Below are 144,179 nucleotides of genomic sequence, written 5' to 3' on the forward strand. Positions count from 1 at the left end.
GTCAATCACTTCCTTGAAAGCTTATCCATGCATTTAAAAGATTCTTGTTATAGTTTGTCAGTATATTTAGTGGAAGGATTGTAGAATTATCTATTCTGCTAAAGTCTAAGAGCCAAGAATCCCCAAATATCCTTATAAATCCTCTCTTCTTTTTTTTTTTTTTTTTTTTTTTTCGGTACGCGGGCCTCTCACTGTTGGGGCCTCTCCCGCTGCGGAGCACAGGCTCCGGAAACGCAGGCTCAGCGGCCATGGCTCACGGGCCCAGCCGCTCCGCGGCATGTGGGATCTTCCCGGACCGGGGCACGAACCCGTGTCCCCTGCATCGGCAGGCAGACTCTCAACCACTGCGCCACCAGGGAAGCCCTCTTCTATTTTTTTAAGGCAACAACTATAACACTTTCTTTCAGTGAGCCTTAAATTACTTACCCCTTATTACTTACCTTGGGTAAGTTATTAAACCTCAACTTGCCACAACTACTCCTGGCTCTTCTGCAGCCACATAATCTGGAGGATGTCATGATTTGTCCTTAATGGAAAAGATACACTGGGTTTGCTTTTCCTGCTCAACAAGTTTCTGCCAGCACAATCATCCATGAACTTACTGACTGGTTTATTTCCCATCAGATTTCGCACATAACTTTTTTTTTTTTCTAAACAATTAAATCACCTCCAGCAAAGGAAATAAAGCCATTGGGCAATGCCCAGGGGGTGACTTGTCTTATCATGAGTCCCATTACCAGAAACAGCTGACTTTATGGATGGTTGACTGGCATATTAAACACTCAGTTATGGTCTCAGGAGATCCTACCTGGAAAGTGTGGGAGAGGGGGAGCTTTTTGACAAGATGTATATGCTCAGAACCAAAAATTAATATATGATATTAATCAGAATAACAGTCCAAAAACCAAGGGACAGGACTGGGTAGGGCTTCTCTTAATATTATACCTGTACTTAAAGTTTTGGACTGCGATGATTGAGAGAATATAGCACCCAAATAAGAACTCTTCCATTAAAGAAGCCAGTGATGATCCCATTTAATGGGAATCTGGGACTGTTATGTGGCAATTTAATATTTTTCATACGACTGAATAAGTAGGCATGGCAAGTTGGATATTAAATTTAAAAATTTAGTCCATCGATTATAAAATATCAACAGAATTACAGCAGAACTACAGGAGGGATAGACCTATTAGACTTGGAGCTGCACCAATAATGAGTATGTTTGGATTTTCTTCCTTTGGGGAGCTGAGGACTATATTCCCAGGTGTTTGAGGCATAGCTGAACTATATTTAGCAGGAATGGGAAAAAAAAACAACAGTATGTGAACAAATGTGATTTTAATGTTGGGCGGCCAAAGAATGAATAATAGTAAGGTTTTTTTTTTCCTTTTTTTTTGGCTGACCGGTATCAATATGGCCTTTCTATACTTAGAAATCTAATTTGCCTTCGAAATCTCTGTGGGACTTAGCCAGGTGGGTCAAGCAGATCTACTCTTCAGGGTTTTGAAACTAGAATAATTAAAACAGAGAAACAGGACTGTGGGTACTTTTGTGGTAGTAATAGCAAAGGCAGTTCTCAGAGGCAGCTGTGGTACTGATGTTGGTGTCAGCACCTGGAGTCCAGTGACATCACTGTCAATGGCAGTATGTGGAAGAGGTGTGGCATCTGGTGCTCGGTAATGGTGGCAGCAATGTCTGCGTTATTAGTTCTATGGCATGGGTGTGGCTGTGATACAAGCTCTATAGTCTTGGTTTGTTCTGCCCATTTTCTGAGCCTGTCTCTACGCTTTCTGGCAATTCTGTGAGTCACAGTATCCTTAAGAATTTCCTGGTTCAGTCTGCAATTCGAAAAACTTGAATCTTCCTCACTAGCCAGAATGAGCTTAGAGAGAAAAAAAATAGCTTTTTAATAACTTGTATTTTTTGTATACCCTAGCAGAGAGCTTTTTAAAGTGAGTCCAGCTACTACTGTGGTTTATTAATAAATAATGTGATCCCTAAGCTTAAAATGTTATAATTTACTAAGGAATGTAAGGCATTTACATGAAATAAATACAATCTACAGCATGAAATAAAATTAAATACTAAATTGGGAACAGGCTGTGTCAATCAGAAAGTCTTCCTGAAAGACATGGGATTATAGTTAATTCCTGCAGGACAGGCAGGAGATGGCATTTTGGGTACAGGGACTATAAAGCATAGGAAGGAGCCTGGATATTCACCCTGCAGAGAGACCAGCTTGACTGAATAAGTGCGTTCATGAACTGAAACCAGTATGAACAGTTAAGAGGGAACATATTATTAAGGCCTTGTCCTCTAATTGGAAAGAGAAATTCTCTTACATACGTCTTTTTTTCCAAAGTTAATAGTTTTAAACATCAGGCTAAACATTTTGCCAGGAGACGTTTTGGAAATCAAGTCTGAATTAGCCTCTTCTCTATGTGCAAAGTTCTTAGATGTTCTTTCCTGGCTGATGGGAGAAAAGAGCTGGGGCTGAGGCGAGTAAGTAATAAAACCTGAAGATAGTTCCAAATATATCAATTTGCATTCAATTATCCATTATTTTTGGAATTTAGTTTTTCTTTTTTTAATAATAAGCAGTGAACAACTAAATAATCACAGTTTTGCATTGGCAGCGTAAAGACTGCAGATTATTTCTTGGTGTCAATGTCCAGTCCTGCTCGCTGTCCTCGACTCTTAGTAACATTCTTGCTCATTAACTTCAGGATGACCTCCAGAAATAAAGATACATTTGAAAGTGGCTGAAAATAGTTTTTAAATCCAACTTCCCTGGCTTGACAGTGAAATGACCACACAGTCCGGTCACTGGGTCAAAAATCAATTACAAAACAGAGGAGGTTTTGCATTAGCCTTAGTAAAAGACGGACTCGAAATCCACAGCCAAGAAAAAAAGGCAACCATTAAAATACAGGAAATACAGTATTGGCTTTTTCTCTTGGCGAGATGGGTCGGCTGCTTTCCAGCCCCGCTGTGGATGCTCTGAAGTTCACGGTTCGCTCCGTCACTTCTGCCCAGACCCCCGCCCCCGTGGAAGCGGTCGTAGGGTAGCCCCGCAGCCAGGTCCGCACGAGGACGCCCCCTTCCTACCTTCAGGGGACAGCGTCCCTGGCCCCACCCTAGCCAGAGTCCGAGAGTCCCACCCCTTCGCCTCCGGCAGGCCCCAAGCCAAGCGGGGATGAGCCTGGGCCCCGCGTTCGTCCTGGCAGTTCCGCGTCTGCGCAGCGGACGTGGGGCTGGAGCGGGGCTGTCCGGGGAGGCGCAGGATGCGCGGGAGCCAATGGGCACGCTCTGGGTAGCAGGGCTGGCGGCTGCGGCCGGCGGGGCGCGCACTCTCGGGATGGAGGGCGATTGCCGGGCACCTCAGGCGCGCTCCTCGGGCCTCCCGGCTGGGGGCGGCGGCGGGGAGAGCCCGGGGGGCGACGCACCCCTCCCCGGCAGCAGCGGCTCCTCCTCCCTCCTGCAGGCCGAGGTGCTGGATCTGGACGAAGATGAGGACGACCTGGAGGTATTCAGTAAGGTGAGGGCGGCGCGGCGGCGCGTCCCGGGAAAGTTCCAAGTCAACTCCCGGAGTTGGCCCCGCAGTGCGGCGGCCGCCCCAGCGCGCTCGCTCGGCCCCGCTAGAGACTCGGAGCCGGGGCAGGGTGGGTCTCCCCCAGCTGCCCGACCCCGCCTGGCGGCTCGCCGGCTCCGGGGCTGCGTCCCGGCGGGTCCCGAATAGCAGCCGCTCCCTCGTCTGCACTTTGACCTTATGTTTGGCAGGGCCGTGGCTTCGTGGAGTCTTCAAAGTTGTGCTGTTTCACCCTATTCTCCTCTTCCCTTCTTTGACGCGGACATTTCCAGTGACAGTGACCGAACCCGGGAGGCGGTGGCCCAAAAGTGCCCCCGCCCCTGGCAGCTTCTTTTCAGGTTCAGCCAGCCCTGAACTCTGGGAGCGAAATCACCCGAGTCTAGAGAAATTATTCTTGATTTAGTGTTGTTGCTGGTTGTGGATTGGAGACTTGGGTGGCGCCGGAGGTGAGTCTCAAGTCTAGTGGGAAAAGGCGTGAGGTAATCCCTCTTCAGGAGAAAACGGTTCGTGTGTCCAACGGGGAAGCTCCTGCGCTGCGGAGCTCAGGATTTTTCAGATAGTCACCTCCTGCTACCCAACCCACAGACAGCGCTTTCGTTTTTAACCGTTACCCGGGGAAATCTAGGACCAAAGGGCCCTCTGAACTTGTAGGATAGTTGGAGAGAAATTGACAAGGGTTACTGGCCGACTTGTGCGTGTAGGCTGGTGGTTGTAATTTTTTTTTTTTTTTTTTGGAAAAGAAAAATACCATTCTTGCGGGGCCGTTCAATGCCACTGCATCTTCTCTCGTTGCTGTTGGCAGAAGACTTGAGATGGGAACATTGTATTAATTACTAAGAAGCCTGTACAGTAGGTAAATGTTACCTTGAGCTGTTAAGTAAAGCCAACAAACTTCACCACTGCTTTATTCTGGGAAAGAAGTTAGAAAGTGAACAAGCATACTCTGACCCCAAAGAGGAATATGTAAAACTCCCCCTTTTTTTCCTTCAGGATTAAATGAAATGGTAGGAATAGTTGTATTTGGGAGGTTCAGAGAGAGTATCAGTTTTGTACCCTTGATGAAGTCACTTGACCTTTTCAATGTGTTTAAATTGTAAAACAATGGAATTGTTTACACTTTTATGTTCCACACATATTTTATGTTCAGATCAAGGACAATTGGCCAGTTCTTGTTTATATTGCCTTCTAAGATACCATTAGACTATGGTATTAGTGTATGGGACTCTGCACTGTGAATCTTCGGGGGCGGGGGGTACGGGGAGAATGTAGGGAGTGGCAATTGCATATCAGAATCATCTGGGATGGTTTAAATTAGTCATGTGGTTTCTCTTTCCCCAGATTCTCAGTGTCCCAGCCTCAACTGAGAATCACTGTTTTAATGAGCCTCTGTAGTCAGAGGCAGATTTTAGGTGAAGTTAATGAAATTTAACTTTAATTTAAATTTAACTGTGTTGTTGGCTTAGGCCTCTGTAAAATGTTGTAAGTTACTGGGAGTTGTACAGGTTCTAGGTGGAAAGGGAATGACAGGTTGTAGCCAGAAGCATTTCTAAGTTGTCGTTTCTGGTGAATTGCCTAAAGCTACCTCAGAAGAAAGGAATCTAGAACTCTATGGCTCCAATCAGTTGTTGAGATTTCTTTTCTCATTCTAAATAAAAAAATTGTTTTTCTACCTAATTTTGTGTCTGTAATTTTGTGTCCTGTTTTAAAAGGATGTAAGCTGCAACACCATACTTAACCTCTGCTTTATTAAGCAGGGCATATAATAATGTGCAATATTGTATCTTTACCTTAATCTGTATGGCTGGTTTCTATAGAAGAGGGTCTTAACTTTTTCTAAGTGTCCAACACATGGAGTTATACAGCACTAGCAAGCAGGGTGGATCCAAGTGTATGGGCCCTGCCTGCTTCTATTTTAGTAAGTTGAAGTTTTCAACCATTAACCACAGGTAGACAAGCAAATTTAAGAAAGTTGTCTTCATTTGGCCTACTCTCTCTACTACTCCCTTTTTAACCTGCTCCTCTGTAGAACCCTGCCACTGTCCAGCCTACCCTAAGATGGTATCAACCATTACTACCAAAGTGTACTAACCTTACCCTTTAGTACTTTGAGATTGACCATTTTCATATTCAGTTTGTATTTACAATTGTAGTTTCTTATTTCCTTTGATTATTTATGAATATATATACCGTGCCCCCATCCAGAAGCTCTTTCTTTTTCTCTTTTTTTAATGGAAATATAGTTGATATACTATATTATATTAGTTACAGGTGTATGACATAGTGATTTGATATTTATATACATTATGAATTGATCACCATGATAAGTCTAGTAACCATCTGTCACCATTGTAAAGTTACTGCAATATTATTGACTATATTTTCTACACTGTACATTACATACCTGTGACTTAGTTGTTTTATAACTGGAAGTTTGCACTTCTTATTCCCCCCAACCTATTTCCACCTCCCTTCGCCAAACTACCAGTTTGTATCTATGAGTTTTGCTTCTGTTTTGTTTGTTCATTTGTTCTGTTTTTTTAGATTCTACATATAAATGAAATCATAAAGTATTTATCTTTTTCTGTCTGACTTATTTCACTTAGCATAATATCCTTTGGGTCCATCCATGTTGTTGCAGGTGGCAAGATTTTATTCTTTTTTATGGCTGAGTAATATTCAATTGTATACATATACACAACATCTCTTTGTCTATTCATCTATCAACGGACACTTAGGTTGCTTCCATATCTTGGCTGTTGTAAATAATGCTGCAGTGAACATAGGGTGCATACGTCTTTTCAAATTAGTGTTTTCACTTCTTCAGATAAATACTCAGAAGAGGGATTGCTGGATCATATGGCAGTTCTATTCTTAAGTTTTCGAGAAACTTTCCTACTGTTTTCCGTACTGACTGCACCAATTTACATTCCCATCAGCAGTGCACAAGGGTTCCCTTTTCTCCACATTTTCACCAACACTTGTTTTTTGTTGTTCATTTGATAATAGCCATTTGGATAGGTTTGAGGTGATATCGTATTATGGTTTTGATTTGCATTTCCATAGTGATTAGTGATGTTGAGCATTCTTTTCATGTGTCTTCTGGCCATCTGTATGTCTTCCTTGGAAAATTGTCTATTCAGTTCTTCTACCCATTTTTTAATTGGATTGTTTGTTCTTTTTTGTTTTGTTTATTTTCTTTTTTGTGATTGTTATTTTATTGAGTTGTATGAGTTCTTTATATATTTTGGATATTAACACCCTTATCAGATGTATCACTTACAAATAACTTGTCCCATTCAGTAGGTTGCCTTTTCATTTTGTTGATGGCTTTCAACTGTGCAGAAGCTTCTTAGTTGGATGTAGTCCCATTTGTTTAGTTTTGCTTTTGTTGCCCTTGCCTGAGGAGACGGATCCCCCAAAATATTGCTAAGACTGATGTCAAAGAGCAACTGCTTTTGTTTTCTTTTAGAAGTTTATGGTTTCAGGTCTTACATTTAAGTCTTTAATCCATTTTGAGTTTACTTCTTTTTTTGGTATAGAAAGTGGTCCAGTTTCATCCTTTTGCATGTAGCTGTCCAGTTTTCCCATCACCATCTATTGAACAGACTCTCTTTTCCCCACTATATATTCTTGGCCCCCTTTTCATAAATTAATTGACCATATAAGCATGGGTTTATTCCTGGGCTTTCTGTTCTTTTCCATTGATACATATGTCTGTTTTTGTGCCAGTACCATACTATTTTGATTACTATAGCTTTGTAGCATAGTTTGAAACCATGGCACATGATACCTCCAGCTTTGTTCTTCTTTCTTAAGATTGAATTGCCTATTCAAGGTCTTTTGTGGTTCCATACAAATTTTAGGATTGTTTGTTCCAGTTCTGTGGATAATGCCATTGGTATTTTGATAGGGCTTGCCCTGAACCTGTAGATTGCTTTGGATAGTATGGAAATTTTAACAATATTAATTCTTCCAACCCATGAGCATGGTATTGTCTTCAATTTCTTTGATCAGTGTCTTATACTTTTCAAAGTATAGTTCTTTCATCTCTTTGGTTAAATTTATTCCTACGTATTTTTTTTGTAGTAATTGTAAGTGAAATTATCTTCTTAATTTCTCTGATAGTTCATTATTAGTGTATAGAAACACAACAGATTTCTGTATGTTGATTTTTGTATCTTGCAACTTTAATGAGTTCATTTATTAGTTCTAATAGTTTTTTTTTGGCATCTTTAGGGTTCTCTATATATAGTATCCTGTCATCTGCAAACAGTGATAGTTTTACTTCTTTCTTTTCAATTTGGAAGACTTTTACCTCTTTTTGTCTGATTGCTATAGCTAAGGCTCTCAATACTGTGTTGAATAAGGGCAACCTTGTGTTGTTCTTGGTTTTAGAGGAAAAGCTTTCAGTTTTTCACCACTGTATATGTTAGCTATGGCTTTGTTATGGCCTTTATTATGTTGAGGTATGTTCCCTCTCTACCCACTTTGTTGAGAGTTTTTATCATAAATGGATGTTAAATTTTATCATGTGCTTTTTTCTGTATCTTTTGAGATGATCATATGATTTTTATCCTTCATTTTGTTAATGTGGTTTATCAGTATACATTTGCAGGTCAGAAGCTTTTTAAAGAGTAGGTTCTTTGGCTTATAATTATTCCTTTTTTTATCACAGTACATTATAAGTACCTGGTAAATACATGTTAAGTATTTTTGTGTAAGATTCTGCACTAAGGATTCTTTGGAAAAAAGAAATGCAAGATTCAGTTCTTTTTATCACAGTCTTGGAGTCCGGTTGGAAGATGTGACAGAAACTCTAAATGACAGTATAAATCAAGAGAGATGGAAAGTAAAACAAAGTATTGTTCTGAGTTTTTAGATGATCCAGTTAAGAGAAAATTATGCCAGTTCTCAATAGAGCACAAGGAATGCAGAGGATATTGACTTAAAAGAACAAGAATAGATGTGGAAGGTAGGAGAACATAACTGATAATTCGAAAAAAGGAAAAGAAAAAGAATAAAAAGTGAAACAATAGTGTAATAATTGTTTTAGAACTGGGCCAAAATGAGATGAGGCTTGCAAAAAAATTACCTAGAGAAAAGGATCAAACTTGTCTACATTTAAAAGAAAAAGTTCTTCTTTTTGGGGAAAAATAATATATTAAAATAAATTGCCTTTTTTAAAATTAAATAGTCTAATGTGTAGAAGAAACAGCAGTTGAAACAGAGCATAGGTAAACAGGTCACAGTGAAACACTGAGATGCTTATTTGTTACTCAGTAAATTATAGCTCTTATTATTGGTCTTTTAAATGGTATTCAGGACCATAAAGTGAGATCTATATCATTTAGGATAATCAGGGAATTTACAGATGTAATTATCATCATCACCACTAGTTGACTTCGAGAAGTCATGGTATGCAGGCTTGGTGCTCAAAAGCTAGAAATAGGTAAAAATTCTTTTCAAAAATAAGGGGGAAGAAAGGAAGTTCTGGAAGGTATAGACAAGTAGGCTTAATTTCAAGCTCTGGTAAAGCTATCAAAGCAACAGAACTACTTAGTATATTTAGTATAAACACTTTGAAAGGAAGGAGGTGGTCATTTTTAATAAGAATGGTGGAAGACTAAGATTGTTTTTAGGTAAATCAGAAATATAACAATGTATATGTTTATTTGAACAAGCTTTTGAAGGAATCACTCATATTTTTGTGGAAAATGATATTTTTGAAAGAATAATGAGCTATGGTTGTGGAGACAACCAGCTCAATTCAGTGTAGTGATGGAGGGACAATTGTACTATTCAACAATTCTCTCAAATACTTAGAAGAAGATATTGGAAGTCTGGTTATTAATTTTTCACATTTGTTGTAGGAACCATCTTTATTCAGTTCCTATTGTTTGCATCTATTATTCATGGCCATGATAAGAATCAGAATTCTCTTCCATGATTTAAATGAAGAGAGTTTAATGCAAGGACTATTTATTTATAGCATTTTGGGCAAGTTTCAGGAACAAAGAAAGGATACTGAGGCATTTAGAGACTTGCAGTATCAAAAAGCCTTTAGCACCCCTAGTTCTAAAGGGAAGAGAGATGGAAATAGTGTTGCTGGAACCCAGTGAGAGTTGGAGCTGTGGAGAAGGGGCCATTTCCACATGAGCTGTGTTTACACAGAGCTGCAGCTGGAAATGTGCCACTGCCTGAAGTGTGGCACCAAAGCAGGGAGGAAATGGGGGTATATTCCCTGAGCTCCTCTTCTCCTGTTCTTGGATCTCTGCTTCTGGCCCCCACTAAGCAAGCTGCTCAGGTGATGACATTCATAGGGGTCAGTCTCCTAAGGGACAGAGAATAGATGGATGAGAGCTGGAAGGGTGGGGGTGAAAAGAGAGAATAACCAGCATAATACATAATACTACAAAAGTATGGAGAATAACTGGATAAAGACAGCCACATCACCACCTCCCATCCTATATGCTGTTCTATAATGTGACCTGCCACCTTCCTATCAAAAGGTGGGATCTATGCCCCACTCATTGAATGTGGCTAGGATTGTGACTGCTTTGACCAGTAGGGTATGGTGGAAATGATGCTGTGCAACTTCCAGGGCCAGATCATAAAAGGAAATGCAGGCTCTGATTTTTTTCAGTGGGACAGTGTGCTTTTGCCATGTAAGACATGTAACCTAAGGCCTCCATATTGTGAGGAAGCCCAGGCTACATTGAGAGACTACACGTAAATGTTCCAATCAGCAGCCTCAGCTGAAGTCAGGCACCATCCAGCATTATATGACTAACTTGTGAGTGAAAATGTCTAACATGACGTCAGCCCCAGCATTGAGGCATCAGATCTCAGCTGAGGCCCCACATATAATGGAGGAGAAACAACCCATTTCTGCTGTATCCTGTCAGAATTCTTGACCCAGTAAACCAATGTGCATAATAAAATATAAAAACAAATTGTCTTAGGACAGCAACAGTGGAAACTGTACCAAAAGCTAATAGTCTGTATAACATAATCAGTCTTCCAGATTTTTGATAAATTGGAATACTGGGTTTAAAAGCAGACTATGAAATTTAATTGGGATAAATGTAAAGTCTTGAAGGAGGTTCTACTCATCATTGTAAGTTAAAATATAGCAAGACATAAGCTTAGTATTTAGGAGCAGAGACTCTGTAGCTACACTGCCTGTGTGTGAAACCCTGTCTCCACTGCTTACTAGCTTTATTTCCTTTGGCAAGTTACTTAACCTCTTAGTGCCTCAGACTTTTCATCCGTAAAATGAGGGCAAATAATAAATATGAGGATTAAATGACTTAGTAAATGTAAAGAGCTTATAAATAGTACCTGGCCCTTAGTAAACCCTCTTGAATATTGATCAGTTATACACTGCCCCTGTAGGATCCTGCTGTCCAAAAAGAACGACAGTGATGGACATGTTCCAGCTCTGTCTGTTTAATGTGGCAGTCACTGGCCACATGTGCCGTTTGAGCACTTGAATTGTAAACTAGTACATCTGAGGAACTGAACATTTAATTGTGTTTAATTTGAATTAATTTACATTTAAATTTAAATAGACACCTGTGGCTAGTGGCTACCAGTTTGAGGAGTACCGGTCTAACCAAATTAATATTTTATTACTAGCTTGGATTATGATTACTCAAGAAATATCCTTGAATCAATGAGTGGTTTTCTACCTTGGTAATCTGTACAGAAATATATAAAACACACACACACAGTATTTACATATGTATGCATGTATGTAGTGTGGGCATATATGAATGTGTATGTATATATATACACACATATATTATGTATGTGTGTGCATGTAGAATGTGTAAGCATAGTGAATGTTTCTGTGTATGTATATCTGTAATGTATGTGTGTATGCATTCTCAGTTGTCTCACTTAAAACCTAGAATACACGATTAAAGCAGGCAAGTCATGTGTTCCCCTTTCTCTGACCTTCATACTGATCCTACCTCAGTGGGTTTTACCATTTTGATGGTTAAAAAAAAGAGGAACCAATAAAGTAAAGGAAAACAGGGCTGATCCAGGATTCCTCCCACTAGAAGCTCCACTGTCTACCATCACAGGCCTCTTAGATGTTAAGTACTCTTATATTCCTCCCAGAGGAGGAAGAGTAGGTGAGTGAAGTAGAAAGAAGATGAAAAATCCTCAACTTCTCCTGATGAATGAGCATATATGGTCAACAATAGAATTAAAACCAACAAGGAACTTGCAGGATAAGTTTGGAGACACCTTGTATAAGACCATTTTATGTACAAACATTCCTAGTGATTTTCAGTGACTGAATGATCAATATACCCAAATGACAAGGTACCTATTGAATCTGAACAAACAACATATTTTCAAGGTCATATGGAGTATTAATTGTACGATAATTTGAACTGTTCGTGCAACTTAAGTTCCATTCCACCCTCTGTATTTTAAAGGGGGAGTTGATGTCAGAAAATGGCAAAGGTATATTATATCATCTATGGATACCAGTGCCCTGATCCTTGGAATGCTGTTTTGAGATAGAGCCTTAGATCTAGTCTGGGCTTAGCAGAAAGAAGGCTTGGATCCATCAGCACTGTCTTCCATTGGCACAAGGAGTGGGGAGGGATGCAGTAGTAACAGTCTCGCCATGCATTTGCTATCATGAAGGAGAATAAACTAAGGGTTTCACTGATGATATGTTCTGGCAACTGTGAAGAAAGGCTGGGAAGAACAAAATGTAGTTTAGCTTGGAAAAGACTTGGGCTGATTCTTTTAACAACATTTATGAAGAGTTGTTATGATCTAGGTGGATTAAATGTTTATAGTTTTGAAGGGCAAAAGTAGAACCACTAGGTCAAGAGTATGTGGAGATCAGTTTTAGGTCGGTTTATGGAATAGTTTTCTAATTGAAGGTTCACTAAAAATGCTCTGGCACAAGCTGGATGACTAACTGTCCCAGAGGAGAAGAGGGTGTGACAGTTGCACTGTCCCTTCCCGCTATTAAGAGGGAAATGAAATTTTAGCATGCTAAACTTAACCACAGGAGCAATGGAAAGCCTTAATTAGGTGGTCCTAATCATCCCTTCAACTCATCCCTACAGTTTCATTCCCAAACTGAACTATGTTTCTCCATTCCCTAATTTTTATATTTCTCTTCCCACACCTGTTATCTTTTCCATCTGATTCTCTGCTAATGATGTGATGATTTCTTAGATATCTAGGATAAAATACTAGGTCTTACCTTCTGTTTATCCCTTTCACTCACTTTCCCTGTCCCCTACATATCTGAAATGTCCCAGTTGGTTTTATCTTCTTGGTATCTCTAGAATTAGTGCCTTCTTCTCATTCCCACTGCTCCAGCACCAAGTAGTATATTGTGTTTACATTTGAGAACCATTAAAATAGCCACACAAGGTCTTCTTTCTTCTGATATTTTGCCTGTAGTCTGTCCTGTGTGCTCACAGAAAACTGATGTTTCCAGAGCACCCAGCTCTGAACATAAAGAACATATTGTCACATTGTGTCATTCAAGGCTCTTGGTGATTAGGCTACACTGTGGCTCCCCTCACCTCTCTCTCTCTCTCTCTTACTCTCTTTTGCATGCGCGTATGTGCACGTACCTTAGTACTCAAAGTATGTTCCACGAATCTATTGGATCACCTGGGAGCTTGTTAGAAATGCAGTTTCAGAATCCACTCCAGAACCAATGAATCAGAATCTGTATTTTAACAGGATTCCTCAGTGATTTATTTGCACCTTACAATATTACTGTTGGGTCAACAAAACAAAATCCTTTCTGTTATTTACGGCCCGTTGTAAAGCGACTTCTTCCTTAAGAGCTTCTTCATTCTCCAGCTAGAACTAATTTCTTCCCACTCTGTGCTCCCCATAATAGTGTTTTGAATTTCATAATACTTAATACATTTTGCCTTATAAAGAGGTATTTGTTTCTCATCTCTAAAATCTTAATTGCTTGTCTATCTCCAATAAATTAAATTCCTTGAAGGTAGAAGAGTAGGAACTCTAAATGTTAATGGAATAAATACATTAATGAATGATATGGCCTGTGCCTTTTTTCATATATATGGACACAGTTATTGCAGTAATTTTCCAATCATCTGTTTTCAGTAAATTCAGTTTGTATTGTATTGGTCTTTCCAATCAGGTTACTAGACCAAATAGAATTTAAAACAAATTTGTCTTGACAAATGGTGAGTAAATATTATTGATGGATGACACAGAGCTATGTTAAGCGTCAATTCTAGACAATAGCTCCTATTTAGATTTCATTAGAAGAAATAAGCACAAAGCATAAGAAAACCCAAGGGAATCATTTAGAAACCTTCTTACTTGGGAAAAATAAATCCTTTGAAGCCAATAGTACCTGTCTCAATCGGGGGCTTGGTTGCAAGCAATGGAAATCAACTCTGGCAGGAAAGGAATGAAATAGTAGCTCATAAAGTAGATTTGAAGGCTGGAAATGCAGATGCAGAAAGGGACAGGCACTAGCAGAAACTATACCCAGTGTTATGGTTGGAAACAAGATTGGATGTTGTATAGCCAAAAGAAGAAAAAATCCATGAGAACCTCTAGGAAGAAGAACTATAGAGTTCTTTTGTGCAGATAGCATTATTTTATTTATTTATTGGTCAGTGGCAATGGGGAAAATTATTACAAGTATTTTGGGAAAATAATGTTAAAAGACTTCAGATTTGAACTTAATGAAATATATTCTATTGGGTTTTGAAGGTGGAGTTTTATTTTTGCATTTTGGGGGTTCTGATAGGATGCTCTAGTATAACTCTGAGAGCCTGCTAGTTTTGCAAGTGGCTAGTGTGATCAAAAGGAAACACAGGGCCTCCCTGGTGGCGCAAGTGGTTGAGAGTCCGCCTGCCGATGCAGGGGATACGGGTTCGTGCCCCGGTCTGGGAGGATCCCATATGCCGCGGAGCGGCTTGGCCCGTGAGCCATGGCCGCTGAGCCTGCGCGTCCGGAGCCTGCGCGTCCGGAGCCTGTGCTCCGCAACGGGGGAGGCCACAACAGTGAGAGGCCCGCATACCGAAGGAAAAAAAAAAAAAAAAAAAAAGGAAACACAGATTCAACAGTTATGCAGTTGTAGTGTTCAAATTTATTTTATTCATGTATTTTTTAATTGTATCCCACACTTTTCAAAGAGGATGTTAGACTAAAAGTTAAAATAAACATTTTTAGTCACTTTAAGAATATACTTTAAAGTTGTCTCAATAAACAAATGGAGAGTTATTTGCTTGAAAGTTTTGTCTATTTTAAACAATATTTGAATAACTCTGGCACTTCATATATCCAATCACGCTGGATAATGCAGTGCTACTTATAGTATTAATAAAAAAGGATGTAGCTAGACAATCAAAATTATTAGCAAATAGTGATATAAAAATCAGTAAAACACATCTGTGATAAAACAGAACAGAAGGTTAAATCAGTAGTTTCTAAAATTGAAACAAATAATTTTTTGGGCCTTGAGAAATGCTTTGGTATAACATAACCCTTTTTAATTGTTTTTAACTAACTTTATTGAGGTGTAATTATATACCACAAAATTCACCCATTTTGGGTAGATGATTTTTTGTAAGTAAATTTACTTAGTTGTACAACCATCACTGTTAACCAGTTTTAGAACATTTTCATCTTCCACCTCAAATCCATCATGCCATTTCCAGTTAATATCCATTTTTACTCCCAGCCTTAGACAACTACTAATCTGTTTTCTGTCTTTATAAATTTCCCTTTTTAGGACACTTCATATAAATGGAATTGCACTTTTTGTGTGTCTAGCTTCTTTAATTTAGCATAATATTTTATTCTTTTAAATCATTGCTTAAAATTTTTGATATAAGAAATGAAAATTTCATTTTAAAATGAAAAACAGAGATTAATCTTTTACGATGAAACATTAGGAATAGAAATTCTGTTTACAGTTAAAATGGAAACCTTATTATGTGTGACCAAAAACTAAAGGCAAACTCTTGGTATGTGAGTTTTCAGAACTGGGGGAAAAATTCCTATTTTGTTCTTTGTATTAACTCTGAGAAGGTTAAGTGTGTGTGTCTGTGTGCATACATACATAATACATATGTACATATATATTTATATGTATTTAACCTGGTTGAAAGTTGAATGGTATTTTTTTGTTAGGTTTCACTAGATAATGCGGTAGTACAAACAGCCTCAAGATCTTAGTGGCTTACCTGCAATAAAGACTTCTTTCTCAGGTATGTACCTGTCAACTATGACTGAACTGAGAGTCTGGTCCAGGCTTTGAGTCTGCTTCTTGTGTTTTCTTTATTTTGGGATCAAGATTAAAGGAGTGATGCTAATTGGGACATGTCATTCCTATGGCAGAGGGAAAAGAATATGAGCACTGGTGGAAACAGGCAATGGCTTCCAAATCTTCTGCCCAGACACAGGACACTGTCCAAAGCAAGTCACTGGTCAAATTAACTGGGGTGGGAAACTTATTTTCCTTCCATAAGGAGGCACTGAAAGTTACCTGGTAACTGACCAGGAAGTGTATTCCTTTCATAGAAAGACAAGGGGTTATTGGGAACAATCATACTGGCTCCCACAGTGGTTTTGTGGCAAAATCATATGCAAATGGGATGTTGAACCTTTCTGAATAAGGAAAACTAATTTTTCTATAGAGTGTTAAATACAAAAAAGAAAAATTTCCACTAGATAAGAAATTACCCAAGCATAATTGAGATAAATGGAAAGGCATTAGTCATGATTAATAACCACTTATTGGTTAATGCTCATGAATAGTCTGAGTAGGATCATACAGATCCTTAAAAGACTCTAGCTGTGCAACAGATATGTTACTTTGGATTTCAGGTGCAATGTTCATTTATCGTGGACTTCTCCCTTCCCTTTTTTCAAGACCTATAAGATAAAAATATGAATACTTAAAATTCTGCCACAGTAAACGTCAAAATGAGTTTCATTGGTTATATCTTCATCAAAGCCTGTGTTCTACCCATTTGCCCCCTTTCTGGTCTCCCAACATCCTAAGTCCTTTTCTGCCTTAGGCATTATTGGTTCCCCTGACTGGAATGCTCTTCCGTCAGTGTTTTTCATGGCTGGCTCCTTCTCACATCACCTCCTTAAAGACACCTTCCCTGACAGCTCTCTCAAAAGCATTCCTCTCACTTCCTGCCTTAACCACTTACTCCAGCAATTCATTCTACTTTATCTGTTTATCCCCTGTTTATCAACATTTATTTATATCTGGACTTATCTTGTTTTTCTATATTTTTATTTGTTTATCATCTGTTACCCTCCCCCCTAACTATCATGTAAGCTTCATGAGAGAAGGCACCATGCCAGCCAGTCTTGGCCACTGTTGTATCCCAGCCTAGTGCTTGATACATAGTTGACATTCAATGAACTTTTGTTAAATGAAATAAAGGTGCTATAATAGGTGCTTTTTGTGTGTGTGCATGGGTGGTGGTGATGGTAGTGGTGGCTGAGTCTTGGCTCTTCCAATTAAGAAATAAGTGATTTGGGGAGAATTATTATTATCCCTATGGTACAAGCTTATTTATCTGTAAAATTCAGGTGATGATAATTGAGCTTTCTTTCATCAGATTGTTGAGAGGATTAAATGAAATAATGCAAGTGTATGGTGCTAAGGTGCATCCCTGGCACTTAGAAATGTTGGTGGCTGCTAACTGATCAGGGAGTTGGTTGCCGAAGGTTGGAGCGGCTGTGGCAGTTTCTTAAAATAAGGCAACAAAATGAGTTTTTCTGCATCAGTTGACTCTTCCTTTCACAGATGATTTCTCTGTAGTGTATAATGCTATTTGATAGCATTTTACCCACAATAGAACTTCTTTCAAAGTTGGAGTGAGTCCTCAAACCCTCCCTCTGGTTCATCAACTAAGTGTATCAGTTTATGTAATATTCTAAATCCTTTGTTGTCATTTCAACAATCTTCACAGCATTTTCACCAGGAGTAGATTCCATCTCAGGAAACCACTTCTTTGCTTCTCATCCATTCAAGTTTTATCATGAGATTGCAGCAAGTCACTTCATCTTCACACTTCTAATTCCAATTTTCTTGCTATTTCCACCACATTTGCATTTACTTCCTCCACTGAAGTCTTGAACCCCTCAAAGTCGTCTGTAAGCGTTGGAATCAGCTTCCTCCAAATTCCTGTGAATGTTGATATTGTCACCTCTTCCCATGAATCGCAAATGTTCTTAGTGACATCTAGACTGGTGAAATTCTTCCAGAAGATTTTCAATTTCCTTTGCCCAGATCCATCAGAGAAATCACTGTCCATGGCAGTCATAGCCTTGTGAAATGTATTTCTTCAATAATAAGTCTTGAAAGTCTTGAAAGTCCTTAATCCATGGGCTGCAGAATGGATGTTGTATTAGTAAGCATGAAAACATCAATCTCGCTGTATATCTCCCAGAGCTCTTGGGTAACCAGATGCATTGTCAAAGAGCAGTAGTATTTTGAAAGGGTTTTTTTTTTTTTCCTGAGCAGTAGGTCTCAACAGTGGGCTTAAAATATTCAGTAAACCATGTTGTAGACAGATGTGCTGTCATCCAGGCTTTGTGGTTCCATTTATAGAGCACAAGCAGAGTCAATTTAGCATAATTCTTAAGGGCCCTAAGATTTTCAGAATAGTAAATGAGCATTGACCTCAAAGTCACCAGCAGCATTAGCCACTAAGAAGAGCTTTGAAGCCAGATATTGACTTCTCCTCTCTAGCTATGAAAGTCTTAGATGGCATCTTCTTCCAATATAAGGCTATTTCATCTTCATTGAAAATCTGTTGTTTAGTGTAGCAACCTTCATTAATGATCTTAGCTGGAGCTTCTGGATAGTTTGCTGCAGCTTCTACATTAGCAGTTGCTGCTTCACCTTGTACTTTTATGTTATAGAGATGGCTTTTTTCCTTAAATCTCATAAACCAGCCTCTGCAAACTTCAGACTTTTCTACTGCAGCTTCCTCACCTCTCTCAGACTTCATGGAATTGAAGAGAGTTAGAGCCTTGCTCTGCATTAGTTTTTGTCTTAAGGGAATGTTGTGACTGGTTTGATCTTCTATCCAGACCACTAACACTTTCTCCATATCAGCAATAAGGCTGTTTCACCTTCTTATCATTTGTGTGTTCACTGGAGTAGCACTTTAAATTTCCTTCAAGAGCTTTTTGTTTGCATTCACAGCTTGGCTAACTGTTTGGCACAAAAGACCTAGCTTTCAGTCTATCTTGACTTTTAGCATGCCTTCCTCATTAAGCTTAGTCATTCCTAGCTTTTGATTTAAAGTGAGAGTCTTGAGACTCTTCCTTTCACTTGAACACTTAGTGGCCATGGTAGGGTTATTACTTGGCCTAATTTTGGTATTGTTGTATCTCAGGGAATAGCAAGGCTCAAGAAGAGGGAGAGAGATGGGGGAACAACCAGTGGGTGGAGCAGTCAGAACACAAACATTTATCATGTTCACCATCTTATATGGGCATTGTTCGTGATGTCCCAAAACACTCACAGTGTAACATCAAAGATCACTCATCACAGATCACCATAACTAATATAGTAATAATGAAAAAGTTTGAAGTCGTATTGCAAAAGTTACCAAAATGTGACACAGAGACATGAAGTGAGCAAATGCTGTTGGAAAAATGGCACCTGTAGACTTGTTCGATGCCAAGTTGCCACAAACCTTGTAAAAAACATGGTATCTGTGAAGTGCAATAAAGTGAAGCATGATAAAATGAGGTATGCCTGCATTCCCTGTGTGGCCCTCTCCAAGATTCTCTCTCTCTCTCCTACATAAAAGAAAATAATAATTTGAATTTTGTTTTTATCATTCATTTGGTTTTCGTAAAACTGATGGTCCTGAACTTAAAATGGTTTGACTTATGATATTTAGACTTTATGGTGCAAAAGCGATACACATTCAGTAGAAACGATACTTTGAATTGTGAATTTTGATCTGTTCTTGAGCAGCGGTAGATAAGCTTTCCTGGTGCTGGGCAGCAGCAGTGAGCAACAGCTCCAAGTTAGCCACACGATCACGAGGGGAAGCAACCGATACGCTTGACGCTGTTCTGTACCCATAAAACCATTTGTTTCTCACTTTCAGACAACATTCAATAAAGTACATGAGATATTCAACACTATATTGTAAAACTGGCTTTGTGTTAGATAATTTTGTCCAACTGTAGGCTATTGTAAGTGTTCTGATCACATTTAAGATAGTCTAGACTAAGCTATGATGTTTGGTAGGTTAGTTGTATTAAATAAATTTTTGATTTATGATATTTTCAATTTACAATGGGTTTATTGGGATGTAAACCCATTGTAAGTCAAGGGAGATCTGTATATGTATCTTGAAGCACTATTTATTAAGGGTTTATGTGAATTTGGACCTTGTGTGTTTTAGGACTTTAAAAAATGATGTCCTGTGTGAATTCTTCTCTGATTTGATCTTTTTCTTCTAATATTTAGTTTGTGATATTTATCAATGGCCTTACATGAAGTTGTAATTGATTTTCATTGCTGTGTTTATATATATAGATATAGATAGATAGATAGATAGATAAAGCCTTGTATGCATACACCACAATTTATCTATCCATTCTTATGGGCTGCCTTGAATGTTTTTGTACTTCCTTGGGTTTCGTCCACTACACGACTATATTTTAACCATAGAAATTGATTTATTCTTGCTTTACATTTCTATTTAATTTTGTGGGAAACTGAAAATTGAATTCAGTGACAACTCCCAGTACGTTTGACTTACTGGCAGTTAGGTGGTGGTCAAATGCTGGTTCCTCTACTTAATAGCAGTTAAGAGTTTGAACATGTGATTTAACCTATTTCCTCATTTGAAAACAAGAGGTAAAAGAGTATATATACTCAATAGTATTGCTAGCTGGTTTAAAAAAGGGAAAGAAATAGAACATACTCTATGGGGTCGTGGTAAGGTTTATATAATTCACATGAAGGTTTCAAGGAGACAATGTATACCCCACATTTATTCATCTCTTTTTATCCTATGTGATCCAAGGTGAGATATGACCTCTCTGATGTTACTGAATCTCAGAAAAGTAACGTGACTTGACCAGGTTCACACAGCTGTATATATATGTAAACTTGAATTAAGTTTAGTTCTGCCTAACTACAGAGACTTTTTCTTTTAATATACCAGGTTTTTTGTTTTGTTTTGTTTTGTTTTGGCCAGAGTGGAAAATTATGTCAAATAAAATTATATGAAACATTTCTGTGGTCAGTATATAACTTCGTAGTGCACAAAACCTGAAAAAGTCCAAGTATATTCAAAGTAACACTGTTAGAAAATAGAAACAGAAAAATGAATAAATAGATTATGATATATGCATACAAGGGTATATATACTACATAGTACTGGAAATTATGTCAAACAAGATTATTGAGTGTTGTATGCCCCTTTATAGAACACGACATAGACTGGCTTTTCCCCCAATCACATTTTCAACAGTGTTCCACAGAAGGCCTTTCTAATTTTTTATTATTATTATAAGCAGGCAGATTGGAAGGAGTTGTAAACCAAAACACAGCTGGGAAGTCTAAATTTAGTCCCATCAAGATGAGTGTCCCTCATAACAACATGGTTTCTCAAACTCCTTCCAGTTTAAGTTGATTTTTACCAGATGTCTCTTGGTGTACGTGTTTCTTGTACATCAGCAATTTTATTTGCATGGCCTTTTCATGCCAGTATTCTGATTTATCACACTTCTCACATTGATTTTTTTCCCTCTACTTGTAAAAAGAAAATAGCTGTTTGTGCACAGATGGTGGTTGCAATTTAGTATTATCAGAGTAATTCATGTTATATTTATGAGATGTTCCCGAGTAGCATCTTAGTGAAGCATATTAAGGAAGGCCACCTCTTAGAGAGGTCATATCTCACCTTTTAACCTGTTCTTTTGGAGTTTATCTCCTGAGCACTCAAATATTGGCAAGTCATTATTTGTTTTAAATTTTAGCTCTGTATTTTATTTATTCCAATAGTAGAACTTTGGAACCATCTAATAGCATTAAAAGTGGGAGGCAAAAAACATTTCTCAGAAATTACTGAAGTTGATTGTTAACCTGTAAAAAAGATTAATGGAGCAAAGATGAAATATTTTAATTATAATTCCTTCCTTCCTTTCTATCCTTGTTTCCTTCCTTAAATATTTATTGTGTACCACTCTATATACAGAAATGCTGTTCATTTGCTAGGGCTACCGTAACAAAGTACCACAGACTAGGTGTCTCAAACAACCGGAAATTTATTTTCTCACAGTTCTGGAAGCTAGAATCTGAAATTAAGGTGTCAGCAGGATTGGTTCCTTCTGAAGGCAGTGAGGGAAGGATCTGTTCCCAGTCTCTCCACTTGGCTTTTAGATGGCTGTCTTCTCCCTATAGTCTCATGTTTTCCCTCTATGAATGTCTATGTCCAAATTTCTCCTTTTTTTATACAGATACCAGTCATGTTGCATCAGGACCCACTCCAGTGACCTCATTTTAACTTGATTACCTCTGTAAAGACCCTGTCACCAGATAAGGTCGCATTCTGAGGTACTGGGGTTGGGACCTCAACAGATGAATTTTGGGAGGACATGGTTCAACCCACAACAAATGCTTATAATAAACCAAAAATAAGAACAAAGAAAACTTACCCTTAATTTGTAAGTGACTTTGTCAATAAAGTTCAGTATTGTGCTAGCACCGTGCTAATGTCCATTCATTTCAGGAAAGTCACTTAAATGGTTTCTCTTACAGTGAATGTGTTGGTTTGGAGTAAGAATAAAAGACAATGACTTCCTGCAACAATTTGGCTTATTTATCTATTATACATATTCAAATCTCAGCCTAAAACCATCCCAAGATTTTTTGGTGTGCATCTGTGTGAGTGTGTGTTTTCACTATGCTAGCTATAAGAAAGGTATTCAATGTTATTTAAGAAGTAGAGATTTACCATGCAAATAATTTCCCTTCTGCTTTAATCTCTTGAAGAAAAAAAATGAAAAGATGTATTTTCATTGTGTGAAATATCGTAGGATAAGGGATGTATATCCAAATGCTAAGAATGAACGAATGTATAAATGAGGTTGAGGACGGGGAGAAAGACAGAGAGAACTATCAGGAGAAAGAGGCATGCGTTATTGTGGAGGTAAGAACTTTGTTTGGAAAGAACAAATTTTAACGATCCATTTCTCCTGAAAAGCATCAACCACAAAAAGTTAAATGAAGTTTTTTTTGGTCAGTTACTTCTTTGGATCTTCTCAAACACTTATTGTCTTTACTTATTCGTGTCCAAATGTAAATCTTTTAAGTATTGTCAGTATATTTTCTTTCCTTTTTTTGAAGCAAATATAAAACTCTTTGGATAGTCACTTTTATTGAGGTTTTAAGAATGTTTTTGAGTGATTCATAGTAATTTACATCCTTCTACTGAAATCTTGGATGTTGCTAAATTTCAGCCTGTAATTTTCTTCCTTTGCTAGATATTGAAGCATATGTTTATGACACCACACTACACTCATTGGAATTGTGAGCCTTTATAAATTCAGGCAGATCTTTTCCACTCTACAAAAGGATGCATTTTAAGCAGAAGAAATAGAATGCTAAATTATGTAGTAGGTAAAAGAAGTGGGTTGTGGTGAGTTAAGAGGGTGACTACAAAGAACGCCAAAGCACATGGTTGCATGCACTGTCAGTGAAATTTAAAGCACATTTGCCCATCAACTTACAAAACTACTGTTTATATGAAATGATAATTGAGAGAGATTTTTGTACATGCTGATTGCACATTTATTTGAAACCTCTAAATTCTGGTTTTAATGGGTGCTTAGTATTCCATTGTGTTAGCATCCCATAATTTATTTTGACAATCCCATTTTCATGTGATTCCGGACATATTTTTAAATTTCCTATTTAACTATACAACTTTGAATTAAGAAAAAAAAACAAATAATCAAATATGTAATCCAAGGTCTTCTGCCAAAATGGCCCTAGACAGCTCTTTTAACTTACTGTTTTTTTTTACAGTAGTTTTTTTTTTTTGTTTTTTTTTTTTCTTTTTGCGGTATGCGGGCCTCTCACTGTTGTGGCCTCTCCCGTTGCGGAGCACAGGCTCCGGATGCGCAGGCCCAGCGGCCATGGCTCACGGGCCCAGCCGCTCCGCGGCATATGGGATCCTCCCAGACCGGGGCATGAACCCGTATCCCCTGCATCGGCAGGCGGACTCTCAACCACTGCGCCACCAGGGAGGCCCTACAGTAGTTTTTTCAGTAGTTTTTACTGTTTTTTTTTTTTTTTTTTTTACTGTAGTTCTTACTGTTTCTGAACACGTTAGATAGTGTTGACTCTAAACAATTAAAAACATTTTTTCAAAATGATACACGTTTATTTTAGAATATTAGGAAATACAGCAACTCAGATAGGAAAATACTAAACTCAACAGCAATCCCAACACCTGGAATAACTTCTGTTAACTTTTTGGTATAGCTTCTAAGTTCATGAGTGCATGCATATCGTGAGTGCGCTATTTCTCACTTTTTCTCTCCTACCCTCTGGCCCCCCTCTGTCATACACACACATAAGTACATGTACATGAATTAGAATCTAGTTGAATACAAATTTTATAAGCTAATATTTTCTCTTAATACCATACTGTGAATCTTTTTCCAAGTTACTATATATTCTCCTAATATATTAATCACTTTATTGTATTCTAGTATATGGATAGACTTTATTGTATCCTATTGTAGGTATATATCATAATTTGTTTCACTAAACTTTTGTTGCAAGACATTTATTGTCTCCATGTTTTTGTGTGTCTGATCAACTCAACTGTAATTTGTCCTCTATTCCTTGGTCTAAATCATGCCTAATATACATATATTTTCTAGCATTTATATCTTGTTTTCTAAATACCAGTCTCCTCTAAAAGAAACCAGAGCTCCTTGGAGAAATGTCTGATTCCATGACTGGGGCAGGGAAAATATAACATAAATCTGAAACATCTTGCTATGCCAGAAAATAAAGTGCTCAAGGAATAATGAAGACATATCAAAAACACACAGATGCCAGCTTTAAGGAGCTCCCACTAGGCAAATTTTGGACACTTAGAACATCAAAATAAATTATATTAATGGATTATAACCCATTGAGTAAAATAGGACTCTGAGTCTATACTCATATAATTAATTGGCTTAAATAAATACTCTTCATCCTCCTTAGAAGGACACCTACTGATAATATGAAAATTGAAAAATTTTAAAAAAAGAAAATATATGTTATTTTGAAATAAGGAAGGTAACAAGGAACAAAAATAGCTAATAGAGTTCTGAATTTGCTTCTGAGGAGCATGAACTGGTAAAAGCAATAGTGGAGCATGTGATGCTGCTTTTTTAATTTTTAATTTGTTTCGTTTTATTTTAAGCCTTGTCAGATGATTTGACTTTTGAAAACTATAAATATACTTTGTATTTTGAAATAATTGCAAACTTGGAGAAGAGTTGCAAGAATACCACAAAGAATCTAGATTTCCAAGTTATTACCATTTCACAACATTTGTTTTCTCTGTGTGTGTGCAAGTTGAGTAAATTAGAGACATGTTTTATTACTCCTAATTAAATCTGTGTATATTTTTTGAAAACAAGGACACTCTCCTATGTAATCACAGTATAAGTATGCAAATCAGGAAATTAACATTGACATAATACTATATTCTAATCCACAGACCCTTTCAAAATTTTCAGTTGTCCCAATAATATCATTTAGAAAGAAAAAACAAAGTTTCTTCTCCTTTGGAACAGAATCCAATCCAAGATCATATGTTGCTTTGGCTCTTGTGTCTCTTTGGTCTTCATCAGTCTGGAACAGTTCCTCATCTTCCTTTTCCATCATGGTATTGACATGTTTGAAACTGTTTTATAGGCAATATCTCCTTCCCTCAAACATAAACATATGTTTCCCCCCCATTATCTTAATATAACTGTATCACCATTTTTAGTTAAATTCAGTATTAAGAACAATTTATTTTTATTCACAATCAAGCCATGTAATGAACTATGATTACATTTTTCATTCTTGTACCTTTTGTTTTCTTTAGAGTTCATCATTCATTCATTCCTTTACTTTAGGCCCTCCCTTTCTCCCTCTCTTGTTTTCTCTGCCTCTTGGCTTTTTTGCACCAATTCATCTACAAAATCTAACATAGCATACTTCCTTTCATTATGCTTAAATTTATCAGGTATTCTGTCAACCTCCCTCCCTCCCCACTTCCCTCCTCCCTTCCTTCCTTTCTCCCTCCCTCCCTCCTTCCCTCATTCTCTTTCCCTTTTTCCTTTGCTCTTTCTCTTTCCTTCCTCCCTCTCTTCCTTTATTCTTTCCCTCTTCATCTCCTTGCCCCCCAGAGTCTTTCTGCTCTAGTCTGTATAGGTTCTCTAAGTCTGTTGCAAAGCTGTCAACCTGGAACATTCTTTCACTGTCATCCAAGGAATTTCCTTTAGCTCTCTTCTATGTTGAATCTCTTACTTTCAGATCATATTTCTTCTTTCTTGGTATATGCCCTTATTTTGGAAAAGTGAAGAGTCTTCCAAAGAATGTGTAAGAATAGGTACATGGAAAGTCAGTTTTTGAAATCTTTCCTATCTGAAATGTCTTCATTCTACCTGTATACTTGAATGACAGTTTGGCTATGTATAATTCTAGGTAGGAAATATTTTCCTCTAAAAATCTTGAAGGTACAATTTTATTATCATTTAGTTTCCAGTGTTACCACTGAGAAATCTGAAGCCATTCCTATTGTATTTTACCTGTTTATAGTCTCTCTGGAAGCTTTTAGGAATTTAAAATCCCTACTGTTATGAAATGGAATGGTGATAGATGCTTGTAGGGATACTACCCACCCCACTACTGTCCTGTTCATTCTGAGGAGGCCTGCTAGGCCCTGTCAACCTGGAAATAGTTCAGTTCAGAGGACATTTTCCTTCTTCATTTTCTGGAATTCTGTTCATTCAGGTACTATCTACCTGGATCCTTTAATTTTTAAAAATACTTATCTCTCCTTTTCCATCCCATGTTCTTTTGGTTCAGCTTAGTTCTCAAGTTAAATCTTTTGAACTTCCTGTTGAGTTTTTATCCTTCCATAATATTTCAGCTTTCATGAGCCTCCTTTTTTATTGGTTTTCCCGTTGTTCTCTGAATTTTTTTGAAAAATAACACCTGTTTTATTAATGAATTTGATATCATTCTTATCGCTAATGATTTCATCTATTTTTAAAGCATTATATTCTCTATTCTGTCTGCTTCCTGTATTCTCTTTGTTTGTTTATTTGTGAATCTTTCACATCAGAGGCTTTCCACATGTTGATATGTTTGGTAGTTCCCGCACCAGGGACTGACAAGCTGAGTAGACATTCAACAGCTTGCTGCCCACGTTCTTGGGGCCAAATGAGGGGAAAGGGCTGGATATCTTTTCATCTAGTATGTAGGACTTTCCCTTGATATCTGTATTTTCATAGGGCCTCTCTCTCCCTCCATCCTGCCTGGTGCCCTTGAGTTCAGAGACACGCCAGAAAGCAAATTTCCAGGTTTTTTGCAAAATTGGGGAAGAAAAGTCACCTGATTGCATAGGATAGGTGAGGGAATCTGAGGTACTAACTCCTTTTTTGTTTTATGAGCTTTTTAACCAATCCTCTGCTTTAACTCTTCCAGCATTCTATGTCCACAGGTCTCTGACACCTCTAATTCTTAAGTGTCGCTGTGATCGTGTGTCATAAATGTGCCTTCTTTTTCCGGGTCTACCATTCTCTCCTATGTTTACTTTAGCTCTTTCTGCACTGCTTTTCAGTTACCACTCAACCATCAGATTCCCAGTTTCCAAAAAAGTAGTTAAATTTGTTTGCTTAGTCTCTTCTTTTTACCTTGAGGGTTTATGCCTTTTTATGACTTTTTGTCTTGTTTTGTCTTTGTTTCTTTACTGTCATTTTTAAAGTGGGATTTTGAGATGAAGCAGAGATAAAAATACATGTTCCACATACCTTATTTAAGCAGGAGTCCAGTTATCCTTTTTGTTCTTGACATATTTGATTAGTATTTGTCGTGCCTAAGAAAAAGAGGATTTTAACGTTTTTCCCCATAGATATTAATTTTTGATTGTTTTATTCCTAGGATGCCTCATTGATGGACATGAATTCCTTCAGCCCTGTGATGCCAACATCCCCTTTATCAATGATAAACCAAGTCAAGTTTGAAGATGAGCCAGATTTGAAAGATCTTTTCATTACAGTTGATGAACCTGAAAGCCATGTTACTACAATTGAAACGTTCATTACTTATAGGATTATTACTAAGGTAAGTATTTAATGAACATTTTCTTGAATATAGTTGCTTTTTTGAACTTTTGGAACTGCTTCTTGTTCACTCAACTTAGAGAATCTTAACTGAATTGACTTCTAGTTTTTCAGCCATTTTGAGTAAGACATTGCATCTTATCTATCCTTCACTTGTTCTATATGAATTCAAATTAACCTGAGTACCAGTCACTTGTATTTTAGCAGCTGTGCTTCTTAAAATAGGAATATTTTAGGTTTTTAGTTTAAAAATTATAAAGAAATATATTTGGAAAAGAAGAGCCTCAGTTTGCTAATAAAGAAAACAGCTAGTTAAAAACATGATACAATATTTTGTGTTCACATTTCTTCTGAAGATTCCAAAAAAAAAATTTCTTTTGTTTTCCAAATAAAAGCAAATGGCCACTTTATCTTATATCAATATATGAGACACTGTTAGTTGTTTAATGATGCAAGGACAGATCTAGAATCTGAATCTCCTGACTCCTAGGACAAGGCTCTGCAAAAAGACAGTTTACTCTGAAAAAGTAAAGAAAACCAAATAGTATAATCTTATTTTTTAAAGTCCTATGTGTAATAGCAGCCTTCAAGAATTCTATTTATAAGTTATAATATTTTGTTTATGAAGCCTCACTCTACATCTCTTGTAGTGCATCCCTTTTGTAGCTGCAAAGCTTTTGGACCCTGTGCATATAATCACTTCTTCCAGTGCAGCCTCCACACTGCTGCTAATTATGTTGCATAAGGATGTATATATCTTATCTCTTTACTCAGATTCTTAAGATCCTTCCCTGGCCCCTCACTTCCTACAGAACAAAGGGCAGACTCCTTTGTATGATATATAGAGGCCTTCTCTGTCTGGGGCCAGCGTACCATATATGACTCACCTCTTACTCCCAACTTGTAATACCCCTGCTCTCCACTTGCATAGAACTACCTCTTTTATCTGAATATTCTAGGCTATTTCTTGTTCTCATGACTTTGCATATGCTTTTTCTTCTGTCTGGTATGCCCTTCCTGCTTTCAGACAGAAGAGTTACTGTTTGTTTTTCAAGATACAATTCAAAATGATGCCCACCACCTCTGCCCCACAAGCTGAGTCCTCTTTCTTCTGTTTGCTCACAGTGTTCTAACTGAACTCTTAAAGAATATAAGATACCACAGTCAGTGTAGCAAAGAAATCAAAAGCCTATATTTAGTCCTTCTAAGCCTCAGGGTTATTTTGTTTTTTAATTTATAAGACTGAAATGATAATAGAGCCTGGTTCTGTAGAGTTGCTGTAAGAATTAAATTAGGATAACTAATCAATGTAAAACACTTAGCAAAGTGCCTAACATATAACAAGTATTCAGTAATTGTCACCTACCTGTGTGTAGGTCACTAACTGTGTGTTTATTTGTATTTATTCCCAATGAGTCTGTGAGCTTCTCAAGGAAGGTAATTGTATCTTAAGTTATCCATAATTCTAAACACAATCCTTGGGATATAGCAAGTTAGCAATTTAACCTTTCGGTGAGTGAGTGAAGAAATTTATAGTATCATAGTCATATCAAGAGGCTGTAGAGCAAGACAGCATGGAGTTGAATCTTGATCACCCCCCTTCCTTGCTATTTAATTAACCTCTCTATGCTTAGTTTCCTCATTTGTAAATAAGATAACAGTACTAACCTCTTACGGTCTTTGTGAATATTTAGTATGTTAATACATACACACTGCTAAGAATAGAGCCAGATTTCTCCTGTTCCTACTGTTATAATTATAATCATCCATTTTCATTACCCTTTCTAGCAAAGATTTTGTGAAACTGAATTACTTTCCCCTAGTTTGTTTCTTTCAGAAAGACACTTTATAAGCCTCCCTATGGATTTCATTCTAATCATAGACATACAGTTCTTATCAGTTATCCATATTACATCATATTTTAAATGTACTGCTCTTGTAGTAGTAGTAGTAATAGTGATAGTGGTAATATTATAGTGTGTTAAACTAACTTTTATTGTGGGACTAATTTGTGCCAGGCAATGTTCTAAGCACTTTATATGTTTTAACTCTTCTGAAGCTCACAACAATCCTGGATCTTATGATCTACCCTCATTTTGTGAATGAGCCCACTGAAACTCAAAACTTGCCAAAGGTTATACAACACAGTCATTAGCTGAGCTAAGATTTAAATCTAGACAGTTTGCTTTACTTCCTTACTATATAGATTTTCATTATACTTTTGTGTATCTGTATATGATTATGGAAAACTACCTTTTGGCTTAACTTTTATAAACTAAGTCCCTTTATTCTATATCTGATTACTTTTACTCCATCCTAGTATATAGACTATACCTATATAAACTAAAATATGCATTGCAGAACAAATTTATAAACATTTAGTAGATGTATATTGTGTTATCAAACATAATATTTTCTTTGTTATTCACTTATTATCACTTATTCATTTACTCATATATTCAATAAATATCTGTTGAGTGCCACGTATGTCCCAAACACCAGACTGGTATGTTGAGACTACACCAGCAATCAAGACAGACATACCCCAGCCTTCATGGAGTTTTCAGTATAGGGGGGTGATGGATCTTAAATAATTATATATTTAATTAATTAATTATAGTTATAAATACTGTGACAGAAAAATACAGATTTTTATGAGCGTGGATACTCCATCAAATTAGGGGGTTCAAAGATGGCTACCCTGGGAAAGTTTTAGTTTTATAAAAATGTATGGACTTCCCTTTTGGTGCAGTGGTTAAGAATCTGCCTGCCAATACAGGGGACACGGGTTTGAGCCCTGGTCCGGGAAGATCCCACATGCTGCGGAGCAGCTAAGCCCGTGAGCCACAACTACTAAGCCTGTGCTCTAGAGTCTGTGGGCCACAATTACTGAGCCTGTGTGCCACGAGTACTGAAGTCCGTGCGCCTAGAAGCCATGCTCCACAAGAGAAGCCACTGCAATGAGAAGCCTAGGCACCGCAGCAAAGAGTAGCCCCCGCTCGCCACAGCTAGAGAAAGCCCGTGTGCAGCAACAAAGACCCAATTCAGCCAAACATAAATAAATAAATATATATTTTAAAAAATTTTTACATTCATGGACACGAAGATTATAAGGACAAATGCAGGAGGAGCTTCAAGATGGAGGAGGAGTAAGACGTGCAGATCACCTTCCTCCCCACAAATACGTGAGAAATACATCTACATGTGGAACAACTCCTACAGAACACCTACTGAACACTGGCAGAAGACCTCAGAACTCCCAAAAGGCAAGAAACTCCCCATGTACCTGGGTAGGGCAAAATAAAAAAGGAAAAACAGAGACAAAAGAATAGGGACGGGACCTGCACCAGTGGGAGGGAGCTGTGAAGGAGGAAAAGTTTCCACTTTCCAGACTAGGGAGGCCCTTCACGGGCGGAGACTGTGGGTGGCGGAGGGGGGAAGCTTCAGAGCCACGGAGGAGAGCGCAGCCACAGGGGTGCGGAGGGCAAAGCGGAGAGATTCCTGCGCAGAGGATCAGTGCCGACCAGCACTCACCAGCCCGAGAGGCTTGTTTGCTCACCTGCCAGGGTGGGCAGGGGCTAGGAGCTGAGGCTCTGGCTTCGAAGATCAGATCCCAGGGAGAGGACTGGGGTCAGCTGCATGAACAGAGCCTGAAGGGGGCTAGTGCACCACAGCTAGCCTGGAGGGAGTCAGGGAAAAGGTCTGAAGCTGTCAAACAGACAAGAGACTTTTCCTTGCCTCTTTGTTTCCTGGTGTGTGAGGAGAGGGGATTAAGAGCACCACCTAAACAATCTCCAGAGACAAGCATGAGACGCTAAGGCTGCTGCTGCAGCCACCAAGAAGCCTGTGTGCAAGCACAGGTCACTATCCGCACCTCCCCTCCCGGGAGCCTGTGCAGCCCGCCACTGCCAGGGTCCCATGAGCCAGGGACAGCTTCCCTGGGAGAACACACGGCACCTCAGGCTGTTGTAATGTCACACTGGCCTCTGCCGCTGCAGGCTCACCCCGCACTCTGTACCCCTCCCTCCCCCCAGCCTGAGTGAGTCAGAGCCCCCGAATCAGCTGCTTCTTTAACTCTGTCCTGTCTGAGTGAAGAACAGATGGCCTCAGGCGACCTACACGCAGAGGCGGGGCCAAATCCAAAGCTGAGCCCAGGGAGCTGTGCGAACAAAGAAGAGAAAGGGAAATCTCTTCCAGCAGCCTCAGAAGCAGCAGATTAAATCTCCACAATCAATTTGATGTACCCTGCATCTGTGGAATACCTGAATAGACAACAAATCATCCCAAATTGAGGAGGTGGACTTTGGGAGCAATGATATATATGTGTGTGTGTGTGTGTGTGTGTGTGTGTGTGTGTGTGTATGTGTGTGTATATGTATATGTGTGTGTGTATGTGTATATATATATATATATATTTCTTTTTTTCCATTTTTCTCTTTTTGTGAGTATGTATGTGTATGTTTCTGTATGTGATTTTGTCTGTATAGCTTTGCTTTAACATTTGTCCTAGGATTCTGTCTGTCTGTTTTTTGTTTCTTTGTTTGTTTTTTTTAGTATAGTTTTTAGCTCCTGTTATCATTGGTAGATTTGTTTTTTGCTTTGGTTGCTCTCTTCTTACTTTCTTTCTTTTTTCTTTTTACTTAAAATTTTTTTTACATTATTTTTTATTTTAATAAGTTTATTTTATTTTACTTTATTTCATTTTATCTTCTTTCTTTCTTCCTTCCTTCCTTCCTTCCTTCTTTCTTTCTTTCTTTCTTTCTTTCTCTCTTTCTTTTTCTCCCTTTTATTCTGAGCCATGTGAATGATGGGCTCTTGGTGTCTAGCCAGGCATCAGGGCTCTGGCTCTGAGGTGGAAGAGACAAGTTCAGAACATTGCTCCACAAGAGACCTCCCAGCTCCATGTAATATGACAAAAATCTCCCAGAGATCTCCATCTCAACACCAAGACCCAGCTCCGCTCAACGACCAGCAAGCTACAGTGCTGGACACCCTATGCCAAACAACTAGCAAGACAGAAACACAACCCCACCCATTAGCAGAGAGGTGGCCTAAAATCATAAGGCCACAGACACCCCAAAACACACCACCAGACGTGGATCTGCCCACCAGAAAAACAAGATCCAGCCTCATCCACCAGAACACAGGCACTAGTCCCCTCCACCAGGAAGCCTACACAACCCACTGAACCAACCTTAGCCACTAGGGGCAAAAACCAAAAACAACGGGAACTACGAACCTGCAACCTGTGAAAAGGAGAGCCCAAACACAGTAAGTTAAGCAAAATGAGAAGACAGAGAAACACACAGCAGATGAAGGAACAAGGCAAAAACCCTCCAGACAAAACAAATGAAGAGGAAATAGGCAGTCTACCTGAAAAAGAATTCAGAATAATGATAGCAAATATCCAAAGTCTTGGAAATACAATGGAGAAAATACAAGAGATGTTTAACAAGGACCTAGAAAAACTAAAGAGCAAACAAACAGTATGAACAACACAATAAATGAAATTAAAAATTCTCTAGAAGGGATCAATAGCAGAATAACTGAGGCAGAAGACTGGATAAGTGACCTAGAAGATAAAATAGTGGAAATAACTACTGCAAAGCAGAATAAAGAGAAAAGAATGAAAAGAATTGAGGAAAGTCTCAGAGACCTCTGGGACAACATTAAACACACCAACATTCGAATTATAGGAGTCCCAGAAGAAGAAGAGAAAACGAAAGGGACTGAGAAAATATTTGAAGAGATTATAGTTGAAAACTTCACTAATATGGTAAAGGAAATAGTTAATCAAGTCCAGAAAGCACAGAGAATCCCATACAGGATAAATCCAAGGAGAAACACGCCAAGACAAATAATAATCAAACTATCAAAAATTAAATACAAAGAAAACATATTAAAAACAGCAAGGGAAAAACAATAAATAACTCAGAAGGGAATCCCCATAAGGTTAACAGTTGATCTTTCAGCAGAAACTCTGCAAGCCAGAAGGGAGTGGCAGGACATATTTAAAGTGATGAAGGGGAAAAACCTACAACCAAGATTACTCTACCCAGCAAGGATCTCATTCAGATTTGATGGAGAAATTAAAACCTTTACAGAAAAGCAAAAGTTAAGAGGGCTCAGCACCACCAAACCAGCTTTACAACAAATGCTATAGGAACTTCTGTAGGCAGGAAACACGAGAGAAGGAAAAGACCTACAAAAACAAACCCAAAACAATTAAGAAAATGGTAATAGGGACATAAATATCGATAACCACCTTAAGTGTAAATGGATTAAATGCTCCAACTAAAAGACATAGACTGGCTGAATGGATACAAAAACAAGACACGTATATACGCTGTCCACAAGAGACCCACTTAAGACCTAGGGACACATACAGACTGAAAGTGACAGGATTGAACAAGATATTCCATGCAAATGGAAATCAAAAGAAAGCTGGAGTAGCAATTCTCATATCAGACAAAATAGACTTTAAAACAAAGACTATTACAAAAGACAAAGAAGGACACTACATAATGATCAAGGGAACAATCCAAGAAGAAAATATAACAATTGTAAATATTTATGCACCCAACATAGGAGCGCCTCAATACATAAGGCAAATACTAACAGCCATAAAAGGGGAAATTGACAGTAACACACTCATAGTAGGAGACTTTAACACCCCACTTTCACCAATGGACAGATCATCCAAAATGAAAATAAATAAGGAAACACAAGCTTTAAATGATTCATTAAACAAGATGGACTTAATTGATATTTATAGGACATTCCATCCAAACACAACAAAATATTTCTTCTCAAGTGCTCATGGAACATTCTCCAGAATAGATCATATCTTGGGTCACAAATAAAGCCTTGGTAAATTTAAGACAATTGAAATCATATCAAGTATCTTTTCCTACCACAACACTATGAGACTAGATATCAATTAAAGGAAAAGATCTGTAAAAAATACAAACACATTGAGGCTAAACAGTACACTACTTAATGACCAAGAGATCACTGAAGAAATCAAAGAGAAAATGAAAAAATACCTAGAAACAAATGACAATGAAAACACAATGACTCAAAACATATGGGATGCAGCAAAAGCAGTTGTAAGAGGGAAGTTTATAGCAATACAATCCTACCTTAAGAAACAAGAAACATCTCAAATAAAGAAGCTGACCTTACACCTAAAGCAATTAGAGAAAGAAAAATATAAAATCCCCAAAGTTAGCAGAAGGAAAGAAATCATAAAGATCAGATGAGAAGTAAGTGAAAAATAAATGAAGGAAATGATAGCAAAATTCAATAAAACTAAAAGCTGGTTCTTTGAGAACATAAACAAAATTGATAAAACATTTGCCAGACTCATTAAGAAAAAAGGGGGAAGACTCAAATCAATAGAATTAGAAATGAAACAGGAGAAGTAATAACTGACACTGCAGAAGCACAAAGGATCATGAGAGATTACTACAAGCAACTATATGCCAATAAAATGGACAACCTGGAAGAAATGAAAAATTTCTTAGTAATGCACAACCTTCTGAGACTGAACCAGGAAGAAATAGAAAATATGAACAGACCAATCACAAGCACTGAAGTTGAAACTGTGATTTAAAATCTTCCAGCAAACAAAAGCCCAGGACCAGATGGCTTCACAGGTGAATTCTATCAAACATTTAGAGAAGAGCTAACACCTATCCTTCTCAAACTCTTCCAAAATATAGCAGAGGGAGGAACACTCCCAAACTCATTCTAAAAGGCCACCATCACTCTGATACCAAAACCGGACAAAGGTTTCACAAAGAAAGAAAACTATAGGCTAATATCACTGATGAACATAGATGCAAAAATCCTCAACAGAATACTGGCAAACAGAATCCAAGAACACATTAAAAGGATCATACACCATGATCAAGTTGGGTTTCTCCCAGCAATGCAAGGATTCTTCAGTATAAGTAAATCAATCAATGTGATATACCATATTAACAAACTGAAGGAGAAAAACCATATGATCATCTCAGTAGATGCAGAGGAAGCTTTTGACAAAATTCAACACCCATTTATGATAACAAACCTCCAGAAAGTAGGCGTAGAGGGAACTTACCTCAACATAATAAAGGCCATATATGACAAACCCACGGCTGACATCATCCTCAATGGTGAAAAACTGAAACCATTTTCACTAAAATCAGGAACAAGAAAAGGCTGCCCACTCACACCACTATTATTCAAAATAGTTTTGGAAGTCTTAGCCACAGCAATCACAGAAGAAAAAGAAATAAAAGGAATCCAAATCGGAAAAGAAGTAAAGCTGTCACTGTTTGCAGATGACATGATACTATACATACAGACTCCTAAAGATGCTACCAGAAAGCTACTAGAGCTAATCAATGAATTTGGTAAAGTAGCAGGATACAAAATTAATGCACAGAAATCTCTTCCATTCCTATACACTAATGATGAAAAATATGAAAGTGAAATTAAGAAAACACTCCCGGGCTTCCCTGGTGGTGCAGTGGTTGAGAGTCCACCTGCCGATGCAGGGGACGCGGGTTCATGCCCCGGTCTGGGAGGGTCCCACATGCCGCGGAGTGGCTAGGCCCGTAAGCCATGGCCACTGAGCCTGCACGTGTGGAGCCTGTATTCTGCAACGGGAGAGGCCACAGCAGTGAGAGGCCCACGTAGTGCAAAAAGAAAAAAAAAAAAAAAAAAGAAAGAAAACAATCCCTTTTACCACTGTAGCAAAAAGAATAAAATACCTAATACCTAGGAATAAACCTACCTAAGGAGAGGAAAGACCTATATGTAGAAAAGTATAAGACACTGATGAAAGAAATTAAAGATGATACAAAAAGATGGAGAGATATACCATGTTCTCAGATTGGAAGAATCAACATTGTGAAAATGACTCTACTACCCGAAGCAATCTACAGATTCAATGCAATCCCTATCACACTACCACTGGCATTTTTCACACAACTAGAACAAAAATTTCACAATTTGTATGGAAACACAAAAGACCCTGAATAGCCAAAGCAATCTTGAGAAAAAAAATGAAGCTGGAGGAATCAGGCTCCCTGACTTCCGACTATACTACAAAGCTACAGTAATGAAGACAGTATGGTACTGACACAAAAACAGAAATATAGATCAATGGAACAGGATAGGAAGCCCAGAGATAAACCCACACACATATGGTCCCCTTATCTTTGATAAAGGGGGAAAGAATATACAGTGGAAAAAGACAGACTCTTCAATAAGTGTTGCTGGGAAAACTGGACAGCTACATGTAAAAGAATGAAATTAGAACATGCCCTAACACCATACACAAAAATTAACTCAAAATGGATTAAAGACCTAAATGTAAGGCCAGACACTATCAAACTCTTAGAGGAAAACATAGGCAGAACACTCTATGACATAAATCACAGCAAGATCCTTTTTGACCCACCTCCTAGAGAAATGGAAATAAAAACAAAAATAAATAAGTGGGACGTAATGAAACTTAAAAGCTTTTGCACAGCAAAGGAAACCATAAACAAGATGAAAAGACAACCCTCAGGATGGGAGAAAATATTTACAGATGAAGCAACTGAGAAAGGATTAATCTCCAAAATTTACAAGCAGCTCATGCAGCTCAATGTCAAAAAACAAACAACCCAATCCAAAAATGGGCAGAAGACCTAAATAGACATTTCTCCAAAGAAGGTATACAGTTTGCTAACAAACACATGAAAGAATGCTCAACATCATTAATCAGTATGGAAATGCAAATCAAAACTACAATGAAGATGTGGCACATATATACAATGGAATATTACTCAGCCATAAAAAAAACGAAATTGAGCTATTTGTAATGAGGTGGATAGACCTAGAGTCTGTCATACAGAGAGAAGTAAGTCAGAAAGAGAAAGACAAATACCATATGCTAACACATATATATGGAATTTAAGAAAAAAAATGTCATGAAGAACCTAGGTGTAAAACAAGAATAAAGGTACAAACCTACTTGAGAATGGACTTGAGGATATGGGGAGGGGAAAGGGTAAGCTGTGACAAAGCGAGAGAGAGGCATGGACATATATACACTTCCAAACGTAATGTAGATAGCTAGCGGGAAGCAGCCGCATAGCACAGGGAGATCAGCTCTGTGCTTTGTGACCAACTGAAGGGGTGGGATAGGGAGGGTGGGAGGTAGGGAGATGCAAGAGGGAAGGGATATGGGAACAGATGTATATGTATGACTGATTCACTTTGTTATAAAGCAGAAACTAATGCACCATTGTGAAGCAATTATACTCCAATAAAGTTGTAAAAAAAAAAAAAACTACAGTGAGATATCATCTAACACCAGTCAGAATGGCCATCATCAAAAAATGTACAAACAATAAATGCTGGAGAGGGTGTGGAGAAAAGGGAACCCTCTTTCACTGTTGGTGGGAATGTAAATTGATACAGGCACTATGGAGAACAGTATGGAGGTTCCTTAAAAAACTAAAAATAGAACTACCATACAACCCAGCAATCCCACTACTGGGCATATACCCTGAGAAAACCACAATTCAAAAAGAGTCATGTACCACAATGTTCATTGCAGCTCCATTTACAATAGCCAGGACATGGAAGCAACCTAAGTGTCCATTGACAGATGAATGGATAAAGAAGATGTGGCACATATATACAATGGAATATTACTCAGCCATAAAAAGAAACGAAATTGAGTTATTTGTAGTGAGGTGGATGGACCTAGTGTCTGTTATATAGAGTGAAGTAAGTCAGAAAGAGTAAAACAAATAGCATATGCTAACACATATCTATGGAATCTAAAAAACAAACAAAAAAATGGTCATGAATAACCTATGGGCAAGACTGGAATAAAGATGCAGACGTACTAGAGAATGAACTTGAGGATGTGGGGAGGGAAACGGGTAAGCTGCCACAAAGTGAGAGAGTGGTGTGGACATATATACACTACCAAGTGTAAAATAGATAGCTAGTGGGAAGCTGCCACATAGCACAGGGAGATCAGCTTAGTGCTCTGTGACCACCTAGAGGGGTGGGAGGGAGGGAGATGCAAGAGGGAAGAGATATGGGGATATATGTATATTTATAACTGATTTACTTTGTTATAAAGCAGAAACTAACACACCATTGTAAAGCAATTATACTCCAATAAAGATGTTAAAAATAATAATAAAATAAAAAATAAAGTTACACATTCATTTAAAAAAAAGGATAAATGCACATGCTCATATACCTACGTGTACACTGGCAATCTCCTACTTAGGAATACTCAAGGGTGACCTGATTGTAACTAATTATATCAGGAAGCCCACATTCCTGTCATCTGTTCCCCTTATGCGAAATTACCCTTTATTCTCCAGGTTAGAATATCTGAGGTGAGTGCTCTAAAGAAGTACTTTCTGTTTCAGAGATTAGGGATTTGCCTTGACCTAGGACAAGTAGGAGTAAGAACTCAGAGTTTTAATAGGGTCTGTCCTCTCACATCCTCATCATGAAGACAAACTCATCAATGCCTGCCAGTATGTAGTTGGGGGTTAAAGTATATTCTTGATTCTGAGATTCATTTTCCTTCAAAAACAATTTTCTAAATCCTCCAATTTAGAGTAACTGTTTGCCCTTGACCAAAGGTCAGTATTTGTTAAATAAATGCATTTTGAGGTATAGATCACATGAGTCCATTAGTCCTAAACTTCAAGTATGCAAACTCTTATGGTCAGACATGAAACACCATTTACAATTTACTTTCCATAGGAAACTGTATTCTAGATTAGAAGATAGAGATAAAGCTTCCAAATAGTAGGAGTAACAGGGTTTGATGATAAATTTCTAACTTAGAAAGAACTTGTGTTCTAAAAAGTTATTTTGGAGCACAAATAATATATAACTTATAACCCTTTAGAAGTCCAATGAAGTCTTAGAGTAGGAAGAAAGAATGCACTCTCCTTAAGATTTGTAGTTATCCTTCCCAGTGTTTGAGTGTTTTTATTGTTAGTTATACCATTTTATTTTCTTGGAAATGGGTAGTGAACCTATACGTATTTGCCAGGTATGAGGAGGTATCAGTAAGTGCTGTTTAATGAGTGACTCTAAACATGTTTTGTGTGCTTATGTATGTATGCATGTTTATGTATTTGCATATATATATATACACATACCAACTTGTATATATATTTGTTAAACTGTGTTTCTACTAGATTTAGTTTGCCTATTTTTACCATTTCCACAACTTGTACCATTTGGCATAATAGTTAGATTTTGTAGTGTTTTTTGAACATGTAGTTCCTTAGACTTCTGCATCTCATTTACCTCCACTTTTTCCTGCTAAAAAGGGAATGTTTTGCTAAGATATATTTTATGATATTCTAAACGTTCATTTTAAAAGAATAAACTTTGTCAAGTATAGCTTTTGTGAGCCTTATTTTATGACAATTAAGATTGCATCTTATTTTGACTTGAACTGCTTAATTTTACAGTTGTGTTCGTCTGTGTGGGTGATTGATATTTCTGGTGAATGTGAAATATGTAATGTGTTATTTATTCCATGTTTACTTCTCCAGGAAAATCTCAAACTTAATATTACTGTGTATAATTTTTTTTAAAAAATTATATAAATGACTTTTTTTCTTATGATAGGTGAGGGCGCATTATCTAAGCAATTTTTGTATCTGGCTTGGGATTCAGTTAATAGAAGTGAGGTTGATATTTTACCCATGTTCTTCTTGTCATGTGTGTTGGAATAGATTTTTAGTTTGTTAAGAACAGATATTTTAATGTATTTGCTTAGTTTTTAGGAGTTTAGGCATATAGCTCAGAATTCCTTGAGAAATGATAGGAACATTTTCTTTTCATGTTAAATTTCCATTAATGACATTTTTAAAAAGCAGTAAAATCACTCTGTATAATGTTAGAATTTTCAAATACTAAAAGCAAATTTTATCAAAGCAATTCATTTGAGCAAATTCCAGGAAAACATTTTTTTCTCAGTTATGTTCAGGTTATTTTCCAAGTTGCAAAAATAGGACTTTCCTCAAATTCTGAATTCTGATCATCTTAAAAAATGAAATATATTTGAAAGCTAAATTCAGAACACACTTTCTTGTTAGCAAGAAAGTCATGCCAAAGATAATAGTAGTTAAAATCTTGTGGAAGACAGATGGTTGCTCTAAGACAGATTTTTTCAGTTTGGATTTTAAATTTGAGCATGATGTTTGCTTTCTTTCTGGGAATACTGGAAAGTTTGCTTTGTTTCATCTGCTACATGAATTGATGTCTGCAAAAAGAAAAAAAAAGACAGGCTGACAAACACTGAATAATTAGAATTTGTTAGTTTTTCTTAGAGACCCATTTATTTCAGAATGTCTAAAATAACATTAGGCAAATGTCTTCTGTCTTATATTGCATGTGCTGTTATTTTCTCCTACTTTCTTCAGACGTCTCGTGGGGAATTTGACTCCAGTGAATTTGAAGTTAGGAGACGTTATCAAGATTTCCTTTGGTTGAAAGAAAGACTTGAAGAAGCACACCCCACTCTGATTATTCCAGTAAGTTTACGTTTTTTTTTTCACAGAATAACTGCCATTTTGTCTTGTGAATCGTTAGAATGCCTAACACCCAATTTCAGACCTTTTAATTCAGTATAATTCATTTATCTTAGGAACATTTGTTTTTAAACTTTTCAATCTATGTACAGATTTGTTTTTTTAAACTATTGTAATGTGTTAAGATTTTAGCGTTTGGCTCTAGCGTTGTGAATTTTGAAAAATTATTTTTATAAGAAATGATCACACGTTCAAATACTCTTCCAAAAAGAAAAAGTGTAGAATTCCTTATAATCCTGTGCCACATAATGCTCAGATACCTTTTTAAATTTTTTTTGCCCTAGCCATTGCCAGAAAAGTTTATAGTGAAAGGAATGGTGGAACGCTTTAACGATGACTTCATTGAGACACGCAGGAAGGCATTGCATAAATTTTTGAACCGAATTGCTGATCATCCAACTCTAACATTTAATGAAGACTTTAAAGTTTTTCTTACTGCACAAGCTTGGGTAAAGGATTTTAATTTATACTCATATAATCCTTTAGTATCTATACGTGTAGTAGGTTATATGCTTCCTCTTTATTTACCTTTATAAATCAGGTAGCAGTGGCCTCGAATTAAGATGTGTTTTTAAACATTGGAGAGAGATCCTTCAGATACAACCCTGTGTCAGGTCTACGTATAAACATTATGAAAATTTTGTACCTTTCTCACATATACATCCTCATATTTCTCTTGGTAGCTAATTTTTTTTTTTTTTTTAATGCCTGGGTACTCCTTGCATATATTGCCAATACTGAAGATATATAAACATTTAAAAATTGACACTGTTTTGAGTAGTAATTGGTCAGGGCTTTTCAAGTTGGGATAAAAGATTTTATTAAATAGATGGATGGATGGATGGAGAGATAGGTAAATAATACAATTTCCTTACTTTCTCTTCAATTACCTAATTGAAGGGGGTCTAATTTCTAATACAGACACCTTATATGTTCCTTTTCTTTTCTTCTATGAAGATATAACTCACCAAGAAGATGATAGGTAGAACAATGGTCAATATTAAATACTTACTGACCAGTGTTGAGTTTTCTATCTCTCGGTTGTTGCCAAAGTGATTGAAGCTAAAAAGTGATTCATCTCAATCTTGACGGTACTTGCTGTCTGGAAGCCCTATATGACTTATGTGAGATGAATTTGTGGCCTGACTCCAGACCCTTAGAAGCTGTTAGAAACATTATCTGCAGTCAGCAGTTGCAGTAACAGCTTGCCAGTTGTGACTTGTGCCGTTTCTGATAATGTTTACTCTATCAAATGATGTGGTAGCACTCCTTGATAGACGTGTTGCCTGGTCAAGAATAGCATCTGTTATTATTTGCACACAAAATCATATTGACATGGAAATAAACAAGTCTATATATTATTTTGTGTAAGACCTTTAGGAAAGAAGATCTGGAGAAAGATAATATGTTATTTAATATTTGGGTAAATAATACGTAATAATATCTTTATTTGTGGATTTGGTAGTCAGCATTGTTATAGTTTTTTTTTGTGTGTGTATGTAACTCTTCATCTTTTATTTGATCTCACACCTATGTTTCAGTAAGTGCTACAAGCATCCTCAGAATCCTTTGTCCTCCTTCTTGGTGTTCTTTTTTAGTATGCCATACTTCTGAAGGAATACTTTAGTGTATCCTTTTATAGCATTTCTACTTGGCAAGTCTGTAGCTGACCCTCCTAAGTTAACTAGAAGTAGAAACAGCTAGTTATAGATTTTATTAAAAATCTTTCCCAAAGACAGTCAGCCAGTGGAGATAGTGTCACAGTTTATCCAGTTAAGTTAGTTGCAGAGCTATGGTCAGGGAGTATCTGTTTACCAATTATTCTAGTGACTTTAAGTAGACAAAGCAGATTAGTGCTTAGCAGTGAAGCCCCTAGGGTCAGACTGCCAGGGCTCCAATCCTTATCCACTAACTCATTGCTCTTGGAACTTGAGCAAACCTTCCTTTGCTTCTATTTTCTTCTGTACAATGAGGATAATAATAGAACCTACTTCATAGTGTTGTTGTGAGTTATGTATATAAGAATGCAAGTATAGTGCCTGCAACATTAAGCTCTTAATAAATGCTAGCTATTATTATAACTAAAGAATTAATGAAATTTTCCAATTTTTTTCTGGGGAGTAGTTATAGTTAGACCCTAAGAAATCTTTTTCTCAATCATTTTTCTATTAAATTCCTGTTATAAAATATGGATTTCATCTCATATCATCCTTCTTATCTTCTCCAGTAATCTCCTTAAGTGTGATTCCCTCTGTTAAATCTTGTTCTTTGAAAGATCCATGCTCTGAGGAAACATATTTTACATGAGCTCTTTGAAAAGGAATGTTATCAAGGAGACTGAGATTTAGAGAAAGAACTGTACCCTAAACTCATCTGCTTCAAATTAACATGAAAAAAAAAGATGTATATGAAACATTTTTATTACCTTTATTTTATTCTTCTATTTAGATTTCTTTTTTCTTGTTGGGGCTTGGAATATCATTGTCTGCTTCATCACGAATATTTTATTTTTTTGTCTAGGAACTCTCTTCTCACAAGAAGCAAGGGCCTGGATTACTCAGCAGGATGGGGCAGACGGTCAGAGCGGTTGCATTATCAATGAGAGGAGTTAAAAGCCGCCCCGAGGAGTTCATGGAAATGAATAACTTTATTGAAATATTTAGCCAGAAAATAAATTTGATAGATAAAATATCTCAGAGAATTTACAAGGAAGAAAGGGGTATGTAGAATCACTGAAATGTGATTTCGAAGTTGTTTGATTTCTGATGGATCTTTACATTTGCTGGTGTGGTAAGGCAACATCAACTTGGCATTTCTTTTTGGTCATTATCAGGATTTCTGTCTCTGCTTACAGTGCCTGTCTGTTATTGCATGCTGTTTACTTTATCTATTAGAGCCCTTAACATATTAATGTGTTGTTTTAAAATCCTGGTCTGATAATTCCAACATCTCTACCACATCTGGTTCTGATGCTTGCTCTCTCTTCAAATTGTGTTTTTTGCCTTTTAGTAGGTTTTGTAATTTTTTTCTTGGTAGCCGGACATGATGTACGCATAAAAATAAACAGGCCTTTAGTAATGTGGTAGTGAGGTGTCGGGGAGAGGAAGTATTCTAGAGGCCTGTGAATAGGTCTCAGTCCTTTAGTGAGTCTGTGCCTCTGGACCGTGAGCTTCACAAAAGTTCAGTTTTTTTTCCTCCCCCCTCTTAGTTGGATCAGGATGGCCAGAGTGGGCTCAAGTTGGGTATTTCCCTTTCAGGTCAGTTAGGTTCTGATAATACCCCAGCAGGTTATGCTCTGGTTAACTAGTTTCCCATGAGGGCAGGCCTTGTTAAGAAGGCTATTTCAAAATAGGTCATTTTCCCACCCCCTGCAGGAAGCAGAAGTAGTTTTTATCTGATATTTACTGTGTAAGCTTTTGAGGGTAAATCTCACAATATTGTGGGGTCCCCTGGTGACTGGGTTCCTCTGGAGTTTTTCACTCTTTGAATTGTCCACAATGAGCCTCCAGCAATTCATCATTGACAGTTTCAGTCTCCCTACCCCCCGGCACTGGTTGCAGAAGTGATTTCCCCTCTTGAGTCTCTGCTCCAGGAAGACAAGATTCCTTGTATCCATGTGTCTGTCTTTTCAGTCTTGCAGGCAGTGGTTTGTCCTGTGTCCTCCCCTCTCTCACAGATCCAAAAAAAATTGGCCTTTCAGTCTGCTCGGCATTTTTCTTGTTAAGACCAAGTGGCGACTTCCAAGCTCCTTACAGAGGAATCACACAACATTAAGTTAGAATTTCACCTTCAAACTGTGGTTTATTCCCAGATCTATTGTGAAAATTTCTGATTCCTAAATGATTTTGAATGTAGTCATGGCCGGTTTCCATTTGCTTTAATTAATCACTAGCTGTCTTGTTCTCATTTATAGATAATAGTGATAAAGAGCTTAATATTTTTGATGTAGTTGGTCTCAAATGTTCAACATGGGCTATAGTTTTAATCAAAGAAGTGATGTTTTAGGAAACAGGGTTTTCACAGTTTCTAGTGATTTTTGTATGAGGGGACAAGTACTCATTAGGCCTGTCCAACCAATGGCAGAGATTTATATATGGGAAAATAGGTCCTGTTTCCTATTTTCAAGTTAGAATTTATTCCATGATGGGACTTCCCTGGTGGTCTAGTGGCTAAGACTCCATGCTCCCAATACAGGGGTCCTGGGTTCAATCCTTGGTCAGGGAATCAGATCCCACATGCCGCAACTCAAGATTCTGCAGCTAAAGATCCTGCATGCCGCAACTAAGACCCAATGCAGCCAAACAAATATTAAAAAATAATAATTTATTCCATCATGATTTTTTCTAATTCTATGATGAGTTTTTGCTAATTTTCTGATTGCATTTACCTACATTAAAAATAGATGACTAATTCAGAAAATATATTTCCTAATGTAAATTGGTTTTAGAGATGAACTACTTAAAGTCCCTACATTGATGGTTTATTTCTTTATTGTCTGTGTCCTGCATTAAACTGTAAGTTCCATCAGGACAAAAAGGGAAAAGGATTGATTTATTTCTGGTATCTAGTAGTGCCTAACACATTGTAGATGCTCAATTAAAATCTGTTCAATGATTGAAAAAATAAATGAATAAACATAAGATTTGGTGGTAGGAAAATCTGCTTTATCAATAATTGATTGGTTATTAAAAGAGATATAGAAAAAATTGTTATATCTGAGTGTGTATTGCCTTTTCTCTAACTTCCTTTCCTACGTATTGACTTGGTGAGGTCATTGTGGTGACTAAATATAGTTTAATAATTTGTTTTATGCCTCTTGGTCTGCCTTTGTATTTACCATTTGTCATTTTTTTTTTAATGTCAAGAAGCCAGTTGTTTTAACTAGGCTCTGTGATTCCAATTCTATTAAGTAGATTCTTGATGCATAGTTAAGTGGTACAGCAATTCAAAGAGGCCCCTGGAAACTCTTGACACTTAAGATTTCTGTAGAATATCAATACGCTTTATATTTGCCAGCGCAAGGGACTAGTTTTAAAATCTTTGATATACTCTAATATTTGTGAAATGCTCAAAACGAAAAGTGGGTTTTGTGGCAGACTTTATAAATCTGAGCTTTCATTTTCAAGGAGTGAATGCACACTGGCCCAAACTTGAGGGATTTCTTGGTCTTTCGAATGTGAAGCCCACTTGTCAAGATTTCATTCAAAATGATAGAATTTTTTTTTTTTTTTGTAGTTCTGGGAGTCTAAGCTTTATAGGGTGTTTCATTCATATTTAAATCATAAAGAATTTGATGATCATAACGAGTCATTTCTCTTTTGATTTAGTTTTATTCAGTTTTTTTCTGTGATTTTGTTTTGTGTTCCCCAATTTATTAGGCAAATTTGTATTGACCAAATTTGTATTGCTGCTTTGTGCTAAAGATTGAAGAAGGGCTAAGATAGTACCTGTCCTTGAGCTCACAGTTTAGTTGGGGAAACAGATATATTAATGGACAAATTACAGTGCAGCTCATTAAGTGTTTGCATACAGATATGATTTGAGTGCCGTATAAGCACAGTTTTAGAATTTCAGGGAAGCTCTATATATAAAAATAAATACTACACAGGGTTAATGACACACTTTGATATATACACAAATTGAGAAAAGAAATAAAGGAGAATATTTTCTATAAATATTAGTTTAGTATGGTGGTTATTTAAAATAAAAGATAGGCCTAGATCAGGAGGATGCAATTTGGAAGGGCTCTAGTGGTCATTAAACCGAATATCTTCCTTAGATGACAACTAATATTTCTGTTTTTTAAAATTTTTAAAGTCTTTTTTAGTTTACTTCATCATATAAACTTCTGAAATTTTAATAGTTTAGTAAAAAGTTTAATTTAGAGCAAAATGACATATTTCAACTAACCCCAGTGACTAGTAAGATGATTAAATATAGAGAATTTAATTGTATTTATATGGATATTAAACCAAAAACACTCACTACTCATGCATTCTCTACCATAAAAAGCCGTCTGTCATTAAAAGTTGATAGTGTGAAAGCAAACATATAAAAACATTCAGATTTTAAAATGAAATCCAAATTTTTGGATAAATTTTTGGCTTATCAAGCATTGAATAGTCTTTTGTTATTCATTCTTTCATTGATATGAAAATATTTATTGAATATATTATGTATTAGGCTTTGAGATTAAAAAAATAATAAGACTCTCCCCAGTTGAGTCTTGGAGCATATGGCCTAGGAGTGTGTGAGTTATGCAAGCAGTTATAATAAAGTGGGATAATACAAGTATTAAATTATGATAGGCTTTAATAGAAGTATAAAATTATGATAGACTCATTGAGGACAAAGCATCTAAGAAGCCTTTGGAACAGAAACAGAAGAGATTTGTTTGTGTTAGGACTTAAAGGATTAGAAGTAGTTTGTCAGATGATAGAAATGGTAGAGGGCAAGACTAAAAGATACATGCATTGTTTAAGTTAGGAGAAATCATGAGGTATTCATGAATGAGCAAAATTCATGAATTTTGGCTTGAATTAAAATATCTTTGGGGGAGAATCTGAGGAGTTAGTCCTGGAGAGGCAAGGTAGGGACTGATCATAAAGGACTTTCTAATTCAGCTAAGAAACTTCAGTGTTCATATACTGTGACAAAAATTGAAAGAGGGAGAATTGTTAGAAGTCCCTTGCAGTAGTGCAGGTTAGAGATGCTGATGACAGTGGAAGTGAGGAGAGGTGGGTGGGTGGGTAGGTAAGTGGGTGGGTAAATGGATGGATGGTTAGATAAATAGATAGATAGATAGAGATTTAGAAATATTGGAATTGCTGACTGGCTCTGTGCAGGTGTGAGTCTAGGGTCTAGGATGACCCCACATTTTTTGCTTAGATGTCTGGAAGCAATTACCATTAAGAGGATATGTAAACAGGATAAGAGGAAAAAGAAGACATGTTTTCTTTAGGTCATGTTGCCTATGAGGTATTCAGGTATAGTTTGTTTGGTAGGCAGAAGTCTGTGATAGATACAGTGATCGTATAATTTATCTCCCAAGCCAGGACACTTTTGAGAATGAAAAAGCATGTTATTATTGATTACACTTGGAAAGTTTTCATTCAAGGACCAGTTTGGGATGACAGGTCAATTTAATGAAAGATGATAATGATATCCATATTCTTATGTTCATGTACAAGAACATGTGCACAATGAGAAAATAAGGTCCTTTCTTATTGTCTGTAATACAGGGATTTTGAAAACTCCTGTAAATTGAAGAACTTATTATTTTTTTAGAATATTTTGATGAAATGAAAGAATATGGCCCAATTCATATTCTGTGGTCAGCATCAGAAGAAGATCTGGCTGATACTCTAAAAGGTGTTGCCAGCTGCATTGACAAATGCTGTAAGGCCACTGAAAAACGGATGTCTGGACTCTCAGAGGCCCTGCTTCCTGTCGTACATGAGTATGTGCTTTATAGTGAAATGTTAATGGTAAGAACACCTAATTCTACTTCTACCTTAGTTCCTGACCTGATTATGTTCTTTATAAAGGCAGTTCCTATTTCTTTTTGTTCACCACTATCTTCCCATCCTAGAAAGATGCTTTGCATGTAGATACTCGTAAATATTTGTTCACTGCATGAATGAATTGATGAGTGGAAGAATATGTTAATAAAAGACAGGAATTTTCAACAGTAACAAAAACAGTTTATAAGATAGATTTGAAGCATCCTCAGTCAAGATTTACATAGGGAGTATGATCAGTTTTTCCAGCCTTTTAAAATTTTACTTTAAAAATTTTCAGCACTTTAGAAATTTCTTTTGATGAAAGAGTTGCTTTCTTGCTTCTAGGTACATTTGATTTAGCAATATATTTAGTATCATTATGTAGAAAGTACTTGAGTAGGATCTTGATGTTTGTTCTGTCTTCTGAGTGCTTCTGAAAAGAAATGCTTCAAATTAACATGTTTCTTTCACTATTTGAAAAGGCTTTTATTCCTCTTATATCAGAGTTTTGCATTTAACCTCCTCAGTTCAAGTTAAGGTTTCCAGATATTTGGGATTTAGCAATACTATCTGCAAAGCTAATGTTTTTCATCCAGTATTCTCTGCTCACAATACCTTGCACAGTTGAACTGATACCCTCAGCTTTCTGGTGTTGTAGGGTGACAGTGGGGGAAGGAGTCAGCTTGCATTCAGTTATAGTCCATTTTTTCTTCCATTTAGACTTGAATCCATGTCTGGTTTCTGTTTTCATGTACTCTTGATTTGGGAGGATTTAAATTTTTTTTTTACTTTGTCTTGTTAAGAAAAGCTCTCTTAGCCTTTCAGCATGATATCTGCCTCTTTCGTATTTATCATGTTTAGCTTTTGCTTTCACAGAATCATTAAATATTTTGTAGGTATTTCGGATTTCTGTTGTTACTTGACTTTGTTGTGATCCTCCCATAAACACACCCTCCCTGCTTCCCAAAGTCCTCTAATGTTTCACTGCTGAGGTGCTTCCTCCTTGCCTCCATCAATTTCCTTGGCTACATTCCATTGGTTTACTTCATTATTGATCTCTTTCTTGTGTAGCTGTTCAAAGAGATCTGATTTTTATCATTAAAAATATTACATTCTTTTCCCTTAATTAGATGTTTTGCTCTTTATGTCAGGATGGAAATTATGCAATTTAAATCCTGTATTATTAAAGGCGTGGAAAAATTATAATAGCAACCAGAATTGAATTATTTTATAGGTCCTCATTTGATTGTATTATTTTGTAGGTTCCTAGGGTATAATCAATAGCACCTATATTGAAGTTGTACTTCTGTTTTATATTGGAATGTTTTCTTCAATGTGAGCTAAAATAATGAAAGATACATGCCTTGACAAAATGATTAAATTTGTGCAGTTTTTACTAGTTGTCTTCTGAAGCCACCTCTTACTTAAAATATTTCTACCTATATGAAGCACAATATTTCATATTTATGGAAACATACATAAAATTAATGAGACTAAATTATAGTATGTGTCATTTGGGTTAGAGAAAGGAAGGGGTTCCTGACATTAATGGCCGTTAAACATTGAAGTAAATATAAAAGAATTTGTGATAATTAGTTGAATTTTCTATTCATTTCTTTGAAAACAAGAGAAACGTTAATCTCTTTTGAACGTTTTAAGATTGATTCCACCAGGCACAGAACCAGGGTGAGTCATTTTCAGGATGATTTTTACCCTTAATGCCTCTCAATACTCTCTCAAATACTATAGAGCCAGCATATCTGGTTCCATTTAACTGATTTGTGGTTAAGGTTCTTCCCTTCCTCTGCAAACACCCAAAAGACCTGTACCGCACTAAGGCCCTTCTCTTGTATGTCCTGCAACTCTGCTCTCCCTAGTTGAACTGTTTGCTTACCCAGAGTTAGTTTTATTTTTGCCTTGAACTGTTTAGGCCACTTGTGTTCATTATTACAATTTCATTATTTAATTAATACTATAGAAACCAGTGAAAGATGAGTACAAATAAAAAGAATCTTGGTGTCTACAAAGACTGTCTTGGAAGAAAAGTGAGTCACCAAGGGAAAGACATTGAAAAAGACTAGAAAACATTATAAAAGATGTAGATGAATTCCGCACTCAAATTCCTTCACCAGGGTGTATTAACTGAAATGTGAGATCATGGATATTCAAGAAAACAAGATGGAACTCCTCTCAGTCAGAGCAGAGGCCATGCTTTCTCCTAAGTCTTGGCTAATCAGTTAATACTTATATATTTTAAGCTAAAATAAAATCTTAAGATGTGAGTGCACACTTCAATTTTGATTCCCCACTGTAACTGACTTTGATTAACTATGCCTTTGGAGTCCAATAAGAGGGCTGATTGTAGATACTTTCAGATGTGTAGCCCATGTGCCCTCCCAACTGCAACCAGTTTACACCATAGCACGTATTTTCAGTGCTCCTATTGGCTTTTTTATTCCTTTGTTTTGTTCTTTGCTCTTTTTGAACAACTGTACATGCCTAGAGTGCACCATCAAAACATGTATTTTGTACATAAAGTACTTAAGCCAGTAAGGTGTACATTGGGAAAACTAATAAAAGATTATGAAAAAGTTTCTTTTAAATACTTGGTATCAGTTTAGCTTTCAGAGATTAAAAAAAATTTTTTTAAGTCATTACACCCCTAGATGACTGATGGCTTGGGGAAGAGATGGTATTTATATTTTCAAATGTATATTTTTGTTATACAAAGATTATTAAAACTAAGTACAACCTGTTTCATTCCTGTGCTTTAATATGAAGGGTGTCATGAAAAGAAGAGATCAAATACAGGCAGAACTGGATTCCAAAGTTGAAGCTTTGACCTCTAAAAAGGCAGATACTGATCTGGTGAGTTTTTAAATTTCTTGTTATAATCATATAGAATTGATTGTCTAAAATTTGTATTAGCTCCATTACATGCTTGTTTTTAAGCATTCAGTAAATGATACTAAAATTTCTTCCAAAAATAAATTATACATTGAGTACCAGATGAGTCTGTAAGCTTACGATGCTTTTCTGCCTTTCTGTCTTATATTTTTTCTTACAACGAGTAAAGTATGAAGTTAATTTATTTTAAATTAGAGTTCTTGAATTCAGAAAGTATGGAAAAAAGTACCTAACATTGTTCCAGAAGGTTAGTAAGTACTCAGTAAATAAATCTACTTTTTACTAGTTTTATAAGAAATTTGTACAAGGTAAGTTGGTGTTCCTATACATTTTTTTCTAGTTATTGTAAAAATCTTTACAAAGGAAGTATCTTTGTTTTCAAGTTTAATCCTTTTCTTAAAATACTTTTTTCATGGAAATTTTCAAACATAAAAAATGATTTAATAATATAATGAACTCATTTACCCACCACTGGGCTTCATTAATTCCCAGCATTTTGCCCAGTTTTTTTCACCTGGCTATTTCTCACTTTTTTTTTTTTTTTCTGAAGTACTCTAAAGCAATTTTCGGACATTATATTTTCACGCACAATAGTTTAGCATTTATATTTTATTGTCTTTGCATGTTGTCATGATACTATCAGATCAGAATTGTTATCATTTTAAAACTGAGGAAGAGGCTTGAAATGTAGAGTAACTTGCCCAAATTTATATAGTTCTTGAAACAGAAGTAGGACTGGAGGTAATAGTATCACTTGCCTCCCTCAGACGATGCTGCCTCTCAGAGAGCAAGTATGAAAGTTGGAGAAATCACTCATTACTTTGTTAACTTTTATTACATTTTCTATGAAAGAGACTTTCTTAATTTTATTTTTAATTTAAGGGTTTAGAGTACACTTATGTCAGGTGAATGGGGGAGTCCTTGAAACACCCCCCAACCCCCAACCCCCTCCCATTAATCCATAGTATTATTGCTGCCCATCCCAACTTGGCTTGGGAGCTAACTCCCTCCTCCCTTCTTTAATTTTCTCTCTAGCTTTAATAATTTTCTAATACAAAAGATGATATTCTGGTTTTATTTGTATTATCTTTCTTTCTCTTTCTCTCCCTGTCCATAATCTAAACACCTTGAGGGTAGTAATTTTTTAATTGTTTCCTGAAGTGTTCTCAGCCCAGAGAACAGTGCCTGGTACATGGTGGTCACTCAATAAATATTGTGAATGAATGAAACTTGCAGTGATTGCTTAGCTTCATAAAAACATATTGAACATTTGAAGCAATAAGTCTCTACAAAATCAGACTTTGTGTAAAATGTTGAGATTTCACTAAAAAGTGATTATGAATTATCCTCACCTTTCTTAACTATGCTTATTTTTCAAACTCAAATTTATTCTCCTGCATGGAGTGTGAGTGGGGAGTGGTGGGCTGCTGTGGACAGAGTAGGAGAATGGAATCTGTGAGAGAGACTAACAGAAGATGTAGAACAAATGGAACTAGTGGTCGAGGGGGAGCTGTTGCTTTTACCTCAAGATGAGGAGAAAAAAGAGGAAATCCAAGATTAACCTTCTCAATACAGTAAGGGATATATATATATATATATACACACATTTATATATATTTTATTTATATAATATATATATACACACACATATATATACATATATGTATATATTTTTTTAATTTAAAAAGTCAACTGGGGGCTTCCCTGGTGGCGCAGTGGTTGACAGTCTGCCTGCCGATGCAGGGGACACGGGTTCATGCCCCGGTCCAGGAAGATCCCACATGCCGCGGAACGGCTGGGCCCGTGAGCCATGGCCTCTGAGCCTGTGCATCCGGAGCCTGTGCTCCACAACGGGAGAGGCCACAACAGTGAGAGGCCCGCGTACCGCAAAAAAAAAGAAAAAAAAAAGTCAACTGGAATGAACAGAGATGAGTGAGCACATGTACAACAATTATAATTGTATCATTGTAACTGTAGAATTTTTTTATTTTCTAAATAATTTCTAAAGATATTGAAATATTGCCCTTGACTAAATACTAGGAAAAGTACAGAATTTTAAAGTTTCAGGAGAATAGTAAAATGGCTTGAAAACCAAGCATCTGTTCAGAATGGCTTATATTCGTATTTTAAATTGAAAGGAAGAGTAGTTGGGATTGTTCCAACCACAAAAACACAGGAAAAAATAGTTTAGGCCCAAATATGGCTAGGCTTTCCCAACTCAACGAAAAAACACATTTTTTCTTTTCATTTGACTTGCAAATATTTTGTCTTTTGCTCTATAAAAATTTCCTTGATATCTCATTATAACCTGATGATCCATCTGTATTTTGGATTGCATTTTGTGTGTGTGTGTGTGTGTGTGTGTGTGTGTGTGTGAGACATGTCCACTGTAAAGTATTTTTTACCTAGTTAGCTGTTATGTTGTAAGATTGGAGAAATTTGAAACTTTAATTATCTGCATTATATTCTTAATTTTTTTAAGGTTTGAAACAGAGAAAGTATTTTTTTGTTACCCATCAAAAACAGATCCTAAAATTCATAGGAACAAATTTAATGATTTGTGAATGGTACCGTTTACATTTTCAAGCAGTGTATTTGTTTACAGACCTCACTTCCAAATACCTGTGTGTTAACGATGATATCTTTGGGAGCAACCTTCCTGGGTTACTCTCAAAATGAACCTGCTCTGATTGGTTGCAGAACAACTGAAGGGAAGTTGCTTAGAAATATGTAGGATAGGGTCACCATGGAAACGTGCCCTTGTGAGGTCCTTCTAAGGAGCCCTCCTTTGCAGTCACCATGGAGACCCTGGCAGAGAACTGAATAGAGCAATCTAGCCTGGTTGTTTACCATGGCAACTCAAGCAGGGCACTTTGGAGACAACCCTGGGGCCATTTCTATGGAGACCTGCTGGGGCTGCCTTCAGAAGCTCCATCAAAGTCACCTTTGGGTGGGAAGTTATATGCAAACTGGGCAAAGCAACTCATAATGCAAAGGTCAGTGAAATGAAGCTCTACCAAGAAGGGCAAACACTAGTGTAGTTATAATTATTGGGTAGAAGCAGAGCACTGATGTAACATTCCAGAGGTCATGTTAGACATATCAGGTGATCTTTATCGGTGGGCTACGTGGCATGCAAATACAAGGCTCTTGTCTTTTACCGTGCCTGTAACTTTGTATATGCTGTAAATTGGCAATTATGACATTATTATTACTTTTTTCTTATCACACAAACATGCCCACAAAAATTATGTGTTTTCCTGCAAACTAAAATAATGTTTTATAACGAATTCCTTGATTTATTATCTGGGTAGCTGTAAAGTGGCTGCTTCTTAGAGTTTGTGGTTTGTACTTCTTATCTCACAACAATAAAATCAGTTGTTTCGAAGTGACCTAAACTCAGTAAAGACTTGTAGAATACTCATTTGAAGGTCAGTTCAGCTGTTGATTTAGAGTTTTGTCATTTAGGCTTTGGAATTAGATAGACCTGGGATCAAATCTTAGCTTATCTGTTTATTAAGTCTTAAGACACATTTCCTAACTTTTTTTTTTTTTAATTGTGGTACACGGGCCTCTCACTGTTGTGGCCTCTCCCGTTGTGGAGCACAAGCTCCGGACGCGCAGGCTCAGTGGCCATGGCCCACGGGCCCAGCCGCTCCACGGCATGTGGGATCTTCCCGGACTGGGGCACGAACCCGTGTCCCCTTCATTGGCAGGAGGACCCTCAACCACTGTGCCACCAGGGAAGCCCTTCCTAACATTTTTTTTTTTTTTTTGCGCCTTCCTAACATTTTTAAGCCTCATTTTATCATGTATAAAGGGAGACATTGTTAGTACCTTTCTAATAGGCTTGTTTAAGGATCAAATGATACAATGCAAGTCAATTATTTGGATCATAGAAAGCACTCAGTGGTTGTTAGCTGTTGTTATTTTGATGGCTTTACAGAAGTAATACTTGAGGTGGGTCCTGTAGAATGAGTAAGGAATTGTTCCTTGAAGACTAGTGAGTGGATATTATGAAAGGTAGTAAAGGCTCAAAAAAGTGTGCTAAACTGAGGAACCCTGGTTGATGTGTAGAGAGCAGGGTGCAGGAGAATTGAGGGACGTGGCTGTAAAGGTTGGCCGCAGTCAGATGGGGAAAGAGCCTTATTTGCCAGGATGAGGAATATGGGCTTTTTCCTTTGGACTGTGTGGATTCAGCGAGAGCCTGAACTGAAGAGGTGGTGGTGGAGTTGCAGAGAAGAGAAATTTGAGAGAGACGTAGGTGGGAGATAGAATCTGAAGCACTTAAAGAATGAGGGTGGCCCTTGTTTCAAGTTCTTAGTGACCCTTGACATTTCTAGATTGTAAGGAAAGCAGATTGTGGCTTTACAAATTGAACTATAGCATGTAAGAGGAAGAAGAAAATTGGAGATGTGCAACTTTATGTCATGATGGGATGGCATTTAAGGTAGAAGTATTCAACGAAAACCTTTTAACAAATGTTTTTAGGTACCTAACATATAAAAGATGCTATTCTAAGCACTAGGGAGACAGTGGTTAAGAAAGGCCCTCATGAGTCTTATATTCTAGTGATAGAGACAGTAAGCAACAACTGAAATTTATAGTATATTGTCATATAGTGATAAGTGTGGAGAAGAGGTAGTGTTGGGGAGCAATGCAATTTAAAATTAGGGGTTAGGGGCTTCCCTGGTGGCGCAGTGGTTGAGAGTCCGCCTGCCGATGCAGGGGACACGGGTTCGTGCCCCGATCCCGGAAGATCCCACATGCCGCGGAGCGGCTGGGCCCGCGAGCCATGGCCGCGGAGCCTGTGTGTCTGGAGCCTGTGCTCCGCAACGGGAGAGGCCACAGCAGTGAGAGGCCCGCGTACAGCAAAAAAAAAAAAAAAAAAAAAAAAAAAAAAAAAAAAAAAATTAGGGGTTAGGAAAGGTCTTACCGAGAAGGTGATTATGTAAAACCCAAAAAAGGTGAGGTCTTGAACTACATGAATACCCGGCAGAAGAAATTTCAGGCAGTGGGGACAGTAAGTGCAAAGTGGAAGCATGCCTGCATGTTTCATGAAAAGCAGGGAGACCAGTGTTGCTGGAATGGAATGAGGAAGCAGAAGAGTTGTGGGAAATGAGGTCGGAGAGGTCGCCAGGGGTCAGATCATGTAGAGCCTTATAAGATTTGGTCTCAGCGAGATAGGAAGACAACAGGTGAACAGAGGAGTGACATGTTCAGAATTGTTCTAAATCAATTACTCTGCTTGGGAAGGACAAAAGATAATGTCTATGGGGAGTGTGTATGGACTGGGAGAAGGCCAGACCTGGAGACTAGCTCTTCCAACCCCAGTGAGACATCATAGTTTGGACCAGGGCGGAAGTGGTGTGGAGTGGTCAGATTCTGAGGATATTTTGAAGACAGAGAGCTGTTTGCTATTTGGTGGACTATGAATTGTGAGTGAACAAGGATTATACCAAGGTTTTTGAATGGAGCAACTGGAAGTTAAGTGTTGGCATTGAGATGGCAAAGACTTTGGGAAGAACAGGTTTGGGAAGAACACGGAGAAGATGAAGAAATCAGGTTTGAATGTATAAAGTTGATGTGCCTATCAGATACCCAAGTGAGGTGTTGAGTAGGGAGTCACATATGAAAATGAACATAAAAATCCAGAAGTCAGGGGAGGGATCCAGCCAGAGATATATATGTGGGAATTGTTAGCAGATAGGTTGTATTTAAAGCCATGACATTTGTTGAGGTCACTAAAGGATGAAAAAAAGAGGTCCCAGGACTTAATAGGACTGAGCCTTGGCATATTCCAACAATAAAAATCTAAGAAGGGATGTCTAGTGAGGAGAAGGAAAGAGAATTTATATAGCTTCGGCTGGTGGTAAATAATTGGACCAATAAGATGAATTAAACTGATTTATTTAGGGTCCTTCACCTTTTTTAACCACTTCTCCATTTATGAGGTATTTATAAAAACAGCTTGATACAGAATAATTAAGGTAACTGTAGATAATAAAACATTTTATTTTTTAAGAGAGATTGAGCATTAAATGCTCTGATAAAGAAGAGATTCAATAAAGTAGATATTCAATCAAAGTAAGGAAATTTCTGTCTGTGGAGATGAAGGTATAATAATAAAAGATTTTGAGGAAAACTCAGATACTTGGAGGAACTTGTGGTTTTTGCAGTTTAGTTATAAGTTTTCAGAGTCAGAGCTTCTGTTTGAAAATGCTTATTCACTTCACTGTTTAACTGTAAGATAAATAAAGTTCATCTGTGGTGCTAAATAATGCTGCATATCCATTTTATTTGTATTTTTATTTTTGAATGGATGATTTATAGTTTGCCACTCAAAGCAGCATTCAAATATAAATGAATATGAATACATTTGACATTTAGCAATATGTGCATGGAATCTGAGAGTTGGATCTAGATATAATGCCATAGCTGTTTAACAGTATATTTATGTGAACAAAAATAAAGAATGCATTTTCATAAGATCATTATAGTCTGGATTTGCATATAGCCACATTCAGAAGATACAAACAGATACCAAATTTATTTAATCTGGTCCTTGCTCTGTGTGAGTTGCTATTTTTGAACCAGTTTTTTACTCCCATCCTCAAATTGTGGTTATTAATCTTCAAATGTTCTTGATAGTATACTAAATGATGTATAGAGCAAGAGTGCCTTCTCTTTAAGCTTTAAAGAAATGATAATATTGACATAGCTTTTTTCTGTGTGGTGGCAGCAGAGGTTGACTCTACCTTTTCTCAGATATTTGTTGTCTCACCTCTCCCCTGACTTTTTAACAAATTTATTCCTTTCTGTGTGCCTCACTTTCTAGTATCTGTTTTTATTCCTCTGCTGCTTTTTTACCTGTTTGCATCTATATGTATTTCTCACACACAGAGATACACACATGTACATATACACACACTCACACAGCAGTGAAGGACATGCTGCTATCCAGTGGAAGGAGAAAGGACTTTCTTCTTGTATGTTTCCTTTTATCAGTTTATCTTAGAAGGTATCAGCAGACTTTTCCTCACATCTCATTGGCCAGAGTCCTGAACAGTCCATGCATCAAGCCGGTTGCTTGGAGTGGGAACGTGACCATCAGAATTGACTTGGACCAGCTACAAACTGCATTCTGATGAAAATACCTAAAAAAACTGGAGCTCTTTCATGTAGTAAGAAGGAGAGTGTGGAATGGATTTTGGGTAAACAGCTAATAAATATGTGCCTCACATACACAGTGTACCTGTGTATTGGAGCTGTAGACACAACACTGGGTGGGGATCTGGGTGAATGAGTGACGCTTAATCAACAAAGCCCTCAGCAGCCTCTCGTCCCAGAACAAAGATCCAGGCAGTGCCTAGAATTCCTCTCCCTCCGTACCATCACAGTCAGGCCTCTCATTCAGGGAATCATTCATTCAAGTGGTTGGAAAAAAATCCATGTGCTGCTATTTATATGAACTTGTAAAGGATAATAATATTTGATTAAATAGCAAAAAAATCATGTCTACCTTATGAATAAGTCTGTTGAGCCTGGGGTGTTTATTTTTATTTATTTTTTGGGGGCAGGAGGTCTTTATTTGGGATTTTACCAGGTTACTTTTTCCCTCTGTTATTTGTCTCATGGCATTGCAAGTAGAGCAATATCTGAAAAGTATTTAATATAAGGTCCTAAACCTAATTGCAGAGTTACATGTAATTTCAACCACAGTATTGTGTGCCTTTGTAGTTTGGGACAAGTTACTTACATTCTCCCTGCTTTAGTTTCCTCAACTATAAAAGTTGTGGGTAATGTCTTCCTTAGAGTGTTGTTAAATCAGCCTATGAAAACTCTTAGCGCAGTACCTAACCAGTGTTAGATTGTAAATATTTTGTATTTGAAGTATATATTGGATGCATCATTTTTCTAGATTAAGGTTTGGAAATGGTAACTGTAATCCTGCTTGTTAGACTTTCACATTGTTAAAAAAAAAAAGAGACATCAATTATCTTGAGTTGACTAGTGACCACTCCCACTTGCCCCACCTGGTCACTTTAGGCAATTGAATAGATAATTTAAAATGTATATGAATTTATACTGACTACTAAAATGTTATGTTTTGGACTCTAAACAATTATTTTAACTAAACAACACTTGGTATTGTACCATTGATTTGTAATAAGGGACATTTTAAGGAAGAGAACCATAAATCCCCTTATGATAAGCATCAATAGCACAGACTACATTCTGGTTTTCCTTTATGAGGACCGCTGAGAAAAGTTTCATTTATGTCTCAGCACCAACAATGGGATTTAATTTCTCCTGAGCCGTTAGCTTGTTTCCAGCGTGTACACATCTTGGGTTTTATACCTGTTCCTATCCCACTCTTTATACCACTCTTTACATTAGTTTCTAGACTGTTGAGAACCCCAATTCTGATCCACTTCTATCTGGCAAATGTCTTTTTTTTTTTTTTTTTTTTTGCGGTACGCGGGCCTCTCACTGTTGTGGCCTCTCCCGTTGCGGAGCACAGGCTCCGGACGCGCAGGCTCAGCGGCCATGGCTCATGGGCCCAGCCGCTCCACGGCATGTGGGATCCTCCCAGACCGGGGCACGAACCTGTGTCCCCTGCATCGGCAGGCGGACTCTCAACCACTGCGCCACCAGGGAAGCCCTGGCAAATGTCTTTTATGTGTCAAACTCACCCCTGGCTTTACCTTGTTATTCCCCTATTCTTATTTTCCTTTATGCTAATGTCTTTATCCACTTAATACCTTTAAACTAGTTGTAGAGTATAATTTTGGAAGCCATCTTAAATCTAATATGGAACAAGGAACAAATTAATAAATGACTAGAGGTAAAATATTCCAAATAATTTCAAAGATCAACACATTTTTATAATGTATTTTTGACACAAAAAAACATGTTTTTTGTTATTTCTTTCGGAATCCTCCAAGGCCAGCATATCTGATATGAGCACAAACTTGAACACCAAATTACTTGTGTTAACTGTTATCCAGAAAATTAGTCAGGAGATGTTTGTGGGTGAGGTGAAAAAAATTGTACTACTTCCAAAATTTTTACCCATGAAATTTGCTTAGGGAAGTTACTGCATATTAAGGCTTACTGATTTGAAAAAGGAACACATAAACTTACAGTCTTGATGAATAAGGCCTGTGTACGTTTGTGGTGGGTGAGGGTGGACAGGGGCAGGGGGGAGACAATGAAATACTGAAGAAAAGGGGCAGTGTAACATCAGAGTAGGTGATTTTCTAAGGGAAGATTGTAAGCTCTGTGTCTTTCTCTAGGAACATTTTTTCCCCACTGTCTTGACTGCAACAGAAAAAGTAACAGATGGTTAAGTAAAAGAGGTAGTTTAAAATTCCAGTCATTTCTTCTCAGGATTTAAGAAATTCTACTTATAGTGTCCTTGTGGATTTGTGGTTTGGTTTGTGGAGTTCTGCCTACCATAGATATAATAGTTTAAACAGCTTTCCCATATAGAAACTCAAAATAGATTCAATTTCCTTTTAATTTAGACTTTTCATTAATAAGAAATGTGTCCTAAGGGTCTGTCTTACATATCTCTTTCACTCCTGGCCCTGCCTGGGCACTCAATAAATATATGATTATGCTTAGAGCAGGAACACGCTGGGAGTCTGAAGCTTGGAGAGGGCTTTGATTCACTTTTACTTAACTTGTGACCTTAATCAGACATTAAGTATTCTTTATCCATGAACAGGCAGAAATAATGCTTACTTTGAAGAAACTTTTTTTTGAAGATGAATTAATGTTTATAAATCTAGAGCTTGTGTCAGTAAAAATTTTGGTAAGTTAGAAGGAGAAAGTCTAAAAGACTAATATATTGGAAAACATGTAATGGTATCATAAAACATTATTTAAAGTATGAATCATTTTTTAAATAGTACTTCTAAAAATAAAAAAAAATTATATTTCTACAAAGAACAGAACCAGTAGTTTTTCTTCTAGTACAGTGCCATATCACCAAATTAACTGCATTTTGATTTATTCTATTTCTGGGTTTTGGAGAGTAAACTTTTTCTCTCTACTAAAGCTTAGTCAATAGCGGAGCAGACTTAAGGGGAAATGCCCCAATCAAAGCTCCGTTCAGCTTTCAAAGAGGTTCTAGACCCAAACTAGTGCTTTCCTTTCTGAAGCATAGTTGGTATCTGTATAGTACCTGTTGTATGCCAGGCACTGTTTTAATAATTTACGTTTACTATCCAATGAATAATACTACACGTTAGGCATACTTTATTCCCACTTTTGTAGATAAGAAAATTGAGGGCTAGCTTGTCAGTCAGCCAAGAGTTATGAGTTCCCTCCCCATCTAAGCACTTCATGGTGGGGACACTGCAGTGACCAAGACTGAAATAGCCCCTATCCCCAAGGAAATTATGGTCTAGTGTGTGTGTGGGGGGTGGATACTGAAAATAAAGGAAAAAAATAATAAATGACTGATAATTTTAGATAGTGCTTAGTGCTATGAAGAAAATAATACAGGGTAATGTGATGGAGAACACCAGGAGGGGAAGAGAAGGCCTTTCTGAGGAGGTGACCTTGAGAGGAGAGCTGAGTGCTGATAAGCAGCAGTCATTCCAAAATCTGGCACAAGTGTTCTAAGAAGAATCCATGCAAAACTCTGAAATGGGAATTGGCTTCCTGTGTTCCAGGAGCTTTAGTTATATCTGGTGTAGCTAGAGTATAGGGAATCAAGTGCCCCTTCATTAGCAGCTGGGGCGTGAGGATTGAGCAAGCAGATGAGAACATGTAGGCCATGGGTTCCATCCTGGTTGCTGTGGGGAGCTACTGAAGAGTTCAAGCAGGGAAGAATTCTGATTTGGTACATTATAGGCTTAAATTTTTTTTTTTAATCTTGAAGTGACAAAGCTATAGAAAAGTTGCAAGTACAGCTCAAAAATCTTTTTTTTTTCCCTTGAACCATTGGAAAGTAAACTGCAAACTTTATGCTCATGACCCCTTAAAGATGTACGTTTCCTACAAACAAGGACATTCTCCCATATAACCGTAATACAACTATCAGTATCAATCAGTTATCATTGAAACAAAACTATTATCTAACACACAGACCCCTGAATGATTTTGCCAGTGTTCTGTAATGTTCTTGACAATGGTTAGATGTCTCCTTCAGTCTAGAATAGTTTTTCATCTTTCCTTGACTTTTATGACCATTACACTGAAGATTGCAGGCCAGGTATTGTGTAGAATACCTCCAATATTAACTTGTTTGATACTTCCTTATGATTAGATTTAAACTGTCAATCTTTGGCAGGAATATTACTCAAGTGATGCTGCAATCTACCTGTTAGGTAGCACATGATTTTTATTTGTCCCATTAACGATATACTCTTTGATCTCACTCGATTAAGGTGATGTCTGCCAAGCTTCTCCACTGTAAAATCACTCCTTTCCCTTTGTAATTAAAAAACATTTTGTGGGGAGCTACTTTGAGACTGCATAATTATATCATTCCTTATATTACTTTAAACTTTAAATTGATTTGTATGTGTGTGTGCGTGCGCGCTTTTCTATTTTAGTCAGTGGGTTTTAGTTCATTACTATCACTATGTATTTTGATATATAAATTGCCTCCAATTTGGCTAGTAGGATCATCTTCAAGCTTCTTTTTTTCCCTCCTTTTAACATGTTCTCATCATTCTTTACTTCTTTCTGGTACAACAAGACTTTCTAGGCTCTTCTTGTACTTTTCTTGCTCCAGCCCTGGAATCAGCCATTTTCCTAACAAGCCCTGGTTAGTTTTAGTGGAAAAAATTATGTTTAGAATATAGTATCTTGGTATTAGATATGTTTATTGCTATTTAGGTATAATTATTCCAAGATCTGAGTGGACATAGGAAACATATCTATGGATATATAGATAGGAATATAATGTATAATCACACATTTTTATATCTACATTGATTTGTCTGTTTATATATATTAAAATAACAATTTCATACCAACGCCTCCAACTTAAATCCAATATCATGAGGGTTCATTCTAGTTTTCTTTCTTTCAATATTTGTGGTTCTCTTTCTGACAATGAGAAACAGGCTCCCATTATCCTTTACATATCTGTTTATTTGATTGATTCCCTGTTTGCAAACAATCTTGCATAGCTCATGTCATCTTCTTTCCTAAGTGGAGGTACTCCTCACCCCACTCAAGTTTCCACACCCTGCACTGGACCACAGCCATGCAAGAGCATCCTCTTTACCACTCTAGGAGTCTGTTTTCCATGCTAGCCTCAGCTCCCCCATGCTGCCCACACGCAATACACACCCTTCTCACCCTGCTTGTGCTGTTACTTCCCATTCTGGACCACTCTTTGCAGGGAAGACCTCATCATCTTGCTAATGCCTTCATATCCTGCTCTGGGCCTCCGTGACTTTGCCTTCCTTCCTCCACCAGAATGGACTCCAGCCTTGCTCTGCATTACCAAATAAGCTTTAGGACTGAATTGTTCAAGAAGAGAAATGGAAAAGGAAGAACTGACAGTTGCTTTCAAGTGCTCACTCTGTTTCCTGCATGGGAAACAAAAAGACTGTTGAGTCCAGTGCAGTAGGAAGTAGATGATGATGGCATAAACTAAGGTGGTAGTAGTGGAGATTTTGATAAGAAAGGTTAAGTGATTTGTCCACAGTTATACAGTTAGTGAAATAGTAGAACCAGAACTATAACCTGGCACTATACTCCCTGGTCTCTTACCCGTTTTTTCTTTTCCTGATAGGTGGGTTTGAATTCTAGAAGGGTGTGTTCGAAGACAGATAACAATTATATTCTACTAAGATCAAAACAAAAAAGGAATTTTAAGAATTTAGTGCTTTTTTTTTTCAATCGCTTCCAAAAATATATATATTTAGAATTCACAGTAAATTGGGAATTGCAACTTGGAAATACTTTAGAACATGTAGAGTTGTGATCTGGGAAAGTTGAAATTCTTTTTGCCTTCTTTCAAGGAATTACTATATAGAATTTTATTTTAACCAGATCAGTATGTTATGCTAAAACTAATTGATGATGATGATAATAATAACAGCTAACATTCTTTAAGCACTTACCATGTGCCAGGCAGAGTTCTAAATGCTTTGCATGTATTGTCTCATTTAAGTCTCACACAATACAGTGAGGTAGGTACTATAATTTTCTTCATTTTACGAATGTGAAAACTGAGGTACAGAGAAATAAAAGCTACTGGCTCAATATTGCACATGTAGAGGTTGTCGAAGCAGGACTCCAGAAATTGTGCCAGTAACTTAAAAACTGTATTCTAGGGTGACATCTGAAAAGATACATATCAACATGCTTCATATGACTGATACCGATCAGTTAGAGTTGGCACACATGATAAATTCTTTTTGCCATTCCTGCCACAGAACATTATTGATGATTTGAAATACTCTGTGACAGTGAACTGGCAGTTTTAATAGTATGAATTTTAGAGTAAATTGACCTGCCTTGCTTATCTCTTGGTAAAAAAGAAAATGTGAAATGAATTAAGGAGGCATGATGTATGTCAGTAGTTCTCAGTAGCTGTGTGGCTGGGGAAGAGGGGAAGAATTTTTTGAAAATGCACCTGGTGATCCAAAACCTGGTGATCACCAGGTGCATTTTCAAAATAAACTACAAACTTGCTGAGGTTCTGTGCTTCCCAGGAGGCAGGTTCTGTTGCTGCTGGCACCCTCTGATACAGAAGCTTTTAATCTAAAATGAATAAGAGAAAGGACAAAGAAATGCATTCAGAACAAATCTTTAATGCATTAAAAGATCTGTCACAGAGCCTCACACCAGGAAAATGCTGGACACATTCTGCATATTCCATTAATGAGGATACGAAAGCTGCATGCACATATGCCAGATGTGGTCATCACTGTCACATGTAGAAATGCAAATGTAAGGACACCCTGACACAAGTTTCCCAAAGAAGATTCCACACCAAAAAACAAGGTTTTTGTCCAGCATCAAATTTTTAGTTACGATAGTTAGATTAACTTACTCATGCACATTTAAGATTACACACACATATGAATGTGTGGTTCTTTAATATACACATTAAGTAATATTTTAATGTAGAAATATCACCTTTTGCACTCCCACATGCATCTTCAACACTTCGAGTCATCAGACTCTCTTTTCATTGGAAGAGGTTATATACTCATACAGTTCAACAACTAGGAAAAAGGAGCTCAGAGTCTCTGTGTCTGTGCCTCATTTTTAGTCCTTATATGATATGTCCCTTCAGATGTTATCTCCAACCACCAGTGCTCATTTATAGAACATTAGGAATGTTAACATTTCATTTGTCTGCCAAAATATATTTCTTGATCTCTAATATAAGCAATTAGCATGTTGCCTAAAAAAAACCAAAATGATTTATTTAAATATGTGATATATTCACGATTCAAAATTCATAAATTTTCAAACACACATTTAATGAAAAGTCTCCTTCCCATCCCCATATCCTATCTTCCCAATTCCCACCACCCACTTTACAAGTATGTACTGTTGTTAATTACTTTTGTAGCCTTCCAGGATTCTTTATGGATGTACCAAAATTCAAATATACATTCTGATTTTACTTTTTAGTGAATGTGGTAATATGCTATAAAGTTTTCTATAGTTTGCTTTATTAATATAATAACATATTTTGGCGATCCTTTCAGTTATTGGTCTTTTACAGCTACATGGTCTTCTGATGTATGGATGTATGAGAATTTATTTAATCTGACTCCAACTGGTTAACATATATTTCTAACCTTTTGCTACTATAAACAATGCTTTAGTGAATAACCTTGTACGTGTATTATTTTGTGAATGTGCTAGTAGATCTGTAGAATAAATACCTAGAATTGAAATTGCTGAACCAGAGACTCTTCGGTTTTGATAACTCATTATTAATTGTGCAACCTTGGACAAGTTACTAACTTCTCGTCAACTTTGTTTCACAGTTTGTAGAATAGAAGAAATAATAGTACCTAGCTCATAGGGCTAAATGTGTAACACACATAAGTGCTTAGAATAGTGCCTGGTACAAAGGAAAAGCTAAAAGAATTAGCTGATGTTATTGTTGATGTTATTAGAACTACCACCAAATTACCTTCTGCTGGGAGAGCTATTTACAGTCTCACCAACATGTTTGATTGCTTGTTTACTCCTGTACCCTCCACCCCAGCCTTGTCAGTGTTATCAAACTGTAGAATCATTGCCATCCGTTAAGTGAAGATAGTATCCTTTTGTAGTTTTAATTTGTATTTTTCTTATGATGAACAAGGTTAAGCATTTTTTATGTTTAAGTAAAATTTGTCTTTCTTTTTTTGTTATTGTCTGTTTTTTGCTCATTAGATTTTACCTATTCTTGATATTTCCTGATTTTTAAGAAATTCTTGTTAGAGAAATTAGTCCTTTTTGTCATTTGTACTGTATTTTAATTTTCTTTATAGTGTTTTTTCCTGTACAGAAAAGTTTAGTTTTTATAAAGTCAGAGTTATCTATCTTTTTTTTTTTTTTTTTTTTGTGGTACGCGGGCCTCTCACTGTTGTGGCCTCTCCCATTGTGGAGCACAGGCTCCGGACGTGCAGGCTCAGTGACCATGGCTCACGGGCCCAGCCGCTCCGCGGCATGTGGTATCTTCCCAGACTGGGGCACGAACCCATGTCCCCTGCATCGGCAGGCGGACTCTCAACCACTGCGCCACCAGGGAAGCCCAAAGAGTTATCTATCTTTTTCTAAAGGATTTTACTTTTAAGTACAAGTTAGGATGACAAAAGAATTGTATCACACTTCTTTTATTAACTTTTGGGGTTTTCTTTTTTACATTTGAATCTTTGAGCCATTTGGAATTAATTCTGTTTATAAATGTGAGGTGTGGATTCAACTATATATTTTTTCAGGTAACTATCCCGCTGTGCCAAAGCTATCTATTGAGTAGTCATGTTTTCCCCAATACTTTACAATGCTACCTTTGAAGTATACTCAGTTTTTGTTGTCACATGCAACTGTTTTAAGGCTTTCTGTATGTTCCCTTGATTGGCCTGTTAATTAAGCACCAGAACTGTACTGTTTCAGTAATGGATGTTTTAAAATATGTTTTATATGTGATGGAACTTGTCTACCTCCACTTATCCTTCTTATTTGTCGATTTGCAGTGCTTTTAAAAGTAAATTTTAAAATAATTATTTGTAATGATAATAAACACTTGAATTATGAAGTTATTTCCTAAAAATAATTAGTGTGTTGTCTCCCTTAAAAAAATACTAAGCTAAACTAATTCTATTAGTAAACTACTATATATATCCAAAAGTACCAAATATTGAGTTCGTTTCAAGATAATATTCTAAAATACCATCATGTCTTTAGAATGAAGTAATTGAGAAAATATTCATTAATATTAGAGGATTTCTGGGAAACCATGTAAAAGAAGGTTTACTAAAGGATTTTTTTGGGGGGGGGAACCCCTAAAATTTATATACTTGAGTACATATGCTATTCCACTTATATTGATCACAGCTCTCTAGAGCTTTGCTATGCAGTATTGTACCCACTAACCACATGTGGCTATTTACATTTAAATATGAATTAATTTAAATTATATACAAGGAAAATTTCAGTTCTTCAGTTGGACTAGTGCATTTCAAAGGCACATGTGGCTATTGCTATATTTTGGGCTCTCCAAAGTTGAACATTTCTCTCATTCCAGAAAGTTCTGTTGGCTAGCTCTGTTTTAGAATATGCTGCAACTTTAAGAGCTGTATCTTTTATGTATGGTAGTTTGGTTGATGGAGTCAAAGAGGAAAGACCATATCTGTTGAAGGTTTTAGCTTTGGTAGGGATTCAGATAGAAAAGAGATGAATGTCTGAAAAAAAAATCAAGCAAAATCACTTGATTAAAAGTCTAATGTACACAGTACTTCAGCAAAGATAACATTTCAGTCACCAGACTTTTTAATAACGTACTTTATCACCTAAATATTTTTGAGCACACCTCCCAGTATGTGTACATTTTAAATTTACAAATTATCTACTTGCACTACTTTACTCATATATTTTATCTGTATTATAAACTATGCATGTAAGTTAAAAACATTACATGAGAATTAAATATAAGGTGATCAAAGGGTACAAACTTTCAGTTATAAAATAAGTGATGGGATTGTAATGTATATTATATTATGTTATATAGTTCATAACACTGTATTGTATATTTGAGAGTTGCTAAGAGAGTAGATCTGTAAAGTTCGATAGTCTCATCACAAGAAAAAAAAATTTTAACTATGTGTGGTGATGGATGTTAACTAGACATATTGTGGTGATCATTTCTCCATATATACATATATCAAATAACTTTCTTGTACACTTGAAACTAGTATAATGTTTTATGTCAATTAAAAAGAGTTAAATATAAATGGGAGTTCCTTCATACAGCCTGTGAGCTGTCTTATATATGTCTTGAGGTTCATAGGCCGCATTACGGAATTGTGTAATATGGTGGGGTTGGATCACAAATTAGATAATCTGGGTTCTGGAAAAAAGTTACAGAAAAGTAACTTAAACCTCAATAAGCATTCCTTTTTCTTGTTAGTAAAGCAATATTTACATTATAGGTGTATAGTGATAATTAAATGAGATAATACGAGAGGTATTGTTTGGTTAAATAGTGAATAAAAATATTTAATGGCAGAAAACTGTATGGCCTGTGAAGGTCTGTAAAATAAATGTTTAGATTTGGCTTTGAAATAATTTTTATAACGTTATTAAAACCTAATGATAGGGCCTCCCTGGTGGCACAAGTGGTTGAGAGTCCGCCTGCCGATGCAGGGGATACGGGTTCGTGCCCCGGTCTGGGAGGATCCCATATGCCGCGGAGCGGCTGGGCCCGTGAGCCATGGCCGCTGAGCCTGCGTGTCCGGAGCCTGCGCGTCCGGAGCCTGTGCTCCGCAACGGGGGAGGCCACAACGGTGAGAGGCCCGCATACCGCAAAAAAAAAAAAAAAAAAAACCTAATGATAGTATAGCATATAGCTTTTCTAGGCTTGGATTATGTTCTTCAGAAACAAATATAGGAAATTATATCAAAAGACTTAAAAGACCTTGATTAAAAATCTTTTTTTCTTAGGAGCCACATCATTCCTTTTTAAAAGGTTTATATTAATCGGACTCATGGAAGCACCTGGAAAAAATGAATCCTCTTCTGTCCTATATATTTTTACTGTGCCTCTGTTGTACAAAGGATGCAAAAGAGATCAGTACATTTCCTAAAATGGGGCTGTTTAAATAATTGGCTTTCTGTTGCTTCCAGTGTCAAAGGAAATTATGATTATCCCTTATTCGAAGGACATTAATGGTGTTGGAGGTACTGACTTGAAAGGTGATGCATCAGCTATATTTGTGGGTGTTTTATGACTTAATTTGTCATTATTAGAAAATACATTGTGCTTTACTGAACAAGCTACATTTGGATAACAAAATTGGCAGTGAATTTCAGGAAGAGAGATTTCTACTTTTTAAGAAAAGTGTGTATTGTAAAGTATATAAAAAAAGCACTCACATGTAGTAATCACATGGATGCCTGAGCAGCATTGTATAATCAAGCATCTAATTTTTCAGACACATCTTACCCCTCTCACAAATCAGAAAATAATGTAATTTTATTTTTAAGAGCCCTCTACTCTCTCCCCTGCAATTTAATTAATACTTGTTAAGAAGAAGTAACTGTCAGATTAGAATTGAATTTTTGAATTTTCTATTGTCTTATGATGGAGTGGCAATCTAAATCTTTTTATTTAAGTATATTATTTTCAAGAACTTTCAAAATGATAATTTCTCAGCTTTTCTGATTATGAAGAGAAAGTTTTAGCACTTGAATAAATAGATTGAATGGTTAATTATTTCCATAAAAGGCAATAATAGAGAAGCCATTTAAAAAAGAAAACAATGAAGATATTTTTAAGTAAGAATAGCTGTTATCCTCAAATTGTATTGTTTTGCTCAAAAATTTTGGTGATATATACCTTTAGGTTTAGGTACAGACAGCTTGTAAGTTTCTGTGGTATTTCAAAGTGTGGTAAAACAGTCCTTGGAAAGGCAATAGTAAAACAAGCCTAGATTGATTACTAATATTTTACTTTTCTGAAATCATTAATTTATTCTACAAATATTTATCACATTTCTACATAGTAAGTACTGAGGATATAATGGCCAAAAGGTAGACACATGGCCCATGTTAGAACTTATATTCTAACAGGAAAGTATATAAACATACAAAAAATAATTGTTCTAATGAGTGTTAAGGAGATGAACAGTGGACTGAGATGGAGAGAGTAGTGAAAAAGTACCTACTTTGAACATAAATGCTGTCTGAAAAAGACTATCTGAGGAACTGGTACTTAAACTGAAATTAAAAGAAAGAGAACTAGCTACAAGATTTTAAATGGAATAATTTTTAGAAACCTCACCATTTATTTGTCTTCTTTGATATCTCTCAATAAGTTTTAAAATGTTTTTTTCCAAAACGGTCTTCTATATCTTTCCATAAATTTATTCCTAAGTACCTTATGTTTTGTTTGTATTTATCATAAATTATATATTTAAAAATTTTTATTTTCTTACTTTTTGGGGGCCAGAGTATAGAAATATAATTCACTTTAGCATATTTATTTTATGTCCAGCAATCTTCTAAATTATTTTTAGTTTTAATAATTTCTTTGTACATTCTTTGGGATTTTCTATGTAGAAAACCTTATAGGTATATATTGATAGTTTTGTCTCATTTATTCAATCTTTATACCTTGTATTTATTTTTTCATTTCTTATTGAGCTGGCTAAAAAATGCATTGTAAAGTTATTAGTGACAGGACATCCTTGTATTATCCCTGATGCTAAAGTAAATGCTTTCAGGATTTTTTCCATTAGTATTGATGTTTGCTAAACGTTTTAAAGTATATATATTTTAATCAGGTTAAGGCAGTTTTTATTTACTCCTGTGTGATAAGAAGTTGATTCATAAGTGGGTGTTGAAATTTATTGTGTGGTTTCCTGTACCGACTCATGTAAGTGTATGATTTTTCTTCATCATTCACTTAATGTGGTGATTTACACTGAGAGATTTTCTCATCTTAGCCATCCTTGGATCCCTGGGATAAATTCAACTTGGCCCTTGCTGGATTTGGCTACCTCAACTTTTAGGACTTTTGTGTTTATATTTCTGAATAAGAATGATTTGTCATGTTGTATATTTCAAACATATACAATTTTTTTTTTTGTCAATTATACCTCGATAAAGCTGGGGGCAGGGGGAGAATGATTTGTAATTACCATTGCTTGTACCAGAAATGTCAGTTTTTGTATCCAGGTCATGCTATCCTTATAAATTCTACATGCTAGACTAATTTGTGTGAGATTTGCTGTCATTCATTAGGAAAATAACTTTTCCAATAATGCATTAGGAGCAGACCCTTGTAAGTTCTTCAGATGTTAGGAGCTCAGTCATGATATTGGAGAGACTCTAAATTTTAATCATGCTGCCCACATGAACTTACTGCTGTACTTGTAAATAGAGACAGTCATAGGGTGAGGAAAAGGGGTGCTTACTTGCCACTAGTTGTAGATTATAATGTCAGGGATTAGTGATGAAGGATGGGGATATTAAATAGTCAGAGACGGTGGTTCTTTCTTAGAGAGGTAAGTGAAATTTTCCCTAGACTGCTGTTTAGCAGTGATAGATCAAAGTCGTTGAAAAAAGTTTGACTTTCCTTCTATCATCCTGGCAGCTATTCCTGGAGAAATAGACTATGGGGAAGCTGCTTTCTCAATCTGTAATTTTTATAAATGATACTTTGATAAAACTTGGTAATCATGGCAATTAACTCACCTAGAATTATCATGCCAAAGTGTACTAATTCTTTATTAAATATGTAGTTCAGCAGTCAAGCAGATTTCCTTCTAACACATTGTAATGCAGTGTGTAGTTCAAACATTTTTATGAAAAGTGTTTATTTTCTTTGGTATAGGAAAGTTGGAATGTATACCTCGGTAGTCTGAGAGACCCATTCGTGGCCAGTGCAAAATCAAAATTTCATTAAGGTCTCCTGTTTTAAAGTTTCATATGAATATCACTACTCCATAATATATTTATGTTTATGTTAATTTAAAAATATTTTTCTCTGATCTCCATAAAATATCTATGACAAGATTATGCCACATTTATTTATGACATTGGCAATCCTCTATGTTATCACTGAGTATTGATGTGGATATAGAAATCCCAATTTAAGAAACACACATTAAGTCATTCTGTATTGGTCTCATCATGAAACTATCAGAATTAGGAGGACTTTCTGATTTAAGTAAAGATGTACCTCTATGACATCAGTACGCCAAAAATTGAGTGAGAAAAGAAGGAAAATATTTCACATAGGGGCACTGTGTCTAGCGTGGTACTCTTGGCACATAGTAGGTGCTCAACAAATAGTTCTTGAATTAACTAATATGTTTTCTAAAAACTGATCTCTCGTAAATAAGAAAAACTAAAGGCGTAAGAGAATGTTTGGAAGTATAGGGGGTCTTCTTAAGTTGCTGGACAGGTTTTTTTGGTTACTAGGAAGTATATTTTAAGTAACTTTCAGAATCAGTGTGGGAAGATCCTTCTGCATTGTTTCTCTTAGGGTTTTATCATTCCATAAATTAGCAAGATACTAATATTTCTTGTATTAGAGTGGAATAATTTATTGACGTAATGTGGTAACCTAGTTCCTCAAAATGGAGGTAATTTCTGGACTTCTTGGCCTTGCCCATCTGATTTGGAGGAGGGCCTGATGGAATGGCCTTACATAGAGTTTTTGGCATGGCCACATTGTCCATTCAGCCACCAATACTCTCAGGCATATTGGAGCATTTGGGGAGCTTTCTGAGCTATTAATATCTCTTTGTTTCCCCTATGACTGTTCCTTTTATATGCATGTCCTCAGTAAGTATTCCCTAACATAGTAGAAATGAGTGAGCTGGCAGATTCAGTCAGGACATTTCTGAGACCCTAACAATTGTCCTTCCATAATCACTTTGGGGTGCCACTCTAACCCTAACATGTATTAAATGCTTAAGTCCCAGGCTCTTTGCTAACATGTTATTCAAAAACAATCCTATGAAGTAGGTACTTTCTTTTTCCTCATTTTGCAGATGAGGAAACTGCAACCTATCACAGAACTGAATTTAGTTAGCTAAGGTCAACACGGTCAGGATTCTCACCCATGGACTTCAGAGCGCAGGCTCTAGATCACTGACCTATAAATGTGTGTGATTATGAAATTTTTAAAATTCATGGAAAAAAGAGAGGAGGAACTAAATACAACTTATTAATACCATAAGGCAACTGAGAAAGATGCAGTAAGGATATTTATTAGATACATTTCCTTTTTTGGGGAAATTTTTGAATCTAGATGTTCTGGATTTCTTAAAATTTAGTTTGGGAGGTACTTCCTTTTTTTTTATGAAAAAAGAACAAGCTCATTGATAGACTCTAAGGTAGTTGGTAAGGTGACATAGAGGGAATGCCCAATGCAGTGTGTATCTGAAACCCCTACTAGGCTGTAAGCTCCCAGCAACAGGGACCTTCCCTCTCGTATTCACCCCTGTGCTATTGGTCATGTTCCTGGGCCAATGCCTGAGACATAGTAAGCACTTAAAGATTTGTTGAATGAATGTTTACTTTTATTCTCAATTTATTTGTTCTTTCATCTTATTGAAGGTAATAAGAAACTGTATTTTGAAGGAGAATAGAGGTTTAAGGAGCACAAATAAATAAAATTAAAGTTGGGGGGCAGGAAATATATTTTTTTAAATCAACTTAGATTGAGTTTGCCAAATAATTCAAGAGAAGAAGAGCACAATTGAGAGCTGGTGGAAGGATGTTGAAAGTGCACTGTTACATGGACCCACATTCATCATGTGCAAAGTCTACTTTGTAAGACTTGGACCAGCTAGACGGGGGGAAGAAAGCTACCTCTAAGAGTTATGGAGAAAGTTAAATGGGATGCCACGTGTGACATGCAGCTCAGGACCTGATCATAGTAGAGACTTAGCATTGCTGGTGAGCAGGCAGATGTTAAGAATGTGCAACATACATGCACAAACACAGCTCCTTTTCCTAACTCTATCCCTCACCATAGCTTCGAGACACCTCTTGTAAATTCCTCTTTTTCTTACTATCAGACCATTCTTGATAATGTTAGAGACAAAGAAAACAAAGATAATCTGAAGGCTATCCAGCAAGAATGTAAAGGAAATCGGGCTGTTTGTCATCTCCTCCTTAGTAGTAAAGGTGATTTCACTCATCTGACTGGCTAGGTAGTTACCCATATCTTGTGCCATCCCTCCAAAAGTTAATTGCTGTCTTTCATAGTCCTTGCCAAATCTAAAGCTATTCTAAAGTAATTCCTAAATACGTGCACTTCTCTGCCAGAAAGTCCAGATAAGCTCTCAGAGTCCATTTGCAGGAGGACATAGTATAGCCAAGCAAATCCAGTGGAATAATTCTTGTCTCTATTAGTAAATGTAAAAGTTCTTGCCTCTGTATTGAAAATATATTGAGAGAAATAGCATCAAAAGATCAACCTTAAATCTTAAGAGCAAAAGGCCTACCTAATCATCTTTAAGCACACTTTAGTCTCTAAGAAAAGCCCAATTATTTTTAGTATTAGATCAAATATAGGTACTCTAGATACATTGTATTTACCTCTTAAATAGTTGATGAGTATACAGGTAATCCCATTTTTGTCTCCAAACTTTATTTATTATAAAATATTTTTGGAGATGTATATTTGTGGAGTATGTTCTTATTAAAAATATTTTAAAATATTTTTCATATTTTATTTGCTACTCTATTTTATTTGCTACCCTAACTTTGTGATTATACGGTTCACATCTGTAATGTTTTATTTATAAATAAATAGATGTTTCTGATATAATTTCCAGGACAACATTTTGTCACAAAGGAAAAAACTTGTCTTTATTATGGGATTCCAAAATGTTCTATCACTTATATCTTTTTATTGTTAATAAAATATGAATTTTCTGTGAAAAAAATTTTATATTTTAGTTAATTATTTGCTTAAAGATAGGTAATAAATAAACTGTATTTGCTTGGATTTATCTAACTTTTCTATAAAAATCCATCTATTTCTGATGGTTGTACTTATGGGAAAATATGTTCTTACAAATTTAAATGTATAAAAGTCATAGAAAATTAAAATCTATAAAAGGCCTATTTTAATAAAAATTATTAAAATGTTATAGGGTTTCTGGATTGGTTTCGCTTTCTAAAGTCAGCTTTGAGGGAATAAGGAGGAAAACCTCCAAGGTGATTAAATGGGTTTGAGGGATTCAGTGCACCTGTGGTTGTCTTAGCAGACGTGTGCTTCAAAAATTGAGTAACTGTTAAAAATAGTGTAATGGTCTATAATCGTAGAAATGGTCCACAGGGCTATTCCATTAGAATGTAAGCTTTATTTCCTAGCAGTAATGAATGATCTGCATGGATTCATCCTAATTATTTTACCCACTTTCCCACATGACCTGTGACAAACATTCATAACATGATATAACCAGGGTTCAGAGCTATAACTGACGTGGACAGAACCAGTATGTCAGTTCTTGGCCCTTTAGCCATCAGACCATTCTCTAGATAAGTTTGAACTGAATCAAAGAACCAAAACAAGACCAATCTAACAAGTAAAGGAAGGGGCACCCTTCAGCTGAATCTAGGATACATCCAAGTTGATGGGATATGACATGAACCTCATGCATCTTTTATTATTTGATCTGACACCCACCTCCTAGACTGTACTTCTCATGGATGAGAAATAATGAAGCATAGTAATTAAATATTACTTTAACATTTAATATGTTGATGTTAATGGTGGACTATTTTTAGCATGATCATATTTTTCTTTTTTTTTCATTGTTATTTCCTTTATTTTTTTTCTCCATGACCCTGTTCCTTCTCAGGGATGAGTACTTTTTTTTTACTTTGTAAGAATTATAGTAAGAATTTTTAGTGAAACATGTCGCAAGGTTGACCTCCAAAAGTTCTTGATGTATACCTCACCCTGCAAGACTATTACTGTTGCCTTTAGGCCTTCATTTCCTATCTCACCCTACCCTACCTGTTCTTCCAGTGAATGCTATCCAGTTAAAAATATCAGATAATCTTATCTTTTCTTCCAGTGCCCACCCATAATTAATCAGTTGCCAGCCCCTACTGATTCTGTGTCTCAGGATCTCCTCCTCTTGGTATCCCCTGTATCAGGAATCTCATTGTTACTGCTGCCTTCCTGGTCCTCTTCCCTAAACTCCCTCAGTGATTCCACTTGATTTTTATTGAAAATCCAAACACCCCCCAGGGAAATCCCTTTAGTACCTGGCAGCTGCCTCTCTTTCCTCTTTTGCTATTCCCCTACTCACACTCTAGGTACCAACCTTGACAGACCACCTGCAATTTTTAGAAACTTCAAAGTAAACGTGCTTCTAGGACTGTACACCCTATTTGCTTCATATGAGCTGCATTTCACATTTTCTGTATCCAGTTGGTTTTTTTTTTTTTTTTATTTCTCCCCTTAGGCATGAGTCCTTGAGGGCAAGGTCTGTTTTTTCACCCTTCATCTTAGTTCCTAACAGAGACTAGATGGATGCTGAGTGAATGCTGCAGGATGAGTGAGTGGGAATGAACCAAATCCTCATCATTTTTATTGCTGTCTCCATAGTCCCAGTGCAGGTTAATTGGTTTCCTTTCTTCCTCTCCTCCTCCGTTTCTTTTTAAGCATCCTGGCATATCTCTGACTCAGGAACCTATCTGAAGTATACTTCAACCCTGGTCAAAAGCTTTCGGTAGCTCACCTTTTCATACAGAATCCATTTCATGCTCAATATCATTTACACCCTCTAGTGGTCAATCTTCAATCAGCCTGTCCAGCTGCATTTCCCATGTTTCTCCTTGCCCACCTCCAGCCTCCAAACCTATCTCTTCTCCATTCTTTTGTCACACTCTATAGCATAACATCCCTGTGGTTTTATTTATGCCATACCCTCATCCAAGTGTCTTCTTCTCCACTCACTGCCTAGCAAATTAACACTTGGAATGTTCCCTACCAAAGTTGGAATTAATCCTCCATGCTGTATCTTTCTATATACTACTTTAATTTTTTTCCTCCATTATGATATATATCACATTCTGCTTTGTATTATAGCCTTTGGTTTTTGTTTTATTTTTGCATATCTGCATTCTAAAAGATAACAAACTCCTTAAGGTAAGAGCTGAATCAGTTTAACCTTGAAAGCCACACGCAAGCTAGCTTGGGGCTATTCACTCACTATGGAAAGAGCATGTATTTTCACTTGAATCTCCATGATGCCACAAAAAGCTGTGTGATCTCTTTTATTTCTTTCTCCCAGTTTCCCAGCTTGTAAAAGGAAGATAATGTTACCAAATTTGCAATATTATTATGCAGATTAAATGAAATAATGTAGGTAAAGTATATAGCTTAATACAGTGGCCCATGGCAGAAATACAATAAGTGGTCATTATTATTGCTGCTGTTCCTGGTGCTATAGTAGGTACTCGCTATTGAAGAAGGATATTTTTTTGTTTGCCTGAGCTCTTAGTATTAATGGTTTTCACTTAATTGTGTGGCTTATTTCTAGCTGAATATAACTGAAGCTAGAGATTACCCATTAGCCTTGCAGTTAAATCTAAATCTTTATTTTTCACTATATTACAAGCTTTTATTACTTATTCTGATATTACAACATTTTCCTGGCAAAAAGGATTGCTTCCTTCTTCAGTTTTTCCACCAACAGAGGGCCAAGTCGTTTCCAGTATTTGTGAAATGAGTGATTCAAGCTTTAATCCTTTTAAACTCGGTCTTTTCTATGCTGTATTCCGGTAGAAACTATAATTCCCTACTTTTAGAGTTATTGAAACCTGCTCTGTGGTTAGAGGGGTGCTGAAGCACTAGAGAGGCTTCTTTGGCCAGCCAGGTGCCTAACACGTTACTCTCCCACTTCGGTGAAATTTTGTTCAGTGTTTATGTTCAGAGCCTGGATTGCACCATCTAAATGCACAGTTCCTTGTACCAAAGAACTTGCTAAAAGTGCAGTCAACTAAGGGAAGGGAAATCTAATAATATGCCTTTGTAAATTGGTAGGAACGATAATAGTCCAGATCATTCCTAATTTGAATTAAGTGTTTTGTGCTTATTATCAATTAGAGTTTCTTCAAGTCAAAATTAGGGGAAGATGATTCAGTGTGAGGAAATACCTAATGTCTCCTTTTTCCTTTTCTAACTAAAATAATGATGGAATCATCAAAGAAATAAAAAGTGGTCAGGGGGCTTCCCTGGTGGCGCAGTGATTGAGAGTCCGCCTGCCGATGCAGGGGACACGGGTTCGTGCCCCGATCCCGGAGGATCCCACATGCCGCGGAGCGGCTGGGCCCGCGAGCCATGGCCGCGGAGCCTGTGTGTCCGGAGCCTGTGCTCCGCAACGGGAGAGGCCACAGCAGTGAGAGGCCCGCGTACAGCAAAAAAAAAAAAAAAAAAAAAAAAAAAAAAAGTGGTCAGTATATATGTGTGTGTGTGTGTGTGTGTGTGTGTGTGTGTGTGTGTATATATATATATATATATATATATATAGCCTCCAAAAAAATGACAAGAATTGATCCTGTATATTTAGAACATATGTATCCTCTTCCACACTGGTGAGAATAAATCAAGAAATAGCACTAGAAATTAAGACCTAGACCCTGGAAAAGAAATGGTATATTTCCAGAGACCAAAATACTGGAAGAGGAGAGGGAATCAGTTTCCATTTCACCAACTGATGATGATGGTGGTAATGGTGGTGGTACTGGTGGTAATGGTGGTAATGGTGGTGGTAATGATGATAGTAATTAGATACCGTTTAGTAGAAAAATTGTCAGACACTGTGCACATCAATGAATGTGTTCATTATCTCAGGCATTTTTTAATAAAAATCCCTTTGAGATAGGTAGTGTCATTTTTATATTCATTTTACAGATGAAGAAACTAGGGCTTCAAAAAATACTCTTACCCAGTGTCACACAGCTTGTGAAAGACAGACGTGGGGTCTGCGATCAGTCTAACCTATCATTAGTCATCTTAATCCCAGTGCCATGCTGATCAGGCTACAAAGCTTCTTTCTGTAGGTGGGAGTGAAGTCAGAGAACAGGACAGGACTTCTTTAGGAATGCAGTAGCTCTGGACCAGAGCAGAAGCACCAACCAACCTGACTACCACTAACAAGGTCTTTTAGGTGAGGGAGTTGCAGATTGAAAAGAGGAAGACTTGTTTAAATCCCTTACGGCAGTGACACCATTTTAAGCTCCAACAGGAGGGGAAGGAAGATAGAATATATGATTTAGATACTGTGTTTCCTGAAGCCACTTTCAGTAAAGAACTTTGCCATTAATCCCACTCCACTCCAGTGCGTGGCACTTTTAGACTGCAAAACCTAAGCAGAGGAGAAAAACAGTGCAGTTACAGTTGGTGTAGGTACCTCTTGATCCTAGCTATAAAAAAAGACACTTTTCTAATCATCTCCATCTGGCTGTGAAAATGGCAAGATTCCATCCAACAACCTAGAGGAGTGAAGTTTTGTAACCGGCCCCTGAGCTTTCTCCGGATCCTGTTTGAGTTTGACCTGTCAGTAAAATTTTACCTTAGCTTATTCTCCAGCATCCACAGTCCACCATGAGAAATCCCATTAATGTCCGTTTAGACAAATTCTTTGTGATTAAGCAAAATAACTACCCCCAAAGAGTCATACATACCCGTAAAGTAATAAATGGCCTCACTGAGATAGTTTACAAACAAAATAAGAAAGTGAAAAAAAAGCACATCTTCCCGCCACACACAAAACATGAAAACCAACCTTATCACTGAAATAGATCTCCCATAGGTAATAAAAGATTTATATAATACCAAATGTCTATTCTTAGGGAAACAAAAGCAAATATGGCTGCAATGAAATAAAGTCAGCAGTGAAATTTCACAGCAAAATATTGAGAAATGAATAAAAAGAATATTTCAAACAAGCATTGGAAGTAAAATAACATTTTTTTGATTCTAAGGCATACATTTTCACATTTTAGCATGTCTGTAATGGGGACCTTCTTAAATGATAGCCTCTTTCAAATACTTGGAGCCAAGGAATACTGGTAACGTATAATGTAAATAATATCCTCCCCTTTTAAAACATGGGAGAGGTGGTGTCATTTCTGCTTGAATGTCTCTGGCTTTGGGTCTCACTCAATAAAACCTAAGATCCTTACCATGGACTGCATGGCTCAGTAAGATCTGGTCACCCACTGCTTCTCTGACCTCATCTTCTAAGAGCTTCCCTCTTTTTTAACTCTGCCACCTGTTACAGCCATGCTGGTCTCCTTATTCTTCTTGGACCATCCAGTCATGCTTCCACCTCTAGGCCATTGTCCTGTTTCTTCCTCTGCCAGGAATGCTTTTCTGATTAAGAACCCCATGGTTCACTCTCACATCAACTTCAGATATTTATTCAAATGACAGTTTCTCATTTAGGCTTTCCCCAGCCATCTTATCTAAAATTGCATCATTCTTATACTCCCTATCTACCTTTCTGCTTCGTTTTTCTTTTTGACACTTATTATCAAATGATAGTTCATATTTCATTTATCTTGCTTATGGTTTGTCTCTCCCCAGTTGAATATCAGCTCTGGTAAAAACAAGGATTTTTGTCTATTGTATTCACTGATGAATCTCCAAGTCCTAGAATAATGCTTGGTGTGGAGAAGGAACTTAATAAATAAATGTATGCTGACTATATGAATAAATATATGTGTATAAAATATGCATAAATATATAAAAATTTATATAAATATAAATGTGCTAAATATAAAGCAATAAGTTGATGGGTTCCATGCTCAAAGGTTGGTGGGTAAGTTGGGGAGGAGGTATGACTGTCACACTTAGCCTGTCTAATGGAGCGTGGACTAGGTATCAGGTGTCTTGTGATATAAACCTGCCTCTGTTACCAGCTGAGTGGAATGTGGCAAGTTAATCCCCTGGGCCTCCAGGTTGGACTATGTAATCTATACGGATGTTATAACATGTCAGTTAATTGAGCATTCTGCTAAAAATAGCTGAAAAATGAGGAGTAGGAAGGGGAAGCTGAAGATGTGAAACCATATCTTTTTTTTTATAAGCAGATATTCATTTTTAATTAATTAATTAATTATTTTTGGCTGTGTTGGGTCTTCGTTTCTGTGCAAGGGCTTTCTCCAGTTGTGGCAAGCGGGGGCCACTCTTCATCGTGGTGCGCGGGCCTCTCACTATCGTGGCCTCTCTTGTTGTGGAGCACAGGCTCCAGACGCGCAGGCTCAGTAGTTGTGGCTCACGGGCCTAGTTGCTCCGCGGCATGTGAGATCTTCCCAGACCAGGGCTCGAACCCATGTCCCCTGCATCGGCAGGCAGACTCTCAACCACTGCACCACCAGGAAAGCCCCCAACCATATCTTTTAACATAAATATTTTCACCACAAACAGTGGTAATGAGAGAGCTATTGCAAAAAAATTTTGGAATAACTTGTAGCCCAGTTTCCTTTGCTTTATATATAGTGTAACTGAAGCCCAAGATTAGAGAGATTTAGGTAAAGTCAAGTGCTAATTAGTGGCAGACCTTAGAACTCTACTTGACATCTCTGAATCCAGTGTTCTCTTTACTTTAACTAGTTAGTATACAGGGTAAATAGTGATTTTCAAAAGAAGTATTTTTGTTAAACTGTTTTTTATAATATTCAGCTTAGATTTTAAGAATTCACTTAGTGGCAGAAATACATAGATCAACTGATCTCTTTGTGATCTAATTCAGCTTACGGAAGAGATTGGAAAACTGGAAGATAAAGTGGAGTGCGCTAATAATGCCTTGAAAGCAGATTGGGAAAGATGGAAACAAAACATGCAAAATGATATCAAGTCAGCATTTACAGATATGGCTGAGGAGAATATCCACTATTATGAACAGGTAATTAGTGATATGTGGTATTGCTTCATTTTTAAAAAGTTATCCTCTCTCTTACTTTCTATATATCTTGTGTTGAAAGAGTCTGTTCAGGAACCAAGTGTCACATTCAGAAGCCTCTTTGGTGACTCAGTGCCAGTGGAGTTGCCAGTTAATATAGTAACGCTAAACCCACCCACTGACACAAATGTGTTTATGTGGAGGAAGGATGATAAGTTTTCCTTCCTACACAGCATGCCCAAGTACCTAATTTGAGCTGAGCTTGATGTGAGAAAGAATTATGCTACCATTTTATTGTGTGTGTTTTCCCCTCAGTTTCTTGTTTTGGAAAGATTTGAATTCTTCAAAATCACTTGATCATGCTTCCTAATGATTCCCTATCTTATTTCTTTTTCCTCTCTTTTTCTTGTATTAAAAAGGGTTTGCAAAATGAGGAAAACACCAAAGGTTTGAATGAGGAGAAAATTAGTTCAGGGCTTATACGTTCTGTCCCTGCCATCCCTACCGTGCCTTCTGTAGCTATTCAAAAAATCAAAAAAGGAGGATTAGTTCAGTTTAGTTTATAGTTCAGTTGTTTTTGTGTGTGTGTGTTTTTTAATTCAGGAAAGAGCATAGTCAACATTTTGCTTTTCAAATGATTACCTTTTTTGAACAACTAACAATTCCGCAAAGTACTTATTATTTTAAATGAATTTTATGCTATCACTTTCTTCATCTAGCATATTCTGAGAGTTTTATAGTTTTAATTCTTACATTGAGGTATTTGACCCATTTTGAGTTAATTTTTTTTTATATAGTATGAGGTAGGGGTACAACTTCATTCTTTTTCTTTTATTTTCATTTTTTAAATATTTACTTATTTATTTTGGTTGTGCTGGGTCTTGGTTGCGGCATGTGGACTCTCAGTTGCAGCATACATGCAGGATCTAGTTCCCTGACCAGGGGTCGATGACGGGTCCCCTGCACTGAGAGTGCAGAGTCTTACCCACTGGACCACCAGGGAAGTTCCCATTCATCTAGCGTATTCTGAACATACTTTTCCTGGAAGGTCTATTTTAAACATACATCTTTAACCTTATCTCTGACTGAATTAATGACTATACAAAATTGACATTAAGAGAATTATTTTATACTTTGTATTCTATAGTGCTTGCTAGTTTAAAGGTACTTTATTTTGCAAGATTATCTAACTGATACTGATATTTTCATTCAACAAGAATTACTTGAGCCCCTGCTACCACCAGACACTGTGCTGGGCCCTGGAGAGACCACAGTATGGAAGACAAACATGGTCCCTTTCTCATGTAGTTACAGTCAATAAGAGAAACAGCCAATTAAAACAAAACGTTATGATAATAAAGTATAATAAGTTCCAGGATAGAAAGACATTGCAGGGAAAGAGGACAATTCCTCAGAGGATGTGTATAAACTGAGACCTTAATGAATGATGAATGAGAGGTAGCCAGATAAAGATGTGAGTAAGAGAGTTCCAGGCAGAGAAAAGACGAGAAGTGAGAGAGTACATGTTCAAATTACTGAAGTTCTTTTTGAAGGATGGTGGAGTGCAGGTAGTGTTGAGTTGAAAAAGGAGGCTTGTAGAGGAGGAAAAATTTTCCTCAATCCTCTTAGGATCCCTGGCTGGGTCTGAAAATGAAACTGACAAAGATAAATTAACAGGAGAAAAGTATATATGTTGATTTAATGTAAGTTCTTTGTGGTACAGGAGCCTTCATGAGCAAATCTAGACCAGAAGAAACAGATCTGAGTATTTCTATGCTAGGTTTCATGAAGAGTGGGCTGTCATGTAGAAATAGGGTAGGTTAAGGAGTATGAGTTAAGTGAAATAAACTGAAGGGAATTTAGCAAGTCCTTTTTGTTAGGAGTCTTCTCAGTGTCCCTTTGTCTTTGGAGGTCAAGATGCTTTTTTTTTCCTCTGGGCATAAGGAGGCCACCTCTTGTATGAGGGTTTTATGACCTGCTTCGTGAGATAAGGGTTGGAAGAAGGTCAAAGTGACCTTTCTGCTTCTGCCATATTCTCAAACTCATTGATCTTAATATGCCAACACGTCATATTTTACATTAGTATGTCCTGAATGCTATTAGGCTGAAGAGGGCCTTATAAGCTTTGTCTTTTATTTTTCATTCTAAGGGAAATGGGGAATGCCATTGAAGACTTTTCAGCAGGGAAGAGACAATATCTATTGCACTTGCCTTTTAGAAAGATCACACTGGCTATATGGGTCAGAGTGGAACAAAACTAAACATGTTGAGCCTAGTTAGAAAACATAGCAATGAAGACAGAGAAGTGAACTGACTTAGAGGTCTCATGGCAGTGGACTAGAGATTAGTGGACAGATTCAGGTGATTTTCTTTTTAGCAGGTGGGATTGGAAAGATCATTTCTACCTCTCCTATTTTTTTATTCTACATTAACAACCTTAAGTAAATTCAAGTCTCTAAAAGGAATTTCCCATAAATCTCAGATTTTGAAATGATTTAAAATATTTCTGTTGTATAAAGCACATTTATCAACATAGGCTTTTTTTTTTACCATGTAACTCTTTAAATCCGCAGAAATAACTTTGTCTCTCCTTTACAATAGAACCTGTCCACACTGACATTATAGGAGTGTTATGACAATTAATTGAAATAATTTTTAAGAAAATGCCTTAAAAATTAGGGTATACAATATCCTATAAGTGATTGTGATTATAAAACATAAGTATATTAGGTTATAAAAGTCATGTGACAAATGCATCTACTATGTTTTCCTTTCAATGATAAAGTCTGCAAAACTTTTCTAAGTTTGTTTTTTTTATTTTTTTAAGAGAAAATGTTCATGGCAATTCCATTGAACTCCAAGTGAAATGTTTGAGTTTTGACTATACCTGTCACATAAATACATATTTTTATCATGCTCATAGGTTGCACTCAGTTTATACAAAATACAGTTTTATTAGAAATAGTTAAATGAACATCACTGTGCCATATTGACATATTGCAAATTTTGTTCTTCACAGAAGTTTATATCAGTATGTTTTTCACCCTTTCCTCCAAATGAATTATATTTCTACATGTTGCTAAAATTATATCAAGTGTACTGCATCTTAGATGTATATATTTGGAGGAATCGCTGTTTTTCTTTATTATAACTTCACAAGACCCCTACAGCTCCAGTTATTTATTGTTTTTTTTCCTAAGTCAATAACTCTTAACTGATTTGGCACATCAGTCCAAGCATAATCAGGAAATTGGGGCCCTTATATAATCAAGGCTTCCTAACTAACACACAAACTGTGTGGCCTGAAACAGCAACAGTCTGCTGTTATCTGTTAACTTCAGAATATCTCAGATATACAAGGAAGTGAAATATTGCAGAATCTTTCCAGTCCCTTTTTAATTTAATCATATTATTATGGAAATACTTCTGTTTTCATCAACATTTGTAAAAATAAATCACCAAAGGGGTTTGTTCCTAGTGTGACAGAAGAAATGGGGTACAAACATTTGCCTTCGGACTTTTATGAAGTAAAATGGTCACAGTTTGTTTACAACTTAAAATTTAAATATTAAAATGACAGGAAAATCTGTTTGTAAATATGAGGTATAGGTCTGTATCAGAAACCAATTATTGTCATATTGAAATATTATACTTAGATGTGTGAATTTACTTGGAGACAGTTGACACCGAATATAAAACAGGTATCTCCAAATAAACTCTGAGTAGGTGAAATGAAGCTATTCCCAATTTTGTTCTATATGACCAATAACTAAGAATAAATTTGAGTCTTTTTATAAAAACAAGAATAATGAAACAATGAAACAAAAATCCACTTGAACATAGGTGAATAATTTCAAAGTATGTTGGTATCCAAATAACCAAAGAAAATTATTTCTTGCTAAAATGTGAAGGGATGCTGAAACCATAAAATATGACATGCTGGATAAAGTACATGGACATTTTCTAATTGTTCTTTAGTAGGTACAAAAGAGTGTAAGTTTCAATTGTTGTTGATGATACTGATGCTGATGACTATGATGATGGTGAAGAGATTTGAAAGGAAGTAATCCTTGGTAGGTATTATAAACTGAAAGAATATACCCTTTGAAAGTTTAATTTTAATATCATAATCATGAAAAGATCACATAATGTTAATTTTTGCCAAGTAAATCTGTTTGTAGTTAAGTGAATATAATACTTGAAGTAATAAAATTTGTTTCTTTGCACAGTTTATTTTAGAATTATTAGTTTATGTATGGAAGTCGTTTCAGAGCCTCATTTTCTGTTTTGAAAATTAATACATGCACATGAAAAACAAAAAAAATGACAAGAGCTAAGTACACAAATGTATAAAGAGGAAATAAAGAATGCCCATAACCTTATCTCCTAGAGAAGACTACACTTAAATGCAATTATAGAAAAATAATTTTCTATATGTAGATAAAAATATTTTAAAATTCCTGCATGGTTCTTTTCGAATGTGTCAACATAAAAACATATGTTATTTATTTGTGTCATGATGATTATAGTGGATATGTATTATTTTGAGTTCTGTATTTTTATTTGTTTAAACACTTTTCTATATAATGACATAATCTTCTAGTACATCATGTTAATACGCCTTTATTTGTGAAGAGAACTACTAATAAGCATTTATGTAAATTTTTTGCTCTCATAAATAATATTAAAAATAATTATGAACACTAGACTTAAAATCTTTTTTGATAAGAATTTCAAGAAATAACCAGGTTAGAGGTCACTTCATTTCAAATGCTATCAGTCTTATTTAAGAATGTCAATTGCCTCATGTAAAATCATTCATTTAAGATTCAATTAAAATCAAAACCCTATGCTAAGCAACATTCAAATTCAAAATTAAATCTTGCCCTTAGGGAAGAATAATAAGTATATGTATTTTTCACTTGATTGATACAGCTTTACAATATATTACTTTTTTTTAATGGAAGAATATTTAAATTAGTTTTTTTTTACTTGAATGGTAATGAACTGACTTAATAGAAGAGTTCTATCATTACTGAATAATAAAAATATATGTATCTACATGGACATCTAGGAAGAAGAAAAGCAATTATAGTATAGGATGTTTACTCTAAGATAAATGAAGAAAAAAATCATTACAAGCGTTCACCATCAAGCCAAATCAATAGTACAACTAATGCTTTCCTAAATTCCAAGTCCAGCTATATATATGGACTACTTAAAAAGTCGAGAAAATTTAAAAAATAGGTATCATAGCAGTTCTTCTACAAAGTAAGTAATAGATAAGCATTGAATGTCCTAGTAGTTCTTCAAGTATAGTTGTTCTTATTTAGAAATGTATTCCTTATTACATTGGGGAATGGTAAAATAAACTCTAGCAAAAGAGTTGCTTGTTTTAAATTAAGTGGTGCACTACATGCTTTGGAACATTTAAAAAAAAATTTGTGAATATTTAAAACACCCTGGTCCAAGTAAAGATAGCTCCCAAGCATTGTGACTTTAAGAGGTTAATCTATATTGGTAATGATTATAAAACTACCAGCTAAGCAAGATTCTGATGAGTGGCATTTAGATTTCTATCTGAAATTTCATTTTTTTAAAAAAATTGGGACTCAGGTAAATTATGGACTTTCTGTTCATCTACATGAATTAAAAGGAACAGTTAGAGGGAATAGTTTCTCTAGATCTAACTCCATCCAACAAAGAGTAACGGTTATGTAACATGACAGAAACTTGGGGAGAAAGTACCATTTTCAAAATCTGGGAGGTCAAAGGAAAGCAAAGGAAGGAAACCCTGGCCATTTTCAGTCATATTGCATAGGATTTAGTAAAGTGATTTGAAAAAATTACAGAAAAGGATAATTTCAACATCACAGACTCAAAAAGAGAGTATGACATAGGCGGAATGAACAATTCTAAAAAGTAATAAAAGGAGTGAAGCAGTTAAAGAATCAGATACGATTACATCTGTGGAGCATGGACTATGAAAGACAAAGATGTAAAGAGAGAGATACAGTCAGAGATGAATACAGAGAAACAGTATCAGGAAGGGCACATTTCAGGAAGAAGTGAGGTTTTAGAAAAAAAATGGAATGACTTCCAAATAGTACCAAAGTCAAATGGAAGTAGGTGTGAGGAGCAAGCCTCTTTTGGAAGCAAGAAAATTAGGAATTAATAAACTCTAATAAAATTAGTAAAGTGAATCTCTAATGGAAACCATGTTATGGAAACTGAGAAAACAGAACTACTTCATTTCTATTTCACTCCTGTTCTCTCCATCAAGGAGAATGAAAATATAAGTTGCAGGGTTTAGGCAAATACAAATAAAAGGTAACTAAAATTCAGTATATTCGAAGAGATAATAAAACATTAGCTATCCATTGCCACAAAAAGAGAAGGCTGGTGTGTTCTTTTTACAATGACCCTTGCAAAGCCTTTCCTTTATCAGCCCCAAAGCAGTGCTTACAAAGCGCTAGATGAAGCCTTTAATTCTAAACTGATTTACGTAGAGAAAGATCGACAGACTTCTGCTCACCCAGGAGAAATGCAGGCTACTTTTCTTTCCTAAGTGAATACTCAGATTAGCTCCAGAGAAGGTTTTGGGAAATACTGAAACAATGACACCCGTTTCCAAAATAGTTAACCTCTGTAATTTCTACGCACCATACACAATCACCTCATACTGCTCAACTCTTTGTAACAGCCTTTCTTGTAAAGAGAAGGATGGAAGTGATTAAGGATTTAACCATCTGTAGTTGTTTAGTATCATTTTGGTCCTAAGGAATGACCTGTAGTTTTTGAGTTTTCCTTTTATATATTGGGAGAGAGGCATAAAAGTTGGTCTATGTTGAACCATTTAAATTATATTTTTATATTGACAGTCTCTTAGGATGAAACAGAGTAAACAGATACTTTCTTTAAGGTTAATGTGTCTCAACTCCCTTTCCAAATCATAAGAATAAAGAAGTTATCTAGAGCTGGAATAATTCAAAGTTATCTAGGACAGGGATTTTTGAATCCATATCAGGGTACTTTTCTTTTTACAGTCATGCCTCATAACATTTACTAAAGCTGGTACCTGACCTAATCCCTAGGACCCAGGAAGACAGATCTGATGGTACTAAAACAACCCTTCAGAAAATAGCAGTCTATCTTTGGAACTATTTGAAGAATGTTTCAGAACTACATTATATACCCTAGGGGATTCAGTAGATTTCCATTAATGGGTAGGATAGATTTCCTGGAAAGTAAACACACCACCAGCTTGAGAGGCTAAGATACTTAGATATTTACTCAACCTGACCATTTTTATGCCAGCTAAATTTTCCAATTCATTACATTCTTGTGTCCACATTATTTACTTTTTTACTCAATGGGAGGCACTCATTAGAAGCCTGAATGCCTGGATTAGCAAATTCAGGCTGCATTACACTACTCTTCTATGCACCATCCAATTCATTTAGGGATGGTCATCTTTATCAAAAGAAAAACATCAAGTTTTCGTCTTCTTAATGCTGTTAAATGACAATCCATTGAATACCTAGGAGTTTTTCCCTTTGTATTTTGAGTAAAGAGACCAACACTATTGATTGTTTAATGATTAATCTTGTCCTCTTTACCATTTATCCTATGGAGATCATTTTTTGGGGGAACAATCAATTCCTATTTCAAGTAGAATCTAAAGGTACACAGTAATAATGATTAGAACAAGGGAAACAGAGATGGAATAACCTTGTGTCATCCTAAGGCTAAAACTTTTTATTCTCACTGTCTGATAAGAAGCTTCACCATCGATTATGGAAACAAAATCATCAATAAAACACTTGCTTGGATTGCTCATGGGAGGCTATTATGGTCCTCTATTATGGTTGATTGGTTGGGTGGAGGCATCTATGGAGAACAGCTATCACAGAAGCTGCAGAGCTGCCTTCTCAGTTTGATAGATTGTACCAGGAATCCTGGATGAGTGAAGAGGTGAGAATTATAAACTGAGCTGAGGGAACTCTACATTAAAGACATTTTATAAATTTTTTAAATCAACTATTACAAATGGCAGAGGAAGTCCCAGGGCATAGTTCTTTGGGTCTCTAATTGTTGTATATTTAAGGACATAATTGATCACACAATCATTTGCTTCTATTGATTTTACTTTGGCTGTCATTGGGTATGACAGCTTCATAGCCCAGTGCCTTCCTTTTAGGTTATACTGTTTCAATTTATGGAGAAGTTTGGCAATGCATCTTAGCACATTAAAGTTTCTAAGAAACTCCCTAGGAAAAACATCTGTTCACCTTTGTTTAAGAGCTCAGGTTTATTTGTTCACCGAAGTCATTTATGGAATTAATGTCTGAAATAGTCTCTAGAAAATACTTAGGAAACTGATAAAAATCTTCACTAGAGCTTTTATTGTAAAACCATCTGAAGAAGCTTAGATAAATATGAGCTCTTGACAGTAAATTTCAGTTCCACTTGGCTTAAAAAACTTCTGTTGTAGCCAACTACCTTTTAAACTTACACCTCAATAATTTGATAAAGCTTTTCAGTGATACAAATGAATGCTCCTCTGTCATAGCAGATAAGGTTAATTGTTATCCTCTACATTGATGACAAGGTCATATTCCAAGTAGTAAATCTACTTCTAACTACTTCTATCACCACCCCCTACAAGGAATCCTTATACTCAAGCCAAAATTACTTTGCAATAAGATTACCTTCAGCATGTAGAATGATAGTATACGTTGCAGACGTTAAGTCATTTAATTTGCTAGGTCTTTATCTTGGTGACCACACTGAAATTTGCTTTTTTCAAAACTTAACTTTCATTAGAGGCATATTGAGGTCTTTTTATATTAGAAGACACTTTTGACTTAAAAAATAATTAGAACAAAATAATGATCTCCATTCTTTAGTAGCTATTCAAAATACTGAATTCAGACCTGATGATGCATTTTGATAGTAATATTGGCAAACTAAGATGTAGTCAGAATAAAGTTATCATGGTGATGGTGGTCTAAGAAATGCATCTTCACTGAAGGAATTGGAAAAGAAGAAAGATATTTGGAGGGCAGTCATGGAAGGAGTACATGTTTTATTGTTGCTTCAGAAAACATATCTAGCACGAACTTTTGGAAATTGTATAATTTGAATTCACAGAAGAAATTATTTCCTATGTATTAAAATTCTCTAAATTACATTAAATTGCATTGCAAAGAAAGAAGTTCTCTGCCACTGGGAGTTTTTAAGCAATTGTTGAATAATGTACATTAGAAATTCTGTCTGTACTAGAATTTCTCAATGCATTTTATAGGAAATTAGTTTTTGTAATGTTAATGGGTGTTAATTGTGAAAGAAAAGATAGATTCTGTAGTCAAATAAGTTTGAATTAAAGTTAAACAGGCGTTTTTACTAAAGTTCTCAGAGTCTTTTATGTGCTTATATGGTTTATGAATCTGAAGACATAATTTCTTTGACTAGGTCAGCATTTCTTCTTATAGGATTAGCCTGTCATGGAACACAATTTAGGAAACTTCAGGTAATTATGTTGATCTCTAAAGTGATGCTACTTAAAGTATGGACTAATGCCCAATTCATAAATTGTTAATTACAGATTTATAACATGATAGATTCAGAAACTAAACGTAATCAGTTGAAATCTTCTATAGCAATTAGACATTGTCATGACATCCAAGTAGTAGGTGATTATTAGACTTTTGTTGAATAAGGTATAGGCCAATTAGAGTATTATCCAGCTTTTGTGGTGATTTCTTGTGGCATGAAATGCAAACTAGTCAGCTCAGTAGGATCACTTAATGGTCCTCAGCAGACTGAAAGAAAAATACTTATTCATCATCGCACATAGTTTGAGAAGCGCTGCTCTAAAGTTCCTTCTGTTTTCTAAAAGTCTGTTCATCTCTTACACTTAACATAGGTAGTGTCTTTTCTCATTTAAACATTTATAATCTGATTAATATTCAAGTATTATAATGTATATAAAGCACAGTTAATTATAGAATTCAGTTTAAATGCACCAAGGTCTGACTTTTATTAGCTTCTAAGGAAATCTTAAAAATCGAGTGTTTATCATTTTTAGAATTCTAAAGTATTATGTAATTAACTATTTTGTTGTTTTATTAAGTGATGATTTCTATTCTGAATTGCATATTCCAAAGCCATAGCTATAGCTCACGTTTCCATGTAACTGTGTACATCTTTTATTATAGTTCATGTAATTTTAAAGCTTTTGTTGTTTTGCAGGTTTCTGCTTTCTTAAAAACTTCTGTTAAAAACATTTTCACCTGTCTCATTCTGTGAGATAGTTATTTCTCAATTATCTGTACAAGCGAATTTGAGCTTAGATGTAAAAGGGACAGTTGTGCCATAGCATAGACAGTCTGTGCCTCTTCCCACCCTTTGGATTAGATAACTTTTTCTGTAGTTAAGTTTATCAAATACTTGAATAGGTGATTACATATGAAAATGAAATAATTTCTAAAATTATCTAGATTCTGAATCAAGAATTTTCTTCTTATTGTTCTTCATAAATGACAGACTATATACTATGGACCAATATATAGTTCCTGTAAAGAAAAGGAAGAAATGATTCAAAACACACATGCACACACTGCATGATGTAACATCTTGAAAAAAGAAGGTGGGTTTACTATTGAAAAAAATAAAGTTGGATATCAGAGTGCCTGCCACTAATTGTAAAATCTTCATCATATCTTCTCTATACCCAGTTTTCTAATCTGTCAAAAAGTGGTACTGATGGTCCTCCTCTTCCTCCACCCCCTGTCCACACACATCCCTCACAGGTCTTTAGGAGAATAAACTTAGAAGACATGTGTGAAATGCTTTAAAATAATGTAGTTAAACATCATAGCTGTGCCTTGATAGTTTTCCAGTAATCCGAAAGTAAATGTGCTCTTCTTTTTAGTTTGTTGTATTTCCATGTATGACAAACAAACACAGATAAGCTTGGTGTTTTGAAGTGTCTGGGGTACTAAACTGGACAAACTTTATATAATTGGTTTGTTATTGCTAAAAAACAATGATGATATAGTATAGAAAAGTATGAGTTGAAAAGATATGAAAATTTGGCTCTCTTATTAATTCTTTCTATAAAGATTTCCAATGTATTAGACCTTTTGGAGCCCCAGTTTTTCCACATGTAAAAATGACAGAAATGGAGTTATTCATATCAGGCTTTTTCTGTCTTTAGCAGATCTTGAGTTAGAGATCTACAGACTAATACTACAAAATTAGTTTTTAAATGGACCACAAGATGGCGTTTGTAGCTAATGAGTTTTTTGTGTTAACTCTGTTGCAGTCATTGAAGTATTTGCAGTATTTACAAATCCAAACTTATTACTTATGTTCTTGAGAGATATGTACAAGTAATTTTAGAAAAAAATATGCAAGTCTTGTTATTTTGAAGTTATTGACATTTCTCAAATTATAAGTTGGCAGGTTATTCTGAATTTAGACTTTTTCAAAAATGAAATTTAATGAATAATTTTGAGCCATTGCAAAATAATAGAAGTTGCTTTCCATTTGTAACATAATCTCTAATTTCTTTCTGGATTGATTACGTTTCAGAAAAATGTTTAAATATGCAGCTCCTGAAAGTTTTCATTACTGTTTGGATCTTAGGTTTAGATGATAAAAAAAACCAATTACTAAAATGTTACACACTCCATTGCCCTCATTTTAGGCATGACCTACAATCTTTATAATGTAATTTATTTTGCAGTGATATTGGCCTAGTATGGAGATGTTTACATATTTGAGCTTCAGTGTTTCCTCAAATGTAGGTGATGTCGTCTGTGTCCAAGATCATTTGAGACAGCATTAAAGTACGTAAAGGACACTCAGTCATATTTCTCAGTTTTAGTTTATTAAGAGAGATGCAATTATTATGGCACTGTCTAAAAGATACTTTTAGATTAGTAGGAAAACTAGAAGCACAATAACTTTGACTTAATATGGAAATTTCTGGCTTAAAAAGGGGTACATGGTAAGGTTTGGCTTTTATTACATTTTACAATAATAGATATCATTGTTATTGTTTTAGGCAAAAATATGGTTACTTTATTAGCAGAGATATATAGATAATATTTTATTAATTTGACTTATGTGATAATTTGGATGAAACTAGGTTTTCTATTAGCTGTTCCATGAACAGGGTGGTAGCATTACCTATGGAGATATCAAACTTTATGTTGGCATTATCATTTGGTGGCTAAGAGCATGGGCTTTGGACAGGCATAACTTGTGACTTTTAAGCTCAGAGACCTTGAAGACTTTTCGTTATTTCAGTGGACCTCAACATCCTCATCTATAAAGTGCTAAAAATAATAGTATATACATCAGTTTTATTTGGTATTAAAATATATATGTACACATATGTGTGTATGTATATAATGGAATAAAGAAAGATGAAAGAAAAGTCTTAGAAGCAAAATTTAATATTCCCAGTAAGTCACTAAAAGTAAATCATTTTGAAGCTTTTATACTCATAAATACCTTTCCAGGAGTCTCAACTAGTTTATCTCTTAAGTCACTACTTATTTTACTTGAGCCCAAAATAACCAATATAGAAAATATGTTTGAAAGCTGCTGGATATATAAGTAAATAAATAAGTAAAATATATGTTAAGTTCTTAATGCAGTGCCTAGCACATAGTAGCAGTAGTAGTAATTGAAAATATTTCTCATGTATTTCTGAATCTTACCTTTGGAAATTATTTATAGTGACAATTACCTTATAAATATCAAATACAGAGGGGAGAGGTAAAATGTTATGTTTGATGCCTTTCCACACTGTGTCAAGCCAAATAGAGCAAGGCATATTTACAAATTGTATGTGATCTCATTTGCCAACTTTTATTTTCATTTTTTAAATTTTTATTTAAGTATAGTTGATTTACAATGTTGTGTTAGTTTCAGGTGTACAGCAAAGTGATTCAGTTATACATACATATATATATATATATTTTTCACATTCTTTTCCCTTATAGGCCATTACAAAATATTGAGTATAGTTCCCTGTGCTATGCAGTAGGTCCTTGCTGGTTATCTATTTTATATATGGTAATGTGTGTATGTTATTCCCAAACTCCTAATTTATCCAACCCCCCCACTGCTTTCCCCTTTGGTAACCATAAGTTGGTCTTCTATGTCTGTGTGTCTATTTCTGTTTTGTATATAAGTTTATTTGTATCTTTTTTTTAAGATTCCATATATAAGTGATATCATATGATATTTGTCTTTCTCTGTCTGGCTTATTTCACTTAGTATGATAGTCTCTAGTTCCATCCATGTTGCTGCATATGGCATTATTTCATTCTTTCTTTATGGCTGAGTAATATTCCATTGTGTATATATACCACATCTTCTTTATCTGTTCATCTGTCAGTGGACATTTAGGTTGCTTCCATGTCTTAGCTCTTCCAAATAGTGCTGCAGTGAATGTTAGGGTGCACGTATCTTTTTGAATTATGGCTTTCTTCAAATATATGCCCAGGAGTGGGATTGTAGGATCATATGGTAGCTCTATTTTTAGTTTTTTAAGGAACCTCCATACTCTTCTCCATAGTGGCTACACCAATTTACATTCCCACCAACAGTGTGAGAGGGTTCCCTTTTCTCCACACCTTCTCCAGCATTTATTATTTGTAGGCTTTTTGATGATGGCCGTTCTGACCTGTGTGAGGTGATACCTCACTGTAGTTTTGATTTGCATTTCTCTAATTATAATTAGTGATAATGAGCATCTTTTCATGTGCCTTTTGGCCATCTGTATGTCTTCTTTAGAGAAATGTCTATTTAGATCTTCGGTCTGCCCCTTTTTTGATTGGTTGTTTGTTTTGTTGATATCGAGCTGTATGAGCTGTTTGTATATTTTGGAGATTATTCACTTGTCGGTTGCATCATTTGCAAATATTTTCTCCCATTCTGTAGGTTGTCTTTTCGTTTTGTTTATGGTTTCCTTTGCTGTGCAAAAGCTTTTAAGTTAATAATTAGATTGCATTTGTTTATTTTTGTGTTGGCCACTTTAGGTTCTAGGATGAAAGTTAATGGACACTCATGGTCCAACCCCCCTATTCTATGAGTGGGCGAATAGGCCCAGAGAAATGAAAAGATTTGCCTGAAGTCAGACTGTGGAACAGAACCTCTTCATATCCCACCATCTTGAGAAAATATTGATTCTTAAATATGAAAGTTTTCATTGGAAGCTATATCTACATAAACACCATTTTTGTTATCATTCATTCTTTAGAAAACTTGATCACATCTGCTTGTGGGATCACTACCTACTTATGAGAACTAAAGAGACATTTCCCTTTTCTAATGGCAAAAGGTCATCAGTACTTTACTGGGGTAGCAAGAGATTTACTTTCAAGAAGAGTTTTGGAATGAAAACTTATTTTCTAAATATTCTGTCTGTATTTGAGAAGTTTTTAAGAATGTGTTTTGGGACAAAAGGGCTTTTGTTTACCTGTCAGGCCTGTTTGCCCTAGTTCTGGCTCACTTTTCTAATGGTACAGCCTCTTTCCCAGTCCTGGCCTTTATAGAGAAGCTACAGTTTTTGGTCTTTGTCTACAAACTGGAGCCACCTGGGGAAAAGTGTGCACTGTATTCTCAGTTAATGAGGATTTGTGATCAACTTGCTTTCTGGTCACCCAACATCCTGCCAATAAATATGTTCAACATATTTATGGACTTACTTTTACTGCAGTGGAAGCGTGGGGCACTAGAAAAGAGTGCTGGACTCAATGCATCACAGTTTCCTTAACTATAAGATGCAATTACTTGAGTTTGTCAAAGTATTGTTGTATCAAATAAAATAATGTGTATGGAAAATCATGACACGTTATTCAACTAGAAGTGGAATTGTTGTTGATTCTCTTATGACAATATGAGAATCTAAAACTAGAATGAGCTGATGGGTATGATTCAAGGTCAGGCCACCTGTGACACTGGCTATTTTTGATTGTTACTCTAATTTTGATATTAGTTTGCTTTACTAATTATAATGATTTAAAAGTGGGAAAAAAATCAATTCCTTGATAGAAAACAGTGAGAAGCCAAATAACAGAAATACATTTTTTTCAAATAATTGTTTTAACATCTTTTTCTTCTTCTTCTTTTTTAATAAATTTATTTATTTTATTTATTTATTTTTGGCTGTGTTCGGTCTTCATTGCTGCACACGGGCTTTCTCTAGTTGCAGTGAGCCGGGGCTTTGTTGCGGTGTGTGGGCTTCTCATTGTGGTGGCTTCTCTTGTTGTAGAGCACGGGCTCTAGGCACAGGGGCTTCAGTAGTTGTGGCAAGTGAGCTCAGTAGTTATGGCTCGCGGGCTCTAGAGCGCAGGCTTAGTAGTTGTGGCATACGGACTTAGTTGCTCCATGGCACGAGGGATCTTCCCAGACCAAGGATTGAACCCATGTCGCTTGCATTGGCAGGCAGATTCTTAAACACTGCACCACCAGGGAAGTCTGCAGAAATGCATTTTTTAAAAATATAATTTACAGGCTTCCCTGGTGGCGCAGTGGTTGAGGGTCCGCCTGCCGATGCAGGGGACACGGGTTTGTTCCCGGTTCGGGAGGATCACACATGCCGCGGAGAGGCTGGGCCCATAAGCCACGGCCGCTGAGCCTGCGCGTCTGGAGCCTGTGCTCCGCAACGGGAGAGGCCACAACAGTGAGAGGCCTGCGTACTGAAAAAAAAAAAAAAAAAAAAAAAAAAAAAAAAAAATATATATATATATATATATATATATATATATATATAGAATTTGCAATTATAAGGAAGTTTCACACTAGATTTTGAGATTTTTTTTTTGTTCTCATTTTGATGATTCTTTATATCCTCCAATTATCACAGTCCTGGATGCAGTGAATATTGAACTAAACTATGTGGTATAAACAATCCATTTCTTGAGTTTTTACTTAGTTTTTCATACTCAGAAATCCAAGAAAAGCAAGGAAGACTAAAAAGATTTAAGGAGTTGTAGAGATTAGCATTCATTATTTTTAAATAGATTTATGTACATTAACTGGGTAAATGAGCAACATATCAGGTAATAGGTTAATATTAAACATTGGCAGGAGGAGGCAGTTAACATATTTAGTTAGTAAAAAAAATCTGCTATCAAAATTCCAAAAGAAGATTGGTAGCTTCAGGAGCTACACAGTTCAGAGGATGTCCTCAGTTTTGTAGATCCAGAAATCTGATGGTCAGCAACCTGAGTGGGGATCAGGTTTTTATAGCAAAACTTAACATTAACAAATGTAGGGATCAATAGAAGCCAGGATGTCGGTTGATTAATATTCAGATTGAAAAATGCAGTGTTCATGATGAGCAGCATATTTGCATCAGTAGTAAAGTACATTTCTTCTCTATGGTCTCTGCATTTACTGAGCACTTACTATATGCCTGGCATGTATTAACTCAGTCATCTTCAAAGGGTATACATACTCCTGGAAATACATAAAAATTTCCAAGAGGTATGTAAGGAATCAATTTCTACACACTCAACCTACATATATACTCTTTCCTAAAAGTTGATCTCCCTGGGACTTCCCTGGTGGCACAGTGGTTAAGAATCTGCCTGAAAAAAAAAAAAAAAGGAAAAAAAGAATCTGCCTGCCAGTGCAGGGGACACGGTTCGATCCCTGATCCGGGAAGATTCCACATGCAGCGGAGCAACTAAGCCCGTGTGCTACAACCACTGAGCCCACACGCCACAACTACTGAAGCCCATGCACCTAGAGCCCGTGCTTTGCAACAAGAGAAGCCACCGCAATGAGAAGCCCACGCACCTCAACGAAGAGTAGCCCCTGCTCGCCACAGCTAGAGAAAGCCCACGCGCAGCAACAAAGACCCAATGCAACCAAAATAAACAAGTAAATTTATTTTTTTAAAAAAAGTTGATCCCCCTTCAATTATGCATTTTTTTTTACTCACCTGCCCTCCAAAATGGTCCTTCTTCCACTATGTAAAAGAAAGGTGTCTCATCTTGATGGGCCAGTGACTTATTAAATGTATCCTGGTGGTCATTCAAGAGATTGGTTATTTTCCGTTTGCTGATGAGTGGCTATACCTCTTATCAGGTTTGTAATATCACAGATGTACTTAACCATTTGAACCTCAGCTTTCTCATCTATAAAATAAGATTCATAGGTAGTCACTGTGAGGTTTAAAGAAGGTAATATGTGATAAAACAACCATTATAATGCCTGACCAAGTATTCATATAGATATTCAGCCGTTGTCATGATACTTCTCTTGATTTTCTGTGCTAGTGTTCTATAATCTGTATTTCAAAATACATAAATTGTTTTTCTGCCTTTCGTATGGTGGATGGTAGGGAGATAGTTAAGTAGCTGATCTGTTTCTTTTACCATGTCTCACTGTCATTTTTAGGATTTGCTTTAGAAATGAAAATGTTAATTCACAACACTAATCAGCATGGAGGGCTGATCCTCCTTAGACACTTATTAAACTAGGAGAGTTGAAGAATATGACAATGATAGAAGTTTCATCACATTAGGATTAATACCATCTTTGGTGCAATTTGGATCCATTATTTGACAGGAATTCTAAATAGAGCAAACTGCTCAGATTTTTATTTTGAATTTTACCTTGAATATGTTCAAAGATTTTTTAAATGATAGTTTGGAAGAGTTATCAAAAAGATATGATATCTCCTGAAAGCAGTAATTGCTTTGGCCTGCCCTGCAGGGTTACCAGATAGTAGATAACATATGGATTTGCAGAAGAAGCCAGAAATCAGGTTCGCAAGGGAAACAGGGCTCTTTCCAAAGGTGAACCATGGTTCTCTATCAGCCCTTCAATCCCAGTTCATAGTTTTCATTGTTTTGTAAATGTTGTGGATAGATTTTTAAACATTATCTGTATTTAGGTATTTTTGTATTTCCTTCTTTTTTATACTCAAAATTTGGTGAAGGAGATTTTTGAGTATCTATAAAGCTGAATTAAAAATTGTTTTCTTGGCATTGAAAATAAATAAAATACTAATAACTGCTAATATTTAATGCATTTCTCCATATGATGTTAATTGTAGGTATTTTGTAGATGTTCTTCCTCAAGTTGTAGAAATCCCCATCTGTTCCTAATTTGTTGAGAATTTTTTTTTAAAGTAAGAAATGGACATTGTAATTTGACAAATGTCTTTCCGTGCCTATTGAGATGATAATAAATTACATTTAATACAGTCAGTTACATTGATTGATAGTTGAACATTAATCCAGTCTTACACTCCTGGGATAAACTCCATTTGGTCATGAAATATAATTCTTTCTATAGATTACTGGATTTGATTTGCTAAAATTTTGTTTATAATTTTTGCATCTATGTTTATGGGGGATAGTGGTCTGTAGTTTTGTTATTTTGTAATGTCTTTGGTAAGTTGGAAAGCATTCCTTTCTCTTCAGTTCTCTGGAAGAGTTTGTGTAGAATTAATATGATTCTTAAGTTTTTGGTAGAATTCACTGGTGAAGCCATTTGGGCCTGAAGTGTTCTTTGTGGAAAGATATTTAACAACAAATTCAAATTCATTTGAATTATCTATTTTTTCTAGAGTGAGTTTTGGTAGTTTGTATCTTTTCATTGGTTTCACTTAAGTCCTCAAATGTATAGGTATAAAGTTTTCAATAATATTTTCTTTTTTTTCTTCAATAGAATTTAAAGGGATGTCACCTCTCTCATTCCTAATAGTTGGTAATTTGTGTCATCTTTCTTCTTTTATGAACAGTCTGGCTAAAAGTTTATCAATTTTATTAATCTTCTCAAAGATTCAATGTTTGGTTTCATTGTTTTTCTCTTTCATTGAGTCACACTTTTATCTTTTCTGGTTTTTTTCTTCTGCTGCTTACTTTGGTTATAATTTGTTCTTTTTTAGTTTTTAAGGTGGAAACTGAAGTCATTTAAGACCCTTTCTTCTTTTCTAATGAAGGTGTTTAGTGGTATAAATTTCTCTTTATGTAGTACTTCAGTGGCATTCCAAAATTTTTTATACATTGTATTTTCATTTTCATTCAGTTTAAAATAAAATACTTTCTAGATTACCTTTTGATTTCTTCTTTGACACAGGGCTTATTTATAAGTGTCCTGTTTAGATCTCAAATATTTGGGGATTTTTCAGATATCTTTCAATTGCTGATTTCTAAGTTAATTTCATTATGTTCAGAGAACAAACCTCATATAACTTGATTCTTTTTAAATTTATTGAGATGTCTTGTATAACCTGGAATATGGTGTGTTTTGGTAAATGTTTTATATGCACATGGAAAAAAATACATATTCTCTTTTGTTCTGTAGATATCAATTAGGTCACCTTGATTCGTTTCCTGGGCACCTTAATGACTATCTCACCACCTAGTCCCAGCAGACCATCATAATATAATCATTGTTAATTTTTTGAATACTTACTTTGAGCCAGGCATTCTGCATAGAGATTTATACAGGTTATGTAAATTTAATTTTCACGATTGCTTTACTGGTAAGTATTGTCATTAACCTAATTTATAGCTGAAGAAACTATAATAGAGAGTAATCAGTTTGCACAAACTCACACTTGATATAGTAGGATTCAAATCTGATTAAGCCATGCTTGTATCACTACTCCTCTGTCTAGATGCTTAATGCCTGCTCCCTCAGATCAAAATGGTCCATCTTTCCCTCTACAGTTTACTATAGATCTGTTTTCTATCCTGACAATGGGGGAATAGTGGATTATTTCAGCAAACTAATCCATGCTAATTTTTAACCTTTTATGTTTTCCTATTATTTAGCAACAGTTTCCCTCATTAAGAATTAAAATATGTAGAAAATGACAGGGATCCTGGCAAGCCTGTGGGAGAGAGGAGTAGGGCAGATTGCTATAGGAACAGATATGTAAGGATTTATTAATCCTTCTAACAGTGAAAGTGAACTACTGTTGACCTTCTCATGGTGTGTTTCCATTATTTAGTGCCTTGCTACATGGGAATCCTTCCTTACATCACAGACAGATCTCCACTTGGAAGAAGCCTCTGAAGATAAATCGTAATCGCATTGAAGACTTCTCTGTGATCTTTGGGAGATAACCAAGGTTAACCAAAGTTATTCTTTCTGGATGGGCTGGGTCCTTTCTAAAGTGGACGAAAAGTGTTTCACACTATCTGGAAAACCAACAACTTAAAACTCAGGTGTTCCAGAGCATTCATATGAATTTGGATGTATATATACATATATATACATATAAATATTTAGCTTAGTTTTAACTATGTTCTTAAATTTGTATACCAATAATTATACATTAAAAATTTTTTTTTCTTAAATATTTGTCTGTGGAACATGTCATTTTCAATATATTGTAAAGACTCGGTTTTAATAAAAAGTTTAGTATGAAATGACTTGTGTGTGTTCTTTTTCTACTAGTAGCTCAAGCCTCTGAAGGCCTGAGGATTCTAGTATGAATCCAGTGTATTTTAACAAGTATACTATGTATTCACCTTTATTTCATCATAATTTTCTCTGAAATGCTATTTACTTTGATATTAGGAATTCAAAGTAAATATGCAAAAATGATTAAATATTATTAAACATTAACGATAACTTCAAAAGTTGGTTTATTAAAAGTTAAGTAACTGTTTAAAGATTACCAAGATAAATTTAAATTATTTTTTGAGTTACTATTTAGAATTCCTTATACAGTCATTTTCCCACTAGTTAATGTATTCTTTTTTTTTTTGGTATTTTTTTTTACATACTCTTCACAATTCACATCTAGCTTTATTTTTTAATGTACACAGTGTTTATCAGATTTGTTCTCCCGGGCTTCCCTGGTGGCACAGTTGTTGAGAGTCCGCCTGCCGATGCAGGGGATACGGGTTCTTGCCCCTGTCCAGAAAGATCCCACATGACGTGGAGCGGCTAGGCCCGTGAGCCATGGCCGCTGAGCCTGCGTGTCTGGAGCCTGTGCTCCGCAATGGGAGAGGCCATAACAGTGAGAGGCCCGCGTACCGCAAAAAAAAAAAAAAAAAAAAAAAAAAAAAATTCTCCAATTTATTTGTTAAGGGTCTACTCTTTGTAAGGCACAATTGCAGGTGCTTATGATGATAATGATAAAGACGCATTGCACTCACTTCATTCTCCAGGCTTACATTCTAGTAATATTTATCATACAGAATAATTTTATATTCATTTTATGGCTATATTTAAAAATTGAATGTATTGGTTATACTAATATTTCGCAGTTTTTGGAAATATATATTTCTCAAGACTTTGAGTAAAGTTTGAGGTATTTAGTCATGCCTGTTACCTTACATGTATGACTTTAAGTACCATTTGGTTATTAGCACTTAAATAAGTGTCTCACACACACAAACTAGACATTTAGATTATCTTAACTAAAACAAGAGATACACAAGCACCTATATAAATATAAAACTAAACATTTTTCTTAGATACTGGCATGTACAATTTTTAAACCGTTTGTGATAAAGAATCTGGCTTCATTTTTTTTTTTTTTTTTTTTTTTTTGCGGTACGCAGTCCTCTCACTGTTGTGGCCTCCCCCGTTGCGGAGCACAGGCTCCGGCCATGGCTCATGGGCCCAGCCACTCCACGGCATGTGGGATCTTCCTGGACCGGGGCACGAACCCGTGTCTCCTTCATCGGCAGGAGGACTCTTAACCACTGCACCACCAGGGAAGCCCTGGCTTCATTTTTTGATGTTTGACTGCTGACAGCTTTTAAGTCTCACCTCCCTTTTCCTCTCCTGCCCCGTGTCTGGACAAGCTGCTAAGGCCAAAAGAGTGCTCCCTCTTTCGGCACTCACAGGAAGTTCAAACCATACAGCCTCCTCCCAGCATGCAGGGGCTCACCCTCTAACCATCATAAAAACCCCAAGCCAGTCTCCTTTCCCAGGTCTCAAGACATTTTCAAACAGCCTGAGAGGCCAGCCCTGCTCTCCCCAGGAAGCCTCATTATATGATTGATAAACCTTTTCATACCCTGTTGGTGTGTTCATGGCATCACTGGTCTTGACATACAAAACAAGTTTTGGGTGAGAGTCCTTCCTATCAGGATGGCCCCAACCGTATTGTTTTGCAAGCCATTTAACCACTCCAAACTTCATTTCCGCATCCGGAGATAATAATCTTGAACTCAAATGGAGATAATAAGTAGAGATAATAATCTCCAACTCACAGGTTGTTAAATGATACAGAAACTTAGAACACCTGCCAGAGGGAAGTGGTGGTGGGAGTAGAGGAATTAGGTGAAGGTGGTCAAAAGGTACAAACTTCCAGTCATAAGATAAATAAGGCCTCGAGATGTAATGTGCAACATGATGACGATAGTTAATACTGTTACGTGTTTGAAGTTGACAAGAGAATAGATCTTAAAAGTTCTTGTCAAGGTTTTGGTTGTATCTGTGGGGTGATGGATGTTAACTAATCTTATTATGGTAATCATTTTGTGATATATAAACCAGATCGCTGTACGCCTTAAATGTTTAAATGTTATATATCAATTATATCTCAACAAAACTTTAGCTTTGTATGCCTTTCCTCCCTTCTCTCCCCCTTTCTATCCACAACTGCTATCCCACATATACACCACACACACACACAGGCTACACATGTTAACTAATACGTATCCTTTCTTACATTGCTCTATGCTCATAGTATCCTATACAGACTTACACACACACATACACACTCCCTCACACTTAGTTTTTAGCTTTGTTTTATAAAAATGAGGTCATATTATACATACTATTTTGCCTTTTGTTTCCTCACTTCACAATATCTTGTGGAAATCCTTCAAAGTCAAGAATAGCTCTTATACATTTTTTAAATGGCTGCACAGTACTTCATAGTCTGAATCTGTAGTGATTTGTGCAGCCATTTTCTTGTTTATAGTTACTTACTTTGCTTCTGGTTTTTCATCATCTCACCTCATAAAGAAACCCCATACCTTTTGGTTAACACTCCATATCCATAACCCCTTCCCCCATGTCCCCAGGCCTGAGGAATCACTAATAAGCTTTCTGTCTCTATAGATTTGCCTATTCTAGATAGTAGTTCATATTAATGGAATCATATAATATGTGATTTTTTGTGACTGGCTTCTATCACTTAACATGTTTTCAAGGTTCATTCCTGTTGTAGCATTTGTCAGTTCTTTATTCTTTTTTATGGCCAACAATATTCTGGGGTGTGTTTGTGTGTGTGTGTGTCTGTGTGTGTGTGTGTGTGTGTGTATTGTGTCCATTTATCTGTTTATTCTTTCACTGATAGACATTTGGGTTGTTTTCAGCTTTGGCTATTATAAATAATGCTGCTATAAAAATTGGTATGTAAATTTTTGTGTGAACATATGTTTTAATTTCTCTTGGGCCTATACCTAGGAGTGGAATTGCTGGGTCATATCACAACTATATTTGACCATTTAAGGAGCTGCCAGACTGTTTTCCAAAGTGGCTGCACTGTTTTACATTCCTACCAGCAGTGTATGAGAGTCCCAATTTCTTCACATACTCACCAGCACTTATTATTTTTTAAATTAAATTAAATTTTATTTTATTTTATTGTAGTCATCCTAATGGGTGAAGTGGTGTCTTGTTTTGATTTGCATTTCCTGTTGCATCTTTTGTTGTGAGAATGTTGACCATTTATATATATCCTTTGGAGAAATGTCTGTTCAGATCCTTTGCCCATTTTTAATAATTGAGTTGTAAAAGTTATTTATATGTTCTACATACAAATCCCTTATCAGATTATGATTTGCAAATATTTCTTTTTACTTTCTTGATAATGCACTTTGAAGCATAGAAGTTTGAAATTTTGGTGAAGTTTAGTGTATTTTTTCTTTTGTTGCTTATCCTTTTGGTATCATATCTAAGAAGTCATTGCCAAATCAGAGGTTATGCAGATCTATGTTTTCTTCTAAAGAGAGTTTTAACTTTTAGATGTAGGCCTTTGATGCCAATTTCAGTCAATTACTGCATATGATGTGTGGAAAGGGCCCAATTTCATTCTTTTACATGAGGATATACGGTTGTCTTAGTACTATTTGCTGAAGAGACTATGTCTTATAATTTTCACGGCTGGGGAATGGTTCCTCGGAGCTCCTTATATTGTCATCCTGGAAGTGGAACTCCTGGTGTAGCTTTCTTGAACTGGTTGTTGTGATGTGTGCTGAGGTGGTGGTTGGGTTGTTAATGATATGGAAATATGATTACTAGATACCTTAGCATAAAAAAAGATTTAACAACAACAACAAAATAATACATTTGACTTTTACTTAAAGGAAAGATCTACCCTAAAGTTTATAGGTACTTTTCATTCCACACGTGCCTTCTTTCAATAACTGCTTCCGAAAAAACCAAATTTCCTGCCATTCAGTTACCTTTCCCCCTGGTACATAGCCTTCACAAAAAGTCAAGGATTTCAAGTGGGACAGGCCAGTAGCTGCTATATGGAATTGGTGATAGACTAGGCACATTTTGAAAATGGTTCAAGTCCATCTTGTACAATTGCTTCTAACCAGGTAATACTGTTTCTTCCTTTCTAAGGATTCCACTCCCTCCTTTCATTCCAGTTACCTGGAGGGGAATTTGAAATCTTTTTACCTCAACTAGCTATTCAAAGGGGAAACATCAATGATGAATTTCTCTGTTGTTTTGACCTAAAGTCCTAGGAAGAAAGAAACTTATTTCCTGTGTTTACTTGGGTGAAAGTCATCATCATGAGGTTGACTCATGTGAATTTTAGAGTCAGTGGATTCAGGTTTAAGATATTTTGGGGGGATGTTACTTAACGTGTCTGGTTCACAGTTTGTACTTTCTCTTCTCTCTTTTTATTATTGGCAGTTGATTGACTAGAAAACAGTATGTACTCCTTTTTTAGAGAACCACACACAGACACACACTTTAAATAGGAAATTACCACTGGACATGTGTATAATCTCAAGAAGATGCAAATGAGTGTTTTTCCCATTTCTTATGCCTCATCCCAAGACTGCTACCTTGAAGATAATTTTATATTACTCTGGAACTCTTAGGATTCTACTCATGCTGTTGACCATCTGTTTCATAATCAATTTATTTATCTGCTTTAAACAGGTTTATAAGTTCTTATTTTTTTTTTCAAAATTCACAGTTAAATCTATGCCTTGATCAAACCCTATTATTGATTGATTATTTTTATTGCCTTTGACCCAGTTTTCCCATCTCTTTTTCTGATATTGTTTCAGAATTCTTATTCCACCTGACAAAAGAAAGAAACTATTTTAGAAAAATGGGAAATGATGGACTTATATAACCAAAAAGGAAAAGGGTACACTTGGGCATACCTGGTTCTGAACAGGTTTATTTCTCCTTCTGTTTTTATCTCCTACTTTGCTCGAATAGGTTGACCTCACTTCCACCTAGTCCTGCTCTTACATGAGGCTCATTCTGTGGTTCTCAGATGGGGGCCATTTAATAGAGTCTGGAGATATTTTTTGAAACCACATTATGGGTAAAGGTACCACTGGCATCTAGTTGATAAAGGTCAGGGATGCTGCTAAATATCTTATAATAAACAGGACAGCCCCCCACAACAAAGGACTGTCTGACCCAAAGTGCAAGGTTGCTGAAGTTGGGGAATCATGGGCTAGATTAATGTCTCCTAGTAACTCCTGGCTCACAAGTCCCCAGCTCTGCTGCTAGGAAGGAAAAAGCTCTTCCCTTCCAGCTTCAATTCATTTGAAAAACCCCAGGAAAGTGGTTTGGGATACAGCCAACTCCCTCTTCCCCACATCCCTGCCCCAGGTCAATCTTTGCACCTGGGAGCCAGGGCGCTATTATCAGTATATTCTAGGTCAGGTTCTCACTTTTATGCAAATTACAGCAGGCAGGAAGGTTACAGCCAAAGGAAGATGGCAGCTTTCATTCAGACCCCATGTTAGATTTCATCCTCCAAAAAAAGAGGGTTGCTTTATGCAAAAGAAAGAAGAGGTTGGGTGAAGACAGAGTAATTATGTCCACACTATAATTTTAAAGTGAGCATACATTTTTTTTTCATTTAGATGGTATAAGTTCTATACACTTAAATAATTAACAATATTCTGTTCTTATGCCTATAATTCTTCAACAAGAAAGGACTAACATAACAATAGCACTTCAAGGAACATGGATTAGAGATTACAAGTATAAATAAACCATTAGTCCAGCACATATAATTACATAGGAAGTCAATCATAATTTTATTGGCTAAGAAATAGCACAAGACTGTGAAATTAGAGGTAATAGTGCACCATCTGTACTGAAAATACAACCTTTACATTAGATTTGATTGAGCCCAGTGTATAAAATATATTCCTATATTGAAATACTACATTGAGATTCCATCAAAGCACACTGATGTGAAGGATATATTGAATGACAAAGCTGTGATCCTTTCTTTTAGAAATATGTTTAACCAACTGTATGATTACTGTAACGTGAATGGAGTAATGAGGGACTGCTGCACCCAGTTTCATTAAAGATCAAGTTCAATATTCTCACTGTTTCCTGAAGATTTGAAAGTTAAGAATAATGAACTTAGTCTATGATGTGGAGATTTCCAGGTCTCTTAAGCCAGGTTAGCATGTGAAAAACGGCATTTAAACACCTTTAATTTAAATTGAAGTGCCCATGCCTGTATTTTTTTTTGACATTTCAATAAAAATTTATTGAAATTTCAATGATATTTTAAAGAGAGGGGGCAAAAATACAGAAAACCAAAGAACTCATCAAAAATTATAACACAAAATATACCTTCATGAATTTTTGTCTATAAACCAGCTCTCAGCACCTGACTTTTGAACTATGAATATACATCTCTATAGGCACCAATTCAAAACATCATCGATACTGAAGACAGTAAGTAGTCAAATCCACTTCGTTTTGAAGAAATCAGAGACTAGCAAATACAAATACAAAATTAAAATTAGAAAGTCCTACCACAGCCTCTGCACTCCCCACCCTCTGCCCCCAAGCAATCTCAGAACCACTCTTAGAAATTTCAGGTGGGGGGCTTCCTTGGTGGCGCAGTGGCTGGGAGTCCGCCTGCCGATGCAGGGGACACGGGTTCATGCCCCCGTCCGGGAAGATCCTGCATGCCGCGGAACGGCTGGGCCCGTGAGCCATGGCCGCTGGGCCTGTGCTTCCAGAGCCTGTGCTCCGCAACGTGAGAGGCCTGTGTATCACACACACACAAAAAAAAAAAAAAAAAAAAAAAATTTCAGATGGGGCTGCTTCCCAGCCCCACCTCCCCAAGTTTTGGTAAAATAGGCAATAGCACTTTTCCCCACTTTTGGACATTAAAAAAGAAAAAAAAATTCTTTGCAGACAACTCTTTTGAAAAGTGTGTTGATGTCGGTGCAGAAAGTGTGTTTTCTACTTTTCAAAGCGATCCTGTGACCTTGAAATAAAACTGACTATAGGAAAACAAACCCACAAAACCTGACAGCTGCAATCCTATTTACACAGAGCGATGTACAATGTCAATAAATTAAAGTTTAATTTTCCCAGCCTTCATATTCCACCTATTTACAAGAGTTATCAAATAATTACATAAATACTTTGTCTAATAGTCTTGCTTCTTCTTTATTATTTTTTTTTAAACCTTGTTATTTCATATACAGGAAAGAGAAAGAACTGCCAGAGGGACAACATGAATCCTGCTACAGAGCTTAGATAAAATAAATTCATTTTTGGTGTTTCCCCAGCCCTTCCCTTTAAATCATCCCCCTTGGGGTTGTCGAGAATCGAGGAAAAGGGTAAGGGGTAATGTCCTTTTCTCTCTAAAAGCAAGCATTGAAAAGTAAAACCCACAAACACATTACTGTGGAACATGCAAGAAGAGACCTATAGCTCTTAAAACATCACAAGAATATTAAAAAGACACAGATTTCCTTAATAGAGACTAAACAAGGATGGCAGGGACTTCCCTCCCCAAACAATGCTACCCAGTAATTTATTTAGAACTGATACACAGGTCACTAGAAAGTTCTTAATCTTCACAAACAGAATCATATTAATGTATCCATTTGTCCCCAGTATTTTCTTTACAATTTTATTTGTGTTTCCACTTGACACAGTGAAGGAAAAAATATATATATAAATCTGTGCTGGGGGAGAAGCTTTTCAACCCCTCCCTCCTGGGGCCTGGCTACCTTGATCTTCCCACAGCTCCCAGACCAGCCTTGAAGGAGGTGCTCTGGACGCCAACATGCCCTTAACTGATCTTGTAGTTAATCAGTCTGTTCCTGGACTCCTCTACCATGTTATATGCTGACTCACTTTAGCAGTACACCTCTTAATTCTGACACCTGTGACAGAGAATGTTCATTTGAAAGGCAGCTACTTTTTTCATAACATCTCAAGTGAAACTTTCACATACAAACAGTACTGAAAAAGCATTCACAGTTAAAGCAGTAGAATTAGGCCCATTTGTTCCCTTCTCCACAGGTATTTTACAAAGGATTTAATTTGCTGTTTTATTTTATGTTGCTTTGTTTTTAAATAGGATTAGTCCTTTTTTTCTTCTGAAAATAAAAGGAACAAATCATGAAATTCATACAACTGTAGAATGACTAGAGCCACCTGGTAAGCACAGTATGACTTCCAAATTTTCTGTCCGCAGCCCCATATTGCACCAGATCTCTGAGGTGTAAGCTCTTGACAAATTGTTTTATTTCTGTCATTTCACAGATCTACTTAGGTTGAACATCTAGAATCAGGGCATTTGACAACCAGTTCTTAATAGTATCTCAGTCAGCCTTTGTCATGTGAGAAAAGAAAAGTTCAAAGGGGCATAATGACTCTTAGCTGGTTGCCCTCTCCATTTCATCACTCCTTTTGTACTCTCAGCTGCAGAAAAGCAGGTCTTTGTCACAGCAGCCCTGGATTTCAGTGGACACACCCCTCAATATTTCACTCCCTTGCATACTCTCTCCCTGTAGCCTTCAAATCTCGATTTTCTGACTCATTTCATCTTGGCAGTTTTATTTGGTCCACATTAAAATGAGAAAATGAAGGATAATTACTGTAGTTTTTATATAGCCAAACTTAATTCTCTTTATGAATTGTTTTGAAATTGTGTCCTATTTAAAGTCTTTTTTTTTTTTTTTTTTTTTTTGCTGCACGCGGGCCTCTCACTGTTGTGGCCTCTCCCATTGTGGAGCACAGGCTCTGGACGCGCAGGCTCAGTGGCCATGGCTCATGGGCTGAGCCGCTCTGCGGCATGTGGGATCTTCCCGGACCGGGGCACGAACCCGTGTCTCCTGCATCGGCAGGTGGACTCCCAACCACTTCGCCACCAGGGAAGCCCTAAAGTCATTTTTAAAGTCATGAATATGCTTCCTTTATGAGATAATGATAATTGCAATGTCCATACTTATTAAAATAAAATTTAATTGTATTTTATGTGTCAACTTGACTGGGCCACAGGGTGGCCAGATAGATATTTGGTCAAACATAATTCTGGGTGTTTTCATGAGGGTGTTTCAGATGAGATTAATGTTTAAATCCATACACTGAGTAAAGCAGATTGCCCTTCCTAATGTGGGTGACCTCATGCAATCAGCTGAATGCCTGGATAGAACAAAATATGGAAACTCCTGCTGTCTCATTGCCTTTGAACTAGGACACTGGCTATTTTTCTGGCTTTGGACTTGAACTGAAACACTAGCTCTTCCTTGGTCTATAGCTTTCCCAGATTTTGGGACTGGTGAAGTTGAGCCTGCTGGCCTTCGAACTGCAACTACACCATCAGTTCTCCTGGGTCTCCAGGTTGATGACTGAAGATCTTGGGACTTGTCAGCCTCCATAATTGTGTGAACCCATTCCTTATAATAATTGTATATTTATTATATATAATATTTATAATATAATATAAATTTTATTATACCTTTATTATATATAATAAATTATACACACACACATCCTATTGGTTATGTTTCTCTGGAGAGCCCTGACTAATACGCCATCATTTCGTCTCCTTGTATTTCTTTTGAAATTGCACTGGTTGGTGAAAACCAGAAGTCCAGAATCTGTGCCCTGATCCACTCTGCTTTACCTGTTCTATAAAAAGACTAATAATAGTACTTTACTAATATAGTGCTGCATAAAATAATTTATGTAAAGGTCTGTACATATTAAGTGCACACGTTAAACATAAAAGATAGAAACCGGATCTTAGGAGTTTTCCCAGAGAGACCTACCTTACAGCATAGGCTTCTTTCCTAAATGGAAGAATCAATTTGATTGCTACTAATGTGAAAGAGAAACATGCAACAATTAGGTACTGATCAACTCATAGATAATATAATGATCAAGAAAAGTTTCCTAATTTCTAGCTTTTACACATCAGATGTAGGGGTATAGCAACGTGAACCATGAACAGCCTAACTTCAGAGAGAAATAGAAGTTGTCTGGAAACAGATTTTTTCTGGCAACCCAATTCTGACGTCTAGCTTACAAATGTAGAAATAATGTTCTTTTGTGTTTAATAATGGCTTTGGATAAACTCTTAGAGTTGTTAGAGGTAGAATTAAGTACTGAGCATACTGTAAAAAAGAAAAAGAAGAAGAAGCATTTTAGCATTTAAAATTCTGAGCTTGTTAGTTGAGTATTCTAGGCCCCAGTTTCCCATCTGTGGAAAGGGGGAATTAACGTGCCAGATCTACATTGCTGGGAAGTACTAGAATAAATTATACACAGCTGACTTTGACTACTTACTTAAAAAAAATACTAAATTCTACATCAGCTTTCTTTTGTTACTTGCCCAAATACTTGAAACTTTCAGTCCATCCATGAATTCAGGATATCCTGAGATAAAGCAAGCTAATGGTCATAGTTACTAAGGTGTATTAAGAAAGGTTCAGAATATGATGTATGTGTGTGTGAATATAGATAGATATGGATATACATTTAAGGTCGTACTTATGTACACGGATGTGTGTGTGTGTGGATGTGTGCATACACATGTGTAGTGTATGAATGTGTCTAGTAATTAGTAGAAAGACATATGAATTAAAAATCATTGGAACAGAAGCCAACTGCATGCATACTATTGCTTATCTTCCTCCCTTCTTTTCATGTATTACACTGTCTCCAGGTTTGAAAATGTATTTATGTTCATGTTCAAAAGGTTCTTGAGCAATGAGATCCTTTAAAATAGGACAGGTATTTGTGTGTGTTTACCAGCACTTTGGCTAGTGCAGTTCTTTAAGGCTATAATTACATACGTTCAAAACAGAAAAATTGAACTTCCGCAGTTCCTGTTTATATTTCTCTTAATGTAAGTTGGAGATCGAAGACACTGTTTGTATTTTTTATTCTAAACATGACAGTTAGGGTAATCTTTCGGTAAGATCAGAAGAACAATGCTTTCTCATTTTAAGGCAAATCATCCCAGAACATGCAATTAAAGAGCTAATCAGAGCTGGTTAAATTAAGCATTTGTTAATTATGCAAAAACAATTTTCTCTTCCTACTTGAAGTATTATGATTACTGATTTTAAGGTTAAATTATTATTGCTTCTAAGCGGTTTATTTAAGCAACCTGAGATTCTCAAATCTTTTGAAACACTTTGCATTCAAATATTCATCATCCGTGTATCCAGTCATAACAGTAATTCACTAATTCCACAAATATTCCACTGTTCATAGGTGTCAGATACCATCATCTGTGCTGTTGTAAATGGTAATGCTAAATAAAATAAACGTAACCTGCCTCCAGTAAGCTAAAAGTCTAATGAGGAGGTAGACATCATACATAAATAAAAATTAAATCTCCATTTAATGCATGTGTTAGGCTCTAGGGCTGCCATAATAAAGTATCAAAAACTAGGTGGCTTAAAACAATAGAAATTGATAGTCTTTCAGTTCTGGAGGGTGGAAGTCTGAAATCAAGGTGTCACCAGGGCTGTCCTCTCCCTGATGGCTCTAGGGGAGAATCCTTCCTTGCCTCTTCTAGCTTCTGCTGTTTGCTGGCCATCCTTGGTGTTCCTTGGATTGTAGATGTGCCACTGCAGTCACTGGGCTATCTTCTTTCTTGTGTGTCTTCATATAGTTTTCCCTCATTAGTGTCTCTGAGTCCAAATTTCCTCTTTTCACAAGTACACAAGTCATAATGGATTAGGGCCCACACTAATGACCTCATTTTAATTTGATTACCTCTATAATGACCCTATTTTAAAATAAGAACACAGTCTGATGTAGTGGGGGTTAGGACTTCAACATATCTTCTTTGGTGGGGGACAAAATTCAACCCATAACAATGCACAATTACAAACAGTGACAAGTGCTATGATGTAGTCTAACCACCAACAGAGAGAATAACATGGAGCCTCTACTTTAAGTTGAGTAAAGAGGGAAGGACTACTGAGGACCCAGAAAATAAGAATTAGCCAAATAGGCAAAGGGGAGTAGATGCAGCTGAGTGAAGCAACACATGCAAAGGTCCTGAGGTGGGAAAAAGCTTGATGCACAAAAAGAAGTGAAAGGGTGTCTAGAGTGCAGTGAATGAGAGAAAAGGGGTCTCAAGAGACGTAGTTTAACTTTATCCGCATTTTTTATTTTTTACGAACTGTGAGCAATTACCAGAAAAGACTGAGGTTAGATAGTATGAACTTATTAAGGATGTAATCAGTATGGTTTTATGACTTCCTTGATAGTAAGTGAAAAAGGTGAGGACACTGGAGGATATTTGCAAGCTAGGAACAGCAGAAGAACAGGGAGAAGGAAAAGGCTGGAGTATACATAACAACGTCAGTGGAATTGTTAACAACTTGAAGAAAAGCCTGCAAATTGTCATAACCAGTGTTGATATTCAGGATGATTTGAACTAATCCAGCCATACTGGCCATTATAATATTTAATTACTTTGATAACAATTGGTAACTAGCCCCTGCCATAGGCCTCCAATCACCTTGCTGGCCTCTCTCCTAGAACCTTTCCTAGACTGCCCCCAAATTTCAGAAGTGAAAGTGTTAGCTCAAGAGATAGTTGGGGCCTGTAAGTTACCTGCATTCACTCTGTTGCTTGCTGTTCTCCATTCTGATTGGTCTACCCATAACGTACTGGGCATATCCTAGTAAGAAAGGTTCACATATGATAAATATAGAGAGATACATATTTATGTGCATATATATAGAGGTTGCATAATATGTGTTTGTACACAACTATATATTTGTGAAAATTACCTAGGAGAATAAGCTTAAAAGTTACTTATTTTATATTCCTGTTGGAGCCATAATCTCTGAAATCTTAGCCATCCACTGAAACTCAAGGGGTTGGCTGATTTGGAAGTTGTAGAGGCTAGAGACAGGCGTAGCTGGGGAAATGAACTCTGCAGCAGAAAATCCAGCAGACAGTCACTAAATTGGCTTTGATTCATGCTGGTATCCACATCCAAATTGGTCTCATTCTATAGAAAAAGATTAGCAGTGGGAGGCTTCAGACAGAGGCAGTGCCCAAAGGCTAGAAAAATAACTGCATGCCATTTTCAGGAGAGCAGCCCAAGGAACTGGGGATGAGGAACAGGATCCACTCCACGTGGGAGGGAACTGGCCCATATTGGATTCAGGACAGGTTCCGATGTTAAGTAGAGGAATGGGAGGCTAACATTGACAAAGGAAGTAGGACACATTGATGATAATACATAGGAAAATTGACCCTAAGAGGTTTAAACAGAGAGGAAATATATCCTCCCTTAATTAGGAGGTCGAGAAGAAGGGGAGGGCTTTAGGATCAACTTACTTAATCAGATCACCCCACCTCTGCCCCCCTGCAGTTCCCTTGTTCGTGAGCACTTCACTTGCTGGCCTTTCCTCTGCTTGCTTTCCTCACCGAGTGAAAATGCTGATTTTTGGTTTCATATCCACAACAGAGCATCTGGAGGATACTAGGAGCTGTCTTCCAGTGGTTATCTATTTTTAAGAACAGGAAAACTCTCTCCCAGACTACTCAACAAACTTCTCCTTGTATATCATTTCTCCAGATTGGAATGTATGCCCATCTTGAACCAATCCCTATGTCTGTTTAGTTATGCAACAATTGGCCTTGGTCTGAATTCCTGAATTCATCCCAAACGGGGTATGGGATTACTCTTAACGCCGATTAGCCCAATCCTAGATTTATTACGAAAATTTATTTTTCACTTATTTGGGAGTGGACAATTTGATTAGGTCCTCTCAATTTTTTTTTGAAAGCAAAGAATCTGAAAAGGATTTGAAGCCCTAGTATGAGAGTTGGTCAGATAGGGACACAGACACCAAGACAACATTAGAAACGTCAAAGATTTATATAGGATATACCTACAAGAGATAAAGGAGCGAGGAACAGAGAAAGGCTTCAGACTACAACTCAGATCTAAACCTAAGAGGTGGAAGGAAAGGAAACTGGGTTCGAAGGGCCTCAGGATACAGCACAGGCCTGGAAAAGTCTTAGGCCAGAAGTCAGCGCCAGAGCAAAGAAGGCTGTTGGGAGAGTCTGGTGTTGGCAGAAATGGCCCAGCTCTAGTCACTCTGCCAGGCTCAGTCACTGGCTGTCAGCAGCCTAAGGAAAGCATGACCTCTTGTGAACATCACGGTAGAACTAGAGATGTGGCACCTGGAGGCATCTGCTAACTACACTACTCACAGCAGGTCCGCTCTTGGAAGGAGATCTACATAGCACACTTAGCTGCTGTTTACATGGCTATCACACAGAGTCCTTCTTCACTTTTCAGTTTCTGGAACATATGAAAAATAGATTTTACTCAAACTTATTCAGTGACAATTACTAATTCTCTTACTCTTTCACTTAGAGGCACTTAGTTAAACAGAAAGGTTTGGGAAAATTTAGCTATTGCTAATTTTAATAAAACTTGGCTCTTAACAATAAATTTTGATAAAGTGCTTTAATCTAATGTATCTTAAATATGTCTTTATCAGAACTTTGGAGTTACAGACTTAGCTCATTCAGTTTATGGTAAATGTCTACCATATGACCTAATTAGCAAAGGCAGCCCTCATTGTCAAATCAGACTTTCTGTAAGAAATCTGTCTTTATTTTTCAATTCAAATAAACACATAAATTTGTATTTTTATCGTAATCATCTCCCTTCTGAATTCTAAGATATTTGCATGAGAGATAAGTGATAAATGGAAGGATAAGTGGACAGATAAATAGATCCATCTTGCTACCAGTGTGTCACTTGGATAAAATAAAGCATCACAACCTTCAGCATTTCTTATAATAAAATCTTTGCTTTACTCTCATGAGACACAGTCTCTGGAGCCATGCTTTCTTTCATAATCATCCAGAGATGGATAAGATAAGGTCATTAAATAAAAATTAAGTAATCCTGCCTCACCCAAAATGCTGAACATCTCAGCATTGACAAGAATACAGCATTTTTAATTACACACACACATAATATATATATAGTCTCTTTGTTCAGTGACCAGTGGATTTGTACCCCTGGGAAGTTAGACACAGTAAAATTCAGTTTACTGTGTAAACCGAAGTAAACTGTGTAAACTGTGTAAGAGATATGCCTCTCCTTTGTAAAGTGGGAGAAGGTCTATTGTAAAAGGAAGATGAGAAAGAAAATTAGGCATGACTTCTAGAAAGCAGAGACATTCTGAAGGAGTTTTAGAAGAGTATGTTTAGGAGTTAAGTAAAGTATCTAGAAATTGGGACTTCCTTGGAAGTCCAATGGTTAAGACTCTGCATTCCCACTGCAGGGGGTGAGAGTTCGATCCCTGGTCGGGGAATTAGGATCCTATATGCCGCGTCACTTGGCCAAAAAAAAAAAAAAAAACTTAGGCTAAAACGGCAAGTAATTAAAAACATGTTAGCAAAAACGTATCTAGAAATTGATAGCAAAAAACTATCTAGAAATTGATTACCAAAAAGGTCACCCATGCCAGTTCACCTTTAGGAAATTTTCTTCTGTAGCCACAGGCTAGTTTGAAGACTGTGTCCTATATGACCTTCCGTGCTTTTCTCCCACTGAAAATTCCAATCCCATGGACTTGCTTGGCATTCTCCAAATACTGGTACACGTTAATGCCTCTGCAATTTTGCTCGTTTTTCTTTCTACTGATGAGTTCTTCCCTTCTGCCTTTCAAACTCATATGCATCCTTTAAGACTGACCTTAACGTTATTCAATCTTTGATGAATTTTCCTATCATCTCCAAGAGTCACTCTTCCCTCTATCTTCCCATGGTACATTATAGCTAGGTTTATTTATTTATTCATTTAAATTTTTTTCAGCTTTATTAAGGTATAATTTACACATAATATTTGTAAGATATTTAAAGTGTACATGATGATTTGATATATGTGTACCTTTGAAAGGATTCCCTCCATCAAGTTAATTAACACATTCATCATCTCACATGTTTACCTTTTTGTTTTTTTGGTGAGAACATGTAAGTTCTACTCTCTTAGCAAATTTCAGTTATACAATATAATGTTATCACTATAGTCACCACACTTTACATTATATCCTCAAACCTTATTCATCTTATAACTGAAAGTTTGTACCCTTTCATTAACCTCTCTCTATTTACCCCACCCTTCAGGCTCAGCAACTACTTTCTAATCTCTGTTTCTATGAGCTCAGCTATTTTAGATTCCACGTATAAGTGATACCATGCAGTATTTGTCTTTCTTTATCTGGCTTACTTCACTTAGCATACTGCCCTCAAGATTCATCCCTGTTTTCACAAATGGCAGGATTTTCTTTTTTGTTTTTAAGGCTGAGTAATATTCTATTGTATATCCATTCAGCCGTTGATGGACACTTAGTTTGTTTCCATATATTGGCTATTGTGAGTAATGCTGCAATGAACACAGGGGTACACATACCTCTTCCAGATAGTGATTTTGCTTTCTATGGATATATACACAGAAGTGGAATTGCTGGATCATATGACAGTTATATTTTTAATTTTTTGAAGAACTTCCATACTGGTTTCCATAGTGGCTGCACCAGTTTATATTCCCACCAACAGTGCAGACATTTACTTTTCTCCTTGCCAGCAGTAGTTATTGCTTGTCTTTTTGATTTGACATCCTAACAGGTGTGAAGTGATATCTCATTGTGGTTTTGATTTGCATTTCCCTGATGATTAGTGAGATTGAGCATCTTTTCATATACCTGTTGGCCATCTGTATATCTTCTTTAGAAAAATTTCTATTCAGGTCCTTTGCCCATTTTTTAATTAGATTGTTTGGATTTTGGCTATTGAGTTGTATGAGTTTCTATTTTGGGATATTAACAATTTATCAGATATGTGGCTTGCAAGTATTTTCTCTTATTCTGTAGGTTGTCATTTTGTGTTTTCTTTTGCTGTGCAGAAGCTTTTTAGTTTGATGTAATACCATTTGATTATTTTTGCTTTTGTTGTCTTTGCTTTTGATGTCAGATCCAAAAAATCATTGCCAAGACCAATGGCAAGGAACTTACGCCTCATGTTTTCTTCTAGGAGTTTTACTGTCTCAGGTCTTATGTTCAATTTTTTAATCTATTTTCAGTTGATTTTTGCGTATGATATAAGATAGGGTCCAGTGTCATTCCTTTGCATGTGGCTCTCCAGTTTTCCCAACACCGTATATTGAAGAGACTATTTGACTTCAAATTAATTGACCACATATGCATGAGTTTAAATGTTTATTTCTTGTCATGTCCCACTGTTCCTGAAATCTACTTGTCTATGTCATCCTGAGAATACATTCACAGTAATAATAATTATTCTCTAACTCTCTGCCTCTTAGTCTCAGCCTCAAACTGTGCTAATTTAAAGCGATTAGAGAAAATAAGGTGATCCTGTGCATAACAAATTGAAGTTACATTTGAATTCGAGGCTGCGAGATTAATTAAGAATTTGTTGCTATAGCACAGATTAGTGATTACTTAGATCTTAACTAAAGTAGTGGCAGTAGAAGTTGAAAGGAGTTGCTAAAATATTAGGGAAGAAAATACAGAATTTTGTTTTGAAAGCAAAGGAAGGACAGAGTTTCAGGATAAATAAAAAACAAAATAAAGTGAATTGCTTCAGAGCCAACATATAGGAAATGGACCTACTGAACTTGGCAATTAGGAAATTAATGCTAACAAACAGGTCTGCTTATAACTCAATGGCCGGAATTTACCACAATTCAGTGGCTGGTCAAGTACCATACTTAGCTTCAAGGAAGATTGGAGAATTTAATATTTATTTGTATATGCAGCTTCCAGAGAATAAAATCAAAGTTCCATTACTAAGAAAAAGAGAAGGCTAGATATGGGGTGGATAACTAGCTGTATCTGCAGTAAGTCAGAACCCTGGGTGAACAGTATAGAAATTTCATTTCTCATCACCACAAGTCTGCTGCAGTGGATAAGAGATAGAAGACTGAGGATTCTGAGATGTCTTCAAGCTTGATCCCAGATTTAGTAACCTTGCCCAGAGCCACTCTTGAAGGCCATATTGTTTCTTTCCCCATTATTTGTTTCCTCTAAATTATCACTGCAGTCAATTTTGCTTTTTGAAATTATTATAAAATATAAATATTTCTTAGAGTAACATCATAGTAACTCACCTTTTCCCCTTTCCTTCTTCCTTTTTCCCTTCATTATCATCCTTTCTTATGCTCATTATTTTTTTGAATTTTCATGCTCATGTATTTCTGTCATATTGGAATACATTCTGACCTAAGGAATTCAGATTTTAACATTTGAAGGAAGGGAGAATTGTGCCATAATCAATATGTTTTTGGAGAGAAACGTTTTTTGTTTAATTATTTTATCACAAAGCCCTAAAGAGCACAAGATGGCTTGATGGCATAATTAGTGTCCTCCAGTAAACTTTAAAGAGCTAAAATGGAAAATGCAAGCCAAAGAACTATAATTACCCACTTCTAAACATTAAGGTTGAAAATATATAATAGCTGCATTTTCTTTTTCTTTTTTTTCCTGAAGGTCTTATACTTATCCTTTCTCTGTAAAAGGTGAGATTAGTTGAATGTTCCATTAATAACGTGATGAAAGTCATTGAGAATTCCATTTAGGAAGTCAATATTTTTCTCCTCTTAAGGCAAGGCTGCAAATACTTGAAGATTTTGAGGTAATTCCTTTTAAAGAAAAAAGATCCCAAAATTCTTCTATAAGAAGTAAACATTATAATCTTTTTAATCTAAGAAGCATGAAGTGTAATACAGTCATAATATAGGACCCTAAAATCTGTAAGTTACAATGGGGATAATTTAACTTTTAGTCTCTGAGTTTATGAAGAAATTGTGAAGCAGGGTCTCAGTCAGGACCAGCCTCACAGGAGGCTGTATATGCTCTGAATTAGGATCCAATACAGGGTGATATTTCACTCATAGCCAGGATTCACAGGTTCAAAAATCAAGTGACAGAAATGGGAATGGCACCACTCACTATTACTCCTAGTGAAACACAAGCAAAATTTTTGCTTTCTGTTCTCATGACTTTATGCTCTACTGGCTTAGAGGGATTAGTTCCAAAGGGAGCAATATTTCCATCAGGAGACACAACGATTCCATTGAACTGCAAGTTTAGACTGTTGCCTGACCACTTTGGGCTTCTCATGCCTTTGAATCAATAGACAAAGAAGGGAGTTACTGTGCTGGCTGATCCTGACTATGAAGGGGAAAGTGGACTGCTATTCCACAATGGAAGTAAGTAAGAGTACGTCTGGAATTAGGGCATCTTAATATTGCCATGACCTATGACTAAGGTCAATGGAAAACTATGACAATCCAATTCAGGGAGGGATTCCAATGGCCTTGACCCTTTAAGAATGAAGGTTTTGGGGCTTCCCTGGTGGCACAGTGGTTGGGAGTCTGCCTGCTAATGCAGGGGACACGGGTTCGAGCCCTGGGCTGGGAGGATCCCGCACGCCGTGGAGCGGCTAGGCCCGTGAGCCACAGCTACTGAGCCTGTGCATCTGGAGCCTGTGCTCCGCAACGAGAGGCTGCGGTAGTGAGAGGCCCACACACTGCGATGAAGAGTGGCCCCCGCTTGCCACAGCTGGAGAGGGCCCTCGCACAGAAACGAAGACCCAACACAGCAAAAATAAATAAATTAATAAACTCCTACCCCCAACATCTTCTAAAAAAAAAAAAAAAAAAGAATGAAGGTTTTGGTCACCCACCAGGTAAAGAACCACAACCAGCTAAGGTGCTTGCTGAAGGCAAAGGGAATACAGAGTGGGTAATGGAAGAAGGTAGTTGTAAATACCAGCTACAACCACAGCCATGTAACCAGTTACCAAAATGAGGACTGTCATTGTCATGAGTAATACTTCCTTATTTTGTTACCAATATTTTGTGTGTATGTTTAAAGCAAATATTGTTGTTTTCTTCACTCTTTTAACCCATATCATGTCACATCAGATGTATTGAATTTATATCATAGCATTTAAGTATTGTTAGCTTTACATTATGTTTGTTACAAGATATCAAGGAGAAGAGTAAACGTTATCCAATGACTTTGCATCTTCTTCTGGGGAAAAGATAAATGCACTTTTCATTGTATATGGGATAGTTGTATCATGATAGGCAAAAGTAGGACCTAGTTATTGTCTTTACTGGGAGATTAAATGTTGTTTAAGGAGATGCATGAGGGTGTCAAGATGATAAGGAGTGGACTTGTGATGGTTAATTTTGAGTCAACTTGGTTAGACCACAGAAACACAAAAGATTATAAGCGAATATTATGACCAGCTATACAACAAATTGGACAACCTAAAAGAAATAGACAAATCTTAGAATCATACAACTTTTCAAGACTGGAGAAATAGAAAATCTAAATTAAACACTAGTACAATGGTTGAAACAGTAATCAAAAAGCTCCCCCAAACCAAAATTTCAGGACCAGATGGCTTTACCATTGAATTCTACCAAACATTCAAAGAAGCCTTAATACCTATACTTCTCAAGCCATTCCAAAAAATTGAAGAGGAGGGAATACTTCCTAACTCATTTTATGAGGCCAATGTCACCCTCATGCCAACACCAGACAAGGACAACACACACTCACACAAATTACAGGCCAATGTCTCTGATGAACACAGATGCAAAAATCCTCAACAAAATATTAGCAAACCAAACTCAGCAATACATCAAAAGGATCATAAACCATGATCAAGGGAAATTTATTCCAGGGATGCAAGGATGGCTCAATGTCTACAATTCAATCAACATGAAACACTACATTAAAAAATGATAAAAAACATACCATAATCTCAAAAGATACAGAAAAAAACACTTGACAAGATTCATTATCCATTTATGATAAAAACTTTCAATAAAGAGAGAATAGAAGGAACATACCTCAACATAATAAAGGCCATGTATGAAAACCAACAGCTAACATCACACTCAATGGTGAAAAATTGAAAGCTATTTCTTTAAGATCAGGAACAAGACAAGGATGCCCACTCTTGCTGCTCCTATTCAACATAGTATTGGAAGTCTTAGAGCAATTAGACAAGAAAAATAAATAAAAGGCATCCATATTGAAAAAAAATGTAAAACTGTTTTAGATAAGATTTTATAAATAGAAAACCCTAAAGTCTCCACCAAAAAAACTATTAGAAATAAAAAACAAATACAGTATATTTGTAGGATACAAAATCAATATACAAAAATCTGTAGCATTTTTATATGCTAACAATGAGCTATCAGAGAAATTAAGAAAACCATCCCATTTACAACTGCAACAAAAAGAATAAAATATCTATAATTAAATATAACCAAGGAGGTGAAAGACCTGTACAATGAAAATTATGAGACATTGTTGAAAGAAATTGAAGAAGACACAAATAAATGGAAAGATATTCTGTGCTCATGGATTGGAAGAATTAACATTGTCAAATGTCCATATTACCTAAAACAGTCTACTGATTCAATGAAATCTTTATCAAAATACTAAGGACATTTTTCACAGAAATAGAACCAAAAATCCTAAAATGTATATGGAACCACAGAAGATCCTGAATAGCCAAAGAAACTTTGAGAGAAAAGAGCAAAGCTGCAGGTATCACACTTCCTGACTTCAAACTACATCACAAAGCCACAGTATTGACAGAAAAACAGATACATACATCAGTGGAACTGAATTGACAGCCCAGAAATAAACCCACACTTATATGGACAATTAATTTATAATAAAGGAGCAAAGACCATACAATGGAGAAAGGATATTCTCTTCAATAAATGGTGCTGGAAAAACTGGACAGCTGCATGCAAAAAAATGAAACTGGGCCACTATCTCACACCATACACAAAAATTCACTCCAAATGGGTTAAAGACTTGAATGTAAGACCAGAAGCCATAAAATTCTTAGAAGGAAACATTGGCAGTACACTCTGACATTGGTCTTAGCAATAGCTTTCTAGAAATGTCTCCTCAGGCAAGGGAAACAAAAGCAAAAATAAACAAATGAGATTACATCAAAATAAAATCTTCTTCCCAGCAAAGGAAACCACGAATAAAATGAAAAGCCAACCTACTGAATGGCAGAAGATATTTGCAAATGTTATATCTGATAAGAGGTTAATATCCAAAATATCTAAAGAACTCATATAACCACATAATAAAACCACAAACAACCCAATTAGAAAATGGGCAGAGGAGCTGGATAGATATTTTTCCAAAGAAGACATACAGATGGCTAACAGGCACATGAAAAGATGTTCAATGTTACTAATTATTAGAGAAATACAAATCAAAACTAAAATGAGATACCACCTCACACCTCTCAGAATGGCTATTATCAAAACTCTCATGCACTGTTGGCAGGAATGTAAATTGGTCCAGCCACTATGGAAGACAGTATGGAGATGCCCCCCCAAATTAACAACAGAACTACCATATGACCCTGCTATCCCACTTCTGGGTATTTAAGCAAAGAATACGAAAACACTAATCCAAAAAGATATCTTCACCCCCACGTCCATTGAGGCAGTATTTATAATAGCCAAGATATAAAAACAGCCTAAGTGCCCATTATGGGATGAAAGGATATATATATATATATATATATATATATATATATATATATATAGCCATAAAAAAAGATGAAATCTTGCCATTTGTCACAACATGGATGGACCTTGAGGGTATTATACTATGTGAAATAAGTCAGATGAAGAAATACAATTACTGTATGATTTCACTCATATGTGGAATACAAAAACTAATAAACAAATAAACAAAACAAAATAAATGAATAAACCAAACCAAATAAAAACAAACAAGTAGATACAGAGAACAGAGTAGTGGCAGAGAGTAACCACTAGTAAATGGGTAAAGGAATTCAACTGTATGGTGAGAAATGGAAACTAAATTTTGGGTGGTAAGCATGTTGTAAGGTATACAGAAGTAGAAATATAATGTTGTATACATAATATATATAATTTATATAATGTTATAAGTCAATGTTACCTCAATAAAAATTAATTAATTAAAAAATAAAATACACATTATTGTACATGTTCCACAGTTTCTGATATGTACTATTTATTTAATAATAAATAGGTATCTTTTGAGTATCTTTGTGCCAGCCATTTTCCTCAGTGGTGAAGTTAATGGTGAAAAAGACAGACAACGTCTCTACTCCCAAGCATTCACCAGCCTATACATTTCTACAAAGTATGGACACAGAAGTGTTAACACTAAAATACCACTCAGAGGAAAACAGGCATCAGTTGTTAAAATCTGAGAATTTTAAATAAAAATTCTATACTTGGTTTTGCATTGTTGGTTTGTGTTTACATTGTATTCAAAAAGATTTACTCTAATAGTTATTTTACAGCTTGCTATTAGATACTACCACAATATTTAATCTAGAGCAAATATGACTATATAGCCTCAAGAATCAAATGTATGTTATATAACTATCAGTGTCTGCCTTTTAAGATACTGTAAGTGGTCTTTTCCTTGATGGGTATTAACTGTACAGTCATGGAAATATTATTAACAATCAAAGAAAGAAACTTTATCACAGATTTGGCAGAGTTAATTTATTCCTTTTAGCTTTCAGAAATCTTTCATAAAAATAGATAGCACAGAGTCTAATGTATAATCTTGTTGTGAGTGGTTGGTTATACATTGAGATATCTTGACACCCAGTTGTTAGAAGATCAGAAAAATGCAGAGCCCAACTGAAAGGCTAATTGTGTTTTGTGTCACATGTGGCATCACAGCAAAAGAGAGGCACACCGTGGGGGAAGAACACCCTTTCTGAAGGCTGAGAACCATTCATTTTACAGCATTTCCAAACACATCTTATAGAGAAGAATAAATTTGTTCCATCTTCCTTACCTTCATTCAGGAATTTAATAATTCATTCATCAAAATATCTTTAAAACATATAGCTGATTCATTTTGTTATACAGTAGAAACTAACACAATATTGTAAAGCAATTATACTCCAATAAAGATGTTTAAAAAAAGATTTAAAAAAGATCTTTAAAAATACATGAAGGAAAATAATTTATTTATATAATATTCCAACATAACATTTCTCTGGTTTCAGTACAGGAAGCAAAGATACTTGACATTGACTGATTCAGTGATTATCAGACTTTTCTCTCTTACCACCTCACTTTTCCTGATTCAGCTGTTACATTGAGTCTTCAGAGCCGTTATCAACGAGACATATGGCTCTCAGTCCTTTGAATCCAGCTTGCTTGAAAAAACAAACAAACAAGCAAACAAAATGGTGTACAGAAGGGTGAAGAGGTGGAAAAAAACATCTCACTAACTCCAGATACTTATGGGTCACTGCCATCACCAGCATACAGCTCCATGCTGTTATTTTTCAAGCCCATAATTCTTTGAGAAGCCTGTGGCCCTATATAAATATGACATAGAACTTGGGTAACAATATGGCATTGATTCTGAAATGATATTTTTTTAATACTTTATATTTGATACATGAAAACCTGGCTGCCTCAACAAATTTGTTATCTGTACAAATATCCATTTTTTTTTCCCATTGTGAATCAGTAAAATGAAAGGCTATCAGATCACAGTTAGGTTCGGTAAAGAAAAGAAATATTGAGGTGGGGTAATCCTATTTGATTATATAGTAACAATGGATAATATTTTTTAACAGATACTATGTCAAGTAATTTACACACGGAAAAGTCTTTACTTGATATTATGACACCAAACCAATTATTACTTTAAAAATAGCTTGAATGATCTCACACAACAATCCATGTGATTCACACCAAAGTCTGTGCTCTTAACCCCTCCCCTAAACTGCCTTCTCTATCTGAGAACTCCAGGTCTTTGTTTTTAATAAGCACAAGTTACTCTGTGTTTCCCTGAAGCACTGGCTCTACACTGGTGGGGAGCCGTGGAATTCTCCCAGCAAAATCCCTTGGAAAAGGAAGAGAGTGTCATGCAGAGGGACGAAGAGACACAGCTGCCAGCCACAGCCAGTATCTTTCTCCTTTAGAAAGCCTGCTGAGTGGCAGAGAGGAGGAAATATCAGTGTCAACCAGTCTGATGATCTACCAGGTAAGACTGAGAACAAACTAACAGTAGACCTGCTTGGATAGGCTTTTATCTTGTCTCTGGATGGAGTGGCTTCACTTCCTAGAATATCTGTACAATTAAGAAATGTATTAGCTGACTGTTAAACTATTTTGTAACTCAAATTATGTGAGCCTAAGAAACATGGCATTTAGATCGTAGTTTCCTCTTACTTTTACCCCAGCCCCTGTCTTAGAACATGTTACTTCCTTCTTAATGCTCACTTCAGCCAGTATTGTCTCTTTCTTAACAAGAACATGCAGAGTTAGGAGAGAAATTGGAATAGTGAAGGTGCAATTGTCAATGCCACTTTAAACTACAAGATTTCAAAGAAACTGTGCTGTTCTTCCAAGTTAATTTGTCAAAGTCTCAAACCACAAAATAACATTCTAAGCAAAAACCTCAATTCTAGCTATTAGGAAGAAGTTTGAAGCAGGCCTATTGGTACTGTAGTGCTTACTGACATTTCAATGACAAGGAGTGCCAAGATATACTTTGTAAATCCAGCACAAACATACTAATCCATTTATTGAATGTCATTCGGAATTTCTACTCCAGCTTTGCAGTAGTCTTTTGGTAAATATTAGACCAGTTTCTTACTAGTGTATGTTTAACTTAGTTAATATCAGTGCTCTGTTTATGATGCCAAGAGGGGGTTATTCTAAGTTCTAGGTGTGATTTCCTCACTTGTTACCATGAGGCAAAATGCATACTATATCATTCTCAATGGAGAAAAACTGAAAGTATTTACTCTAAGATCAGGAACAAGACAAGGTTGCCCACTCTCACCACTATTACTCAACATAGTTTTGGAAGTCCTAGCCATGGCAATCAGAGAAGAAAAAGAAATAAAAAGAATCCAAACTGGAAAACAATAAGTAAAACTGTCACTGTTTGTAGATGACATTATGCTATACATAGAAAATCCTAAAGATGCCACCAGAAAACTACTAGAGATAATCAATGAATTTGGCAAAGTACCATGATATAAAACTAATGCACAGAAATCTCTTGATTTCCTATATACTAATAACAAAAAAAATTGAAAGAGAAATTAAGGAAACACTCCCATTTACCACTGCAATGAAAAGAATAAAATACCTAGGAATAAACCTCCCTAAGGAGGCACAAGAACTGTATGCAGAAAACTATAAGACACTGATGAAAGAAATTAAAGATGATACAAACAGATGGAAAGATAAACCATGCTCTTAGATTGGAAGAATCAACATTGTAAAAATGACTATTCTACCAAAAGCAATCTGCAGACTCAGTGCAATCCCTGTCAAGCTACCGATGGCATTTTTCACAGAACTAGAACAAAAAACTTTACAATTTGTATGGAAACACAAAAGACCCCAAATAGCCAAAGCAATCTTGAGAAAGAAAAATGGAGCTGGAAGAATCAAGTGCCCAGACTTTAGACTATATTACAAAGCTACAGTCATCAAGACTGTATGGTACTGGCACAAAAACAGAAATATAGATCAATGGAACAGGATTGAAAGCCCAAGGATAAACCCACGCACCTATGGTCACCTTATCTTTGATAAAGGAGGCAAGACTATACAATTGAGAAAAGACAGCCTCTTCAATAAGTGGTGCTGGCAAAACTGGACAGCGACATGTATAAGAATGAAATTAGAGCACTTCCTAACACCATACACAAAAATAAACTCAAAATGGATTAAAGACCTAAATGTAAGGCCAGACACTATAAAACTCTTAGAGGAAAACAAAGGCAGAACACTCTATGACATAAATCACAGCAAGATCTTTTTGGACCCACCTCCTCGAGAAATAGAAATAAAACCAAAAATTAAAAAATGGGGCCTAGCGGAGCGGCTGGGCCCGTGAGCCATGGCCGCTGGGCCTGCGCATCCGGAGCCTGTGCTCCGCAACGGGAGAGGCCACAACAGTGAGAGGCCCGCATACCGCAAAAAGAAAAAAAAAAAAAAAAAAAAAAAAAAAAAATGGGGCCTAATGAAACTTAAAAGCTTTGGCACAGTAAAGGAAACCATAAACAACATGAAAAGACAACCCTCAGAATGGTAGAAAATACTTGCAAATGAAGCAACTGACAAAGGATTAATCTCCAAAATATACAAGCAGCTCATGCAGCTCAATATCAAAAAAAACAAAAAGCCCGATCCAAAAATGGGCAGAAGACCTAAATAGACATTTCTCCAAAAAAGACATACAGATGGCATGAGGCAAATGAAAAGTTGCTCAACATCACTGATTATTAGAGAAATGCAGATCAAAACTACAAAATTACCTCACACCAGTCAGAATGGCCATCATCAAAAAATCTACAAACAACAAATGCTGGAGAAGGTGTGGAGAAAGGGGAACCCTCTTGCACTGTGGGTGGGAATCTAAATTGATACAGCCACTATGGAGAACAATACAGAGGCTCCTTAAAAAACTAAAAATAGAACTACCATATGACCCAGCAATCCCACTACTGGGCATATACCCTGAGAAAATGATAATTCAAAAAGATACATGTACCACAATGTTCATTGCAGCACTATTTACAAGAGCCAGGACATGGAAGCAACCTAAATGTCCATCAACAGATGAATGGATAAAGAAGATGTGGCATATATACAATGGAATATTAGTCAGCCATAAAAAGGAAAGAAATTGAGTTATTTGTAATGAGGTGGGTGGACCTAGAGTCTATCATACAGAGTGAAGTAAGTCAGAAAGAGAAAAACAAATACTGTATGCTAATGCACATATATGGAATCTAAAAAAAAACAGTACTGATGAACCTAGTGTCAGGGCAGGAATAAAGATGCAGGCATAGAGAATGGACTTGAAAACACAATGGGGGAAGGGCAAGTTGGGAAAATGTTAGAGTATAGCATTGACATATATACACTACCAAATGTAAAATGGATACCTAGTGGGAAACTACTGTATAGTACAGGGAGATCAGCTCGATGCTTTGTGATGACCTAGAAGGGTAAGATAGGGAAGGTGGGAGGGAGGCTCAAGAGGGATGGGATATGGGGATACATGTATACATATAGCTGATTCACTTTGTTGTACAACAGAAACTAACACAACATTATCTCCAATACAGATATTTTAAAAATGCATGTTATAGTCTATTTGCAATCATGACTATATTTCTTCCAATAACAAAGATACCTTAGCTCTAAGGAGCTTTAATTCTGTTGTATCTTCAAAAGCCTTTGAAAAAAAATCACAGGAAAAGAAAGGATTCAAAAATGTTTTTTTTTTTTAGTGCTCTCCAAGCCCCACAGCACCCAATATGAGACTATTCCCAGATTGTCTTATGGCTCCATATACAACCAGTTCAACTTTTTGTTGACTCGGTGAGTCAGTTCAGTGAAACAACCTGTCAGTTTCATATTATATAATGGTCTAACCAATTTAACTGAATTGCCAGGAAGTTTGAAACAGCAAGCAATCAACTCAGGCAAAGCAGTTAAAGTGATTTTTACCTGTAGGTATAGTCTAAGCATTTGATATGAAGTTCTATAAGTTAGTATGTTTTATATATACAAAAATTATGTTTTCTTTATTATAAAATATTCCTATTGTTTTGGCCTGTTCCTTCTTTTTTATTATTTAAAAATTGTTTACATGTATTTATTGAGTGTCTATAAAAAGTAAAATCTGTGCAGGGAAGAATAAAACACAGAATGGTCTGAAATTCATAGAAAAGATTAAAGGAAAAAATGTTTTCTCTATTAGCTATCTCTATTTCATAGAACTAGACCAGAAAGGGCAATGCTGGGAAAAGGTTGGAGTTATTGAGAGTGGGTCTGTGGGACTCCTTGACCCCCATGACATGCTTGGAAAGAACAGAGAAACTATCACATGTGAAAATATAGTAGGATAAAATCTGAATGTTTATAATAAAGACCATTTCCCAGACCTGGGTGAACTCCATTCAAGAGAATGACAGAACCTGCTCCACGAAGTCATGAAGATCAGAGTTCCCTCAAGCCTAGAAAATAGCAGTTGTCAAATTTTCAAAATGGTAGAAATAATATATTTTAATATATATAGAAGAGTAAATTTTATTTTGATCTTTTTCAAACTAAGAATGAATTGGTATTGATTAGATGACATGTAAGCACATAGAATAATGGGCACTGATATGCAGAATGAGTTCACCAAGAGCAAGTTAAGCCATATTAATAACTTAGCAGATCAGCAGAATGCCCAGAGAGCTGAGTCAAGGATAAAATTTAGGTCCATGTGCTCTGTTTGTCATGGCATAACTCTTTTTCTTTTTCTTAAATCTTTATTGGAAGTATAATTGTATAATTGCTTTACAACGTTGTGTTAGTTTCTGCTGTATAACAAAGTGAATCAGCTATACATATACATATATCCCTATATCCTCTCCCTTTTTAGCCTCCCTCCCACCCTGCCTATGCCACCCTTCTAGGTGGTCACAAAGCACAGAGCTGACCTCTCTGTGCTATGCAACTGCCTCCCACTAGCTTTCTATTTTACATTTGGTAGTGTATATATGTCAATGCTACTCTCTCACTTCGTCCCAGCTTGCCGTTCCCCCTCCCCATGTCTTCAAGTCCATTCTCTACATCTGAGTCTTTATTCCTGTCCTGCCCTTAGGTTTATCAGAACCTCCTTTTTTTTTTCTTAGATTCCATATATACGTGTTAGAATATGGTGTTTGTTTTTCTCTTTCTGACTTACTTCACTTTGTAGACAGATTCTAGTTCCATCCATCTCTACAAATAACTCAATTTCATTTCTTTTTATGGCTGAGTAATATTTTATTGTATATATGTGTCACATCTTCTTTATCCATTTATCTGTCGATGGGCACTTAGGATGCTTCCATGTCCTGACTATGGTAAATAGTGCTGCAATGAACATTGTGATACATGACTCTTTTTGAATTATGGTTTTCTCAGGGTATATGCCCAGTAGTGGGATTTCTGGGTCATATGGCAGTTCTATTTTTAGTTTTTTAAGGAGCCTCCATATTGTTCTCCATAGTGGCTGTATCAATTTACATTCCCAACAACAGTGCAGGAGGGTTCCCTTTTCTCCACACCCTATCCAGAATTTATTGTTCCTAGAATTTTTAATGATGGCTATTCTGACCGGTGTGAGGTGATACCTCATTGTGGTTTTGATTTGCATTTCTCTAATGATTAGTGATGTTGAGCATCTTTTCATGTGTTTGTGAGCAATCTCTATGTCTACTTTGGAGAAATGTCTATTTAGGTCTTCCGCCATTTTTGGATTGCGTAGCTTGTTTTTTTTTGATATTGAGCTGCATGAGCTGCTTGTATATTTTGGAGATTAATCCTTTGTCAGTTGCTTCATTTGCAAATATTTCCTCTCATTCTGAGGGTTGTCTTTTCATCTTGTTTTTGGTTTCCTTTACTGTGCCAAAGCTTTTAAGTTTCATTAGGTCCCATTTGTTTATTTTTGTTTTTATTTCCATTTCTCTAGGAGGTGGGTCAAAAAGGAACTTGCTGTGATTTATGTCATAGAGTGTTCTGCCTATGTGTTCCTCTAAGAGTTTTATAGTGTCTGGTCTTACATTTAGGTCTTTAATCCATTTTGAGTTTATTTTTGTGTATCATGTGATGAAGTATTCTAGTTTCATTCTTTTACATGTAGCTGTCCAGTTTTCCCAGCACCACTTATTGAAGAGGCTGTCTTCTCTCTATTGTATATTCTTGCTTCCTTTGTCAAAGATAAGGTGACCAAGGTGCATGGGTTTACCTCTGGGCTTTCAATCCTGTTCCATTGATCTATATTTCTGTTTTTGTGCCACTACCATACTGTCTTGATTACAGTAGCTTTGTAGCATGGTCTGAAGTCAGGGAGCCTGATTCCTCCAGCTCTGTTTTTCTCTCTCAAGATTTCATTGGCTATTTGGGGTATTTGTGTTTCCATACAAATTATAAAATTTTTGTTCTAGTTCTGTGAAAAATGTCATTGATAACTTGATAAGGATTGCATTGAATCTGTAGATTGCTTTCAGGATTATAGTCATTTTCACAGTGTTGATTCTTCCAATCCAAGAACATGGTCTATTTTTCTGTCTGTTTGTATTGTATTTAATTTCTTCCATCAGTGTCTTATAGCTTTCTGCATAGAGGCCTTTTGTCTCCTTAAGAAGGTTTATTCCTAGGTATTTTATTCTTTTCATTTCAATGGTAAAGGGGAGTGTTTCCTTAATTTCTCTTTCAGATTTTTCATTGTTAATGTATAGGAATGCAAGCGATTTCTGTGAATTAATTTTACTACTACTTTACCAAATTCATTGATTAGCTCTAGTAGTTTTCTGGTAGCATCTTTAGGATTCTCTATGTATAGTATCATGTCATCTGCAAACAGTGACATTTTTACTTCTTCTTTCCTGATCTCGATTCCTTTTATCTCTTTTTCTTCTCTGATTTCTGTGGCTAAAACTTTCAAAATTATGTTGAATGATAGTGCTGAGAGTGGCTAACTTTGTCTTCTTCCTGATCTTAGAGGAAATGGTTTCAGTTTTTCACCATTGAGAATGATGTTGGCTGTGGGTTTGTCATATATGGCCTTTATTATATTGAGATAGGTTCCCTTTATGCCCACTTTCTGGAGAGTTTTTTCATAAATGGGTGTTGAATTTTGTTGAAAGCTTTTTCTGCATCTATTGAGATGATCAGATGGTTTTTCTCTTTCAATTTTTTAATATGGTGTATCACATTGATTGATTTGCATATATTGAAGAATCCCTGCATTTACTGGGAAAAACCCCACTTGATCATGGTGTATGATCCTTTTAATGTGCTCTTGGATTCTGTTTGCTTGTATTTTGTTGAGGATTTTTGCATCTATGTTCATCAGTGATATTGGCCTATAGTTTCCTTTTTTGTGACATCTTTGTCTGGTTTTGGTGTCAGGGTGATGATGACCTTGTAGAATGAGTTTGGGAGTGTCCCTCCCTCTACTATATTTTGGAAGACATTGAGGAAGATAGGTGTTAGCTCTTCTCTAAATGTTTAATAGAATTCACCTCTGAAGCTATCTGGTCCTGAGCTTTTGTTTATTGGAAGATTTTTGATCACAGTTTCAATTTCAGTGCTTGTGATTGGTTTGTTCATATTTTCTATTTCTTCCTGGTTCAGTCTTGGAAGGTTGTACTTTTCTAAGAATGTGTCCATTTCTTCCAGGTTGTCCATTTTATTGGTATATAGTTGCTTGTAGTAGTCTCTCATTATCCTATGTATTTCTGCAGTGTCAGTTGTTTCTTCTTCTTTTTCATTTCTAATTCTGTTGATTTGGATCTTCTCTCTTTTTTTCTTGATGAGTCTGGCTAGTGGTTTATCAATTTTGTTTATCTTCTCAAAGAACCAGCTTTTAGTTTTATTGATATTTGCTACTGTTTCCTTCATTTCTTTTTCCTTTATTTCAGATCTGATCTTTATGATTTCTTTCCTTCTGCTAACTTTGGGGTTTTTTTGTTCTTCTTTCTCTAATTGCTTTAAGTGTAAGGTGAGGTTGTTTATTTGAGCTGTTTCTTGTTTCTTGAGGTAAGATTGTATTGCTATAAACTTCCCTCTTAGAACTGCTTTTGCTGCCTCCCATATGTTTGGGGTCATCGTGTTTTCATTGTCATTTGTTTTGAGGTATTTTTTGATCTCCTTTTTGATTTCTTCAATGTTCTCTTGGTTATTTAGTAGCATATTGTTTAACCTCCATGTGTTTGTATTTTTTACAATCTTTTTCCTCTAATTGATATCTAGTCTCATAACGTTGTTGTCAGAAAAGATACTTGACATGATTTCAATAATCTTAAATTTACCGAGGCTTGATTTGTGACCCAAGATATGATCTATCCTGGAGAATGTTCCATGAGCACTTGAGAAGAAAGTGTATTCTGTTGTTTTTGGATGGAAAATCCTATAAATATCAGTTAAGTCTATCTGGTTTAATCTGTCTTTTAAAGCTTGTGTTTCCTTCTTTATTTTTATTTTGGATGACCTGTCCATTGGTGAAAGTGGGGTGTTAAAGTCCCCTACTATTATTGTTACTGTCGATTCCCCCTTTTATTGCTGTTAGCCTTTGCCTTATATGTTGAGGTGCTCCAATGTTGGGTGCATAAATATTTACAATTGTTTTGTCTTCTTGGATTGATCCCTTGATCATTATGTAGTGTCCTTCTTTGTCTCTTGTAATAGTTTTTATTTTAAAGTCTATTTTGTCTGATATCAGAATTGCCACTCCAACTCTATTTTGATTTCCATTTCCATTTGCATGGAATATCTTTTTTCATCCCCTCACTTTCACTCTGTATGTGTCCTTAGGTCTGAAGTGGGTCTCTTGTAGACGGCATATATAATGGTCTTGTTTTTGTATCTATTCAGCCAGTCTGTGTCTTTTGGTTGGAATATTTAATCCATTTACATTTGAGGTAATTATCGATATGTATTTTCCTATTAGCATTTTCTTAATTGTTTTGGGTTTGTTATTATAGGTCTTTTCCTTCTCTTGTGTTTGCTGCCAAGAGAAATTCCTTTAGCATTTGTTGTAAAGCTGGTTTGGTGGTGCTGAATTCTCTTAGCTTTTGCTTGTCTGTAAAGCTTTTAATTTCTCCATCGATTCTGAATGAGATCCTTGCTGGGTAGAGTAATCTTAGTTGTAGGTTTTTCTTTTTCATCACTTTAAATATGTCCTGCCACTCCCTTCTGGCTTGCAGAGTTTCTGCTGAAAGATCAGCTGTTAACCATATGGGGTTTCCCTTGTATGTTATTTGTTGCTTTTCCCTTGCTGCTTTTAATATTTTTCCTTTGATAGTTTTTGATAGTTTGATTAGTATGTGTCTTGGCATGTTTCTCCTTGGATTTATTCTGTATAGGACTCTTAGCACTTCCTAGACTTGATTATTTCCTTTCCAATGTTAAGGAAATTTTCAAGTATAATCTCTTCTAATATTTTCTCAGACCCTTTCTTTTTCTCTTCTTCTGCTGGGACCCCCATAATTCGAATGTTGGTGCATTTAATGTTGTCCCACAGGTTTCTGAGACTGTCCTCAATTCTTTCTTTCTTTTTTCTTTATTCTACTCTGTGGTAATTATTTCCACTATTTTATCTTCCAGGTCACTTATCCATTCTCCTGCATGAGTTATTCTGCTATTGATTCCTTCTAGAGTAATTTTTAATTTCATTTATTGTGTTGTTCATCATTGTTTGTTTGCTCTTTAGTTCTTCTAGGGCCTTGTTAAAGATTTCTTGTATATTCCCCATTCTATTTCCGAGATTGTGGATCATCTTTACTATCATTACTCTGAATTCTTTTTCAGGTAGACTGCCTATTTCCTTTTCATTTTTTTGGTCTGGTGGGTTTTTACCTTGCTCCTTCATCTGCTGCATATTTCTCTGTCTTCCCATTTTCCTTAACTTACTGTGTTTGGGGTCTCCTTCCACAGGCTGCAAGTTCATAGTTCCCATTATTTCTGGTGTCTGCTCCTAGTGAGTAAGGTTGGTTCATTGGCTTGTGTAAACTTCCTGGTGTCAGGGACTGGTGCTTGTGTTCTGGTGGGTTGGTCTGTATCTTGTCCTTCTGGTGGGAGGCCTGCATCTGGTGGTGTGTCTTGGAATGTCTGTGAACTTAGTGTGACTTTAAGCTGCCTCTCTGCTAATGGGTGGGGTTGTGTTCCTGTCTTGCTAGTTGTTTGTCATGGAGTGTCCAGCACTGGAGCTTGCTGGCCGTTGGGTGGAACTGGGTCTTAGTGTTTAGACGAAGATCTCCGGGAGACCTTTCACTGATTAATATTACATGGGGCTGGGAGGTCTCTGGTGGTCCAGTGTCCTGTACTTGGCCCTCCCACCTCAGAGGCTCAGGCCCAACACCTGGCTAGAGCAACAAGACCCTGCCACGGGGCTCAGAAGAAAAGGAAGAGAGAAAACAAACAAACAGACCCTAGGACAAATGAGAAAAGCAAACCTAAACACACAAAATCACAGAAAGAAGCATACACATAGACACTCACAAAAAGGGAAAAAGAAAAAAAAAAAGAGAGCAACCAAACCAATAAACAAATCCACCAATGATAATAAGCACTAAAAACTAAACTAAGATAAACATAAGACCAGAAACAAATTAGATGCAGAAAGCAAATCCAAAGTCTACAGTTGGTTCCAAAGTCCACCCCCTCAATTTTGGGAACATTCATTGTCTATTCAGGTATTCATCAGATACGGGGTTTATCAAGTTGATTGTGGGGATTTAATCTGCTTGTCCTTTGGCTACACAGAGAAATTTCCCTGTCTCTTCATTTTCGCACAGCTCCTGGAGTTTAGATTTGGTTTTGGTCCTGCCTCTGTGTGTAGCCCGCCCTCAGGGGTCTGTTCCCTGCCCAGACAGGAGTAGGTTAAAGCAGCAGCTGTTTAGGGCTCTCTTGCTCACTCAGGCTGGGGGGGGAGGGAGGGGTACTGTAGTCATAATTGGAATGCAGGGCAAGCCTGCGACAGCAGAGACCAATATAACATTGCAACAGCCTGAGGCATGCCGTGTGTTATCCCGGGGAAGTTGTGCCTGGATCACAGGACCCTGGCAGTGGTGTGCTGCACAGGCTTTTGGGGGGAGTCTGGGTAGTGACCTGTGCTTGCACACAGGATTCTTGTTGGCCACAGCAGCAGCTTTAGTGGCTCATGCCTGTCTCTGGTGTCAGAGCTGATAGCTGCAGCTTGTGCCCTTCTCTGGATCTCATTTAGGTGGTGCTCTGTCTTCTGTGAACAGACGGAGAAGGAATTCCCTCTCCTCACGCACCCTGAAACAATGGTCTCTTGTCTCTTAGGCAGGTCCAGACTTTTTTCTAGACTCCCTCCCAGCTAGCTGTGGCACACTAGCCCCCTTCAGGCTGTCTTCACACAGCCAACCCCAGTCCTCTCCCTGGGGTCTGACTTTCGAAGCCCAACCTCAGCTCCCACCCCCCCACCCACCTCACCGGGTGAACTGACAAGTGTCTCAGGTTGGTGAGTGCTTATTGGCAATGATCCTCTGTGTGGGAATCTCTCTTCTTTGCCCTGTACACCCGTTGCTGCGCTCTCCTCCACGGCTCTGAAGCTGCCCCCCTGCCCACTGCCCGTCCCCACCAGTGAAGGGGCTCCCTAGTGTGTGGAAACTTCCTCCTTCACAGATCCCTCCTAAAGGTACAGGTCCCGTCCCTATTCTTTTCTCTCTGTTTTTTCTTTTTTCTTTTGCCCTATCCAGGTACATGGGGATTTTCTTGCCTTTTGGGAAGTCTGAGGTCTTCTGCCAGTGTTCAGTAAGTGTTCTGTAGGATTTGTTCCACATGTAGAGGTACTTTTGATGTATTTGTGGAGAATAGGTGATCTCCACGTCTTACTCCTCTGCCATCTTGAAGGTCTCCTCATGTTTATTCTTCTAAGATAAAGTTTAGGGCTTCCCTGGTGGCACAGTGGTTGAGAGTCCTCCTGCCGATGCAGGGGACACGGGTTCGTGCCCTGGTCTGGGAAGATCCTACATGCTGCGGAGTGGCTGGGCCCGTGAGCCATGGCTGTTGAGCCTGCATGTCCGGAGCCTGTGCTCCGCAACGGGAGAGACCACAGTGGTGAGAGGTCCGCGTACCGCAAAAATAAAATAAAATAAAATAAAATAAAGTTTACATGGACACGTCCTGAATTTTATTTATTGATTGATTGATTGATCAGCATAAATTTCCTTTAATAATTTCTCCATTTCCAGTAGGATTTCATTTTGAGGTTTAACATATGAATCCAGTGTAAAGTTCTACAGTTTTAGTAAATCTGGATTTCAAGTCATTTAAGATGAAAATGGAAATGCAAAGTTTACTTAAGAAATTTAATTTTCTTCTTCTATAACGTCTGAGTCTTCATCTTCTTCATCATCCTCTTCTGCTTGTTGATCCTTTCTTAGTCAACAAATAGTTACCTGTCCTGCTCCAGATAAACACTTAGCTGACAGTGATCTCTGAAGAGGTGACTTTGAATTTGCTCTGATGATATCTAAATGACATAAATAATCTGGTGGATACAGAGAATTCTGGAAAACCTCTAAATCTTCTTCTTCATCAATCTGTTGTATTTTTTGGTAGGTAGCAGTGTAGAACTCTAAAGCTTTGCTGTGAAATAACATTTCGATAATGATAAATTCTGAAAATATTGTCTTTATATCCATTATTTTCTGCTTTTCAAAATTGTCAATAGTTTCCTCCAAATGATGAGTTGTTCAGGTAGCATCCCTTGTAGCTCTTTGTAATTCAGTTTCTGCCTGTGAAATAACATGTCAGTCAGATGGGTTTCTCTGACATATTCTTTCTGAGTTAACTGTTGAAAAGCTTCTTGATTCCTTGCTGTTAATGTTACTTTGAGGTCATCTCGTTTCATTTTTACAATGGTTCCATAAGCTTTCAAATGTTCAACTACTTTGGCTTCAAGTCTTTCAACGTCTGCTTGTCAATAATCTTGAAGTTTGGCAAACTCGTCAGCAAAGTTTTTCAGGCCCTGCTTTAAAGTTGGGGTCTCTGTAGAGGCATACACATTGATTTCATTCACCAGGAGCTCTGTTTTGTATCCCAGTCTGGCAGTTTTCTGCACATAAGCAGCAAAGATTTAGCACAGCTCTCCAAAATACTTCTCCACATTTGTGACAGGAACTTACAATTGAGCATCCTTGTTCTCCAAGCTGCAGCTCAATATCTTCCCTCACACACAGCCAGAGACCGTGGGCTGGGGCCCAAAGACAGGGGCTCTGAGGCACCCAGGCCCATCCTGGATTTTAAAAAGAAATAAATGTAAAATAAGTAATTTCTAGATTTACCTTTATAGTCTATTAAAAAAGGCTTTAACTTGGCAGTGCAAAACAAAATTAATGCACAGCACTTTAACGAATATCACTACTCAAGAACAGTATGAAAAATATTAATTTTAAAAAGCAATTTTTAAAAAGATAAAGTCTAAAATGTTTACTGAAAGCAATACCCATTAAACAACAACAACAGTTCAGGTCAAAGACATCTTTTTTTTTTCTTTATGTATGGGTTATTTCACAGAGAAATAGTTGAGACTCCATGATTGTATGTGATTGTATGAACATTGTGGTTGCTTATTCAGTACTCAGAATGCTGAGACTTACCGGTTGTCATTTAGAATCAGAATGAATACACTTAGGAATATCCATTTCCAACTAAGATGGAGTAGCTGGGAACAGAATTATCACTGAACCTGAAAAATAAAAAACACAGATGGACAAAATATATGGAATAAAAGTTATCAAGGCACTAGCATCAGTGAATGTAGGACAGTGATGCCCAAAGGATGGGGAGAAATGTTTTGTGCCCTATGAATTTCCCTAGATTTCTGTGTTGAGAGGATTTCCAGGTCACAGGATATGGAGGCAGAACTGAGGCAGAGTCTGGCCAACACCCTGAGTTGAAGAGACAAAGCTGAGAGTTTGAGGACAAAAAGCTGCCTGGAGTTTACCTCCCTAAAGTGCTGCAGAGGAGAGAGCGGCACAGAAAGTGAACACAAAGATTTGAGACAGTCCCTTTATTTCTTTAGCAGAGTGCTAATGAGTGAACAGGAGTGAGGAAACTATCCAAGGGAAGGGAAAGAACCCCCCGAACAGGTTAAAGGTGACAGTGCATGGTAGCCTCTCTTCTCTCCAGCAGAAGACACTGAAGTGTCTTCATCAATCATAGGGAATAATTGGTCTAAAACACTTCTCCAGTCTTGCCTAATAAATCTTAAAAGCAGGAACAAACAGTATCCAAGTAAATTAACTGTGACCCAGAACAAAGCTCAGGAATATTTATGACAATACAAAAATATCCAGTATCTAGCAAAGTGAAGTTCACAATGCTGGAATTCCATAAAAAATGATTAAACAGACAAAGTAATAGAAAAATATGACTCATAATGAGAGGAAAAAATCAATCAAAAGCCAGAGCTGACATAGATGTTAGAATTAGCAAATATAAACATTAAATAGTTATCATAACCCTATTCTTTATGTTCAAAATTTAAGTATAGACATGGAAGACATAAAAAAGACAAAAATTGCATTTCTATAAATGTAAACTAAAATGTTTGACTTGAGTAATACACTAGATGGGATTTGTGAAAATTTAACACTCCAGATCTAAAAAGTAGTAAGCATGAAGACTTGGGAATAGATATTATTAAGATGATACACAGAAATAAAGGAGAATTTTTTTTTTTAATGAATAGAGAATCAGTGAGGTATGGAACAATTTAAATTGTCTAATATGCTTGTAATCAGAGTGCTCAAAGAAAGAAGACAGGGACTGGAAAAAATATTTGAAAAAGTAAAGACTGAAAAAATTCCAAAATTGATGAAATCTATGAATCCACATATCAACAATATCAATGAATCCCAAGTACAAGAAACAAGAAGAAAACTATATTTCACATAATAATCCAATTGTTGAAAACTAATGGTAAAGAGAAAAAATTTTAAATCATGCATATGATGAAGAACTTATATCCAGAATATATAAAAAACTCCCAAAACTCAATAAAAAGAGAATAACTCATTTTTTTAAAAAAGTGGGCAAAAGATTTGAATAGACCAAAACAGATATGCTATTGTGGCAAATAAGCAAATGAAACAATACACAGCATGACTTGTCATTAAAGAAATGCAAATTAACACTGCAATGAGATACCACCACGCATCTATTAGGATGGCTAAATTTAAAAAGACAGAGCATCCCAAGTGCTGACAGTTCCTGGGATGTAGAGTAATTGGAACCCTCATATAATGCTGAAGAGAATAGTACAGCTATCAACACTCTGGGAAAGAGTTTGGCAGTTTCCTAAAAAGTTACACACACCCCTACCATGTGATCTAAACAGTCCACTCTTAGGTGGAGGGAAATAAAAGTCTATGTCCATGCCAAGACTTGTAGAGGACTCTTCAAAAAACTTTCATGTTTAATTGCCCAAATCTCTAAACAAATCAAAAAAGTGAATTGATAAACTTGTATCTTACACATGTTTCTAATATAATTTTACATACATAGTATTTTTATATAATAACTATTTATACAATAAAATTAACATAATTTTATACATGTATGCAATATAATTATTCTACACAAAAATTTATATAATGGAATTCTGTTCAGCAATATAAATGAATGAACTGTTGATATATTCTACAGCATGAATTAATCTCCAACTAATTATGCTGAGTGAATGAAGCAAGTAAAAATAGAGTACTCAATATAATTCTATTTATATCAAATTCTAGGAAGTGCAAACAAATCCAGAGTGACAGATTAGTCTATAATCTATAGTGACAAACTAATCTGGGGACAGGGTATGTGGGTGGAGTGAGGAGAGGTAGGAGAGAGGATTTATAAAAAGATAAGGAAATCTTTGGGAATGATGGACATGTTCATTACTTTGGTTGTATTAATGGTTTCATGGGTGTATACATATGTCAAAACTCATCAAATTGTGTATTTAGA

The 144,179-nt window shown here is 36.4% G+C and overlaps 1 protein-coding gene and 1 pseudogene across 6 annotated transcripts; one reads left to right on the forward strand and one right to left on the reverse strand.

The window, feature by feature from the left end:
* Positions 1–3,251: 3,251 nt before the first annotated feature.
* Positions 3,252–103,512, forward strand: SNX7 (sorting nexin 7). 6 transcript variants are annotated; one of them, XM_060090171.1, is made up of 10 exons: positions 3,256–3,538; positions 27,789–27,971; positions 41,425–41,535; positions 41,877–42,041; positions 44,113–44,311; positions 48,880–49,079; positions 51,876–51,962; positions 82,940–83,092; positions 93,638–93,740; positions 103,089–103,171. In XM_060090171.1, the coding sequence occupies exons 1-9, from the start codon at positions 3,299–3,301 to the stop codon at positions 93,716–93,718; spliced, it is 1,419 nt and encodes a 472-aa protein (XP_059946154.1). In that variant the 5' UTR covers positions 3,256–3,298; the 3' UTR covers positions 93,719–93,740; positions 103,089–103,171. The 6 variants fall into 6 exon arrangements, with proteins under 6 accessions (XP_059946158.1, XP_059946156.1, XP_059946154.1 ...); XM_060090173.1 differs by lacking the exon at positions 103,089–103,171 and having other exon boundaries at positions 3,253–3,526; XM_060090172.1 differs by lacking the exon at positions 93,638–93,740 and having other exon boundaries at positions 3,261–3,538; positions 103,089–103,512.
* Positions 103,513–140,527: 37,015 nt separating this feature from the next.
* LOC132503315 (CBY1-interacting BAR domain-containing protein 1-like) overlaps positions 140,528–144,179 on the reverse strand; it is a 23,428-nt pseudogene continuing 19,776 nt past the window's right edge.

This window comes from Mesoplodon densirostris, chromosome 2 (assembly GCF_025265405.1).
Source record: "Mesoplodon densirostris isolate mMesDen1 chromosome 2, mMesDen1 primary haplotype, whole genome shotgun sequence".
NCBI lineage: Eukaryota > Metazoa > Chordata > Mammalia > Artiodactyla > Ziphiidae > Mesoplodon > Mesoplodon densirostris.

Bases quoted from the DNA above. Each gene is read 5' to 3' on its own strand.
- SNX7 (XM_060090171.1), top strand. From the start codon at position 3,299: ATGGGCACGCTCTGGGTAGCAGGGCTGGCGGCTGCGGCCGGCGGGGCG. The intron at 27,972-41,424 runs GTAAGTATTTAA...TACTTTCTTCAG, and splicing joins CTTATAGGATTATTACTAAG to ACGTCTCGTGGGGAATTTGA. The intron at 49,080-51,875 runs GTAAGAACACCT...TTTAATATGAAG, and splicing joins TTTATAGTGAAATGTTAATG to GGTGTCATGAAAAGAAGAGA.